This window comes from Pyrgilauda ruficollis, unplaced genomic scaffold, assembly GCF_017590135.1.
Source record: "Pyrgilauda ruficollis isolate IOZ18807 unplaced genomic scaffold, ASM1759013v1 scaffold34, whole genome shotgun sequence".
Taxonomy (NCBI): domain Eukaryota; kingdom Metazoa; phylum Chordata; class Aves; order Passeriformes; family Passeridae; genus Pyrgilauda; species Pyrgilauda ruficollis.
The window spans coordinates 6,066,651-6,185,976 of record NW_024524822.1 but is presented as its reverse complement, the minus strand read 5'-3'; the positions used below and the strand labels follow the sequence as shown (position 1 = coordinate 6,185,976).

The 119,326-nt window shown below is 46.1% G+C and overlaps 3 protein-coding genes across 24 annotated transcripts in view; 1 reads left to right on the top strand and 2 right to left on the bottom strand.

The window, feature by feature from the left end:
* Window positions 1-4,714: 4,714 nt before the first annotated feature.
* NCS1 (neuronal calcium sensor 1) lies at window positions 4,715-22,771 on the bottom strand. Its single transcript, XM_041474972.1, has 8 exons — window positions 22,482-22,771; window positions 9,507-9,531; window positions 7,918-8,056; window positions 7,376-7,454; window positions 7,191-7,279; window positions 6,823-6,900; window positions 6,378-6,494; window positions 4,715-5,721 (listed from the first exon to the last, which is right to left on the bottom strand). The coding sequence occupies exons 1-7, from the start codon at window positions 22,543-22,545 to the stop codon at window positions 6,396-6,398; spliced, it is 573 nt and encodes a 190-aa protein (XP_041330906.1). The 5' UTR covers window positions 22,546-22,771; the 3' UTR covers window positions 4,715-5,721; window positions 6,378-6,395.
* A 13,032-nt stretch (window positions 22,772-35,803) lies between these two features.
* GPR107 (G protein-coupled receptor 107) lies at window positions 35,804-69,092 on the bottom strand. 2 transcript variants are annotated; one of them, XM_041474809.1, is made up of 18 exons: window positions 68,963-69,092; window positions 64,169-64,294; window positions 63,376-63,426; window positions 63,073-63,161; window positions 62,253-62,419; window positions 60,495-60,529; window positions 60,234-60,290; window positions 59,346-59,456; window positions 57,865-57,998; window positions 57,083-57,158; window positions 56,040-56,113; window positions 55,356-55,473; window positions 54,287-54,417; window positions 52,492-52,535; window positions 45,204-45,253; window positions 44,392-44,475; window positions 43,469-43,593; window positions 35,804-37,313 (listed from the first exon to the last, which is right to left on the bottom strand). In XM_041474809.1, exons 2-18 carry the CDS (start codon window positions 64,235-64,237, stop codon window positions 37,217-37,219), a joined length of 1,512 nt encoding a protein of 503 aa, XP_041330743.1. In that variant the 5' UTR covers window positions 64,238-64,294; window positions 68,963-69,092; the 3' UTR covers window positions 35,804-37,216. The 2 variants fall into 2 exon arrangements, with proteins under 2 accessions (XP_041330743.1, XP_041330742.1); XM_041474808.1 differs by having other exon boundaries at window positions 68,968-69,089.
* Window positions 69,093-76,186: 7,094 nt separating this feature from the next.
* The window catches only part of FNBP1 (formin binding protein 1), a 92,901-nt gene continuing 49,761 nt past the window's right edge, over window positions 76,187-119,326 (top strand). For all 21 annotated transcript variants that reach the window (XM_041475085.1, XM_041475084.1, XM_041475091.1 and 18 more), the window contains exons 1-4: window positions 76,187-76,373; window positions 106,176-106,291; window positions 109,748-109,804; window positions 112,386-112,533. In XM_041475085.1, the coding sequence (XP_041331019.1) occupies window positions 76,350-76,373; window positions 106,176-106,291; window positions 109,748-109,804; window positions 112,386-112,533 (345 nt within the window). In that variant the 5' untranslated portion in view covers window positions 76,187-76,349. The remainder of the gene's footprint in view (window positions 76,374-106,175; window positions 106,292-109,747; window positions 109,805-112,385; window positions 112,534-119,326) is intronic.

Here is a 119,326-nt window from a genome sequence, read left to right as displayed (position 1 = left end):
TGCCAGTGGCCTGCTCCCCTCCTGTCCCACGGCCAGGGCTTGCACTCCCCCAGGCTTTGCACTCCCAGCCCCACAGAGCTGAGGGGAGTCCCCCACCCCACAGTGCCACAAAACCTACCTTGGAGCATCCCCAGCCACCAGCCTGCATGCCAGCTCCATCCTGCACCCTGGCAGGGAGCACCAGCACGGCTGGCACAAAAAACCCCAACGGCTTCTCCTCATCACCAAATTAATCCCAGCCAGCCCTTCCCACACTCACCAGTGCTCCCAGTCCCTGGAGCACCTATGCTAGCTGGGCTTTAACCCCTTCCCTGCTGGGGGTTCAGGCACATTCTCTGGGTAACTGCCGTGGTTTGGAGCCTGTGCCTGTCCTTGCCCACTCCATGGCACAGGGGAGGAATCCCTGGGAGCTCCCACCATGTGCTGGCACAAAGCACCCCTGGACAAAACCCCCTGCACAAACACAGCCTCCTTGTTCGGACCATTAGGGCATCTCCTCTGGCCTCCCGAAAATAATGAGTCAGCCTCGTTAGGAGAGCAAACACAAGGGACATGAGCTGCCAGGGAGGCCTCGCAGGGCTCGTTTCCGGAAGAGCTGGCAGAGCAGAATGGCCAACACTGCACGTGAAAACCCAGTCCAGGCTGTGAGCCCTGCCAGGAGCAGGGGGGCTGCCAAGGGGCACAATTATGGAAATTCATATCAAGATTCCTCTGCAGCCACTGTGTGCCAAAAGTGACCCAATGGCTCATCGAGGGGGCTCAGAGGGGACAGGGACACTGCCCGTGGGCACACAGCTCATCTCCATTGCAAATGGGGCATAGGGGCAGTGCCCATGGGCACACAGCTCATCTCCACTGCAAATGGGACATAGGGGCAGTGCCCATGGGAACACAGCTGTGTCTCCACTGCAGATGGGGGACAGGGACACTGCCCATGGGCACACAGCTGTGATGGGGCACAGGGACACTGCCCACAGGCACACAGCTGTGTCTGCATTGCAAATGGGGCACAGGGACCCTGCCCATGGGCACACAGCTGTGTCTCCATTGCAAATAGAAAAAGGGATGCAGGCACTGTGTCAGGATGGGGATCCAGTAGAGAGAAAGCTGTGTCTGGGTAAAAGGAGGTGGGAAGAGCAGTGTTATAGGATGCAGGCACTGTGTCGGGATGGGATCCAGTAGAGGGAAAGCTGTGTCTGGGTAAAAGGAGGTGGGAAGAGCAGTGTTATGGGGCTGAAGGGGATGCCTGGAGCTGAGACCTGGCAGCTCATCACAGGTGTGGGCACAGTGCCTGCCCACAGAGCCCAGGGCATCCCTATCTATACTGGCGCTGGTGCCATCAGTGCCCTGTGCTTGGGGCACGGGACAGTGGCACCCCAGCCCAGCTCCCAGCCCTGCCAGGTGCCAGGGCAGCTTTGGGCCCCTGAGAACCCCCCCAAGACATCACAGACCACTGCCACTTCATTACTGTCATTAAGCTTTTATTTCCACTGTCACAAAGTTCCTGGGTTTTGTTTTGTTCTGTTATTAAACTGTTTCATTTGCTTGGTTTGCTCTTGAATTCATCTCAAGACAAGGCAGCGGGGCATGCAAGCCGAGACACCGGCACGGACGCACACACAGGCTTCATCTTCACAAACAAGGCTCTTTGCTGGAGCTGCTGCTTCCCAGCCCAGGGCTCGGCCACCCCCTGGGCAGGGGTCACACCTGTGGCACAGGGCACCCAGCCCAGGGCTGGTGGCCACGGGAGCAGAGAGAGAAGGGAAGGATGACTTTGCTGCAGCGCTGCTGGAATAGGCAGGGCTGACACGTGTAACTGAGACCCCAAAACTGCTGCACCCCAAACCGTGCACTGACACTGGGGCCAGCAGCTCCCTGCTTTGCCCTCAGCCCTCGCTTCTGTCCCAGCCAGACCCTCCCCTCCAATGCTCTCGGGAAGGACAAGTGACAGATGCTCTCACTAAATGCCCCAAATCTCCTCCTTGGATGGGGGACAGTGAGCTGGCTGCAGGTCACTCACCCATCCCAAATGACCCCCCCCAACCCTAAATACATGGCAACGGGGCAGCTCTGCCAGTGATTTCAGCTGCCCCCATGCCATGCCTGGCCCTGCTTCAAAGCCAGCCCTGCTCCAAGTGGGGCTCAAACCCAGATCCTGAGACTCCAAGACCATTCCACACTCTGGGCAGCTGCATCCCTGTCCACTGAGGAGCAGTGACCTCAGCCTCCCATCCAACAGGAATGTGTCCTGATGGCAGGGAAGAGGCAACAGGCATCTATTCCTGTGAAGGAGGGTGAGAAGCAGCTGGTACCTGGCACAAACAGGGTCTGGGGTCCCCCATAAGCAAACACCCCCCTCCACCAACCCAGCGGAGAGCGCTCCTGGGACCAGCCTGGTCTCGTTATAAATTGCATTAATTAACAGCCTGCTCCAGAGGAAAAACCCTTCACTTCTCTCTCTCTTGGGTCCTGGTTTGTGCTGTGAGGAGAGGGCAGGGGGGAATCTGTCCCCAGAGCCTTCTCCCACCTTCTTGCTCCTGGGGGAAACAGCTCAGCTCAGCCCAGCCCCAGAGCTCAAGGAAAGACAGACACAAAGCAGCAACAATCAGCACACAGACAGAAAAGTGAAAAGAAAGGAAAGTACAGACATGGCATTTAATGGGGCAACAGTGACAGGGACAAATGAGAGGGGGGCACATGCCACAGCCCCAGGGCTGGACCCTCACCTCTGCCTGGCTGTGCTTTGGGCCCCCTTCCCACGGCCAGGGCTCTGTTTTGGACAGGCACCAGGAACCCGAGTACAAACAGAGACAAAGCAGGGCTTGCTGCCTGTTTCATCATGAGCAGGTGTAAAACAGAGGCTGGAATTAAAGACTCCCTGACAAACCCAGCATTCCACGCACTGTTCCTGGTGTTCTGCACGTGCCTGATGCCCGGTGGGTCCTGCCAAGCCCTGTGCCCACAGTCCTGAGCTGTACCCAGCACTCGTGGGTACAGACACCAAACTGCTTTCCAGAGGGGGATGGCTCACCCCAGCCACTCCACTGATGGGGAAACTGAGGCACGAGGAGGTTAAGGCTGACATTTCCAAGCACAAGATGCTCCAAGCCTTATTCTCAGTGATACCAAGATGCTGCAGATCGTGGTGGTGGTCAGGAGGAATCAGGGTCCCTTAGTGATCCCCAAAAGTGGGACTGGAAGCATCCAAGCCAGGGTCCCAAATCCACAGCCAGTGGGGAACACTGGGGCCAAAACAGCTTTGCTCAGGGACACCCAGCGTGCCAAGAGCCCTGGCAGGGCTGACTCCCTGGGGAGACATCTGTGAGCACTGATGGAGCTCAACCCACGACAGGTCCTCCAAATATTAACAGCTTTCCAGGGGAACAGTGTCAGAGTAAATGAGGTTTGCCTTTGCCTGGGAACTATGTCAAACGTGGCAGGGGCCATCATTCATCAGCAGAGGTGATTACAGCAGTGTCACATTCATTGGGAACATTGATTGGCACCAGGAGGGGACCAGTCTGGCACATGAGCATTCAACAAGTTGCAGGCACTGCAAAAACCTACCCCAGAGAGTTGCATTTTGGCCACAGAGCAACAAGGAAAAGGGTTTCCATGGGAGTGAGTGAGGGACACCCTCCAGAAGCACCCCCAAATGAAACTGGGCATCCTCAGGGGCAGGAACTGCAGAAGAGGCAGGAATATTGCACATGGATGTGAGGTCAGTCTCCTTGGGGAGAGGGAAAGGTGTTTTTTATGGGCATCAAGAAGTACCACAAGCACAAAATCCCAAAACTGAGGAGTGGGGTTGCACGGTGAAGAACCAGCATCCCTTGGCTGGGGCATGTGTCCCTGGCATGCCAGGAGGATTCAGGGAATGCTGAGGCACCACCTTGTCTCCTGCATCGTGAGACACCTGTCACACTGTCCTGCACAGGCAGATGTCACCTCTCCCTGCCACGGGGACAGTCCTCTGTCTGGCCTCAGCCACAGGAGCTGGGGGACAGCTGGGTGGAGAGATGCTGCTACCATCAGCTGGGCCAGAGATGGAAGGGAGAGGCCCCAGGGTGGCTTTAGGGGTCCCAAAGGCTTCTTGCACTCTGCTCCTGAGGGAATGCACATCTCTCCTTTCCCAGAGCAGCTGAGGCATCACCCAAGCAATGCTCATCCTCCAGCAGAGATGCCAACTGTGTCCCACGGTGGGGCTGAGCTGGGGGCACATCCCAGAGGGGTGCTGGGTGCTGATGGAGTTTGGAGAGGCCATGCAGGCCCTGCTCATGATGGGGGGGCCGCAGCTCAGTGTCCCCAGGTGTAAATTCCCAGCCCTTTGCCTCCTCCAAGGTGGGTGCAAGCGGCTCTGCTTGGAGCCACAGCAAAACCTCCCACGTCCTGTGGGAGTGCTGGGGTAAGGAGACACCCTGAGCTGGGCTCAGCCCAGCCTGGCACTCCCCTGGCACCTTGTCCCAGGATGGGATGGGAGCAAGGCTGCCCCTCTGCCCCTGCAGCACACAGGATGGTTCACAGCCACCACCAAACACCTTCCCACCGCTCACAAAGCTGAACATAGCAAAGGAATCTGCTTGAAAGCAGAACCCGACTCTGGGCTCCATTAATACTTTGTCATGCAGTGAGAAAATGAATAAAAGGAAGGAAATAGGGATGTTAGGGGAATAGGAATATAGGAAATAGGAAATACTGGTGCCCAGCAGTTTGTTCACCCTGCCCGATGGAGGGATGGAGCTTGGTCTGCTCAGAGTCTGGGCTGAGTGAGCCCTCACTGAGCTCCCAGAGGGAAGAGTGAACAGAAAAATGCAGGGAACACGGGAACAGGGAGAGGAAAAGAAGCTACAGCATCCCCTCCAAACAGCAGCCAGCCCACGGAGCTTGGGATACGAGGGGTGGGAGGAGAGGGGGGAAGGCAGATTTTTGGCTTCATTGTTATTGCAGGCTCCCGGGTCCCCGCAATAGTGTACGAGCATGTAAACCTTACAAATCCTCACCTGGGTGGGTGGACACACACACGAGAGACAAAACACAGCAGCGACATTTACAACAAATAAATAAGGATATCGATCGTCGAGATAGGCATATAAAAAAAAGCCTCACTTTTTTCCACCGAAGGGAAAAATTAAAAAAAAAATAAAAACCAACAAAACAAAACCAAACCAAAAAGCACAATACTGTCTCACCAGAAAAAAAAAAAAATAAAAATAATATAATATATATCCCTAGTGAGCCGAGCCGGGCTGCCAGCGGCATCGTGGGTGACGCCAGGACTCTGTTCCCAATTCCGTCGGTGCCTCGGCTCCCCGGGCACGGGCACACCCCGGGGCTGCAGCCCCGCTACCTTTGGGCTCCTCTCCGGCCGCTCCCGAGAGGACCCCGCCGGCGCATCCGCAGTCCCATCCGGAAAAGTAGGAAAAAGGGAGCCAAGGGGGCCAGGAGGCCGAAGGGGGCTCTGCCTGCGGCCATGCTCCGCCCGTCCCCCGGCCCTGAGGTCTTGGACGTTCGCTGCCGCTCAGACCGGGGTCTGGCGCGGGGATTGTTTGGAAAAAGCGGAATTTGGCGAATGGCAGCGGCTGGTTCAGAGTGCAGAGAGGGGAGTGAGCTCGCGCTTTGAGGGCACTCCTTGCTCGCAGGGCAGAAAGGAAGGCCGGGAGGGACAGGCAAGCTTCGCACGGCGGTGGTCGGATGGCACGGAGAGCATCTTCCCCCAGGCATCTGCAGGAGAGGGTGGGAGAAGGGAGAAAGGGAAACAGGGTGAGAAGGATGGCCAGAAATCCCTGCAGCCATCTCAGCGCAGCTGGAAACAGAATAGATAGTGAAAATCTCAAAACCCCAGTGGGGTTAAAAACACCCCATCCCCAGGACACTGCCTGGACTGTGATGACCAAAAACACTCCAAGGGACTCTGAACAGCTCCACAGGCACAGCAAGGAGCAGCCCAGCACCTGTATGATGCTGTGAACCAGTGTCCCTGACACAGCCGTGCCAAACCAGCTCCAGGGCATAATATAATAAGATCTAAGATAAATAAAACATTTAATATAATCTGTCTCTGGAGCGTCCCCGTGCCCCCAGCACACCAGCTGCCCCCCTGCCTCCTCTGCAGCCACATCTGCTGGTGAGAGCACGAGCTGTGCCACAGGCAAACCTTTCCATCCCCATGGGATGAGGTCTGAGGGGCTCTGTGATACAGGGAGGACTGGGAAAACCTATCAGAATGGGGGCAACATTTCCCCTGGCTGGATTTGGGGGTGGATATCCATGTTCTGGTGCTTCAGCAGAGGGAATCAGCTGCCTGTGCCTGGGGGAGGTGGGACTGGCATGAGGCAGGTGGGAGATGGGGCCCCCAGAGCCGCTGGCACTGCACTCACCGCCGCTCGGCCCCGGGACTATACGAGCCCATCGTAGAGGGAGAGCGCCTGCACGATGGAGGGGTCGGCCTTGGAGCCCTCCTGGAACTCCTGCAGCGTCAGCTTCCCGTCTGCATTCTGCAAAACACTCCTGTGACTGCACTGCTCCACCCAGCTGAGCACCCGACAGCCCGGCACGCCCACACCAGCCCACGCACCCTGCCCACTGCGCTGCCTCAGTTTCCCCACTGAGCCACCCGTGGAGGGGACAATGCCACCCTGGAGACCCTGAAATGCATACAGGGATCCCAGAGGGATGTGGGTATCCCACAGTGATCCTGTCAGCAGCTGAGGTCTGGTGTTGGTGGGGCAAAGAGGCACCTGCAGGAGCCAAGATGCAGCAAAGGGACCCGCAGCACCTCCTAAATCCCTTGGCCACAGGGAAAAAACCATCAAGCATCCTCACCTTGTCCATCATGGCAAAAATCCGATCCACCCTCTTCTCTGGTGTGTTCTCCTCCTCAGGAAGCTCCACTGTGTTCCCCTGCAGCAGCAGCAGCACAGGACTGGGTCACACACCCATCTGTGCCCTGCCTGGAGGGTGTCCCCAGGCGAGGATTGTGTCCCCACACACATCAGGGCAGGGTGCAAAGGGACAACATTGGCACCACAACCAACCTCAGCAACCAGATCCAGACACTGCCCTGGCCATGATGGCCACAATCCCCCACCAAAAAAGGCCAGAGAAGGAATTGGGGGTGTTTCAGCATTCCCACAGAGCTGAGCTCCAGCCCAGCAGGGACTGCTTGCCCTGTGCCCCCCCTGCCCCCTTACCACCATCTGATAAATGGCATCCACAATGTCCAGCATCTCGTTCCTCGTGATGTATCCGTCGTTGTCCAAGTCGTACAGCTTAAACGCCCCTGCGAGACAGAGCAGCCCCAAGGGGCTGGGACTGTGGCCCCCAGCCTGGACCCTCGTGGGGCTGAGCCCACCAGCATCCCATGGGGAGCACTTACACCTCAGCTTCTCATCCAGCGTCCCCCGGGAGGTGACCGACAGCGCCTGGATGAACTCCGAAAACTCGATCCTCCCATCCTGGGGGAGGAAAGGAGGGGTCAGGCTGCTGCTGCCATCGCTGCCCAGCAAAGCCCTCCCTGCCCATGTATCCCCTCTGGGGGGCACATCTGGAAGGCAGCAGGGAGGGAGGAGTGATGCACGTTTATCCCCAGGACTGTGACCAGCTGCCGGTGCCCAGCCCACTGGAGAACATCCCGGCAGGAGCAGCCCTGGAATGCAGGGGGCACCACAGGAATGGGCTTCTGGGGCACCAAAACACCACTTCTCCTTTCCTGCTTTGCCACTTCATCACCCTTCCCCACGTGACTCTCCCCAACTAAAATAAGCACAGGGGCTTGCTCCAGCTGCGCCGCTGCAGTTTCACGCCCCAGGAAGCGCTGGAATATTTTGCTTCTCCAGTGCAAAATTCCAAACCCATCCCACCATCGCCACGGGCCCAGCCATGACCACCCTGGACTGAGTCTCTGGATGCCACACTTACTTTGTTCTCATCGAAGACATTGAAAACAAAGGTGGCAAATTTGGTTGGGTCACCGAAGGGGAAGAACTGCTTATAGATCTTCTGGAAGCCGGCGGCATCGAGCTGCCCGCTGGGACAGTCCTTGATAAAGCCCTTGTACCTGTGGATGGAGGGCACAGCATGGCCCAGGAGGGCTCCCCACTGACATGGGAGGCTCTCCCCAGTGGGCTGGAGCTGGGAAGGTCCCCAGGTGCTCCGTGTCATTCCCATCACCCACCCACAGCATCCCAAGGGTGGCAGTGGGGACAAGTAGTGAGTGGCACCAGTGACACCGAGTGATGCCCACTGCACTGCTCCAAGCTGCTGCCAGCCCACAAGGGGCACAGCCAGGCTTGTGTTGAGCATTGTCTGGGACATGGGAGGTGACAGGGACCCACTGCCCAGCCAGGACTGGCAGCGATGCCACGCTGCAGCCGTGCCCTGGCAAAAAACAATGGCACAGGGACCACTGAGTTCTGTGAGGGTGGCTGGGCACAGGAACAGGCTCCCCAGGAAAGTGGTGATGGCACCAAGCCTGCCAGAGGTCAAGAAGTGTTTGGACAACAGTTGCAGGCACATGGGGTTCTTGAGATGAGCAGGACCAGGAGCTGGATTTATTCTGATGCTTGAGTCCCTCCCAACTCAGGATATTCTGTGATAATTTTTGCACAACCCCAAATGAAAGCTGCTCAGAGGAGCTGGGGGGCACAGCAGGGTTCCTGTGTTCTCAGGTGGCACAGCCCAGGTCACTTCCAAAACCCATCAACGCTTTAACACCCCCAAAAGCCCTCGGACCCAGCTCCAGGCTGGACCTGGCTGCTGGAAAGTGCAGCTGAGCCGGAGGGCGCGGGGAAGGGGCTCAGCGGCTCCCTGGGTGTGGGCACCATGCAGGGAGCACGAAGGGAGCATGTGGGACCACAGGGGCATCACGTGGGGTACGTGAATATTATGCAACACATCGCCCAGATCTGTCAGGCGCCCGCTGCAGCGGGACAAGGGCTGGAGGAGGAGGGGAAGGGGGTGGCGAGGTGGGAAACCGAAGTGCCGGTGACATCTTTTTCACGCTGCTGCAGCTATGACTCATCGGGTGGGGGGGAAGGATGAGAGAAAGAGATAAAGAAGGCAAACCTTGACTGGTGGGATAGCGAGATGAAAGGGAAGCAGTGGCTTTTCTAGGGCGCTGTGTTCGGTGGGGTGGAGGGGATGGAGTGAGAGCGTGGATCCCACCCCTGACAGCCTCTGCAGGCCCTGCTGCCAAAGGGAACCTGCTGGGACAGCACCAGCTGGACAGTCCCCATGTCCCCACGCTCTCTGGCTGCTCATGTGGGGAGGGAAGAGCCACTAGAACCCAGTCCTTGCACAGGGTGTAAGGGCACCCTCTATCTATAGACCCTCTATTTTCTGGTCTCCCCTCTATGAGGCAGCACCTGCACCCCAATACAGGTGCACCTGCCCACACCTCCTGCGTGTCCCTCTCTGCCTGGCCAGTGGGGTGGCTGAGTGCCACCAGCTCCTGTCCCCTGCCCACAGCCCCATGCCCCAGCCAGCTCACCACCACGGCGGGCACTCACCACTGCTGCACCTCCTTCTCTGTGACTGCAAGAGAAAACGGGAGAAAAGAGAAAAAAAGAGACGGAAATTTAGTGCTTTTGCAGTGACAGCTGCTCCTCTGCACTGCCCATCAGTGAATTCCCTGAGGAATGCTCTGGGGCTCCCAACAATGAATTCCTTGGGGGATGCCCCAGGGTTCACTTGCTCCATGAGCTGCCAGGTTTTCCCCATGTGGCAGAAACTGCTTTTGGAGCACAGCCTGGGCCAGCCCAGGTGGTCCATGGAGCCAGGGCTGCAGGTGCTGGGGATCCCCAAAACCTGGGAGACTCCCAAGATGTTTTGTGTTGTGTTCAGGGAATGCAGAACTATGACGGACCATGAAAGGGAAAAGCTGACCATCCTGGGGAGGATCTGGCCCTGCTGCCTCCTCATCCCAGAGCCAAAGCATCCCTGAAAACATCTGCCAAAACATCTGCCTGGAGGCAGCTCAGGGAAGGGCCTTGCCTGGCCCTGACACACTGGAGGTGGGCACAGGCACAGCCCCAGGGCTGGCATCCCTCCAAGTACCAGCAGTCTCTGGAGAAACATCAAACCCATCCCAGCACACTGGGGAGCCTCACCAGGCTCTGGAAAAACCCCAAAATACAACAAAAACTAGCAAGCAGACAGCACTGGCAACCCCAGGTGTCCCAGCCAAGGGACAGCTGCTGAGATGGACGATGTCCTCAGCAGAGGAAAGGCTCTGAGGGATGCAGGGCGCTGAGCAGGGGCTGGCACTTGTCACTGCGTGTCCCACTGCAGGAGCTGTGCCTGTGCCTCCCCACAGCGGGGAGCCAGGTGCCAGCAGGTGGGCACAGGGGGGAACGGCCTCTTTTGTCATTTCCTTTGCGTCGTGCATCTAAATAACAATAAAAGAGCCGCAGGTCTGAAAGGCGCGGGGATAATGAGGCGAGTGGAGATGTCAATGTGCAGACGGCTGATAAAAATAGAGACCGAAGGCACACCAACAGATGCCAATTACCTTGGATGGCAAGAAAAATAAAGAAAGCCATTTTCCATCAGGAAGATTTGTAACGTGCCTGGCAGAAGGCGCAGAGCTCAGAGGTGAGGGCTGGGGTGGCCGGGAGGGCACACAACGGCTCCCACCTCATCACCAGCTGGATTCTGGCTCCAGCATCCCTGTTAGCAGGAATTTCTGTGCCCAAGGCTGTCCCCATGCTTTGGAGGGTCCCTCCATCCCAGCACAGGGGTCGCTGGAGGGACAGAGCTTTCGATTCCCCATTTTTCTCTAGGGTTCAGCAAAAGCAGCACCCACTGTAGCACCACGGGGTGTTGGACAGCAGCTCCCCAGGAGAGGGGACACAGGCACAGGGATGCTCAGCATCTGGGATGAAGAACACAGAGAGCTTTGGCAGTGCCACAGGAGGGATTTGGAGGGTTGTTTGTTTTGGGCACACAGCGGTCTCTTGGCAGGAGGGAGGCAGGAAGGACACACTGCATCCAGCAGCCGAGCTGGAGTGGGCTAAAACATCAGTCATAGCAGTTCCAAGGGATTTCCCCATCCCTAAAGAAAAAAAAAAAAAAGGGTTGCACAGAAGCATCCTTCCAAAAGAGAGATGCTGAGTGACATCTCCAGCAGGAACCTGCACACACCTGCACTGAGACACCAGGCGTGACCTCCACCCTGAGGATGCCCGGGGGATGCCCCAGGCACCGGCTCTGCAGGCCCAAGCACCCAGGAGCACCAAGGAGAGCACCAAGGTGGGAGGAGGAGGATGAGGGTGAGCCCTCGGGGCAGGCAAAACCGCAGCAGCAGCCGGGGCTGCACTCAGAGCTCGGCTCAGCCCCTCCAGGCAAATCGCCTTCTGCTCTCTCTTGTTCGACTGCTTTTCCCCCAACGTGCTATTTTGGGCCCGGGAGCTGCCTTTCAACTCCAGCAGGAAACAATTAAGAAATTTGTGCTTTTTTTAGTTCGGGAGAAATGCTGGTAATGACAGCTCGGGCTGAGGCGGGAGGGAGGGACGGAGCCAGCTCCCCTCGTGCCGCAGGAGAGATGTGTGATGCTCCCAGGAGAGGCTTTTCCGACGGAGGAAACCGTTCAGGTGCCAGGCTGGAAATCAGCACAGGGCTCCCGAGGAGGGATTTGTTAATGTGCAGCCTGGCACGGAGCCACACGGAGCCCCAGCCCTCCTCCAGCACGCTGGCACCGGTGCCTGTCCTCCAGCCTTGGGAGCTGGGGAATCTGTGGGGTTTGTCCTGAGATGGGAGCACGGCCTCATCTCCCAGCCTTTGGAAAACCACCCCACTCTGGGTTCTCCACCAAATCTCCCGTCTGCTCCCAGGGCAGGGAACCACGCCAGCCCCGATCCAGTGTGGGACTGAGCAGTACCTGCCTCCTGTACCTGCTGATACAGAGCCGGGACAGATGAAGACTTCCCGGCTGCCGCTTCCCAGCCGCTCCGGCCCTGCTGGGTGTTGACACTCCGAGTGGCACCAATTAGGAACGCTAATGCCCGACTTGCAGCCACAGAAGCCTTGGGGACACGCTACTGCGTGCGTGGCTGAGCCACCTGTGCCGAGGCTGGGGCTGTCCCTGTGCCCTGCATTGCCGCAGGCTGAGCCCAGCCGGGCTCACGGCAGCTCCTGTGCAGCGGCTGCTGCTGCATTTCCCTCCCGCGGCATGGATTGCGGCGCGGCGCCGAGCCGGCACACATCAATTCGCAGCGATACAAACCTCGGCCAGGCGAGCCCCCGGACGCCTCAAAACAAGGGGATGACCCAGAGCAGCCCCCCCAGAGCAGCCCAGCCGAGCAGGGCCGGGTCCCAGCCGAGCAGAGCCGTGCCGCGCTCCGGGGACCGCCGGGCAGGGCTGTAAATAGCGCACGTAGCAGCTTGTTAGCAGCAGCGTGCCCCGGGCTCCTCGGGGACGAAAGGCGCTAAATAAAGGCAGAGTGTTATCGTTTGTTACGAACCGCAAGGCTGGAAGAGGCATCGCCGAGCAGGGAGCCCCGGCGTGGCCCCGCAGGCCCGGCCCGAGCGCTCAGCCCCGCGCACAGAACGGAGAGCGCGGGGCTCAGCGCAGGCAGCGGGGACAGGCACCCAGAGCAGCTCAGGAGCTGCCCCACACGGTCAAACCCCATCCAAGGGCCCTCTCTCTTGGCTGGTCGGTCCCTTTCCACCTCGGGAAGGAAGGTTTCGGCGTCTCGTCTCACACAGCGCAGAGGGGCAGAGCCTCCGAGCAGCCCCCAGCCCCCTCCGAGCAGCTGCCGGTACCCAGCTCTCCCCCCCAGCCCTCTCCCCCCACCTCTCCATCAATCCCAGCGGCACAGGCGAGGACTGACAGCTCCGTCACCACCCGCCCTTCGCGTGCCCCCTCTCCTCCCACCACCCAGCTGCCACTGCAGCAAGAATCAGCTCTGGTTAATCAGTGCTCAAGCCTGTTAATTTGTGTTTTCCAGGCAGAGAGAGGAGAGACCCGGGACTGCAAATCCCCACCCGTCGCCCGGCCGCAGGGAGCTCGCTGGAGGGGACAAGGCGGGAGGAAGGAGGGCAGGAGGAAACAGGGTTCAAATGGTTCAGGGACCCCCGGTCACGGTGGGATGCATGAGGTGACGCGATGCTTCAGCCCCCCAGAGGCTTGTTTTGTGCTGACATCCCTTCAGCTGTGCGCAAGGGTCTGGCCACGGCCGCAGGGTTGCACTCTGAGCAGGCTCGGCTCAGCCCTGTGAGCCAAAACCAAGGGCACGGCTCCGTCCTTGTGCAGGTTTGGGCTCCCGAGGGCTCAGCAAGCAGCGGTGAGGAGTCTCCCCCGAGTCCCCCCTTGTCTCAGCTGCTAGAACAGCACCCTGATCCCGTGGGGCCGTGGGCACAGCAGCCTTATCAGGGAAACCAGTTAATTATTTCCAGGCACAAAGTGGCTTCCCTCACCGCCACAGGGCACTGCAACCATGCCAGCTCACGGGCCGTGCCAACCCACGGGCAACCGGTCCAGCACCACACACTGGGTCATGCCAGGGACATCCTGTGGCGTTTATTCCCCCAGGGATCTGCTGTGGCTCCTTCACAGGGTCCCCGGGCATCCCAGTCTGGGGGAGCCGGCACACCACCCCAAGACGGGGCTCCCATCGGGTTTGGGGCTGCCTAAACCGGCTCTGGGTGCTCAGGCCGGGGGAAATGAAACACACACAATGGGTGCTCAGGCGTGAAGGAATGGGGCATTTATGCACGAACTAAGTGGGCACCCATGTCTGAGCCAGAGGGGCACTCATGCAAAATCACAGCGGGAGATCATGCGTGGACTAATTGGGCACTCGTGCATAAATTATGTGGGTGCTTCTAGGTGAACTAATTGGGTGCTCATGCATGAACTGCCCGGGTGCTGCGGCGAGAGTGAAAGGGCCGCTCATGCACGAACCAGCTGCGGGCTCATGCATCCATTTTTTTGGGCATTCATGAACTCACGGGGCGCTCATGCACGGATTAATTTAGCAGTCACACGTCCATTCGCTGGGCACTCCGGCGTGAGCTAATTGGGCACTCATGTGTAAATTAGTGTAATTAGGAGATAACACACTTGTGCACTTACTAATTGGGCACTCAGGTGTGAATGCATCAGGTGCTCATGCATGAATTAATTGGACACTCAGGCATGAGCTAATTGCAGCCACGTGCGCCAATTAATTGGGCACTCATGCATCAACAGCCAGGGCGCTCATGCAGCAGCGTGCGATCCAGCGGGAATTCGCTGGGCAGCCATGCATAAATGCAGCTGGGTGCTCATATGCAAATTAATTGTGCGCTCATGTGTGTGTTAATTGGATGCTCATGCGTGAACTGACTGGGGCGATGCGGACGAGCCCGGGGGTGCTCATGCCAAATCAGCCGGGAGCTGCGGGGTGAGCCCCGCACACCCTGCGCTTTATGCCAAACACACTCCGCCCCTCGTCCCGGCGAAATACGTATTTAAGAATTTTCTGAACGTAAATCTGATACAAACTGCACTCTCAACATCACCACAATGTTAATATTGACCGGTTAGGAGCGCCCCTCTCCCTCCCGCCCGGCTGGGCAGCTGTGCATGCTCGTCCGGCTGCTCTCCAGCCCTGGACCACAGCGCCAGCATCACGGTCTGAAGAGCCCCTGCAGAACTCGCCTCAGGTCCTTCAGAGTGACCACAGCTCGCTACAGCAGGTGCAGCTTCACACCTGCAAACACGGACACAGCGAGGTCCTGCCGGTTCGCACCGGGGGACCCAGCGGCAGCCGCTGGCTCTGCAGAGTGAGGTGCCTGGGCTAAACACATCCCAGCCTCGGGCCATTCCCAGTTCCAGGCCTTGTCCCTACAAAGCATTCAGCCAAGAGCAGCTGTTGCAGGTGAGTGCAGTAGCCGTGGGAGTTCATCCAGCCCCCAAACTTGCCTGGTGCAGAATGGGCACCTCCCTGCAGAGAGAGAGAGCAAGGGGCCCTGTGTGCCAGGGCTGGCTGGGGTCACCTCTGGCAGCCTGGGCTGTCAGGTGGCTTTGTGCAATTTGGGGCAGTCAGGGGGAAGCACTCAGGGACAGCTGGAGCATCAGCACGAGGTTCTTCCCAGTGCACTGCCCCAGTTCCAGCACAGAGCCCAGCGCCCACGGGAGCTGCACGGTGGTGGAGGGATGGGGTGAACTCTTGCAGGCTGCCATGGGCTCAGTCCTTCCCTAGGACTGTCCATCAGCCATCCTGGGACACTCAGAGCTCACTCAGGTCCCGTTTGATGACAGTAACTTTTAGGATACACCACACATCAGCACTTTAGAAATTTGGGTAGTTTGATTCTGATGGTGTGGTGTCATTAAAATTCAGGTGAAATCCTTAATAATGTCCTAGTCCTGTGCTCTCTGCCAGCTCTGGGGCCACCACTGCTCCCAGGGACACAGGGACAGCTCTGGGGCAGAGGCAGTAAAACATACTGAGGCAGCAGGGTCAGCCCCATGCCAACAGCTGTTTCCGGAATATGACATGGCATTTTCTTCTGCTCCCAGCTTGCCCCAACCACTGTTCCCCCAGTTCACCCCTGTGCCCATCCCTGCTCCTGGCCACATCACCCACACACCGGGGTGTCCCTGTGTGGGAGCCCATCCCTGCCACATCCCCAAGGGATTTGGGGGCAGCCCCAACTGCGGGGGCACCAACACAGCCAGGGCTGCCTGCCTGTCACAGCAGGACTTCCCCATCCCAGCTTTCCCAGGCTGGCTTCTCTCCCCATCAGTCACAGGCACCACCAGCAGGTCTGGGAGCCTCTGAGATGTTTGAGCTCCAGCCCGACAGAGTTCTTGGTGTCATTTGTTACTCTGGCACACGGAGCAATGCTCGCAGCAGCTCTGGGGTGTTTGGCACCCTCCTCACCAGCCGTTGCCATTAGTGGTCTGCCTTGCTCCCAGACTGGATAAACAGGGATGAGCAGCTCTCATCTCCCCTGGGGCTGGTACCAACAGGAAAGCCAATATGCAGCTGAAATCCTTTTTAGAGTTTATTAAATATTTAAGGGCCCGACATTAGGCTTTGGAAATTGGGTTTAGGGAAAAAGCAGTAAGTTGTTCTTTGAAGCAAAGGCAGGAGAGGAAGGGCAAAGACAGTGCCTTCATTTGGAAATTAATCAGGCTGAAGCATCCCCACAGCAGGAGCTGGTGGCTGTGGCAGATCAGTCCCAGGATTGAATCCCAGCTTCCCCACGAGCCAACACAGCAATGCCTGGAGAGGCAGAGGATTCCCAGTGCTGCTGGGAGCAGGGATGGAGCAGCCCCCCTGTCTGGCCAAACAAGGGCAGTTGTGTCCTGCCACCTGCTTAAATCCATCCCTTGGCCACAGGGATTTCAGTGTGATCTGGCACTGCAAGGCACCATCTCCAACCCAAGGAACAATTCCTGTCCTGGGCAGAGGAGAAAACTCCCCTCTAGACCAGTGTGGGCAGTAGGAAGGAAGTGCCTCTGGCTCAGCCATCACTCCTTGGAGCCATGGGAAGGTCAGGAGGATGCTCAAGGCAAAGCCTTGCTGACAGCAGGGCCACCTCTGCTGCCCTCCTGGTCTCTCTTGCAGGGGTCACTGTGCACTGAGGGGTGACACAGAGACCCAGAGCAGCTCCACCAGGTCCAGCCATTGACCAGAAGATGCTGGAGAAACAGGTGGATGAAGCACAGGCAGCTGTCCTTCCAGCAGGAGGTGTGGGGAGGGAGCCCTGTGCTGGCAGCACCGGGCTGGGAACTCATGGCACTGATGGTGATGGAAGTGACACAGAGCATGCCCTGGGGCTGAGCCCCCACGGCCACCCCTGCCCAGGGCATGAACCCTGGCTTCCCTTGACATCCAGCTCCCTAGAAGATCCAGGAGAACAAGGAGGGGAATGAGGAACAAAGTGACCCCACAAATGTCACCCTGATAACAGAGTGAGCGTGCCCACGGGCTCCTCCCTGAAGCAGCCGCTTCCTTTGATGCCTTCAGAGCTTCTTGTTTCACAACCTTAATTATAGCAGCAGCAGCAAAGGTCAGGAGAGTGGTTAAGCAGATCCATTAACATGTCAGGGGATAAATGAAATGTGATTCTTGTGATGCTGGAGCAGCAGCAGCGAGCGTGGCTGGCGGGGACGTTTGCTCCGCTCTGCTGCAGAGGAAACCCTCAGGGTGTTGGTCGTGTCTCCCCCTTCCCACCCTGGCACTGCAAGAATCTCCCAGAGACTGCAGGGACTCCTCAAAACTTGCTTTTGAAACCCCAAAACTTGTTTTGCTTGCATCTACCTACGGAGCCCCAGGCCCACGGGCGTGTGGGGTGCCCTGGGTCGCATTCACTGGGAGCAGGTTGGGGTCGCCTTGGAGAAGGAGCTGGAGATGCCTCCAGAGCACCACAGTCCTCCAGAGGCAGCACAGCAGGTCCACATTGACCTTGCAGTGAACCTGCACCACAGCAAACCCCTTCACAGCTCTGGCTTACACGTGGCTGCAGCAAAACCAGGCCCCAAACAAACTCCAGCCCCTGGGCATCCCTCTGGCACCTCCTGCCCATTGTCCTGCCCCAGTGCCCCAAACCAACCCAGCCTTGGACACTTCCAGGGACGGAGCAGCTTCTCTGGGCAACCTGTGCCAGGGCCTCACTACCCTCACAGGGAAGAATTTCTTTCTGATATCCCATCTAACCCTGCTCTCTGCCAGTTTGAAGCCATTCCTGCCTGCCCTGTCACTCCAAGTCCTGCTAAAAGTCACCCATGGTGACAATTTCACCCAGCCTTTGCCACTGAGGGATAACGGGTCCGTAGCCACCTGGCCAGCTCACCCTGCTTTCTGCTGGATGAGCAACAGGAGGGATTTCAACACAAACCAACCTGGCAGAGATACCCAGTGCCTGGGGCCAAACACTTCTGAGGCTAAAAATAAACCAGCAGCAGCGGGGGAGCGACCAAGGTCCCTCCTCTGCTCCTGCCCACTGCCCCAGCCAGCACATTTCCTCAGCACCGGGGTGGCATGATGGAGCAAAGCCCCAGCCTGGCTCAGCCAGCAAGGAACCAACCCATTTTCCTGGCTGAAAACTGCTGCAATCGTAGAATTTCCTTTCCTTTCCCAGAGAATTCCACCCGCCACCACATACCCCCGTAACTACAAATCAATATGTTTATAGTTTGCTCTTAAACTAATGCCCTTTAATTCCCTGCATTACTGTCGAGCAATGGAGCCAATTTTGTGGCTTATTGTGAAAGAGCAGAAAATGATGATGCTGGAGTGAGTTTAAAATCCACAAAATAGATCACAGTGGGTGGGATGCGGTTCTTGGGAAAAGAGCATCTTCCTCGCACCCACTCTGCAGCCTGGCTGTCATTTTGGCACCCTCACCGTGGCTCCCACACCTTCACCTGAGCCCCACTGTGGGCTCAGGAGCACCAGGACCACCATCCCCAAGCATGCCGACCCCAGCCTGGCCCCAGAGCCATGCTGCAGCACCGGCAGAGCTCTGAGCATGCCTGATTGCTCAGCTATTGCAGCCTCAAAAATAACACAGAGCCACTTCTGGACATGGGCAACACCTGTGCAAAGGGAACCCTGAAAGCCAACCTTCCCCAAAATGACTGGGAAAAAAGAGCTGAAAGGTGCTCTTCTGAAAAAAAGTGCACATTTTTAAAACTGCTTCATGATTTTAAGGGTTCCTGGCCTGGGAGTGTTGCTGTGAGTAGGGACATTCAGAACCGTGCTTCTCTCCCAGTTTCTCTCCCCAAACCAAGTCCTCTCCACCCAGGGCATGTTTTGTGCACCCACAACTGCGCACGTGCACGTCACACACTTCATTCAGGCTGCAGTCACACCTCAGCACCTTCACAAACCTCCAGCTGAGCAGAGCCCGCTGACTGTGGCTCCACAAGGGTCTTAAACACAATCCCAAATCCTATTGTGGCCCTAAGCCGTGAGCACCTGGCCCAAGTTAAGCTCAGGTTTAAATCCCCATGGGAGAGGATGTGATCCAGGGAGGACGGTGGTTCCTTCCAGTCTCGGGAGTTACCACCTCCTAGGACACACCACCAAACTGCATCTCTGAGCTACCCCAACGAGGCGTCAGAAGGATTAATAAATTTATTATTATTAAGCACTTTTCAATGACAGGATCTATGAAAGCACAAAGAATTACATAATTTATTATTCAGTATTGTTATCACTCAACATTGACTTCTCCTGCACGCTCCTGTGTGGCACCAGCCTGGTCTCCAAGGAGGGTTAAACAGCCCTGCAGCCTGGCTGTCCCCCCCAGCACTATTCCAGCACCTGGCAGACAGTGGAGCTTGGCATCGCCAGGTATTCCTGGGCACTCAGGTGCCCAGAGACACAGAAAGGCACACAGAAATGGGTCCAAACCAACAGGACTTGGGCAGCCGGCACTTCAGAGAAGCCCTTCTGCGCCTTTAGGTGTCCAAGTGCCATTAAAATCTGGCCCCCAGCACTGGAAGTCAGGAGCAGAGTGGGGAGGGGAGCCAAGGGATGAGGTTTCCAGGCTCCTGCCTTTCCATGTCCAGTTCCCAGCAGGGCCTGGGACAACCTGCTCTGAATGCACACAGGAAAATATTTATTGCCACTCACGGAGGCCGTTGATGGCTGCCCTGCAGTATCCTCAGCTCAACCTCCCTGTCCACAGCTGCCCTGGCACCTGAGCCTTCCCCTGCTCCTCTCCTGGCTGCTTCCATCTCCTGCTTTTTCCAGGATTGCTGCAGCTGAAGCAAGGCCAGAGAAACACCACAAATAGGAGATGGAGAGCTTAGAGTGGACAAGGGACACAAGAAGCTGCCAGGCAGGAGAGCACTGAGGGGAAGCAGATATCCTCTGTGTCCCATGGATGAGATAAATTAGCAGAAAAGCCATGTGGGGCAGGGAGAGGGGGTGACATTTCCCTCTGATCCTGCAGAAGTGAGAGGGGCCTTTTTGGTATTTGCTTTGTTCTGTGTGGAAATTCACACAAGCAGAAAATGATGCAATAGAAGGAAATCCCAGCGTGGGAGAAGCCCCTCACGTACCACAGCCACGGCTCACGCTGCCACGGGAACCTCCCAGGGACAAATGCAGGCTCCCATCAGCTTGGGCTGCTGGAGACATCTGCCCAGATGTGCTGTAGCAACAGCAGCAACAGCACCACACACAAGGCAGGGGCAGCACCTGCTCAGCAATGTGGCAGGACATGGGACGGGCAGCACAGGCCAGGGATGCTCTCCTGTCTGCCAGAAACGTGCCAAAATATCAACATGCTGTGGAAAAGAAAAAAAAAACCTTTTCCAAGCAGGCCCCCAGAAATTCTTGAGCAGGCCATGGATTTGTGTGTAAGACTGTCCCTGCTCCAGCTGTTCCACCAGCCACAGCACAGGGGTCTGGATCAGTTCCTCCCACTGCACCCAGCACAGCCCTGCCCTCCTTCCTGCCTCTCCTCTGCCTGGTTTCCCCAAAACACAGAAGGAAATTGGGATCTTTCCAATCTCCCATGGTCTGAAGATAAACCAGAGGCTCTCAGCCATGCCTGGGAGGGCCCTGTAAAGTCTTCACCAGACAAGGGAATGCATGCTCGCCTTGACAGCTGCAGAAAAGGGGCAGAGGCACACAGCAAAAGTAATTAATTCCAGAGATGAGAGGTGGAATGAGCAGAGCTCAACAAACAGACCCTGGAATTAGTGACAGCTCTCCCTGACAGGCACCACACACCAGCCACATGCTGCTGGGGCACGTTGGGATGCTGCACCAGACTCCAGCCACGCAAAAGGCCACGTGCTGCTGGGTGCTGCTGCCTCACCTGCACAGGTACAGGAATCTTTAAAAAGAGGCAGTGAGAGGTCCAGAGCAGGCAGGCAAAGCTCCAGATAGACTGGAAACTCATTGAGGGAGGGATCAGAGAACCACAATCTTTCTTGGAAAGGATGCAGTAGAAAGGGAAGGGCACCCAAAAGAGGAGCAGAAAGTTGGGAATGAAGTGATTCAAAAAAGCAATGACCTGCTGGCCTTATCCAGCTAAGAGACATCCCCGTGCCCAAAGATGTTGGTTTCACCAGCGCTGTGTTTGGCTGGCTTTGGCTGCAAGTGAGACATGGGGCACCACTGCCTGTGTGCCCCGTGTCAGCCCCACTGGTGTCGGCACCTTCCTGGGCAGAGGAGCCACCCCAGGTGTGCAGAAAGCCCAGCACACAGGAGATCACCAGCACACAGGGCTGTGCTGGGGCTGGCAGTTCCCAGATTCCTCTCCATCGCAGATCAGGTCGGCACAGTGGCTGCAAACCGAGCGGGGATTGCAGCACAGCACCGCCAGCACCGGCCCGGCGCGGCTGCACTCGCCGTGGGCGACAGCTGCAGTGAGGACACCAAAACCCAGCTCAGCTCCAGCGGGGGCTGTGCCCACCTGGCACTGCCACCTTCTCACGGCTTCCTCCCCCCGAGCACTTTGAGGAAGCCCAGCTGGGGTACCCCAGCCTCTGCCACCATCACAGCCAGCTTGGCTATGCGGACATGCCCCCCAGCACCTGCCCTCCCGCCTGCTGCCGGCTGTGCCACGGCAGAGAGCAACCCCGCGTGTAGGGTTGTGCAATGCACCAGTATTGCCTCTTCTCCATATGGGAGAACTTGCTGCATCCTAATCTATTGCCTTTTTGGGTAAGCGCTGCCGTGGGACTGCAGCAATGACAGGGGGGAGAGCTCGCAGGTCTGCTGCACGTTTGGGGAATATCTGCGACCTGCGAGCAGGGAGGCAAACTTGAGCCACCAAAGCCTTTGTTTCCTTTGTGCATCCTTCAGGGGAAAAAAATGATTTTGCTAAAACTGGATGGCTGAGGCACCAGCCACGTTAATTAGATTACGGTGGAGGTCCAGACGGGAAAGCCACTCGTTCAGAAAATCAGGTTATTAAACCGATACTGAGATACTCTGATAAATATCGAACTCGCCGGTGTCGGGCTCCTCTCTCCACTTCAGAGCGCAATAACAAAGGGAACCCCTCCAACTAACGCACCCAAACTTTGGAAGCCACCCAGAGGCTCGGCACCCTGCTCCGGGAGCTGCTGCCGGGCTCCGGGGAGGCAGCCCGGGGACCACAATCCCCGCGGCGGGCGCTGGGTACCGGGCACCCGGGGGAAGGATGCTCGGGGCAGGGGCGGGGGGCGGCGAGGGAGGGCGCGATGCTCCGCTGGGCGCCGCGGGCGGGCAGGATGCGGCCCTGGCCCCGCCGTTCCCGGAGGCTCAGAAATAGGCCACGGAGGACGGTTTTTGTAAAAAACCGGCGCGTTCCCCTGGCTCGCTGCCCCTCTCCGTGTCTCTGCTGCCTTATGGGTTTTTTCCTCCTCCCAGGCCAATCCCTGAATTCTTCCAACAAAGCCCGGCCGAGCCTGCGCCCTCCCCGGGAGCGGCCCCGCAGGAGCCGCCGCTCGCCGCGGCACCGACCCGGGGGAGCGGCGGGGCCGGGCGGCAGAGCGGATCCCATCACACCCCCGGCATCCTCCCGGCAGCCCCCCGGGCACTCACAGTACGTTTTCCTGGTCAGCTCTTCCACAACTTCAGGCTTCAACTTGCTGTTGGATTTGCCCATGGTGGCGGCAGCGCCTCTGAGCCCGCCGCCTCCCGGCCTCGCTGCGGGGCACGGAGCGGCGGGGCCGCTGCCTCGCTGGGGCTCCCGGCCCGGCTACATCCCGCGGGGGGCGGCGGCGAGGGGGGCGGAGGGGTCTTTGTTGGTGGGGTTTGGCCGCAGAGCCGCGCTGCGGGGCCGCGCTGCGTGTGCGTGTCCGTGTGCGTGTCCGTGTGCGTGTCCGTGTGCGTGTCCGTGTGCGTGTCCGTGTGCGTGTCCGTGTGCGTGTCCGTGTGCGTGTCCGCGGCTCCACGCGCCCTCCCCGCCCTCCGCCGCCGGGCGCGGAGCGGCCGCGGGGGCGCGGAGGGGCGGGGGGGCGGCGCGCCCCGCCCCGCGCTGCGGGAGCGCGGTGGGGATGGGGATGGATGGGGATGGATATGGATGGGGATGGGGAGGGGGCTCCGGCACGGCCCCGCCGCTCCCAATGGCGGGAGGACCCCGAGGGACGGGGGATTCCAAAGCGGCCCCGCCGCCGGGACCCCCCCGAGCCGCCCCGCAGGGATCGGTGGAAACACTCGGAGGGAAATGTCGGGAATCGGGATCCTGCTTGGGGGGGCTGATGGCAGCGGGCGGATGAGGAGAAGGGGGGCTGGCGGTGGGAACACAGAGCCTGGAGCAGGGCTGAGCTCGGAGTCCGGGGGTGACCTTGGTCATCAACACCTCCAGTTGTAGAAGCATTTTCCAACCCCCGGGTTCCCCAGATGAAGAGGGGTTTATTCCCCACGTGGAGGAGTCAGATCCATGTGGATCCCTTTCAACTGAGGATGTTCAGGCTGAGAGCTGGGTTTGTTCAGCCCGGGAAGAGAAGGCTCTGTGAATACCTTAGAGCCCCTTGCAGTGCCTAAAGGGGCTCCAGGAGAGCTGCAGAGGGACTTTGGACAAGGTCATGAAGGGGCTGGAGGAAGGGGGAATGGCTTCACACTGACAGGGGGCAGGGTTTAGATTAGGTATCAGGAAGAAATTCTTCTCTCTGAGGGTGGTGAGGCCCTCGCACAGGTTTCCCAAAGAAACTGTGGCTGCCCCATCCCTGGAAGTGTTCAAGGCCAAGATGGAGGGGGCTCTGAGCAATCTGGTTTAGTGGAAGGTCTCCCTGCCTGGAAAGAGGGTTGGACTAAATGATCTTTAAGGTCCCTTCTAACCCAAACCCTTCTGTGATTCTACCATTCTCTCACACCAGGGCTCCACTGAGCCTTCACACACTCTCTGCAATGTGTACACAGAGAGGAGTTCAATCACTTCAAAAGCCCCACAGATTCAACCTACAGCAGTTTTGGTCTGCAATGTGTACACAGAGAGAAAGGAGTGTTCAATCACTTCAAAAGCCCCACAGATTCAACCTACAGCAGTTTTGTGGTGCAGCCAGGAAACCATACAAGTGTTAAAAGCAGCAGCACCCGGCTTTTCCCCACCTCAAACCCATGCAGGGCTTTGTGCCTCCACAACAGCTCGGTGTCTGTGTGCAGTCATTAGCTGTACTGATGCACACGATAAATACACTTTTCTTCCTGCCTGTGTTGCAATGAGGGCCCTGCTGGAGCTGCCTGGGCATGCCTGGACTCCCGTGGTAGCAACCAAAGAGGGGGAAAATCTGTGCCTGGATACAGCAAAACCTGTCTGTGGGGCTGTGGAGAGCCCAACACAACACACACGGGGTGTTTGCAGAGGACACAGAGGAGCACAGCTGACACAGCACTGCTCTTTGCACCTTTATTGTTTTTAACCAGCCAAACGTTGCCTGACACTCACTTCTCCAGGGATACATTCCCCAAGTGGATGTTTCTAAAATGCCTCGTTCTCCATTACCCAGCCTCACACAAACGAGCTCATTAAGGCAGAAGAGGATAAAAACACCATCACCACGTCCCAGCAGCAGCACAGTCTGGGGATGAGCTGGAGGGATGGCACTGAGCACAGGGGACTGGCAGCACGTGGCAGGCAGAGCTCTGTGAGGCCGTGTCTCCCCTCTAGCATCCCTCCCAGCTGCTTCCAGCATTTGCATGGCTTTTAGGGACAAAGGCCTCCCTGCGACTCCAACAGCCTCAGCAGACTCCAGTCTAGCCCCCAAATGTGCTGCAAAAACATCCCGTGTAGCCCCTTCTTTGCTGCCCATCAGCAAAACTCCAATTTTTGCAGTATTTCTCTTCATCTGTGCTCCCTGGGCTGTAGCCACATCGCAGCAGAGGTGTCCTTTTGTGTGCAGAGCATGACCTGTCAGTACCCAGCTGGGGGTCCAGCGAGGTCCCAAACCTTCCCTGCACAGCACAGGCATTCTAGCACAGGCTCTGCTGCTGCAAAATTGATGTTGAAAGGATTTAATTCTATTTAAAACTCTACCCTGCCTCCATCACGCGAAACGCTGAGGAGAGAACTCAAATCACACAGACGAGAGGAGAAAAGTAATCGGAAACTATGCAAGCCAGTCACTTTCACTTACCAATTATTAGCTTTAACCCTATTACTGTTTAAATAACAACCCTAGTGACATTTTTCTAGAATGAAGTGACATTTCTACAGGCAGAGAAACACAGCCCAAGCCTGGAAAAACTCCTGGGGCCGACAGGATTGAAATCGGAACAGCCACTGGGACACAAAACAATCGTGCCCAGCGGAATGTGGTCAGTGTGCCCGGGAAGGAGCTGGGTTGTTTGCTCAGAGGAAAATCCACTGCAGGCCAGTCCTTGAGAGCAGTTTTGCTTTATAAATCCCCCTGGCTTTCTCTTCCAAGACAGACCTCAGGCATTGCTCACATCTCGCACCACCAGCAACTGCAGGACAAGCTCAGAGCCAGCCCAGGCGTGACCCGGGCTGGCTTTTTGATTAAGCAGCGTGTGCTTGCAGGGCTTCCGCTGTCTGATCCACACAGTGCAGCCATGGAAATGAGCATTCCCTGGGCAATATTTGCTGTTGCTGCCTGGTCAGAGCGGGTTCCTGCTCCAAGGGAAGCTGTTTCTCCTCCTGCCACGCCAGCGCTGGAGGTTGGGATGGATCCCATGCTGCACGTTCTGACTGTAAAAGCTGGGAGCTGTGTGGGCTGCACAGCCGAGTGTGCGTCTGCAGAAAGCTTTTCCTTCCTTGGGTATCTACTTGAAAGTGTTTAATAAAACCCCGGAGTTCTTTTTGCCCAGGACACAGCAAGTCTGTCAGGCTCAGCCATGCAGCCATTTGTTCCACGTGGGCTCACCAGGCTGTGCACATTTAATCAGCATCCTCAGACGCCATCACGGGGGCTTTCCCCAACGCATCCTTCCTGATTTAATTGCCAGGATTGCAGCTGCCTCGTGGGAATAGCACTGCATGCAAGCAGCGAGGTGCAGACTGTCCTGATCTCATGTGCTCACTCTGTGCTTCATCACAGATGGTTTTTTCTTTCCCCCTTCATCCTCCTCGCTGATGTGCTCAGACCTAAAAAATCATTGATGTCACACAGCCCAAGCACAGCACCACTGAATCCCACCTTGGCACGGCTGGAGCTGTTCGTGGGGTGGGAAGCTGGGGAAGGGATAGTGTCCAGTATGGCACACTTGCACCCTTAGATGTGCTTTGACGCAGGAGCTGCCCCAGGAAAGGGAGAAGAGAGGCAGGGGATGGACTCTGGTTAGCCCATCCCATCCCCTTCCTCGCTCCTCCCCTTCCCAGGGCTGGACGAGGCAGCACACGGGGTCCGCTCAGGCTTCAGGCTTCTCCAAACCGCTTTTTCCTTCTGCATCACGAAACCCACACATCCACCCACCCATCCATCACAGTTGTCTTTGTGGCCAGTGTCACCCCCAGTCCTGGCAGCTTGTGAACATCCCCCTTCCACATCCACCCACCCAAAAACAGATCGAGGAGATGCTCCAAAACCAACAGACCACATGAGCGAGGAATCTGTGACTGGAGGCACCAGCTTGGCAGTGAACTCACGGAGCAGAGCACACACAGCCTGTAGTTCGTGCTTTTTTTTTTTTCTTTTTTTTTTTTTTTTTGGGGAAAAGCCAAGTTTTGCTCAGAGTTTTCTTGTGCCAAAGTAGGAGTGGGTCAGCAGGGGAGTGGTGAAGCATCAGAGCCTGGAATAGGGAAGGAACATACACACAGAGGAGATTAATTATATCAACTACAAAAAATAGTTGCTATTTTGAGGTTAATGCTTGAGTGATCTGACTCAGTCAGAAAAAGAGCCAAAGGAATTATTGGCATCAGTGCTGGCTGCTCCCCCAGACAAGCCATGGTCACCGCTGGCACAGAGAGCCACCAAAATAGCTGCTTTTCCAGAGGGTTTGAACAAAAAAATGCCATTAGAGTGAGTTCAACATCCTGGTGCAACAACCACGAGCACAGGAATGCATCAGCTCGTCCTGGGGACACCCTCGGCTTCCCAGGCATCACCCGCATCTCGGATTACAACCATTTTACACCCGGATGATCTCAAGGCTGTGAGCAGCATTCCACGGGACTCCACAGCTTCCAGCTCACCAACCAGGGTGTTCCTGAAGCTGTTTTGTGCTTGACAAGATGCGAGTGAGCTGCTCTTGTTTCGCCCCTGGTATCACTGCAGGTCACAGCAAGCACCCAGTGCTGGCATTTACCAACTGCTTTGATAGCTGAGCTATATATGACTAAATAAGAAAGCCCTCAAAAATCAAGATTTATAACCCAAAACACTCCAAGACTGGGACTACAGCAGCTCTAATGGCTATCACTGCCATAAATTAATTTCTATCAGCCAGCATTTTAATGCCAATACATCACACGGCTGCAGAGAAACGCAACAGACACAAAACACTCCAGGTTTTTGGGGAAAGTGGCAGCAGGAATGGTGCCCTGCAGGCTCTTTCCCCAGGAAATGGAAGTGTAGATATTGAAATGATGGCCAAATGCAGCGGAAGGTCTGGAAATCAAACTGTGCCAGGGCTGCACGTACAGCTGGTGCTCGAGACTGACACGCAGCCGGCACGCTCAGCGTTACAATTTGCTACGCTATTAATTTCTCTGTTAAATTCTAGTTTATTTTTTAAAGCCTGTATTCTCTTTACAGCCTCTGGGGCTGTAATTGTTATGCTAATGTAGGTACCCGGGAAGGGTGGCTGTGGTGAACTCATCAGCTGTTCTCCCGTTGCCTGCAGTTTGCAGGCAGCCCTGGGCTGAGACAAAGCCAAGCAGGAGGAGGTTTTGTGGATCTTCCTTCGATCTTTCTTCGTGGCACATCACAAATCCCGGCTGGCAAGTGGGAAATCACCCTTGTTCTGCTCCTGCCGTCCTCGTCCTGCAGAGCTCAGCCCAGCCACCTTGAGCCAAGGCTCGATTCCAGACAGACTGAAAAGAAAAGGCTCCTTGTAAGGACAACGAGGAGTGCTGTGCACTTTGTCTGGGTGAGATAAGATCACAGTCACAGAGGCAGCAGTAGCATTTTGCAGCAAAAACTCCCGGCAGCATCCACCAGCACCTCCAGGGCTGGAAAAGGGGTTGGAGGAGCTGTTCTCCACACTGCTCTCCACCCGCTGCAGGTGACTTGAGCACTGCTCACCAGCTCTGCTGCCAAGCTTCAGCAGGGGGTTTTAATAACAAACCCCACATCTGTGACAGAAGCGTCCTTAAATCTGAAAGAGGTTTGGAGCAGAACAGAGCTTTTAGAAAATATACATATTTATAAGAACCTTCAAAATAAAGGGAAGTCACGTGGCTTCCAGCTCTTCTGTGATCCTGCCCAGATGTTTGCTCTGAAAGCAGCTCGGTGTCTGCTCCACGCTGAGCTCTGAGCCTGCAGAGGGCACAGGGAATGGTGGGGTGGTGGGCTTCACACCGCAAACCAGTCAGAAATCAGCCTCTTGATTACTCATGAATCCTACATTGGCTCATCAGCCTCTCAGTGCCCAGGGTCTGTCTGCTGAGCCCATGTGGAGGCTGGGGAAGCTGGTGCTGACCTGCTCTGGTTTGAAGACAAGACACAAGTCTCTTGAGCAAGCTTTGTAAGCAAACTGTGCAGTCAGCAGTGATGTCTGCCCACCCAAATCCTACCCTGCAATCGTAAAAACCAAACCAAACAAAACCACAACAATCCCCAAAAACATTCAAACATACAAAAAATCAACCTGATCGACCTGTACCTATTCTTCAAATTCTGTTGCTGTTTAAGAGTTTGAATTGTTGCTTCCCATAAGGCTGCCCTGATTCATGGCAACACTCAGGCACTGTGTGCTTGGTAAATCCCAGCAGATATTTCCACTCAGATTTTGCAGCAACAGTTAAAACCCTGACTGACTCAGAATACAGATTAGGGCACACACCAACCAGCTTCATTTCAACGTGTTCCTCCTATGGAGCAGCCAGGCTCACTCAAGGCATCTGTGAGGTTTAACAGTAAAACTAAAATGACCCCCCAAACCAGGAATTATGCACGCAATATATTTCCCACTGAGATAAGCAAATGGAAATTGGCTGAGCCAGGCATTTCATCCAGCTCATAGCTGACAAGGGGTCATTCCCTGCAGTGTATTTAGCAATGATTTGTCCAGCCTAGTGTTGATTATCTAAAACAACACAGAACTGCCTCCATTTCTCCAGGGGGATTGTTTGCAGCCAAACTCATTGGCAAAAGGTTTCTCCTAACATCTAGTTTTCCTCCACAGCTCAGCCTTCAGCCACACTAATTCCAAACCCATTTCTGTGGGTTACCCCCATGCAGCCATTTTGTACTGAGCTACATCTTCTTGGCTTTCTTTAATCATCACTTAGTCAGGCTTACAGATTTCATTCCTGTCATCTTCTGCCATTACCCAATTCCTCTCTCAGTCACTGCAGCTGTTCTTTGTATCCCCTCCAATTTGGCTACTGCCTCCTGGTATGAGATCCAGCCCAACATGAACAAGTTTGGCTTCTCCCAGGAGAGGCAGATCAATACCTTCACAGCTGCACTGGGTGGAGGATTCCTTCCAGCTTCACAGAGCTCCTGCAGAACAAAGACCCTGAGCAGTTCAGGGAATAAGCAGCTGCAGCACTGACAGGGACTCTTCCACACCTGCAGGTAAGCAGTGGGTGCAATCTCAGGGAGAAGCTGGTGATGGGATATCAGGGGATATTGTGACACCTTACCCAAATGACTCAGGACTGAAGGCATACAGAAGATCTGCACCCCAGAGCAATGTCCTCAGGGACTAAAACCCCACAAACTCATTACTACATTTACAGGTAACCCATGTTTGAACTGCTCCTTTCATCAAGGATGCTCTTGCCAAGCTCAGCACAATCATCTCAAGAAGGAGCAGTAAAAGGAATTTCACACTGCCTCTTCCATTTCAATCCTCACCTATTCCATCTGCCACTCCTGTAACAACCTCACCTCACATGCCTGTTTATTTTTTTTTTCAGGACTACAAGAGCCATCTCATGTATTGTGTCTCAGCCACCCCACAGAAAATATCCCACAGGGGAGAAGAGCCACAACAAAGCAGTGTCACCCATAATTACCCTTCTCCATGGATGAGAGGGGAGAAAAGGAATGGATGACATTCACTTTTTACTACTTAAGACAGGAGAAAGCCCTTGTGTCCTTACCAAGGGCCCCAATATCAGGATCAGCTGTGCCAATAACAAGCTGTGTTATTACCTCTGCTGTACAAAGCAATTTGGTTTTTATTGACCACTCACTATACAGGGCACTACAACACTCTCCCCTCATTAGAGCCTGTCAGTCAGAAAGCAAAGGAAGGCAAAAGCAGATTTAAGGAGAAGGCAGCTCTTTGCAGTCATGAAGATAACCTTGCTGGAGCAAAAGTATTGACAGCAGGCAGCCAGGACTGCAATGAGGAGCTGCAAATGGTCAGACAGCTGGGAATTTCAGACACTGGAAGAAAAACCTTAGTGCAGGTAGAACAATTTAGTCCCCTGGGCAGGAAAACACCTACAAAATTACATCCAAACACAGAACACTGAGGAAAGTTTTGTTAGCTGTGGTTTTGTTTCTTCTGCTCCCTGTGTAATTCTGCCAGATGACCTTTGCTTGCAATAGACTTCAAATACTGGGAGCTCTTCTTTGTGTCTCCTTGGAGAAAATGGTCAGGAATCAATTTTTCCACTGATAATTTCATTTGGTCTCCTTCTCAAGTGAGTGTTCCCACAATTCAGTCCCACCTTACACACTCCACCCTTAACATTTCACCTTTCCCTATGGCTGAGGGATGTTTGGCTCAGCGCAGGCAACCCTGGGGATGAGTCTCAGCTGCTGTCAGGGAATGCCAAGGAGGAATGTTTTAAGGCCAAATACACAACAGACACAATATGCAGAGGATGTTCAGTTTGGAGAAACCTGCATTAAAGAAATTTAGGCCATTCCAGTGCAACAACCAGCGACCACTTGCATCAGGAAAGTTAGTTCTAACCTACAGTGAGGTATTAGGAAATCCAAATTCCAAGTGCTTTTTATAATTTAGCTCCCTGGTAAAACACCACCCACCCAGAGGCTTGAGAACTGGCTGCTTGGGAGGTGCAGGGTAGAGAAGAGAGGCTGTTTCTGGCATTACTCCTTGGTGGCAGGATGAGAACCACAGGCTGAACTGTAAGAAACATCTTGAAGACTGGAATTTTGTGCTGAAGGACATATGTTTTTGCAGGATGGGGATGATCAAGAAGAACACCTCACAGGAATGCTGTGCCCTCCTCATCCCTGTCAACCCAACCAGTCTGCAGAATTAAATGCAAGGTTAGATCCCAACACCTCAGGAAGAACACAACTACAGACATCCCAAATCACCACCAGTCTAACTTAAAATAGATCAAGGACTTGCCCCTCTGAGATAGTGTGGCCAGATCCACCAGAGATACTACTTTAAAAGTAACCTTCTATCCCTAATTTGTATCTGGACACCAAGGCTCAGAGAACACACAGACCACAGGGCTGGGGAGCAGCAACAAGCCTGGATGCTCCTGAAATCCTGCCTGCCTGAGACTGCAGGAGACACAGGGCTGGGAGAAACACTCTTGTTCCAAGACTCAGTCCACAAACACTGCCTAAGTTCAGCTTGCAAAACTAAAAGAGCAGCTGGGCACACACAAGCACAGCTCCAGTACTGGAGCTCAACAAAAGGCACCTCAGTGAACCTCACTAGGTCACTGACAGGAAAACTTTTTCCTCCAAAAGAAGTTTTCCACACAACTTTTGTGATTTGGCCCTGAATCCATGATGCAGATGTTGATGGCTGGAAACAGAAGCTGAGCAGAGGGAAATGCAGACTTTGGGAACAATGGGTCAGCTTGGCTGCTGGCAGTTCAGAAGGAGAAAATGAGATGCATTAAAAACTTCTTTCTGGTCAATCTTTATTTTACACATTTGCACCACAGCAGGGAAACCAAGTTACATAGACTGTCCTGACTTGTCTCTACCTTGCTTCTCTTCAAATACTGTTTGCTTTTCTTTTAATAAAGTTTAAAAAAATACTGAAAAAAAAATCCATTTTTACATCTGAACAGGAACTGAGGAATAGGATATTTACAGGTCACTAAAACCCCAAGAATTGGACCTTGCTGTACACAGAAAAGTATTTTTTAGTTCTTCTGGAGGTCATTTACTAAATGAATTCAAAGCTACATTGTACAAGGTGCCCTAAAGCTGCTTAATGACACAAAAGGATCTAGAATTAATTATTAATAGTTCCTAAAGGGCAAGGGAAGCTATTTAGACCCATACTCTGTTTTAAGAGCAGGTACCAGCTCCACTGGCTACAGGATGAAGTGCTTGTGATGATGTGGAGGTTGGACTCTAATACACAGAGAGCAGAACACTGAGTGAAATCCCACAGGGAAACATTTATTTAGAATTGTCCTTTCTAGAGGATTGCTGCAGTCAAAACACAAATGGGTTCTTGAGCCAGTCAGCCTGAAAGGAGTGACTCTTTTCTCAGCCACTTTCTTCCTACACCACTCAACACCTGAGTATTGATATTTTCCTACATCCTGTTCCAGCCACTTGGGAGCAGAGATCATGTGCAGTTCTCACTGGATCACTGCTATATCCAGGCAAGACACTACAAAGGGAAAATGCACAGCTTCCCAATATTGCCAAGGAAAAGTGATTAATCAGCCCAAACGTATTGTATCCAGCAGCTACAAAAAAGAAGCCAAATTAATTCAATTTAGAACGTTTTACAGCATATCAGCCCCAGGGAACACAAAGAAACATTGGTCAAGTGTCTCTGGACAGCACCACCTCAGCTTTCATGAAACATTGAGGCTACTGACACTCCACACAAGGTCACAGTTTCAGTGAGTCCCACTATATTCAAACCTCACTGCACCTCCCACTCCAGCAGACCACAGCTCCTCACTCTGTACACGGGTGAAAAATGGGGATGTGCTCTATGAGTGAAGCAGAGATCATAACACAGGAGCTATAAAACATCTTCTTTAAAGTGACAGCAATCTGTTAGCTAGCATGACAGGTCAAATTGAAGGAGACAAACCAAGTAGGCTAAAGGAAGAAAGATTTCCTTCCCTCTCCTTAATAGCTAAAGAACTCCAGTTCTCAGAGCTCAATAGAGCCTACAATACCCAGTATTTCCTTCAAATTGGGCAGTTTTCAAACAAAGAACAAAATCCCCTCCCTTCTCATCAATTTGATTGTCAGTGGCTCAACTGCTTTTCTCTAAGAGGAACACACAGTAAGGAAAAAAGACAACACAAAAAAATCTTCTAGAGGACTTGCACCAGATGTGCACACTGCAGTGATGAGGGCATGGCCTTTCACTGCCACAAGGAATGCTACAGTGCTCAAGGACACATGGTGGATGCACACTCATGCCAGAGAAGAGTCCACTCAGCTTAGAAAAAACACATCTTCCACACTACAAGCTCCAGACAAAATGCTGCAATGCAGCAAATTTTTACAACATGCTCTCCCAGGGCATGCCAGCATGGAAATCCAGGAACAGGGCACTGAGCTGGAGGGAAACACTGAACAATGCACTGCACACATCACAGCACGCCCAGTTAGACGACAGCATGAAAGAGCATCTTAATAGGACAGCATGTGGCTTCTTCAACTCCAACTGCTCCAGTCTGAGCAGGCAGCAGCACTGTTCCACATGACCCCATTATGTCTTGCTTTCTTTTAGTATGTCTCTTGATGAACCATCAAGGAAAACATTTTCCAGCCCGAAGAATGCAAGAGTCTGGCAGTTGCACTGCAAGGAGGCTTCCTCTGGAAGACAGCCTGCTGGGCAGCCCCGGCAGGAAGGAGGAGTGCAGCAGTGCCATGTGCATGTCAGCATCCCCAGGGATTTATTGGGGCATAACCTGCATTACAAGTGAAGCCTGAACCAATCTCATTTTTGTCTGCAGAGGGGACTGAGTGCTCGGCTGCAGCAGCATATGGGAAAGCATTCAAAGCATTTATTGCCATTGCAGCAGAGCTGCTGTTCCAGGACTCCTGTCACTCTGCTGCTGGGTACTGCTGGCCATTGCTTCAGCTCCTCACTTCAGTGAAAGCAGCGACAGGGAAGCAAAGCTGCACATTCCTAAACGATCTGTAATCCACAACAGCTCCTCTCTTCCCTCCCTGTGAGAGGCAGAGCTTCCTACCAGATCAGCAGCCATCAGCACGTGAAAGGCAAGCACTGATTATCCTGCCCGGGGAGCTCCGAGCTGCTGCACTCCACTAGCCCTGGAGTCATGCAATGCCAGTCAGGCAGCTGTGGGTTTGCCTGGGAAGGAGGGGAGGGAGCAGTCCTGTCTTTGATGCTTCGCAGTGCAGCACTTGCTGTGCTGGAGAGAAAGAAGCACAACTGCAGCCATCCCCTCCACCCTCCAACTTCCCAGCTGCCATCCCATCCATCAAGACAGACGTTCTGTCCTGATCCAAGGAATTGCACCAGAGAAAATTCATTTTGGAAATGGCCACAAGAAGAATCTTTTGGGTTTTGACTTGTCCATGACTGATATTCCTTCCTAAAAACGGCTCAGGTCTGACCATTTCCTGCTGCTTGGCATCCTGTGTAAAACACCAGCAGAAGCTGGTTGTGGAGCTGACTGCTGAAGCTCAGTGCTGAACTTGGAAAAAAACTCTTGCAAAAAAATGGACTTCCAGAATACTGCTGTGGCCTTTCATGCCAAGACAAAAAGAAATGACCCATTTTCTTGGCCTTTGACTGGTGAGGCAGGGACTTGGCAGATAAACCTACACCATATGCAACTTTAGCAAAAAAACTGCATATAAAAAAAGAAAAGAAACCTGAGACTAAGGTAACAGCACTTGCCAAATTGTCAGCTCCACTGATGCTGAGGTATGGAATAGGCAGCTGTTTGGAAGCAGCTCAGCATTCCCTGGGATCACAGCACAGCCCTCGTGGTTCTGGGTGAAATGCCACATCTATGACAATTTCACATCTCATTCACAAAAGGATTTACAGGCTCTAGAATAGCATTGTCCAGATGCAATCTGCTCCTGACATCCCTTACATACCTCACTGCCAACACACTTCAAGTCTTCAGTGGGCTTCTCTGAAGAAACTTTACAGCCTGTTTGAGCAGCCCTCTGGATGCAGGTTGGATGCAGGGACAGAGCTGCAGAGGATGAATTTTTCAGGTATTGCATTTAAATGTAAGAGCTGAGACTGCCAGTGTTTGTTTATGGTCCAATTTCTCACACTTCAGGCTAAATATGTAGGTTTCTTCCTCCAGAAGGCCTAAAGGCTCATAGGTCACCAAACAGCCTTTCCAGTGGTACAGGATCTCTTCTCACTAAAACTGTGAGGCAATGCAAGGCAATGACAGCAAGGTCAAACCATCACTGCTGTGATTACTGTGAAGTTACAGCTGAGGAGGAAAACAGAAGAGGATTCTGCAGCCAGAGACAAATGCTCTTCTTCTTGTGCTTTATCTGAAGAGAAAGCAGTTCCAGGTATCAAAGCAGGTAGACTTGTTTCTACCACCTCCATGGTGCATAGAACCAACACCTGGGAAAAGAAGTGGCAATGGGGGAAAGGGATGCTGCTCCTCAAACAGCAAGGCTTGGTACAGACAGCTCACCAAGAGCTCCACAATCCCTGCTCAGGAGTGAGGAAGTGGTTCAAGATTCTGGAGGAAATCCTCCTTCTCAGCTTGAAGAATAAAATAAACCCAGTTCCTGAACGAGTCTGTAAGCAATGCTGGCACATCCAGAGCTCTGATGAAGGCTCTCCCTGACACCCTGGCAGAAGCACTTGGCTCCACAGCACCAATGTCAATGTCTCTGCATGAATATTAAGGCTTCAGTGGGTCAGTGACTTACAGATGATTTATTTTTGTTAAAGCTAATCCTCATTCCACCACTGAGCCACTTCCATCCTCCCCCAGATGAGCACCCATTTTCACTACTACAGCTTTGGACAACTGCCCTACTGACAACCCCAGGGACTACAGCGAAAACACATGTGGCATTTTGGAATGTGTCTGTAAAGACTCCACTGCAAATCTGCAGCTAACAGTCAAGGATTCCATATTCCCCTGCATCAAGGTTCTGGTCATAATCTTCTACTCTCCTGACAAAAAAAGAAAAAAAAAAAAAAGGACTGGGAGTTACTGTTTTTGGTGGCAATACTACTTTGACCAGTTCAGCTCACCTCAAACAGCAGTGTTATTAATCCTACACAGCCAGAGAGGTACAAGTAGCCAGCCAGAGAGGCCCAGTAACTCAGGGTAACTGTGAACCAGAGATTTATGCTGCAGTAAAATGGCTAGACAGATTTCCACTGGAGAGTCTGGTACTGTTTATACTGTGCCAGAAAGGAGTGACTTTTGAAATACCTTGAAAATATTTTATGAAGCAAACCAATGTGCTCTGGGTCACAGCTTGAAAGTAAACATTTAGGCAGACCCCTAAAAAGCAAGCATCAGTCTTACACCTCTTCTGTACTTCTTGTCAGGTAGGGGTGAGTCAAGAGCAACTCCAGGGACAGTGGACAACGTACATAAATACTTATTGCACTATGGGCTTAGTGCTTTAATGGAGAATAGTCACTCATTTCCTGTATAGCAACACATCTAAAAACCTGACACATTCAGGTGGACACCTGCAGGGATAAGACAAGATACTTATCACCTTTCACACTTGCATGAGCAGTGGCAGAAGTCATCTGATCCAATACCCGTTCAGTCTCTCAAATAACTGCAGTTGTTCCTATCCATTTGTTTTGCAATGTTCCATCCAAGCCAAAAGGAGAGTTTATAAAAAGGAAAAAAAAATACTTACATGTCTTTATCTTCTTTTCCCACCTTCTGACAGGCTTTCCAAGTCCCAGCATTCATGTTACAAAGCAAGTGTGTGTGTGTGTATATATATATGAGCATTATATAAAATATATTCTTTACATACACACTGAAGATCCCTCTTCACATTAGTATTACACATTCTGAGGAACACAACAATTCAGAATAAAGAACCAATCCAGAAAAGGGGGGAAAAAAAGCTACCCAAAATCCCTAGGAAAGCTTCACGCTCCTTGCAGGTACCAGGAGATCCCATTTTCTTATGATCAAAGGAATAGTTATATTTCTGCACTGCTTTGCTCTCCCTAGACACACCCCACTCTGCAGTTTCAGTGGTGGGGAGTGCAAGTTGCTCCCTTTCCACTGAGAGTAATATTAATAAATTAAAAAAGTTTCTCTGAAAGTGCTGCCTTAGTCCAGTCCATCACGCTGTGCTTTCCCATTCGCCCTGAGGCTCTGCTGAACCATTCACCACTTTCTTGACCTTCTTCATGCCCTCCATTACTCCTGAAGTCGTCACCCTAGAAGAGAAGGGAGAAGCATCAGACATCAGGCCTTGAACTGTAAAATCCTTTTCAGCAACAGCTCACACCCATCAAACAACACTTCTCACATCTCTTGACCCACACTGAGCAGTCCATGTCTGATCTCTTGTACCGCCCTGACACAGCACAGATGGGAGTTGGAAGCACAGCCACTGTCCTTGAACACCTCAAGGCCCTTCCCATCTATCACTAAACTAAAGCAGCAAGTAATATTGGTTCATACTTCAAAAAAGGTAACAGGGGTGGTAAAAGAGTTAAACCAGGTGTTTATTTGCTAAATTCGAGCAGTTCACTTTAAAAACCCCATTTACTATGCAGCTGACCACCCTTACTTCTGTGACTTTCTTCTGCATTTTAATAGGTACAGCACATTACACAAATACACAGGGGACAGTGCCCCAGATGAACCTTATTAGCTTAATGCACACCAGCTCCTCTTAATAGCAAAATGAGCAGCAACAAAAAAGAAAGAAGTCATCCTTTTATACCATCCAAGTCTGGATTTGTCATGGCAATCTGACCATTGAAGTACAAAGCCTCACAATACCATTCAATATGAGGCAGACTGAACTGTTTATCCAGGCAGAACAGCACCATTCCTCTTGGAACTGCCTTGGCTCTCCAACAGCTCTTCAGCCCAGCAGCTTTTCTCTACTGCTACACCAAACAGGCAATCTGGATGCACAACACATTTCCTTTATTCTTTTGCACAGCGTGATTCTTATTCCATACAGGTATTTTTTTTCCCCACAAACATGCTACAAAGGTTGTTTTGGATGCTGAAGGTAAGAGTGCCAACAGCTCAGTGCATTCCCAAGGGATGCCTGGAAGCACACGCAGACCTGTCCTGCTCAAAGCTGCCCCTGTTGCTCTGTGAGCACTTTCACCTGCTGTTTACCATGTCAGAGTACTTTATTTGATCAGAGCTGCTAACAACATCTCCTCAGCATCACCCCAAGAGGAGAAGTCATCTTCAGGTAACACTCCTCTTTTCCCTTAGTTCCACGTTAGATCCCAGCTTCTGTTCATGAACTGTAAAAATAATTTGCTCAGCCTGCTGTGTTCAGTGACATTCCAGCAGTGGCCATACTGGGATCATCACTGGTTCTCACTTTAGAGTGGGCCTAGATGAGCTTGGGTTAATAGGAAAGGGTCACAAGAGTACAGATCAAATAACTTTTTTCCCAACTAAATTAAAAAAAGGCAAGTACAGAGATAAGTAAGCAGGTTGCTTAATGGAGAAAAATGGAATTATTAAACAATAAACATTTCCTTGAAGAGATCAAACTAATCAGTACAGAGGCATGCAGATCTTTTAAGTTCTCCCTGTTGCCAAAGGTTTCCCACAGTCAGATAGGAAAAAATCTGGAGAAACATAAGCTAGACAAAACCAAAGTAGATGGATAACTAATTGGAAAAGTATGCATCAAGATTTACTTAATGGTTTCCTGTCAAAAATGTAAGAACATTGAGTGTGGTTCCAGAGAGGCCTGTCCTGGGTTCACTTCTACTCAGTATTTTCAGTAATTGCCTGGGTAATGGAATAGAGAACTTGCTTATTAAATCTGCACAAGACACTAAGAGTTACATACTGGAGAACAAGACTAGAATGCAGAAAGATTCTGGCAAATTGAAGTAATAGCCTGAAAAGTACAGGAGGATGCAGCAAGACAGCTACCAAGTTTACTCTTCAGAAATAATCAACTTCATAATTACAGAATGAGGAGCTAAGTATCTATTCCTCAGGGAGGAGCTGGAGATTGCCATGAACTACAAAGCAGAAATGAGCATCTCACACAGCAATGCAGCAGCAGAGACACTGGGATATATAAAGAGCTGTTTCACACATGCATGACACCAAAGCAGTCCCAACACTTGACTCACAGCTGGGAAGATCCCACCTGGCACACAGCCTAGATTCCAGCACTGCACTCTAATGCCATCAGGGAGCCCCTGCACACCAAGGTGGTGACAGAAGTAAGGCAAGATCCACTTCCCATGTTTACGGCACAGTTACACACTGAAAGTGCAGGCAGATCAAATCACAGCCTTTGCTACCAGAAAGGCCATTTACTGTGTCCCCCCTGAGTAACAGCAAATATCTGGGAGAGATTTCTGTGTGGATTCTCCAAGAGTGAAGGTTAAATCCTATCTGAAGACCGAAGAGACTGTTCTTGTCTCGTGACAAGTGCATGAAGTAGCTCTCACTTCCCTCCTTTGCTCAGATTGTTCAGGTACAACAGGCAATTCCTCTCGCTCTCAAAATCAGTCCAGTCATCACATTTTAGTGCCCCAAAGAATAAGGGTAGCAGCACTAAGACCAAGCACACTGAAATCCTCATCGTCCTCAGAACAATCTCAGCACTTCAGCTCTGACCTGCAATACAGCAGGGAAATGTTCCTCACCTGCAGTCTGCTGAACTGCATTTCCAGCCCACAAATCAGCAGCAGTTAAAACGCAACAAATCCTTCTCACTGAACCATCCCTCTCCAGAGAGCATTTCTGTGCCTGCCAGAGGGATATCTGTCACAAATGAGGCAGAGAAGGAGTTCCCCAAGCACTCCATCACACAGTGGTATGTGCTGCAGAGATTTCATGGGGTTTGTTTTTCTCCTGCATTGTATCCAAGGTATCAAGGAATGGCTAAACATTCAGAAGTATCTCCAGCTCTTCACAGTGGTGGATTTCAATGTCTTCTCTCCTATTTATTTGTTTTATAGTCCAAGAAGAAACACTGCAATACTGGCAGCAGCCAGGCCCTGCCAAGTTATTGCAAACTGGAGTGAAAACTGATCAGCCATAGAGCAAAAAAGCTGATCTCTGCAAGCAAAGCATGTGTTAGGTGAAGAAAATCACTGCTAATGGAGAGCACCATGACTCAGTCTGCCATGAAGCACAACCTGAGAGAAAGCAGAGAAAAACAACCAAGCAGCTCATCAAATCTCAGCACAGAATAAGCTGCCTCATGACACAGAGAGAAACTCCAGATCCCAAGGCATAAGCAAAGATCAGTGTTACCACAACAGTTCCCTGTGTTGAGGCTGTTTTGGGTGTTAAGGAGAAGCAAAGTCTCCACACACTGAGTAAGATGGATTTACCAACTTGAGAACAAAACCAATAATGGTTTCTTCTCCTGCAATCCCTCCTCCAGTGGAAATATCTTAACCTCCCCTGCATGCATGAACATCGTTCTCAACCAAGACCTGCTAAAGAGCATTTTGATACCCAGCTCACCAAGCTAATGAAATTTAAAAAAAAACCAACCAAAACAACCAAAAATTCTTCCTTTCCCCTTCCTCACCCTCACCTCACCCACTGTACTGTTCATATTTTTGTGTTCATGCCCCAGAAATGGCATTAGGACTGGAAGCCTGACAGCTCTTTCTGCCAAGTGTGGCTGCACCTTTTCAAGCAGGGAACTTTAATCTAACAAACTGTCAGCGACGAGCCCACGTACTGACAGAACTCAAGAGGCTGCCCAGCACAGAATACACAGAAAGCCACTTTGCTGATGATGAATGGCTATTGAACCTGCTTGAAAAAGGACAGACAGGTCCTTAGCTCAGCTTTAGTCACACTCTCCTCCCTGCCAGGGCAACTTCTGTGGAGGCTGGAACAACTGAAGAGATTCCAGCAAAGTCTGTGGATCCTTTCCCCAAGCCAGAGTTACCTTTGCTATTCTTGACTTGTATTGTATTCCTGAGAGCTACAAGGACTTACAAAGAGAGGATTTGTGCCTTGTGTTGCTTCTGTGCAGACACCTAATTTGCAGATTTCTCTTGAAACGTTCCAGATTTCCAATGTCCTTAACAATATTTGCATTTACTGACAGACCGAGATTTGTATCATTTGCAATGCATGAAAACAGACCCAAACTAGAGAGCTGCACTTAAAATGTCCTAATTTTTTTAAATGGAAGACAAACAAGCCTGGAAAAGAGGTTTGATAACCTCACAGTTTTCCCCTCTGTTGGCTCACAGAAATGTAGAATCTAAAGGAACTGAATGCTTCTGTTTTAGAGAGCCTGATTTTAAACAAAAACCCTCTGGAAGAGGAAAATAACAATAAAAATGACATAGCAGAACACCATGAAGTTCGCAGGTTTTTTGTTTCTGCCATAGCCTGTAAAGACAAGTGGGTATTTATCACATGAAAGACAAAACACTCATGCAGTGGTTAGTCAGGACACTGACAGATGCTTAGTCACCTGCTCAAATAAACCCACGTATCTTTTCCCCCCCACAGAAACAACATTTAATATTTATGAAGACAAAAACAAGACCAGCAAGACCAAATCAATGAGAAATTTAATACACATCCATAGCAGTGCTTCACCTGTCTCAGAATGTGTATAAACTCTATTTTTCAAATATCTACAAAAGTAACCTTCCTGATGGAGCTGGGGAAGGGAGAACCAGATACAGATTATACCCTGCCAAGTGCCCAAATGGAAAAAAACTTCTGGTGAATCAGATCAGAAAATTCAAGCAAGGCTAAGGGGAACAACCCACAAGGTGCAACAGTGGAAACTCCCAAAGCAAAGAGCAAAATGCCTTAGTAGGAAAAGGCTTACAAGGAATTCTAACCCTTGAGTTTTTAGCAACGTCTATCTCATGATGAGATGTAAATCACTGAATTACTTCATTAAACTTTCTCCAGCTCATTTCTGTCACATTCTTCTAAATTTAGCAACTTCTCAATTGACTAAAATCACTGTATTTGAAAGGTGTCCTATTATTAGTCCTAGCAAAACCCCCACAAGCAAAAATTCATTAAGCACGTAATACAAAATTGAAATTCGCTCTAACAGACAAAAAGGGAAAGAGCTTGTTTTGGTACAATCACAAATCCTGCCAGTTCAGACAGTGACTTCCTGATGTGAATGCTTTTTTATGAAACAGCTTCCAAACTGAGACCAGTTTCTTACATAAACCATTTAAACACATGTAAGTGATAGTGATTTTAAGGTCACTACCCACTAGTTGGATTCCACTTGCAAAAATGACAGATTTCCTAGACCCGAAGCAAAAATAGCTAAGCATTTAAAAAGATCTTTGTTACTAGCCATATTTGTGAGAAGTTAAACTCCTTACATGACATTTCAGCCAGGATTCTATGATTCAAACCTCCTTGTAGCAGTTTTCGAATAAGATTAATTTCTTTTTGAGCTACCTATGACAGCAAACACATTTCGACTTTTTTTGCCTCTGTAATAAAAACAGTGTTGATTTATTTCACCCAGGTAAAGGAGATTTGCCAAACTGGAAAAACTCTTAGGAACAGGCTTCTGAGCCTGTACATGAACTGCAATTATGCATCAAACCTGTAACTACCAAAGGATTAGGTCAGCTCTGCTCCTGTTAAGGCAGCAGACTCTGGGGCACATAAAGCTGCATCCAACACCCCTGGCAGGCTGGATTTCTTAGGGCATTTTTAATTACACATTCAAAAATGCCACTCAATTTTTTTAAGTCCTCAGAAAACCACTGCAAAGAAAATGACAGGGACTTAACCTGAGCCCTGCTGTATAATTTTTCCAGACTAGCTCAGGTCCTGAAGCATTTGTGGTGCTTCGTGGTTTCACAGCAGGGAATAAACCAGGGAAGATATTGATAAAAATCCATCTCCTTGGCTCCATGTTGCTTAAAATAAATTTTTGCAAAGCTATGTGCTGAACACCAAGGCAGAAGGGACTTTACACCCTGTTCATCTATTTATTATTATTTTTATACATTTATTATTATTTACATTCCGCAAATTGGTGGGTCATTTTTGTTGTTCACTTGAGTTATTTTAAATATGAAGCATTAATGAAGAACTGTAAAACTTATTCATGTTCCATGATCTAAATTAAAATTAAAAGCTTTCTTACTTCACATTTTCACAGGCATCTTTTTGCCCCATGAAAAGCTTTACCAGCTTTTTCCACACTACTGCAATATCCAGGTCAGAGGCTCCTGGGCACACCACCAATCTCTTTACACACACCAACCCAGACACCTCCCCTTTAAACGTGGGCAGATCCTCATCTTTGTCACAGAAGGATTTGGAGAGATTAAAGTAAATAGTTTTAAACAGTACTTTTCTCAAATCAAGTGAAGAGGTAAATAAAGGGGAGAGGGGTTCTTACACAGCTTCCATCTCCAAGTCATCCTCATCATCTTGAGAGAGCTGTAGGTAAGGGTTGTCTGATGCTGGACGGAACTTGTACCCAGTGAGGACAAAGAACACCAGCGTGGCCATTTCATCCAGCAGCTGCAAGTGAAAACAAGAGACTGAAGTTCAGTCCTGCTATGCTCTGTGGTCACCAAACATTGCTCCTCATTCAGAAGGTTCAAGGTTTAATGGCCAAGAGGCCTGGGCCACAGAAGAAATAAAACAATTCCTGTCTGGTTGTCATTAATCCCAGGCTAAAGGCTGTCAAATCCTTTGTTCTTTCAGTTTTTCCTGTCACTTTAAATAGAGTTACAGCTCTATCCATCTCTCCAGAGCTTTCAAAGAACTATGGCAAGACTTGGCTTTTAAATGGTGGGGGAAGGAATCGTCCTTACCTTGCTTAGTTTTTTCAACAGTTAATGTATTCCAAGGACTCCCGGCACAGTTACTTGGATTATGTGTTAAGAAACCAAGTATTTAGAAGTCCATAGGCAAAAGAAGCCTGTGGATGGAAGAGCAAAAGCCTATTTCCCTGGCTCCCTCGGGCTTCAATTACATAGAGCAAACCTGAGTAATTTTTTCTCCTTTGTATCTTCTTGATTAATTTCCTTCAGACATTTTTAAATTGAAAGACTGAAAATCAATAATGCAATTACTTTCAGACATCTCATGTATAATCCAGCAGCCTTGCTGGACAAACATAAAACTAAGAATATATTCTTTCACCTTAAGCACATCAGTGATAAAATCAAGAGGAGGCAGGGTACTGCACTGTGCTTTGACATGTTTTAGTACAACATGAGGAACATTTCATGGCATTCTGTTGTGTAGTTATATCTAAAGAATAATAGAGAAAAACATCAAGAAATTGATGTATTTTCCTTTGCTGGCAAATACCTGGTACAGCCATTTCCACTGGAATGGAACAGCAATCTTTATGAGAATTGCAATGATCCGTGTGAAGTAAATGTAACACACAATCTGGGAAGGAAAAGGAGAAAGCATGAGAACAATAGCACCATCCTTATAGAACCTTCTTACCCCAGAGAAATAGCTCAAGCAATTCCCAGACAACTCATTATGTCAGACTAGCCTTATTATGCTCCTTAAACATGGAAGATATAGGCTGAGGACTCTACTGCTTGTTGAACACCAATAACTCAAACTACTGGTAACATACTCAAGTTACAGCAGGAAATGCTTTAAGTATTACAATTTCATAGAATTTCAAGAATCACAAGTGTAATTTATTACTCTTGCCACTTAGGAGAGCCTGAAATGAGGCCGTTGGAAATCATTAAGAAGCCTGTGTTCTCCTGGGAAACGTACTCATGGCTCCCACTGACTTAATCAGGAACTGCACACATGCATCTCCAGGCACCATTTGGTCCCAAGTTTAATTTTTAGCAAGTTTACAGTATGTTATTCAAGCCCATCAATTCAACTGGCAGCTCAAGCTGTCTCCAGAGGAAATCAGGAAGCATTACAAATAGCTGGAATTTGAAGAGAGACAGAAGGATATAACCATTAGGAGAAAAAAGGAAGTTGCTTTTAGGATGATAAGCCAGTTGACCAAGATGCCAAAGCACAGCAGTGCCAAGAGCCTCTACCACATCCATCAGCTGCAGTAGTTTCCAATAAGTATTCCATCAAAAGCTTTGAAAAGCTTCCAAGTTCCCCACATGCATGTGTGCAGGTGTTTTACTTACCATGACATAGTAATGTCTGAAGAGCTTCAGCTTTGCTAGGTTAATGGCAGCTATCAAGAGAACACAAAAGTCCATCAGAAAATTGTTAACATGAGACAATTTCTTTTGATGCCTGTCTGCAGAGTAGGCAAGTGGTCAAAACCAGGACTCAGGTAATCCCAGGCTAGAAGGATTTCTGTCAGGAGTGCCAGCCTGGCATGTGCACATACAGGATAACTCCCAGGCTGGAGTGAATTCACTCTCAAAAAGGGAACTGAGACTGTTTTTGCAGTCTCTAAATTTTATATGCACACACTCTGCATTACAGAACCTTCTTCTACCTGTGTACAGCCAACTACATTCTGTCACTCTCTCCTGCCAGAAGGGCCATTCCACCTGACACTGCCTCCTAGAAAATTCCTGTCTTTTCTAGAGCCCTCTCTGACCTGCTCCATGCCTACAGCCGAGCTGAACAATTTGCAGGTAATCACAGCTCTGGGATCCACTGCACCTTGCTGGACAGCAGCCCAAGCACTTGAAAACCTAAGCAAGGTCCTCTATCATGGCTCAGGCACAACTCACAAGTGAGGCAGGAAATCATCCCCAGCAGCTCCCCAAATGTGCCAGCCCAGGCCTGGGGCAAACCTGCTCTTATTGCACACATCACATCAGCTGGAGAGCACAGAGCACTCGTGTGAACCAGCTGAGGTCAACAACAGATGGAGCAGCTGTCAGCTCTGGTCTGGGAGTCCGCTTTTAGATGTGCAGCAGGATTACAAACACAGGCCACTGATGCTTTTGTGACAACATGAGAGGCAAAGAGTCCAAGATCTGTTGACAGCATACAGAGATGCAGTTCAGAGCCAATGAACATGAGCTGCCAGTTAAAAAATACTGCCACATATTTACTGGTATTCCCTCCAAGTCCTCATAATGTATTTATCAGATGTGGAAGTGCAATACATCGAGCTGAAGTTCACCTGCACCCCCTCACAGAACTCACCCACTGCAATGATTTATAAAAGGCTGCATATATTTGCATGTAAGGTCTTCCAGGTTCACAAGACAGCAAAATACAGTATTTCAGATGAGGGAAAGGAGAGCTAATAGCTCCCAAAGAAATGCTTCACCTCCTCTGACAACAAAGCAGCTTTTCTTATGCAAAGGAAGTGTCAAATGCACCACTGCAAATAAATTCCTGTAGGTTCCCACTACAGAAACTACAGTGAAGACAGACAGCATTCTGTTATTAAACTACTTTTATAATCTGAAGATCAAGTGTCCCTTTCCAGTTTACCTTTAGTGTTCCTGGGGTACTACTGAAAGCTACAGACACCTCAGCCAGATACAAACCCTCCTCCAGCAGACACTCTAAGAGCTGCAACCTGACGAACACAAGGCATGAACTGACTGATGATCTGAAGTTAAAAGCTTTTCCTAATAGAGTTGGTGAAAGATGAAAGCATGTGAATATGCATGATAAGTGCAGTGAATTGTGAAACAGGAAAGCAATATTGTCCTATTTAAAGAAGAGCCGCATTAAGTGTGACCATGAAGATCTTGTGATTTCCCACACACCGGTTTGCACACAGAAGGATCTATTTTGAACTCAACACGTCCAACTTCAAGAACTGCCACCAGTTGGTGCACTGACAGGCCAGGAGAATTACCAGGCTTTGTAGCTGAAGGAACACCAACTCAACAGCTGTGATTCAAACTGCCGGTCTATCAGCGCTTCACAGTCAACACCAGTGAGCTGGGGAGTCATTTCTGCTGGATTCATGCACTGCACAGGATGGAAGGACAGCAAAGCCAAAGATCTGACTGCCAAATGAAGTGTCGTAATTCCACCTCTCCCAGTTAGAGATGGAGCACAGCTCAACATCTCAGCTATTCATCATGATAATCAATAGCAAAGAGTCATAAATTGATACATTCACATATCCAGAATGTCTGAGCATGGGAAGGAAGGGCAAGGAGAGGAAAAAAAGACAGCCACCACCAAGGAGAAAGGCTGAGGAGGCACCTGTGGAAGCTGACTTGCTCTCCTCAACTGCAGCAATATTTCTCTCCACTATCAGATACGTAAGTCAGCATTAATGCATGTCTACAAAATTCTGCCAGTTTTTTTTTAAACAACTCAAAGTTACAGGACACACTGTTCTGGAGAAAAATCTAAAATCATCATTGCTTGGCATCAGCAGCTTGTGAATTGCTTCTTCACAGGCTGAATGTGCTCCAAGCAGTATTATTTGAATCTTGCTATCATGGACACTCCAAGATTTCTGTTCACCTCAGCCTGGCAGCCCAGACAGCGACAGCAGCATTTACAAGGAGCAAGGCTCAGCCAGCAGCTGTCACTTACAACTTGAATCACTTGCAACCCGAACCTGTAAGGCTGTGATAACACAGCAGCAATCACAGCAAGCAGTAAAGGTTGGGTAAATTTGTATTTCGAGTATGATAATCATTCTGCAAAGGACAGTACTTAACTGCAGAGAAAGGAAAAAAAAAAATTTAAAAAGAGACCTTCCACCAAAGGTTTTAGAAATTAATTCATGCTCTTTCAAACAGTAATTAGAAAGATAAAAGCCATCCTCCACGGAAGATTTATAACATCTATACCTTGCTTCCCTCAGTTTTCCCTCTCTATCACCATTTACTTTAACAGCTTGTGCCTGCAATAGCCTGATCTGCCTCGATCAAAACAGAGCAGGCCCCAGTGTTTTGATAAGCAGTCTCTTTTTGAGATTGTCCCCATGCTAATTTCCAATGTTGAGGCTGTCTATAAGATGGAAAAAGAAGCTGGACCATCCACTTGCACACCACACAATAGCCTTTTGATGAATAAATCCAACCTTTTCAGTATATGTATGTAATAACAATCACAGGATTGCAGCTGAGGATGCAGGAAGCTTGAGCCCAGACAATACAATCCATAAAGAAAAAACATAATGCAGCCTGTGAACGTGCTCAAGGTACAGCTGAGAGTAATTTCTTCAATGTTTGGCTTGCCCTGCTCACGCTGATGCATTTGAGATGTGATTTCTGCCATTATCAAACTGTAAATGGAAGCTTTCTGCTCTCTCCCAATGATGCAGCACATGTAGATCTAACCCTCAAAAAAGCAACTCTGAGAAGTGTGGCTCTACAGCCGGAGCTCTCTGCTTAAAAGCATTCCTGTACTAGAAAGAAGAGGTCAGACAGACAGAGCAAGGCTCAATGTCACCAAGAAGAAGGTGGCACAGACTCATTAATCTTGAATGTCCTGAACCACATCAGCCATTTGGCACAGAAGTGCTTCACCAGGGTCAGATGAAAGTCCAAAGTACAGGATAAGCACTGTATCTCCAGCACAGAGGTGCCACATCAACCCTGGACAGCTCTCAGGGGCACCTGGAAGGGGTGCTGAGCCCAGCCAAGCACAGGCTGCTCTGCACCACACAGGACCAGGCCCTTTGCTCACAGCATTTTCATGGCACAGCAGCAGGAAGACACTGAATACTGCAAATGGTTTTTGCTGACATGAGGGCAAGCATGACAGCATTAATCATCATTTGCCCACTGCACAGAGCACAGGGAATGAATGATGCCTGGGAGCAACAGGCTGCCATGTACTTCCCCTAATTCTGCTGCCAACTCTAAATGCAGTGCTCCAGGAAAACAGCAACCCCTGATCCGACTGTGCCGTGTCACATCTGTCATCACAAACACACAGGTGCCAGCAGAACAAACTGCTTTCCATCCCCATTCCTCCCTCAATCAACAGGGGATGTGATCACAAGGGTGTGCTATGAGACTTGAGAGGTCCGGTGACCAAAAACTCGGAGTTTCAAACAAAAATGTTGTACAAATAATATATATACTCCCTCTCCTTTCTCGAGATGCCTGTAAAAAAGGTGGTGGCACTTGAGCAGCTTTGCAGGCTGAACAATTCTAGGTCAGTTTGCAAGGCTGATTTCCTTAAATCTACAAGACATTTGCAATGCAGATCTACAAATGGACAGAGAGCAAAGGCTCCCAGCTGAAGGAAGATACAGTGACAGATCAAAGGTGCAGCTAAGCACTTGCTTAAATCTGAAGGTGGCGATTTTAAAAGGGGAGGAAAAAAGATTCTAAAAATGGGATGTTTACGCCCACTGCTGTGCAAGATAAGAAGCCTGTGTAGGTCAGATATACTGCTTTAAAGATCACCTTCAAGGGAAAAAAGCAAACAACCAGGCAGCTCAAACTCAGCTGTAGCACTGTGCCCTGCCTACTCTTCACTAGTGATCCACAGCATCTGGGTATGTACGGTCTCCCTGGATCATTATGGCTTTAGACCCATTTCTCCAGCTTTCCCACTTTGCTTTTCTTTTAAAATATCTAATCTAGTTTAAAAAACTATTAGCTAATGACTCCAAATCAGTGCCACTTATAACAGGCTTTTTTATTAATTGTATGTTGTTAAAACAAAGGCCTATGACAAGCCCAGGCTAAAGGCCTGGTAAATCCAAATCTGCTTTGTTCCTAATCCAGTCACACTCCAGTCATGACTGCCACCTGACCCAGGAGAATGCTACCTAATAAACAGGTGGAGAAACACCTGGAAGAGAGCATGAGAAACAATCAGGAAACAACACCTGGATACTGAGCCATAAAATCCTGGAGTTGTTAGTACTAACAGATGCAAGGAAGAAAAAAGAATTTTCCTTAGGTCTTTGTCACCAGCAAGGACATCACCAGAAGACTCAGTGCCAGGAAAAACAGCTATTGAATGTCTAGTATGTAATTCCCCAAAACATCCTATAAGTTAATGAAGTCTGTGTGAGAGAAGAGGGAAAGCAGCCCTTGACTAGAAAATAAATCCCAGCAGGCCAGAAGCAGCCAGCTAGCAGTATCTGCACACAATCCAGCCAGCTCTACCCATGAGCTGACACTTAATCTGCATAATGAGGAAATCCAGTAATTTTTACTACTTCATGAGAAAACTGTCTTTAACTGCAGGGGGAAAAAAATGCTCACGATTTAATAGTAAGCAATGGTTTTACTTTTTACTCCCATGAGAAGCTGAAACATCGAGCAGCCCCTCAGAAGAACAAGGCCTCCAAAGGAAGCTTACAGAGCATGTGGTTCTAGTGAAGAGAATTCATTGATAAGCTTAATATGAATGATTTCACTTTTTTACAGTGCAACCAAATCACTTTTGGTTTTCTCAGCCAGACACACTAGCAGCATGACAGCACTGGGTAGAATTCTGCTTCTGGCATCACACTGCCATTCACTTGCTCCCCGTGGGCTCCTATCAGCAGCCTCTAAATAGCCCAACCAGATTGTGTTTCACAAGTGAGTTCCAGCACTGCAGCCACAATCTGCTCTCAGCCTGTGCAATGTTTTCCCTGAAAATCTATTCCTTAGTTATTCTTTTATTATCAGTGTAGCATAACATAGTTGCTAAGTCCCCCTGAATACACAGTTACTGAACTTGCAGGATCTGCACAACCAGATGGCAACACCAGTAGGTAAAGCTGGCAACAGCAGTAGGTGATTCACAAGCAACATTCAGGATAAAGAGCATCATCGTTCATGGAGAAGAGCACAAAACACAGGACTAAACCAGACCTTAAGTGCTGCTGTGCATAGCACTGACTAGCTGTAAAAACACAGCCAGTTCCTCTCAAATTACCATTTTTTTCCTTCCACATTTTTTACACAGGGCATTCTATAGAACTGCCTAGATTTACTCAGATCTGGATTTCACCTGATATGAGGGACAGTGGACAGGCTGAGCCGATCTGAACATCCCTGCTATGGCCACCTCACCACTTCTCAGCATGTCTGAGGTTTATCAAACTCCACAGCACCATCTTGTGATAACAACCAAAGTAGGTACAGAGGGATCACATGGGGCCACACAGATCTGAAGGGTTTCTGTCTTAATTATGTGCATTAATTGCTGTATGCTCACCACCAGGACAGACAGATCCATGGGCACCCAGCTAAGAACCAGGCCTGACATGTGTGAAGTCCTTGGTTCAGAAGAAAAGACTGCTTCAAGGAAATCTGAACTTATCAGGACTTTTTAAAGGTAAGAGCATAAATACTCCAGAATATATGTTCAGTGGACAAGGTAAAAAATCCATCAGTAAATGTCACTGAACCCAACTGAATACACTGATAAGAAAGCTTCCAGTAACATTTATATTACACTTTGATAGCTACCCTTTTTAACATTTGTTTCTATCAGAAATTAGTAATTTTCCACCATTAGGTTTGGGGTAGGTAACTTGTAGGATTGTTGTTTGGTGGCTTTTTTAACAGCTTGGAACACCAAGATAGCATGCTTGACTCATCATAAATATTGTTTAAATTTAACAGATGGCAAAAAATGAACTAATCTATGGTCTGCACAGAGCTAAGTTCAGTACCCAGCCTTACATTTCACCTACAATCAGCAGTGAAGTGCAGAAATGCCTGTGAAAGCCAAGGAAAAGCTGGAAGAAGTATCCAGACCTGGCTACAGAATTCCAGAAAGGAGAGCCAAGAGTTGAAGGATGGGACTGAAGTTAAAAGGCTGTTGCCAACAAATGACCTTCTACAAATGAAGCTTTGAAGAGTAAACCACTGAATGACAGAAGATGGAAAAAGCTGCCTGCTTCCAAGGAAGCCAGTGCTGTGCTCCACAGCTTGTATCCAAGGAACTAATCCAGAAGAAATGAGCAGATAAGGCAGGAAAAGCACACTCTACAGCAGCCATGTTTGGCCTTTCCATCCATCAGCTCCTTTTCAGTGCTACAATAAACATAACTCCGCTTTCCACAGGCAGCCTTGGAGCTGCTGCACAAACATGGACAAGTCAGGAACTGTGCTACACTGAATGCCAAGTTATGTTTTGTTTCATAATGAGGTTTATTTCCCTCTGTTCTGTCAGGAATACATTTCTGCAGAAATGAAATAAGTGGGTCTATTTGGGTTAATAGTTGGCAATTCTGGAATTCATTTCTAGTTCTGTTTCTGAACACTCAAGTGAGGAAAAAATGGCAAATCTGTCAAGATGATTTGCTCTAGATGTCATGTCTAGCTTGAGCACCGAGTGCTGTGCAAGTAGCAGAGAACAGGTTATACACTGCAGTTCTGATAATTAAAGCAATACAAGAAAATGGTCATTTTCCAAGAGTTACTCCCATGAGCCCACTGAGAAAAAGCAGAGGGGCACTAATACAGTGTAAATGTATAGCCTTAGTTTGCTTTTTACATCAGCATCAGATGTTTGAAATTCTGGCATTATAACATGTAGCACAAAAGAGGAAAAAGACTACAGATTACTTGCCTTTCCCATCTGTTGCTGAAGCCTCTTGCAAATGTCTTATCGACCTGAAAAATAAAGAATAGGTTAATGACAGGTTTTACACTCCCTTTTCACAGCAGTCCTCTAGACCACTGACAAGTTTTGTTAGCTTTTTATGGCTGGAGTATGCTCATAATTAACTGTGCTTGGCACTGCACACACTTCACCCTCATGCCCCCAGCTCAGGCAGTCAGCTCAAGTACCTCTCTTTCCTTGGGATTAGGAAAGCAGATTGCTAAAACCTACTTCAGCCTACAGAAGGCTTTGTGGGAGGGAGGGAACAGAGTGAGAAACTGGGGCATTTTCCAGCATAATGCTTTCCACTTGTACAATTAAGCTGAGCTACTCTTCAGAGTGCTGCCAAGCGTTTGGCATCTTACTGCTCTTTTAAGGTCTTTTCATTAAATAGTTGATTACAGCTTACATATCTACATAGGCAACTTATGTAACAGAAACTACCCTGCAGGAATGTAAATTCAGGGGCCAAGTCTTAGTCACCTTGCTCACATGAGTCATCCCACCAGCTGCAGTGACACTATCCAGAGGAAAAAGAGGCAGGATTTTGTGTCAGGGGCTTCACTGCCAGTTTATGTTGGCACCATGGCAATGCAGGAACACTGGTTGCAAACCATAAACAGTCACAAGACAGCTCACATTTCTTCTTCAGATACAATTCCTTTATGGAAATAAGTTTTGAAGCAACACCTCACTAGGCTGGGCATACAGATCCCAGCATCAGGTAGCAAGAACTGTGACTGCAGAAGCCACCTTTGTCATAATGAGAGATTGAGTCCCTCTGCAATTGAAGTTATTATCCCTCAGCTTTTATTTACCATTGCCAAATGCTCCTCAACCTCAGAGCTGAAGCATTTTGACTGGAGCAAGGGGAAGGACAAGTGGGTAGTGCAAATCTCTTGGAAGAGATCTCCCAGCCTTGGCAGAAGGCCACCAGGAGTGTGTAGGGGAAAAGAAGGCCAGCTGAAACCCACCTTCACAAGTCAAGCTGAAGCTTATTTCCATCTACTGAGCCACACCTCTGAAAAACTCAAGAGTTACACTCTAGAGCAATGACATGCTACCAGACATTTATATAATCTGCATTTCAGAAAAAAAATAATGGAGATGCTGGAGAAAAAGAGGAATATTCTGTGTTTACTAAGCAAGGAGCCAGAAGCTCCTTGATATCCTCCTTTAAACCCAGCTGTTTATCCAATTAAGACAAAATGCATTTAGAAGATAAATGTTCTGGCTAACTGGCAAGCAGCAACAATAGTGTTTATCTGAATTATCTGTGTTTTGGTTGAGTTTTATATAACCAACATTACTCCCTGCCAAGTAGAGTGGAAGGAAGGGCGGGGAAATGCTCCCTGTGGGATTATTTCTTATAAACAGTCAAATAAACATGCAGCTACTCTGCTTAAAGGCAGCCCTGATCTTAGACAGCAGTACTGTTTTGAAATTTAGCAGTCAAGTATCTCATCTCAGTCAGTGAAGTCAAATCCCATTTTTCAACTTAGAGTCAACACTTGTGCAAAATTCCAAGTCTCAAAAGCACCTACAGTCTGCACAGTGTTAGAACATTTAAACTGCCACCCACCTTCCCTTATCCCCACTCTAACATCCCCAAAAGGAGCATCTTCCACAGGACTAGACTGAAATGTTAAGGCTGATATAAAAGTTAACAGAATGCTTGACTCCACAGGACCACAGAGCTCTTTTGCTTTGGCAGAGCTGTCAAGGTCCTTTCATTCACACATTTTCACATCCAGCAACTCACCATACCACTGGGAACAGGATGGCTCCACAGCACAGCAAGTCCACCAGGAAAAGGATTTCTTTCCACAGTCCATACTCAGTTGTCCCCTCCTCTGTTGACTCTATGATAATGTAGGCCACGTTTGCCAGTACCTACACAACAAGACATGGTTCTGGTTTAGAGACTGCCCAAGGAGCCACTACAGGTGGGCTGCCAATTCAGAAAAAGCCAGCCAGTAACATCAGTAATTTTCCTGCAGCTCTACATCCAGAAGTCACATGTTCAGCAGCATCTTCATAAGATTTACAGAAATAAAACTGATGGGAACTTATTCCTGCTGACATTCAGAAAGTAGTTATTTAGCTATATACTGTGCTTAATCTACTGCATCAATTGAGAAAAAAAAAGGCAAAATTTACTTATTGAAACATAGACACAGGACTGTGTGGCACATACAGCCAATAGAGAAAATATGTAATTCTAAATTAAGCCAGTAATTCAGACTGGCCATTTACCATCTTTTGTACTCCACACCTGAGCTCTGTAAGAGCCTCAAACACTAATTATTATATATATTTCTGCTAAGGGCTTGCATCTGGAAAGGCAGAAAATCTCTTCTACAGAAAACAACAAACAAAAGTGCTGTTCTCTTATGTACTTCAGCTCGTCAAGTAGGAGACCAGCACTGAGCACTCTGAACCACTGGGAATATTTCCCTGAGACCCAACAGACCTACAAGTCTTGTTTTTCCCATTTTTTATTTAATTAAGACATTCAAGCAAGCAAGTATTTCAGCAGTGACAACTTTAATTCATTTCCTCTACTTATTCAGCACTGAATTTCCAGCCCAAGTTTTGTCCCACTCCTTATAGCCAGTTTTTATTTGCTGAAACTGCTTGATCACTATTATCTTATGCTCAATATGGGAGAAAAATTGGGAGAACTACAGTAACTTCTGTACTAGGAAATAGCCAATAGGCTCATATAAGCAAGAACTACATGGTACTGTGTGAAGCTTTCACAGCCTTTTCCAGTTTGCACAAGCAGCTCTCCCACAAGACAGGAAGTATGAGCACAGCTCAGTCCTCACCTGAAGTGGGATGACAATCATGAAAATTTTTTTATCTTTATCTGACAGGATGTGTTTAATGAAAGCCCAGCCTGTGCCAATGAGGGCAATAGTGATGAACAGAAGAGCTCCCTTCAGTCTGGAAGAGAAACAGACACTGCAGTGAGAGACTATTTTATTTTATCACACTTCCTCTTCTGCCCAGGTTTCTCCCACTGCCAATAAAGCCACAAACCCAAACAAATGCTTCCCTACCCATAATTTTGGCAAGCACTCATCCATCCCACAATAGTGAAGCAGATGTACTCACTACAACTCTATATCACAGAGCAATATTAGGCTTCATTCACAATATATGCAATCTTTTCCTGGGGGAGTCATCCATTCACCATTGTGAACAGCAGCAAACACTGACAGCTGTATCCACTTACCATTCACACCAGGAGCAAATTAGATACTTGAATATTAGTGTGAACAAAGAAAAGTAAAGCATTTGTTATCCTTTTACTCCTCCACCCACAGAAGTGCCAATTCTCTGCAGCTGCCCTCTGTAAGTGGAGCTTTCCCCTTCACACAGGGCTGATTGCTGAGTCTTTTGTTCTCATGCAGACCACAGTACCAAGATTTCCCACTCTGTACAGGAGGGAGACAGCCCCAGGGGCAATTTGAATCTATCACATCACATCAATCTTCTTCAATACTTACAGGTGAGTGATGTAATAAACAACAGCCCAGCCTTCGATGGGGAATCCCTGAGAAGAGATGTAGTGATAGTCGATCTGGAAGCAGAAAATACAGCACATTACAAGCTGCTTTTGACACCCCACCCTCTAAAAACAGGTCTGCTCCACATCCACTGCCAGTTTCACTTTCCAGTCAGTGTGTACAAACCCAGCCCTGTCACATTCAGAGAGCACTTCCCCCCAAAACATTCTACTTTTGTTTAGCAACAATGAGATCATTTCCATTTGCTCTATTTCCTAAGTGCTAGTGGATGTATCTTGTACAATCTACATCCTTCCCACACAACTCCCCTGCTTAACTACAGTGAAACAACTGCAGTTGGAACCTATTTTTTAATTCATTTTTCAGGTTCAGTTGCTTTAGGTGACTAGAGGCTTGCTAGTTTCATTTTCACTGGAAGCCAGCTTCACTTCATTAGACTCCAAAAATATTTGTAGCAGGTGTAATACCATGGGCATGAAGGTGAAGATCATGGCTGGCACAAACACTGAAGGATTAAATGCTTGCCATTACCTTTGTTCATGAGATATTTGCAGTGGAAAGTCAATACAATATAGAGACATTATCTATGGAAAGTCTCAGAGCTGATAAGGTGAGGTCTGCTGCCATACACCATAACACCTCCTTGCCTTTGAATTTTACAAACAAGGTTTTCATTTATTAATATTTACTGCCAGTCCTGGAGCTGAAGCAGCAGCACAGCTCAAGCTTTCAGGCCCACTGCAGATGGCCAAAACATTGAAATTTGTGGAATTCATTCAACCTCCAACCCTTGCTGCTTCAACACTTCAGGCCATGATCTCAATTGTATAAAAAGTCAGAATTTGCTGATGAAAACAAACACTTCCACCAAAGAACTGCAGTTCAATTCTAATGCTTCAGTATTAAGACCAGTTCTCCCTCCCACTGTGCTCCCTCCAAAGCAGATTTCCCTAACAGCATGTCCTAGGTTCCACGTTTCCACTTTCTAGCTGAACAACTTCAGGCAGAGATGTTGTACGCACCGCGTGGAAGACTAAAGACAAGGATTTGGTGAAAGGAAGGGCTGCCATGAGCCAGTGGATCTTAAAGACATCATTTCTGGCAAGAAAAAAACAAGAAGAAAGAGCATTACTTAGAAGCCAGCAGTAAAAATTTCCGTTTCCAAGGATATTTCTTTAAAACCTCTAAGTGTTAAGCAGTTGCCTCCAGGCTGAGCTGACCATCAGTGTGAAGATACCCCTTAATGTTGCAGTCCAAGTTTCTGCCACATCCTGAGCAGTATTTCAACTTCATGTTCTAAACCCCTGATTTTTACTGCTTGGGATAATTGAAATTATTAACTAATAAGAACATCCCACATATATCTATATATATAAATATTTATCTCTTAACTGTTAGAAAATTTGCTAAACATAATTCAAACCACAACCAAGATATTTATTGCTCTCTACTGCCATAAGTTGCAATTTCCCAAATGAATGATGAATTTTTTTTCATTATTTATTTTCAAAGGCATCTCTTTTTGACATCAACTACAGGAACTTCCTATCTATGTTTTGCCACAATATGTACACTACCTGAAGAACTTTCAACATAAGATTTGGGAATTTTAGGATGACAGCCTGCAACAACAATACTGACTGAAACAGTTTTCAAATATAAACTATGTGTATTAAGCATACAAATCTGAGCCAAATTTGGAGTTTGAGGTGATCAAATCTGACCGTGAATTGGGCATTACAAGAAGAGGAATGAAAAATAAAAACCAAGGTAGCCCCCTACTTGTCACAGACACTGAACTTACCTGCGTTTACGAAGTATGTGGATCCATACAGTCCCAGACAGGAAAAAGAAGAGAGCCATGGAAATGTAAAGTTTTGGCAGAGGGATTTCACCTGCTGAGAGGTAGCTTTCAGGATTCTTTTCCGTAATATCTATCTGAATATTAAAGGTGTGTTACATGCACAGTTGGAAAAGAAATCATTTTGTCAAAGCACTGAGTTAACAATTACATTTCGCAATCAAATCCACTCATTTAACATGAGCTTTTCTGAAGGGGTGACTTATGAGTCTCAAAGAAAAAAAATAAAACCTACTCTTCATCCTCAAGATTCTCAAAACATTTTGCAAAACTATTCCCACCAGAATAATCCCCTTGGAAAACAATGCTTCAGTTATGCAACATAATTCAGAAAGGTAATTTTCCCAAAGAATAGTTGTTCTCTCCAGCAAATGTCACAATTTGCCCACCTTTGATTCAGAAACAACATCTACAATGGGCTGCCACCCTATTTTCCTGTGACTGAGAAAGCAGAAGCATTATTTAGCATTCTATTTATACCCCTAAGTGGCTTAGTCATATGTGCTAGGACTTCAATAAAATAAAGCATTGAGTCTGAAGTACTGAAGCTGTCCTGCGTCTCTAAGTACACCCCAGCAGATCAATTATGCACATTTTGTTCTCTTTCCTATTTCTTCAGTGGGTCAAAGTGACCCACACAGCAATTCAGGAAAGCTGGTCTTCTAAACCTGTAACTTCAGAAGCAGCTCTGAAGTAGTCTGAGTCAAATTAGGGCTGCTAAGTTTTAATCACCTCTGCGCTCCCTTGCAATAGCATTAACACAAACATGTAAAAAGCACTTTAGGGATTGATGTGGCTGAGGTACCTCAGCCAGTGAGAGGATTCATACCAGACCAGCTCATTATACACCAGCATGAGCACAGGAAAGGAAAAAAAGGGAAAACCCAAGCTCTGATAACAACCAAAACCACATAGGGCCAAACCCTTGTACATCAAAAGAGACGAGGCATTTGCTAGAACATATTGCCTTTAGGATGTGTATCTAACACCATAAAAACACATCTTTAATTAGGCCAGAAAAAGCAAAAACACTGAATTCAAATACCAACAATTTACATTGCAGCAACAGCCTTAATATCTGCAATCACGTAAAGAGAAAAATGACTTTTGAGTGTAGCAAAACACAAGCAGCTGTTGTAGCTCCCATCTCACTACAGCATCAGGTCACAACTGTGTAGACTGAACCCAGCCCACATTCAGCCTTCAGATTTTCAGGCATTTCTGCAAAAACAGTATTTTAATTATTTTTACAGTAGTCACTTCTTTCAGAAATGCCACTGCAGAGGCTGGCACACAACTGTGAATCACTTCCCACCCCATATGTGCACTCATGTGCAGCGTGTGCTTGGTTACAAGTTGGAGCTGGAAGCTGGATGTTGCAGTCTAAGCTAACAAGTTAATTATCCTTTAGAAGCCATACTCACATCAAGACTAAACAGCAGCTGATCATTAGCTGGCCCTTTCTTGCCAACACACTTATGGAAATACAGGCTGTAGAGACCCTCTTGTTTATCCGAGCTGATGTTAAAAAAGAACTGAAAATAAGGAATAGAGAAGTCAGCATTCTTCTCATTCACAACAGGGTTGCCCTGGTAGGAAGTCATCTCTACTGAAGCATGAAAGAAGTCAGTCATTTGAGGTCAGTTGGTTCCCTTCAGCAGACAGTTCTGAGGATAGCAGCACATGTGGAAGTTTCAACAGAACTCCAGATGCAAAATCATTGCACCTATCTAGGATTATGCACTCTGGTAATCCAAGCCTGTTAAGTGTCAGTGCTTAGCTCACCACAGAGAAAAGATAACCACAAGTATCATATATTTGGCATGGCAAAGCATAAAATTTTTATTATACCTGCCCTGCAGCTTTTCAGTTCCTCCCCCAACTATGCAAATTGTGATAGCTCTGGAAATGAGATCTATGTCAGATAAAAGAATTTCAAATGTGTTTGTAGTAACCAACCATCACAAGTGAACCAGGGTGTTCAAACAAAGCATTAATCTGGCTTCATACAGAGGATCTTCCCCTTGATCAGGTCAGGTCACAGCTATTTGTTATCAGCAATCTGCATTACTATCACAGTAAAATTTAATATGCTGAGGCTCATAAACTATGATATTCAGAACAGCATCACAACAAAGCCAACTTAAAAGCAGCTCCCACAACTTGCAAAGAAAGATTTCTATCACTGACGCTTAGCTCAGTAAATTTTCAGGCAAACTCCTGCTATGAGAGAGACATCTATATGCTAGACTTTCACTTTTCCAAAGTAGGACAGTGAAGGAACTGAGTTTAGACACTGGCAGACATCCTACCTGAAACGAAAAAGTTTTTTTGACACGGCGTACAGGATGTTCTTGTTCTACCATGCTCTGGGAAAAGGGAAAGAGACCTTTAGATTTCCTTAAGCAGGTAACTAAAACATTTGGCTACATCAACCAGACAATCAAATTTGCATTCTGTATATTCACAGTGGAAGCTGAGAGCAACAGCAAATACTCTCCAATTTTCTGCTATGATATACTGGAATATCCCCCCAGCTTCTTTGTGAAAGAGAACTCCAAATAGTTTCTTACCTGGGAGGATGTTGTACTTCGTTTGGACTTCTTATCTAGAGATAAAAGTATTAATAGTACATTTAGTGTTTGCATTTAGACATCCTCAGAAACCACCACGTTGTCAATACCTTACTCACATCTTCCTACACTTGTCTGCGTGGCAGTTTCCCAGCTAATCATTGACAGAGATGCTTTCCCAGTCTCTCCTTACTCTCAGAGGACTCTGCCCACAGCCAGCATTCATTCTGAATGCATCCTCAAATGCCAGGATATGATTCTCTAGTCTTACACCTCCTACAAAAGTCTACCCCAGAAATCTTTCCAACCTCTCTGGTCAGAGTGACCAGAGGCAGGTGACCTAAACAGATGCAAGCTACAGTTCTGACTTTTTATGTTATGACTGAGTATTATAAATCTCACTGACAAATCTCAATCTGAGCATTGATAGATGGCCTGACAAACATATGGAAATCCTAATTAACCATGAGGAAAGAATAAATTCACAGCTTTCCACTAAGCTCCCAGTAAAAGTACAAACAACAAAACACAAAAGCACAGGTGACCCACCAGGTCAGCATTTTCTCTGAATTTGAGGTGACAGGAGCCTTCAGTAGAGCAGCATGTCAAGTTCACAGTTTGACTGCACTCCTATAAGAAGCTTTTCAAACATTAGGTCATCCCTTTCTAGGAGGGAGCAAAAGTTCAAGACTTGAGCTTTGCTTTTGGCTCCCACACCTCAGTGCACTGACCACAATCATGCTACACTTTTTACACCAGAGAAAGCAAAACTACAGCTGTCAGATGCATTCTCTCCAGTGCCATCCACCCTTGGTTCTTGACCTGTTACAACAGCTGCCCAAGCTTTTGAATGGTATCACACCTTGTGAATGTGGCAGACCAAGACAGACTCAGACTACTCCAGATCAGACTACTCAGCAGTCTGATCTGGGGTCTAAACTCTGCCAGGAAGGGATAACATGAGCTAATCCCATTAGAGCTGAGATTATAAAATTATTTTGTCTGCTGGTCTGGAAGCCAGACAAAGGCTTGTGCCTCCTAGAAAGATTACTGGTACAATTACTCCTTCTTCCCCATAGTTTCTAAGTGATGGGAGTTCAACTCTTTAGACAGACAGACAGACTCATACAAATGTTGGCTGGAAAGGACTTGTGAAGACAAATCCAACTTCTGACTCAAAGCACACCTGATGTCAACCATATCATGCTGGCCCTGGTTGTACTTTGTCAAGCATTTAAAACCACAAAATATGGAGACTGGATTGCACAAATGATTAGCTACAATATTGGAATACTTATTTAAGAAAGATATCTTATTTATTTTACTTATTTTCTGTCCTAACATCCCATCTGAGACATCCAAGACTTAATAAAGGGAAAGAGACATTGTGTGCCACTACTAAAAATTGCTTGAAACCATTGTCCTCCTAACCTTTCTTCAACTAGTTGTTGGTGGCCATAAAATTCCCCCTTTCGCCTTCTTTTTGCCAGACAAAAACCAACCAAGTTGTTAACCCCTCCTCAGATGCACTGAAGGTCTCCAACTCTCAATGTCTCTCTGATGGATCAACAGGGCTGGTGAACACAAATCACTGAGCAGGAGACTCCAGCCCCACAGCTCTGTGCACAGGTTTGAACAGGAGGTACATTAAGTTCTTGACCCAGGGGACTTCAGAATGTGACCACAACTCAGTGCTGGATGCACAGCAATGAGGAATCAGCAGTGAGAGCACACACAGGTCAGGTTTAGCTGGCTTACCTTTGTCATCTGTATTTTCATTGGTCTTTGGAGGATTTTTATCAGAATCACTGCTCAGTTCAGAAGTTTTTAGGAGCTTGGTATTTAAGGCAGTACCATTTTCCTCAGATACAAATAAAATTTTAGGTAACAAAGAAGCAGCTTCTGAAGAGAACCGTACTTTCACACTAAAGAAACAAAGAGGTTTTATTACAAAATGAAAGTAAACCAACATTTTTAAAGAGGCTATCTGTCACAGCCATATACCCAATAAAGGAAAATCAACTTGACTTGTTTTCTGTACCACACAGAACAGGCAAGAACCAGATCATGACTCACAGCAGAACTGATCAGTGTGGGAAAAGTCACACTCTACCTCTACATGAAATACAAGAACAGATGAAGAAAATTAAGTTTCTTCAGCTTTGGTAAGCAGAGTCTCACTAGAAACTATGTTACCACACATGAACTCTTGCAAAAGAAAGCAATGCAGATTTGAAGGTACTTCCATAATAAAAGATAATTCAAGACAAACAAAATTGCATATTGAGTGCAAAAGGGACTCAAGACATCAAAGCTCATTAAGCTCATTCAGCACAATTAAGGTAGGTTGTTTTTGCCTGCTGTCCCTTTATCCCTCCAATGTGCAGGAAGAATTCTTGGACCATTTTATACTGCAGATGTTTTACACTCACCTCTCAACTGGCATGTAACCCCTTTAAAAAAAAAACCAACCTACGTGCACAGAAGCTTTCCAAGCCCCAAAAAAAAAAATCTCAAGTGTGACATTATCTTCAACTGAGGAAGCAACTTTAAAATGTCTTGCACACTCTTTACTCACACTTCATTTCGGATGTCCAGAAGCAAGATTACAACAGAGACATCTGGCTCTGGAGTTTTCTTCAAGATACAGTAATCCACTTCTTCATCCTGGTAACATGAACAAAACACCTCTTAAGTGCCCTCTGGACATGTTCCACTCCAGACAGAGGTTACCATTCTTAGTCCAGCAATTTGTAAGTCCATCCTGCCCATGTCTAAAGTCCCCCCATCTTTTTTTTTATTTCTTCCAGCCATCCCCAGAGCCAGGTAGACTATGAGACGTCCCACCTTAGAAAAGCAAGCTCACTTCCCTTACTCTTACCAGGTAAGTGGAGAAACCATCATTCCTTGTTCGATCCAAGCTGAATCCCACCTATGAGACAATTGAGAAGAATCTGTCAAATTGAAGCCAAATCACTATGAAAGAGTCAAAGATACTGCTTTCTAAACAAGTTAACCTACATTTAAGGTGGAATTCAGTTATTTTCTTATCAAATTAGGCAGAAAAATACGTTCAAATGTAGCAAACTCATCCATATCCACCAAGAGAAAAGATATCATGATTCAAACCTAAACTAAATCTGGAGTATCTTCTGTCTCTGAACATTTTAACTTATTTCAGTATTATTCCACATGCTTTTACTTGAGGAATACTTTTATAACAATGAAGAAGTGAAACTGTGCAGCAGACGAAGAACTCAGGTCTGTTATCTAATCTCTATTAAAACCCCTAATATAATGTGCTATATAACACATAACATTAGAGTTCTGTTAAAAATAGGACTGTCACTGTTCTGGAAACCTACTGACATAATGATCACAAGATGAATTGCAAAGTAACACGACACAGCGTGAAAAAACTTATCAGAGCACTGTTAGGAAATTGATGTTCAATATAAGTTACAGATGTGTGCATTGAGTTCAGCAGAGGATCCAACAAGTTAAAGGTTCATCCTTACAGCAGAATGGAGAGTGCTCAGGGATAAATCTCAATACACAGATCCTCATAACTGGCTCATGCTGGGAAGCAAAGCCAACAGCATCACAAGTTTGGATTTGACACCTCAGACAAGTGGAGGGCAATTTCACAGGAGGCTTCATAGGAAGGAACTCACTGATAAACTGTCCATGTCATCAGGGCTTGGTTCTGGCTTCAAGGAAAGGCTGCTGACATTCACTCTCATGAAACCATCCTTGAAGAAGCCAAAGGTATTCAGGTGCACTTTCTGCCTCACATCATCCTGTCAGAAAGGAAAGCAAGTTTACAAACACATGCAGAGTCATCTGCTGCAGCAAAGGGGAAGCAGGGTGAGTGATTGACACTTGAATATTCATGCAAAATATTTAATTAGGCAAATAGCAAATTTCTTTAGGATACCTTCAGATGTAACCAACTATTTAACTGGACATAACCAACTTTTCCAATAATGTGAACAGCAAGAACTTTAAAGAGACGCATTTCTGCTAACTGACTGTCTATGCTACTGGGAAATATGCAAGAAAAATTCTGGAATAATTTAAACATCTGGCATCACTGATTAAACAGCATACAGCAAAATTCCCCCAAGTGACTGCAGACACACCAAGACAGCTATTGCTTGAGTGGTGGTTACTGTCATTGCCACAGACTGAAGAGAAAACAGACCTTGGGGATCTTACCTAACCGAGAGCTGGGGTCTGGCCAAGTGTTTAGCAAGGGCATTGTCAACACCTCAGATCATCCGCATTAGGCACAGTCAATGTTTGGACAGGAAAACATTAATACATTGGAAAACTATGTGTGAAAATAAAGTTTTATATATAGCCCCACACCTCCAAATGATTTTTGGCATAAAATAATTAAAAAATAAGAAGAGAATAAATACCAAAACCAGAATTACTTGGGTTAGTTTCTCTAGCAGGAAAAATCTAATTCCTTCCTCTACTCCCAGTTTAGCTGCAGAATAATTTCCTTCCTCTCAAGTCTGGCAAGGAAACCATAGCAATTGATCTCTTCTCATGCCCTGCTCAGCTGATAAAGGTTCAAGTACAGTGAGCTTGAAACTTTTTTTTAAATAAGGAGGCCATGAAGGACCTCACACGAAAAGTAGCTGATGTCACACACAGCTGCCACATCAGATGACAAAAGGTCACATCCAACGTCTGCAGCTGGTCCCTCACACCTACTGGGTCATTGGTAACTGGAAGAAAAGCAGAAACAAAGCAACAGAAATAAAAAAGCAAATTTAAAATGGAATTTCATTTTGTAAGTTGGCAATAAAAAAAAATTGAATAGATGTTTCTTCCTCCTGCTTCTTCTAGGAAAAGATAATCAGATTGCAGAATTCTCTGAAAAGAGAAGTCAGCTGCCAGAGGCACACTGTTCTGGAGACAGTCCTGGAAGACTGAGCTATGAACTGTACAAGTACAAAAAGTTCTCTCTCCCTCTACCCCAGTATTGATTTTGACGCCTCTGCACAAAACGTTCCTGACTCATAAACATCCCTCACTGCAACAGCAGGACACTAATCCTGACACTGCTAACCTGCAATCCAGCTGTAATAAGATCACCCTAATAGAATCAAGTTAACCTGGCAAATAACCAGATGGTTCCACTGATGCTCAGAAGAGGGGAACAAAAGCTAAGTGCCACAGGGCATGCAGCAGATGCTGTGTTTAACAGAGTATTAGAGCCCTGCTGTCTGTGGGTTCTAGGTCAGGGACATGCTTGAACCAGGAGCCCACCTGGTGCCCCTAACACTGCACCCCATGCAACCTCCCAGCCAGTGCAGAAAATTCAAACTGGCTCTTTACAGGGCACATCAGATGTATTTAACTCCGTCTGCACAGAGAAGAATTTGGGTGAGTCTGAGAGGGACACGGTGCCATCCAGACACAAGGTTTTGTACCTTACAAATGTGCCCAGAGGCAGCTGCTCAATTCAGAGCACCTGCAAGAGCTCCTCAGCCCAGCTAAAGTGATTTACTCTGCTAATTTACTGATATGCTCCCCACCACCAGCAGATAATTAATATACAACACACACCACTTTCCTCCCTGGCTTTATCTCAGCTTTGAGTGCTTAGAGTTTACAGATTTAGTTCACAAATCCTTCAGCTTTACATGATCCCACACACACACACTGTCACCAGTTGCCACCAAGCAACAGCAAGAGCATCAATTGCTCCACGTATTGACAGCCTAAAGACATTGGCTTACTAATAGGGTTGAAAGAACCCAGCTTTTATTTATAATCACTCAACTACTGACTGCAGAAATATTTAAGTTTTCAATAAAGGTGTGAACCCATACAAGTGAGTACTTTAGCATCCAAGTTGTTAATACGCACATTAATTTAATTTACATAGGATGCATTTAAAGTTAAGCCTGCCCTACTGAGAAGAGATGATCTGGGATTCATCACTAACAGCCTACAGTCAAACCAATGCCCAAAGTTCTCAAGCTTGTTTCCAGAAAAATCCTCCCCAGTTCTTCCACTCCTGTAGGATAAAAAGTGATCCTGCAATATTTGAATAAGGTTACAGGGAAGCAGAATCCCTGATTTTGTAGCTCAGAATATGCAGAAAAATATTCTCTACCATTTTACCCTAAAGCAAATTGGAATCACACTGTCAGTGCAGTGAAAGTTCCACTAGAGAGTGCTGACCCTTACCTGGAAAGAATCTTCTTATTTGTTTGAGTCTAACAGGAAGGCTTATAATTTGTGTAAGACTGAGTGAATTACTGTGAAAGGTTTGTTCAACCTGAGCTACTGAAGTCTGAAACCTATCAACATTGAAGAGACACAGGTATTTACAAGCAACCACTGAAAACCAGCATCTTCTCTGTAATTCCATATCTGACAGTCCTTTTTGGTCAAGAGAAACATTTCAACTGCAGCTACTTCTGGAATCCTCTGAAAATTGTTTCTGTTGGTTTTCTATAACTTCCAATTTTTGTAGGTTTTTTTTTGTTTGTTTGGGTTTTTTTTTGTTTTTTTTTTTAGAGGTAGGTTTTGTTAGTTGAGGTGTTTTGGGTTTTTTTACATATCTCATTAAACTAATGAAGCTGATAAATTGCTACTAAGGAGGAGTTTCTCTGGCAAGGTCAGTCTAACAGCAAAATTCATGCAAATAATTTCTCTACTGCAAAAAACCCCAACTGTTTTGTACATTTTTATAAAGATAAAATGTTATTTTTAGAACTAGAAACTGCTCAGACTGTGGCTTGTTCTTCTGACAACAAAAAAGCTTCACACTGGCACAGTAATTACAAAGATACAAGAATGAAGCTATTCTGAATTAAGGAATAACAGCTTGTTTGAGGAAATCTAATATCAAACACTCCCACAAAACTGTGGCCTTTAGCTTGGCTCAGTGTCAATGCACACTTGCAAGCAAAGCAGGAGCCACTGGCAAGAACACCAGACAGGAGCTCTCATTGTGAAAGGACTCAGTTGTTGGAGCCTGATGTTTACATAGAGGCTGTAAAGCAGGGGATGAAGGAGGAAGGGAGAGACTGCTCCAACAATAAAGCTCAATTGCTCTAACAATGAAGCTGTTTATAAAGCAGGTGGGCAGAGGCATTAACTCACTGATACTTCTCACAGCAAGTTTGCGCTGAAAGTTGCACAAAACACCTGCAAAACCAAACCCATACCCCACTCTGACAGGAATAAAAACCAAACAGGATTCAGTAATTGATCCAGGCAGTCCCTCATAGGGACTAAAGGCCACAATGTTTGCTGCTGAGAACATTTGCTTGAGGTATATTGGAAAGCTTTCTCCTAAAGGGTAAAGAATCACCTCAGGAGAAATCCTTCAGTGCTCAACTGTTTGTCACAAATTCCTCAAAACAACGATGTAACCAGCACAAGCCTCCTAACTGACTGCTTCAGGAAAAGGTTTACTTCTCCTGCAGTACAACAATATTCGTGTGGTTGCACTCCAAACAACTGCACAGGCTGGAGAATTTCCTACAAGTAAGACATGAACAGCTCCAGCAGTCATTGTACCCCAAAGGCTGCAAAGCCCTGGATTCTCCCTAAACTCCTACAACAGCACAGCAGTGCAGGACCCAGCCATTTACCACTTCATTATCCCTTCCAGTGCTCCTACTGGCAGAATATTGCATGCTGTTGACAACCAAAACAAAATTCCAATCCTGAAGAGCGACAGAGCTTTCCATGAGCTCTGCAGAAGCGTTACGAGGCACCACCGCAGAGCAGAGCCCCTCTGTCCCACAGCTGGGCAGCAGCTCAGGCACAGCACAGCTCGACCTGACCTCCAGCGTTCCCCATCAACAGCCCCGAACAACGAGTTCCTCCCAAATGCAGTCACAGCCTAGCACATCACTCCTTCAAAGCACAGCCGGCAGTCTATAGAACCAAAGCAGAAAGCTGCCAGCATGTTTCCTCAGCCTCTGCTAGCTGCTCGGTTAGGGCACAGCAGCTGCAGCCCAACACCCTTCGGAGCGACCAGGACACTGCAGAAAAAGAATCTCAACCAAAATCCACGTTCAGAAACCTCTCCCTCAGCCCACGTTCGGTCCTCTCTTATCACATCGCTTTTAACGGAACGTGAAGCAGCTGCACCTTCACGCTGCTGCAATTCCGAGACCCCTCCTCTCGCTTCACCCGCGACTGAGAAACAGGCGGCCAAAAAAGCGGGACGGGACTTCGGGGATGCGGGCAGAGGGAGCGGGAGGAGAACGGCAAAAGCAGAACAAGGCGGGGCCCGGGCGGGCTGAGGCGCAGGGGGAGAGCTCAGAGAGAAGCGAATAGAAAGAAGGTTCGGGGCACGCAGCAGAACGAAGAGAGAGACGTGGGGAGAGCAATCCCGGCCCGCGGGAGGTGCGCGGGGCCGGGCCGGCCTCACCGCTCCCCTCAGGGCACCCGGGGGCCGAGCCAGCGGGGCCGGGGGCGGCGCAGACCTTACTTTGAGGGTGAGGTGATGGACGCGGGCGCGGGCCGGGCCCGCGCGGAGCAGCAGCAGCAGCAGCCCCAGCACGGCCCCAGCGCCGCGGGCCGCCATCTTTGTTCCAGCGTCAGCGTCCCCCGCGCGCCACTTCCGGGTCAGGCGAGTCACGTGTCGGGCGGGGCGCGTCACGTGACCGCGGTGGGCGGGGCCGGCTCCTGTCAGGGAGTCATGGAGGGGTTGGGGATGGGAGGAGCTCAGGGCTCAGCCAGCGCCACCCCCTGCCCGGGCAGGGACACCTCCCGCTGCACCAGGGTGCCCCCAAAACCCGTCCAACCCGGCCGTGAACGCTTCCCGGGGAGCAGCCTCACCTTCTCTGAGCGATCTGTGCCAGAGCATCACCACCCTCCCAAGGAAGAATTTCCTCCCAATATTCAGCCCTGAATTTTCCCTTTTTCAACGTGAACCCACTCCCCTTTGTCCTGTCGCTACAGTTTCTGCCGAAGAGTCCCTCTCCGGCTTCTTTAGCCCCTTCAGCTCCTGGCAGATGCTGTGAGGTCTCCACACATCCTTCTCCAGGCTGAGCACCCCCATCTCCCTCAGCCTTTCCCCATGGGGAAAACACTTCCCGCCCTTTTCTCTCCCCCTGAGGTCCTGCCGGGCTCTGCTGGGCTGCCCCTGCCCACGGGCTGCTCCCCACGGTGCCCCCCAGGCCGGATCAGCCCCTCCGTGAGGGCCATGGCAGCAGCCAGGCCGTGCTGGGTCTCTCCTCAGCCCCGGCACCCCCTTGGCTGAGGGGTCCCCCCATGGGTGCTGGGTCCCCCCATGGCCATGGGGCTCAGAGGGGGCCAAAAAAACCCCCCGAGCCTCCCTCAGACCAGCCTCTGTGGGGTGACACCAAAAGAAACAAAAACCCCAAAAAAGATTGAAGCTCTTCCTACCTCAGCCCTGCAGCATCGTCCACAGGGAGATGTGGGATGGTTGTTTACAGGGAGGGGTGAAGTGGCTGTTTCCAGCTCAGCCGTGGATCTACCAGCAAGTTCCAGCTTCTTCCTGGGAGCTATGGCAACAGCAGACGTCTGAACATCAGGTAGTCCAAACAACAGGAAAATTGCCTTTCTATTTAAAGCCAGGGTTAAAGTATTGATTTTGAATATAGCCAGAAAAATATGTAACAAACAAAGGGATTTCTGCTGCTTTACAGGTATTTGTTTTGCACCTATTTAAACTATTTTGTACCTATTTAAACTAGTAGTTGTAGTCACATTTACAAATAAAACAAAAAGCAGATTGGGCCTGGTTTCCATGACTTGTTGCTCAAAATTAGAGTAACACAAGAAGAAAAGTGAACATGAATAAGGGCAATTAAAATGGCTTTTTGGCTGACACATTGCTAAAAAAATATATATAAAAATTGAAAGACTATGCAATGGGAAGCCATCAATGTCAATAAATCTAATTTTTCAGTGAGGAGCCTTATGTTTTCAGCTCCCCAAAACTCAGACATTCTGATTTTCCCTTTCAGTGTGTGGAGTAACAGCTGTACAAGTTCTGTTGTCTAGAGACAGATAAACAACTGGACTGGCAAGTGAGGGTGAAAAGGGAGAGAAAAATCAATGGCCATGACCTTTTATTTCATCAAGATTCTGTAGTATGTCCCATCTTTATTTAGAGAGATGATTCAGATGTCCCTCTACATTTTTTCCCACAATTTCATTTCCTCCTTGTATATTCTTAGGTGAAAAAACAAACAGAGAAATCTCACCAACAGCCAAAGAAACCTGGACTGATACCAGGAAATATCTGGAAGCATGAAAAAAAAAAAATAAATCTGTTTTTCTAGTAATGTTCTTTCTCTGGGCAGTACGTATGTGTGCCACTAGATGTCCTGGCAGCATCAGCCCTTGCACCACACGGACCTGCAAACATCGGATGATTTATTCTAAAGAACTCCGGTTAGACATTTTCTTGGAATTTGGGTGATGGAGTTGCTGGGGGGGGGGGGGGTGGGGGGTTTTTTTTTTTTTTTTTTTTTTTTTTTTTGGTTTTTGTGGGGGGGGGGGGGGGGGGGGGGGTTTGGTGGTTTTTTTGGTTTTTTTTTTTGTTTGTTTGGTTGGTTGGTTTGTTTTAATATTGTAATTATTATAATCCCTGTGCATGGATCGCCTCGGAAATCTGGGGAATTTTGACTCCTGAGAAACAGCTGCTTGCAACCACAGCTGCAGCACAGCTTGTCGTGCCGATAACAAATATCAGGAGCACTTTGACTGCTTGAGTGGGCAAGAAATTCGCTTCTAATTCTGAGATTTGGTTCACCTGCAAAGCCTTTTTTAGGCTGAGAATGCTTCCTTTGGGAGCTCCCTTCAGAACCTTCCTTCAGAAGAAAAATCATCTTTAGCCTGAGGATGATTCCTAGCAATCAGGGATTTGTATGCAACAGAAAGGAAATTTTCTGAAGATCTCTTTTTTCCCCAATGTTTCTTCACCAACTATTAGGATATTGTAGTACCTGTAAGTTCCCCAATTACCTATACAAAATGAACCAAAAATAGGATTTATAACATGTTTACTTGCTTTGGCTATGCATTTTTCTAAGAATTTGTATGTTAAAAGATGTCTGTATTTAAAGTTACATCTCTATCAAAACAGAAAGCAGCTTCTGACTGTCATTAATAAGTTGTAACAATAATTTTCATTGTGACGTCAATTTGTTTCATTGTACCTTCCACACAAGATCCCTTTGCTGCAATTCTGCTCTTCCCAGTACATGCTGTTATTCTTAGCCTAGGTATCTTTATTCTTTACTCCTTAATTGTAATTAATCAAATAATTAGAACTCATCACAGAATGTGGTTTTTTTTTTTTTTTAAGTGTATTATGGAGAATTATTGACGTTGGATGGAAGGTATCAGCAGTGTCAGGAAATCACGATGGAGGAACAGCCTGCAGGTACAGCTCAGCACAGAATGAGTCAGATTGCCATTTCATGGTAAATTTATAACATCTTTTGTGAGCCAGGGCACAGGTGTGGAGTGGGGAGGTGAGCAAGATAACACAGAGCCAGGGCAGGAGCCGCTCAGGATCCAGTCCCACAGTCCTGGGGAAAGAGGGAAGAGCAGGCCCAGGGGTCAGAGCTGGAGGCAGCCAAAATCGAGGCGATCTGCTGAGTTCACAGCAATGAGACAGGAGGAAGGCTGAGTTGGGAAGTCCATCTACAGTTTGGGTGATGGTAACCGAGGTCAGTCATGGTCTGATGATGGCCCACAGGAACAAGGCAGTCTAAGGTGAGGTCAGATGTGAGCTAGGCTCTATATAGCAACAGGATCTACAGCCAGGCACAGCCTGAGCTGGAACTAGAACCCCCCCTTAAAACACAGGACAAAGCTACTGAGCTTTCAGCCAGAGCTTAAATGCAGCCCCTGGATCCGCCGGCAGAGGCCCCAGGTGAGGCTGGCCAGGGCCATTAGCGTTTATCAGGTGTTTATCAGGTTTTGATCAGGCCCCTCTGGGCCCTGATGGGGCATTAAAGAGCACCGCGGGTCCCCTGTTGTGTGTCTGAGTGATCGGAGTAATGTTGTAACAGCGGAGAGGAAACAGCTGTGATGATGATGATGATGATGATGGCCTCTGGGAAAGGTGTGTCCCCTTCCTTTCCTGGTGCTGTTTCGGTCCCAGTGTATGAGAGGTTACAAGCAACATCCATGTTCCTTATCTTGGACATGGATAATTCGGGTAGAATTGTAAAATCAAAGGGAAGCAGCTGTAAGGGTGGTAACTCTGGGGGGAAAGGTACATCCTCTTCCTGCTGTTTCCTGGAAGCTGGAAGTGCTTGTCCATGCTCTGAGAGTTGTGATTTTTCTTGCTTTGCATAAGTAAACAAACACAGAGTTTTAGGTTGAACTGCAGTTTAGGGATTTATTTTATCTACTTTACATGGTTTCTCAATCATTTAGGAGTGAACCTGGCTGTTTTCAAGGGGGATTGGGGTTTCCTAAACAAAGTTCTGGCTTTCTAAAAATGGAATTGCTTCTAGCTGGGTTTTGGAGCTGAATCTGGGAGTGTTCTGAATCATAACAACAGGGGAGATAAACAGAGAATTTACAGGAATAGGCCCATATCTGGATAGCAGATCTGCATGGTCTTGTTCTCAGCCTGACTGAGGGAAAATTCCTACCCAGCTACTGTTGCTCAGATATGGATTGTGCAAACTCAGTGGAGAAGTGCTAGATAATCTAACTTCTAAGTGTAATTTTCAGTTATTTTTTGAGACTGGAACGCACTGAGCTTTCCAGCATCAACTTTGGCATAAAGGGCTCTTAATGCTCCTGTCATTGCTAATTACATTATTAATTAGGGACCAGCCAAGCTGCTGTTTTGGGCCCTGCTGTTTTGGGCACTGCACAACTGAAAGTAATAATGTAAGTGGCAGTCCCTGCCTTGGAGAGTCTGAGGCTAAACAATAAAAGCAGTCAAAAATAGGGGAAAATCCTGTTCTTGCAACATCTAGAAGTAACTTTTTTTTTAGTTTTTGACTTGAGTCTCTGTCCACAGAAATTTTGATAACTTGTAATAATTTTTGGTATGGTTTATTCTAATGTACCATCAAAATACAAAACTTGTATTTCTGGCCTTTATCTCCCTGGAACTGGTGGAGCATTTCTATCTCTCGGTGTGGACTGGTTTCCCTGCCCATGCTGGTGTAACAGGTTTGCCCTGTTCCCCTCCCAGCTCTTTGTGCAAAAGGAAATTCCACACAAACTTAGCTCAGATGATACCAGTGCTGCTTTCTGTTCCTGTACATTCTTTTTCTGCGAGTATTTATAGGTTAAGCTCTCAAAAAGTGGTGATGGAAGAGCGCTGTCTGGTTTTGCAGTGTGTCCTGGGTGGATGTAGGGCTAAAGATGGTGGTCTGGGAGCCTGTGGAAGTACAGGCCCTTGGAAGACTGTGGTTGTGCTTCAGGCAGCAGGGCAGGCTTGGATATTCAAATATGTTGGCAGTAGAAGGAAGAACTATTCTAAAATGAGCTGAACAGGGTGTCTCTTAGTTGTTATGAAGCCAGCCCTTTAAAGTAATAACTTTTAATGATGAACAAAAGCACAGCCTGTTGTGTCTCTTCAAAGACAGCTGTGTGAGGAGCTGCACTCTCCTCTCTTGTTCAAATCAATGGAACTCGGATAAAAATAAATGCAATTCTGTTATTAACATTTGTCTTCATTGTTGTTCAAAATGTTGGAATTGCTTAATGTGTTTTTCTTCCTCATGTAGGGTAAGAGCCAAGCATCAGTGGAAGAAGTGCATTAATCCAGGGGAGATAATGCTTCTTGTAGCAGCTGGTCAATTTCTCTCTTCTCACATCAAAAGCATCCCCACCCTTTTTGAGCAGAAGCCTTTTACCTCAGGTGAATTAATGTGCTTCCCTTTTTTATTTCCCCCACAAAAATCTCTCATGAATAGATACAGCAATAAATATATTGGTCTAAAGCTCTTTTAACATTTGTTGTAGCTGAAAAGCAGAAATGCAAAGTGAGACTAAGTGACAGAGGATCACAAAATAAATATTTTTCTGGCAAGGAAATGAGCCATTTTCTGCAAGGCCTGTGTAATTGCTACAATAACCCACATTTATGCAAAGGCAGATAATTTGGTTATTTTCCTGCTTGCTTGCTGAGCATTTTGGTGACAGATGGTGGATTTAATATTCTTGGATTTGGGTTATTTTGGGGGTGAGGGTTGTATATACTGCTTAGCTGAGTTAGAAGTCAGGCCTTGCAGTGAGTTCACAGAATTAATTCAGTTGGAAAAGACCTGTGAGGTCATTGAGTCCAACCTGTGACCAATCCCCACCCTGTCAGCCCGACCATGGCACTGAGTGCCACACCCCATTTTTTCTTGAACACCTCCAGGGATGGTGACTCCACCAGCTCTCTGGGCAGCCCATGACAATATTTAATCACCCTTTCTATGAAGAAATTCCTCCTGATGTCCAACCTGAACCACACGACACAGCTTCAAGGGTTCTAAGGCTGTAGGATTTCTTCTTTTCTAGGGCCCTCTCTTCTTTTACAAATGACCAAAACAGGAACATTTGTTTCAAAACCAGCCTCACCTGGCTCGGGGGGAGGGTGGTAAGAGGCAGAGAAGGGCACCTGAGGGTGGGTGGGGCTGGAATCACCACCTGTGTACCTGGCACAGGTGAGGCACCTCAAACACTGCATGCAATTTTGGTTCCCTCACTTGAAAAAGGACATTGAGGTCCTGGAGTGTATCCAGTGAAGGGACTTCTAAAACTCGTGTAAGTTTTAGAAAGCACAGAATCGTACCATAGTTAGGGTTGGAAGGGACCTCTAAAGGCCATCCAGTCCAACCCCTGCAGTAAGAAGGGACCTCTTCAACCATCCCAAACTGCTGAGCCCTGTCCAACCTGGCTACAAATGTTTCCAAGGATGAGCATCCACCACTTCTCTGGGCAATCTGTACCACTGCTGGTAATTCTGTGAGCAGAACGGGGAGAGCCTCCTCCCTCCACGTGGCACCCACTGCTTAGAAACCCCCTCTTTCGATTGACCCCCGTGCTCCTCCACTGATGGCCATTCCCTGGAGACCCACATTCCTTATGCATCCACTGCCCACTGATGGCCATTCCCCAGGGACCCACATTCCTCACTGATCCACTGCCCATTGATGGCCATTCCCCAGGGACCCACATTCCTCACGCATCCACTGCCCACTGACGCCTGTTCCCCATTGACCCCTCCTCCATTGATGGCCATTCCCCGGAGACCCGCGTTCCTCATTGATCCCCACTACCTCATTGACGCCTGTTCCCCACTGACCCCGCTACTCCACTGATCCCGTTCCCCAGCCACTGCCGCTCCCCATTGATCCCCGCTCCCCAGCGATCCCCGCTCCCCAGCGATCCCCTCTCCCGCAGCTGCCGTCGTTCCCCACTGACTGCTGCTCCCCACTGATCCCCTTTTCTCCATGGCCCCGCTCGTCGCTGATCCCCTTTTCCCGCTGATTCCTGTCCCCCGCCGATCCCCTTTCCCCGTAGATTCTTGCTCCCCACTGACCCCCTTTCCCTGTCGATCCACGGATCCCCTTTCCCCACGGCCCCGCTCCCCTCGCGGCCGGGCCGCGCCTGCGCTCCTCCGGCGGGGCCGCCCCCCCGCGCCAGCCGCGGCGGCTCCGCGCCTGCGCAGCCCGGAGCTGTCAGTGCCCCCCCCCGCCCCGCGCCGCCCGGGCCATTTTGCGGCGCGATGAGGCGGGAGCGGCGGTGAGCAGCGCCCGTCCCGCCCGCTCCGCTCGCACCGCCGGGCACGGCCCTCCCGAGGGCGAGCAGGCACAGCCAGGGGACAGCGACACCCCCAGCGCCCCCCGCCCGCCCCTCAGCGCCGGCGGAGCCATGAGCTGGGGCACGGAGCTGTGGGTGAGTGCGGGCGCGGGGGGAGCGGGGCTGCGGGAGCCGCACCGGGGCATAACGGTCCGTGCCGGGGCCGCTGAGGGGAGCCGGGTGCGCTCCGCGCCGGCACCTCGGCGCTGCTCAGCCCGGGGGGCTCCCCGCTCCGGAAAGTTTCATGTGCAGCCTCTGCAGGGAAATCCCAGCGGAGGTTCAGGAGTTTGATTTAATTTTGCCGAAGGAATTAATTTTTTTTAAAAAAGCTCTGTAGCACAAGGAAAGCGGCGGCGGCTGGGGAGCGGAGGGAGGCTCGCCGCGGAGCGTGGGGTGGGTTTTGTGTGTGGCTGCTGCGGGAGGCTCCGAGGTGGATCTATGGACAGGGGGTCCGGTTTCAGGAGAGGGAGCTGCAGGGAAGAAAAGCCAGATGATAAAATTTCCCGTCGCTGCTGTTAAGGGGCTTCTCTCCACGCTGGATCTGAAGGACGGAGGTTTTTACGAGCAGAGTTTTGTGCTGTGTGTAAATAAAGCAGGTTTTAATGGTGCAGAGGGTTTCAATGTACAAAGCTCCTTGATGCTTTTGAGGAGAGCCTGGAAAGTATAAATGCATTTGGTTTACGGTGGAACGTTAATGGAAAATACCGGACTGTTAAAAGGAAAGAGAAGTGGGCAATAGCGATGTGAAAGGGTCCCTTGCTAGTGAGAAGAAATAAGGGAAGGGAGATGGAAGAGGTCTGGGAAGGCAGAAGAGCTGTTCCACATATTCAATCACAAAGAGGACATGGTGCAGCCATGTTTGATGGTGGAGCATGGAGCAAACCTGCTGGGTCTGGGAGGGCTGGTACCCGCGGACAGCCGGCTCTGGAGCGGCTCTGCCCTGAGGGTGGGACAAGGAACATCTTGGGACAAATGTGTGCTCGGGAGGAGGGAGAAGAGGGAGACGGACCCGCTGTTTGAATGAAGAAGTCAAGAATAAGTGGCAAGGGGTCATCTGGATTGTAAAGCACTGCAGGATTCTCTCCTGTAGTCATGTGTTTGTGGCTACGGCGCGAGTTGGGATGAAAATACAGCTGAGCTTTTGAGCTGCCTCTTGTAGAAATGGTTATTTTAGATGTGCTAATTGCTGTCCTTTCTGGGTGCATTCCTGGCCCGCTCTGGCAGGCAGCTCAGCATCCCGTTGTGCTGTGACATTGGAGTCATGTTTTAGGCAGATCTGGTTAGACCTATGCAGTAAATTAGGGAGCACTTGCTGACTGGGAGAGGTTATTTTGGTGTGGTTTTATATGCCATAGAAAGAAAGGTGATAAATGCTGGTGAAATAGTGTAGTGATGCTATATTGATTCATCAGTATATAAACAGCTCTGCTGCATGGGAATGTTTCTGGGAGGACCTGCAGTTGCCTCCTTTTTCTGCATCTTGGATGCTTTGGGAGGAGACTGAATAGTTAGTGTAGAATTAAAGTAAAAGGCAGCATAATTTGACAATCTTTACACTGGAAAATACACTCTGACGTCTCAAAATATCAACTACTTTTTTTTTTTTTTTTTTTTTTTTTACTCCTAAAACTGCAAGCAATACTGAGGTGTTCCTGAACCAGAATGGTAGTAGAGAGTAGTGCCTATAAATAGTTCTTCTTTTTACATAATATTTGTAGGGGTGTGTGCTGCCATGTACGTCTTCTGCAACAGTTACAAATTGCTGTTGTGCCAGTTTTTAATCTGATAATTTTGTTTCTGAAATTGTCTTCAGCAGCATCAAAGTATCACTTTTTCAAGTCCTCAGTGTAGCACTCTGAGAAATGTAGTAGGTTACTGAGGAAAAGGGTTGGATCAAGAGAATGAATGATTCTAGATGTAAATTTGGCAGGAGTTGTTACATTTTAATTTGGGCAGAGCTCTGAAAACACGTCGGTTTCCAGTGCTCTGGGTATTTAGGCCAAAACTGATTTCTCACTATGTTTTCCCTTCTGCTGGAAAGGAAACCACACAAACAACCTGTATTTAATATATGCCTCTTTCTTTTGTTGATCATGGCATTTCTTTTTTAAACAAAATTAAATTTACATTTACTTTAGGACTCAGTTGTCTTTTTTATTTTTTTTTTTCTTAATGGGTTTTCAGGAGCAGGTGTGGTAAGCAACAAATGTCAGTTTTACATGTGACTCATGTGGTTTGAAGGGCTGAAAGTTGAGGCAAAATCAAGTGTTTTTAACTGTAGTTCAGAAATTTGCTAGAAAAATCAGCAATGTTTGATCAGGCTTGACTTGCACCCTGTATCTCTGATCCACCAGGCTGCATGGGTGTTCATGATTCACCCTTTAAATTTAGCAAAGAAGTAAAATCAGCTTGCTTTTTAGAGCTCATAGAATGTTAATGTTAATGTGCTTGAAGTTATGTAGAGTTTCTGTTCATTCCTTGGGGGAGAAAAAAGCTGGTTGCAGAAAGCCTCCTACTTCAGAAGCAATAAAATCCCTTTGGCAATGTGTGAGTTATTCCCAAAACAGGCTTTTAGCCTTGTGCTGTGATGTGAGTGCATCCTGTGCCTTTGGCTTGCAAATCCTATTGTTAAGTTGCTTCTGATATTTCACTTGATTCTGGACTTTGAGTAACATCTCAAGATTGTTCCTGTGAGTGTAAAAGGACTCATAACCAGCAGAGTTATCAGATGTCCTAATGCAGCATTTATATCCTGCATGGGGGGAATGCTGGGGATAATGAGATCGTCTGGGGCCTCCCAGCAATCCGGTGTTGCAGAACAAAACCTGGAGGTCTCACGTAACCCTGCTTGCAGCTTCTGCCCACCCAAGCCCTGCAGAATTCCTTCCTGCCTGTTATACTCCAAACGTTCAGGAGCTGAGGAGGAGGCAGCGGGTTAAGGACAAAGTGCAGGCACAGCACCAAAACATTTTATTTTTCACCTGAGTTCAAGGGTGCATTAAGGGCTGACAGGTAGGAGGGTGTAGTGCATATTTATTTTGTGTCTGATTCTTGAAACTGGCAGTGTTTTCTAAATACTTAACAAGTGGAAGTGATAAGTAAAGGTTATGTAGGGGTGCACAGACCCGACTTTTACCTTCAGTGCTGCTCTTTGGGGACAACGGGCTGTAAAAGCACACTGAGATCTCCTTCACCTTTTTCCTCTCTTGGCTAATGGGAAAGAACATGGAGCATGGCACCCGCAGGTCTTCTGAAGGGTACTTTAGTGGGTAAAATTCATAAGTGTGTGTCACACTTCCCACCAGTGTCCTTTTGTGTGGTATGAAGCCCTTGAAACAAGTGGGATTACATTGCAGACTGAGCTGAAACCGACCTCAGCACTTCGTGCTTGTCTTCAGGGTAGAAAAAGCTGTGGCTGGTGTATTGAATGGAATGAACTTTCTTGAGTATGACATTTGGTACAGGATGTAGTTTGGGGGAGATTCGTGTAAATTTGTGGTTAGGTAGTCCAGGAAAAATTCTGCCTTTTCAGAACACTGTCACAGCACGTCAGGTTCAGGTGACCAAGTGATTGAATGTGGAAAGTTTTATCTTTTTGTTATGAATGTTTCAGAGGTGCAGACACTGTGGGTTTATTGCTGTGGGGTTTTTTCCACATTCAGTGTAAAATGAAAAAAAAAAAACCAAAACCTGGGGAGGGAGGTGATTTAATCAAGTTTTTCCTTGACCTTTGTGAAAGCTGGGTGGCTGCTAACAGCTGTCACTGTCCTTTCAGCCTGTGAGAAGGTGGATATTCAGTATTTGCACGGGTCTTAATTAGCTGCCAGAATGTGAGGGGCTCTGTTGGCCAACTCCTGACGGAAGTTTCGTGTAAATTTGTGGTTAAGTAGTCCAGGAGAAATTCTGCCTTTTCAGAACGCTGTCACAGCACTTCAGGTTCAGGTGACCAAGTGATTGAATGTGGAAAGTTTTATCTTTTTGTTATGAATGTTTCAGAGGTGCAGACACTGTGGGTTTATTGCTGTGGGGTTTTTTTTCCACATTCAGTGCAAAATGAAAAAAAAACAAACTAAAAACCTGGGGAGGGAGGTGATTTAATCAAGTTTTTCCTTGACCTTTGTGAAAGCTGGGTGGCTGCTAACAGCTGTCACTGTCCTTTCAGCCTGTGAGAAGGTGGATATTCAGTATTTGCACGGGTCTTAATTAGCTGCCAGAATGTGAGGGGCTCTGTTGGCCAACTCCTGACGGAAGCGATACTTTGGGGACCGCACCTTTTGTTTATAGGGTGTTCCAGGATGCTTTACTATGAAAACACATGGTTTGTGGATATGGGGTTTTTTTTTTTTTTGTCTTTTAAAGTTCATTCCACATAGGTGCAACTCTCAGAACTTGAAGGCCCCCTTGCTATTTGTAATTGCTATAGCGTTTCCTCTTTCAGTACTCGTGCCTCTATTTCATCAGCAGAATTTGTGTTTAAACAGCTGTAATCTTGCATTTCTGCAATTTGCTTGAATGCAGCATTGTTCTTCAATAATATTTGCAATGGATGGGTGTTGCATGTGGTGGTGACTCACATTTGGAAACCATCTGGAGTACCTGGGTGATTTTGACCTTGGTGGCATTGCACAGTGCCTGTAATGGGCACAGCAGTCAAATGTGATCTCGGTTGAAAACCCTGTTTTCTTCTGCTTGTAAGAGCATCTGCAGAGCTGGATCTAGGTTTGATGTATTGATCCTTGAGCCAACATCCAGTTTTATTGTATGCAGCCCTGTAGCTGATTGCAGACAATAGAAATTGTGTGTCATCCCACCCATCCCATTCTCACAGTTCCTACAGCCCTCACCCCCCAAACTCTTTGGGGTTGGGTCTTAAGTGTTGCTTTCCAAGACTTAAAAGAAAAGGAGATGGTGTCTGATGGGAAAAGGACACAAGTAATTAGTCTTGCATGATTAGTCACGGGTTAACTCTGATGAGCTGAGAGTTTCCATCATGGGCCTAACCTTCACAGGTGGGTGGGTGAATCATTGGCAACTTCTCCTGTGGTGATGGCAAATGCTCTTCTGAAACGTCTATTTTATTCTAAATTTGCTGTGAAACTTAATTGATGACGTTCAGACGACTCCCAGAGGCAGAGCTGGGTATCCCTGACCCCTTTTTTTTTTGCGTGTGTCAGTTTCATAGAAACTTGGTTCCTGTTTAGTAACGTGTTAAAACTTTTGTATATTTCAACGAGTCTGGAATTTCACCCACAAAAATATTCTATAAAAGCACCCTAAGAGCAGATACAGTGAAAGGCTGAGGTCAGTAACAAACGCATAATATTTATAATTTTTGCTTGTTTATTCTAAAGCTCTTAGTAAAAGTTGTACACAGAGTGCTGGAGGTGGGCATTTCAAAGCAAAACACACTTTTTATTAGTTAAGTGGTATTAATTTAGCGTTCTGAATAGTTATTTGGACAGTTTTGAGGTAGCAAAATTGTCTGACATTAATACCCTCTTATTTCACTCGGTGTTTTAAGTGGTCAGCCTGTATATGCAGATTAGTGAGTGAGAAATAGTTTATAGAAGCTGAGTCATTACAGAGTATCTGCATTCTGCAGCTCACACCTTTGTGTGCATGCCCAGCTCAGGGTGGGATTTGGGGCTGCTGCAGCCTCGGTGCTCGGGCATTGTAAAGCTGGTTCATGAGAGTCCTTTCTGTAAGCTTAAAAAGAGAAATTTTTAAACTTTAGGATGATGTGTTGTGTGCTGCCCTGCTCGCAGGTTGGGAGGAGAATGGGGTTATGTGAGAAGTCCCTGCTGCACCCCTTGGTACCTGCAGGAGTGGAAAGATTCCCTTTGGGTACCTCAAGGGCTGCTGGGACTTTAATGTTTGAATGTCTGAGTAATTTCGTTTACAATTCTGACTTGCTTTAAGAAAGAGGATTTTTACAATATTGTCAAACCACCTATTCTCGTATTTCCTACCTATTCATTAAGGAGTGGGGGATTTACGCTCTTTCAGCGTGAGTCAAGACTTGCAGAATTCAGTGTTTTCCCTTCCAGCCGTATTGTGGCTGCTCAGGATCCCCCGCTTCCTTGAACCATATGGGGAAGGCAGTCAAACATGAGCCGATGTTTTTCTGGTCTCTTTGCAGCTCATTAGTGTTACTCATGTTGTGAAACATTCTTTTACGGCAGAATTTCAAAAGCTGTAAAACACTCTTTTAAAGCTGAATTTCAAAAGCTGAGTTCCTCATAAAGAGTAGGAGCCACTGTTGCACTGTGACACCTTAACTTAATAACCTGCTTTACATTATTGCCTTTGATTGCTGGACAGGTAACCTGCTAATGAATTTTTGGAAATTCACTTTCATCCTGTTTGAAATACTGCTGCTGAGATTGGTTATACATTGAATCCAGTCCAGCTGTCAAAATCCAATGGTTTGTTGAGTTTCCTTAGTGTTCATGTAAATATTTTAAAATAACTTCCCCCTTTAGTATGATTGTACGCTTCAGATGAAACTTCTCTTCTTCCTTTCTCCCCTAGAAACGCTGCTTTTGTATTTATTTTTTTTTTCTGAAAACAGTAAGCTGGTTAAATTGGTAAAACGCTGTTGTCTCTTGGCATCTTTGCCATTCTCTTCAGTCAATGGCTTTGGCTTTAAAATACAAAACACTGGAAAAGTGGTGTATATATATATGTTGTATGTTTGTACAGGATATGGTGCATTTAGTGTTTCTTCTCAAGCAGGTGTGTTGGGGGGGTTTGGATCCCTTTGGAATTTAACATGATCACTCTGTTTGTCTGGAGACAAACTTATTAACCTGGTCAATACTTTCTTTTGGCTCAGTTTATTAAGAATGGCTTGTTGGCTTAATTAAATAAAATGTTTCTTGTTGCATCTAAAAATAGAAAAATCTGTAGAAGGGCTTCTAGATTAACTCTTCTGTAAGTAAAGTGCAAGAATGAAATATTGTTTGCCTGGTGTTCATTGCTGATCACTGAAGCAGGTCATGTTGTAAACCATGTAAAGAAGCAGTTCTGTTAGATGTTGTCCTTAATTTATTTGAGGAAGAGTCAGCCTAATTGGCAAAACAATGAAAAGAACAATAGCAATCTCCCAGATGCCCTCAGAAACCCCGTAAAGCAATAAAACTTGAAAAGGAGTCACTTGGGAATTAATGTCTGGTTTAGAAGGATGGCCCCAAATGAGCTACCAAATCACCCAGATAGTCCTTAATCCTGAGAAAATCCCAGAGTGGATTTTTCTTCTTGTTGTAGCTGAAATAATATAGATTTCTTCCATTAAATGTGTCACTTGGCCGTCTCTTGTTCAGTGTTTTTCAAGTGCTTCTGTTTGGTACCTGAAGTGTTTGTATAAAGTAAAACCTTCAGTTCCACCCTTGCAGTGGGGCTGGTCTAAGTGCTGCTGGTACCATTCATTCCCTGAAGGGGAAGGGTAGTTTGTAGTGTTTAGATTTACTCCTCTGGGAATAGCAGGTACAATTTCTCTCATAAATTATTCATTTCATAGTTCAAAAATTAATTTCAATGCTCTGAGTCTGTGGATGTGCAGATAAAGGAGTGCTACCTATGTGACAGGAGAAGGATTGTTTTGCAAGGATTCTGAGCATATTCCTTATTCCTAGCTGCACTGCTGAAGATTTTTTTCCAATTAACACCAAGAAATTGCTTGTTTGGTGCCTTGGACAGTTTTCTCTGTCTCAGACTCTATTCTAGACTGAGCTGGCAGCGATCTTACTGAGAATGTATTTAACAGTTTTTTTCTCAAATCCTCTGTTTTCTGCTGCTTTAATTTCTTTCCCTGTTAGAGTGCTCAGGCTGCAGTTTTCCTCTTTCTGTGCCTTCCTCTTGCTTTTTGGGTTTCAGAGCAGTTGGGATCATTGCGTTGTTACCAGGGCCAGTGTGTATTGCACATGCTGAACACGATGCCTCTTTGGTTTTGGAAAGCTGTAGCGTTCCCATTCATTGCAGCAAGGTTCTGAAATTTGGCAGACAGAAGCTGTTGAACAGGGATATGTCTGCTGCTGTTGTTGAGAAAATATTCCTCAATTAGGCAAACCTGTAAGTCCTTGGAAAAATACCACATTGCCTGTACTCAGTGAAGTTGTTATTGACCAAATCTTCCTGGGTGCTGGCTACGTTTTGGCCTTGGAGGGATTTTCGTGGGGCAAGATGAGCTCACCCACAGAATAATTGAAGGCTCAGTCTGGGCCTTGCAGGAGAGCAGCCAGACATCCCATGCCATGGCTGCTGAAGGCCAGGGTGGAGCTGGGCAGCCTCCTCTGCTCCCAGGCTCCTTTGTTGGTGCCCAGTGGCACAGAGGGAGAAGCTGGAGGACAGCTCTGCTGGGTGGGAGCGGGGCTGTGTTAGGGGAGAGCAGCGTGGGTCAGTGAGCAGGGGAGAGGGGGATGGAAAGCATGGCAGCCCCAAGTCAGGGTAAAGATCCCTCTGACCACTTTTATTCTCTGTTAATAGCAGCAAACCGGTTCTTCGGTCCTCATGGACTGGTTCTTGTTACACTCACTGAGGGTGAGTGAGGTGTGTGGTCAGAGAGGAAACCACCTGGTTCAGGAGACTGAATATGGAGAAGAAGGACTGGAGATCATGCCAGGATCTAGTTACAGACAGTTGGGTCTGCTTGTCTAGGAGCTGTTGCTGTGATGGAAGTGCCAGGGATGATGGAGAGGGTCATTTGAGGAGAGATAATTCAAATTGGCAGTTCTGACAGTGAGTGAAGAAGGACTAGTAGAACGAAGGAAACAGCAGAAATGAGCTCAGGAGGAGAAAATTAATTTAAACAAAGAAAACAAGGAATCAGTCAGTAACAAGGAAACAGCTTGGATAAAAGCACACAGAGCAGGGCTGGGCTCTGGGCTGGATGGGTGGGATTGTGACTTGCTGTCAGGACGTGTGATGGGATTAGTGCATTAGGAATGGCAAATCAAGAGTTTGATGGGATCAGGAGAAAGTATAGTGGGTGCACAAGGGGAAGGAATAAGCAAGGAGCAAAGGATGAAGATTAGATAAGAAGTAAAGCAGAAAAGTAGTGCAGAGACATAGCAGTCCTCTTCTGGCTTTGTAGTTTTGCTATTTTATGTGGCTTTTTCCATGTCATGCTTAAGTGGAGTTGATGTACTGGTTTGTTGTGTATACGTTGATTTCTGTGGCTGCATTTTGCATCTTTACTCACTGTGGAAGAATATTTGACAACGTCTCTAAATAAAAGCTTTATCTAGAATTGTGTGCACTACCGTTATACATTCACTCATTCTGTGCAGAAAGCCTGAAGGAATTTTTTAGCAAATAAGTTCAAAATGTGTTTAGATAATATTTTTCACTTTGCATTATACTCTCCGAGGCAGAGAGAAATGCTTTAGCACTTTTATCTTGTATTTACAAAAAAGAAAAAAATGATTGGCGTGGAGCAGGGAGTGAATGAAAGTGTGTTTTCTCAAACAAAAGTTAAACGGGGAAGAGAAATATTTCTTGCCCTCTTGAGGGCTGTTGATCTGTCAAATGTGGGTCTTACAGGAGTGGCTTTCATTAAGAAAAATAACTCAGGTTTTGCTGTAGTAAAAGAAGAACTGGCAGTGGATGAACAGGGAGAGCTGCAATAGTGCACTACATAAATATTTTTTCACCCATCCTGGCTGTCTCTCCCAAGTATAACAGTCTGAGATCCTTTTGCTCATGTGTAGTCACTGGAAGAGCCTAAAAATAAAGGGTGAGAGGAAGGGGTTCTGTGCTGGTCAAGAGCCTTTATTTCCTTACAAGTCTTTGGAGCTGTGAAACATCTGGGTTTCGCACAGGACGCTTTTGGCACGTGGTTGTAAGTTAACATTCAAAAGCTGAAAAACTGCACAGCTCTGCTTCAGGTTTTGGTGTGCAAAACAACTCCTAAGCAAATGTTTCAGTTGTGGAATTATTGGTTAGGGGTTCCTTTGCTGCTTTGCTCAAGGACACCATCATCAGCTGATCTGAGAGGCTCCATCCTCCCAAAGCAGTGCCAGCCTGAGCCCCAGGCTCAAGGCACCATCACAGATTATGACTGCATGTTTTACCTGAAACCCAGAACTGCACCAGCCAGCCCTTTAGGTAGTGAGAGTGCATCTCACATGACATGTGTGACTCTGCCTGTCTAAATCAGTGCCCTGGGGATTTACAGCCTTATTTTTGGAAGGGGGGGCTAGCTAGGTTCCAGCTCTATTTAAAGATAAAATCAGGTGTCTCTGGCGGTGTGGCTGCATGTGTCTCTCTGAGATGCACTGGAGTAGCCCAGGAGACCACCCTGGAAGGGGAGTAGGAGCTTGCATCTATTCCTGGTATGTGTGAGCATCTCCCCACCACCTCCTCCTCTGGATAACTGTTGGGCTGGTTTTATTTTTGCATTGTGGTTCCTATTCTGATTCTTGTCTGCATCATCTTTATACCTGTATTAAGTATAAAATTGCTAAAAGCTCCTTTTCCAGAGGTTCAGCATGATTGACACGAGACAGTCTTGAAATAGGAAAGCTGTAATTGTTGGAAAACTACAATTTTAGCTAGAAAATGTGCTGTTTTGAAACACATGCACCTAATTTAGGCATCGTTGGAGACTGGGTCTGCATAGTTGTCACTCTTGGAAAATACTTAGTCTTGAATAGAGAGGTATCACAGTGCCAACATTTAATGGTTGAGGGAGTGTGTTGAATTGTTCCACTAGCCTTTGCTGAGCTAAACAATACAAATATAAACATTTCACTTGGCTATAAGCAGCTGAGTTGAAGTACTGGATGGTTGGGAACAGCATGACAGAATGGTGTGCCCCATTCACACAGAGGTCAGAAGACATTCTACATGATATTTATGGGTTTCATGCACACAATTATGGACATTTGTATTGACTTGAGTCTGCTGTTGGCTTGGTGTAGTCTTCTGTGGTTTGCTTGTGGGTTAATCTCTGGGAACAGAAATAAATGGAATAGTGACAGAGGAATCAAAAGCCAGAATCCACACTAGGAGAGTTGAACAAGTGAAAAATATCAAAATAATGGAAATTCAGACCCCCTTTTTGCAGTTATAATGTAAGAATGAAGTGTTTGGGGATTTTATTCATGATATCTTGACACATGGGGTGTTTGGGTGGTGATGGTCAGTGGAGCACTATGGATTTCCCTCTGGGGGCAAGGCATCCATCCAACCTTCCTGGCAGGGGGTGGGATTGATTCTTTAATCAGAACAGCAACAATCCATCCTGAAGCTTCCTCAAGGTATTAGGGCTGAATTAAACAGTCTGGGACTAGTGTGTAAGCCCTAATGCACTTCAAGAGGCTTTTGTGGACAGGAGAATTTTGAAAATAATCAGAAGATGAACCCAAAAGTAACAGAAAAAAGCTACAGGCACAAACTGCCCTTAAAAAGGGGACCGTAATACATTTTCTTTGTGTGGTGCAATGCTTAATGCTCAGATTCTCTTAGGGAAGAAAAGATGCATGAACTATACAGTTCTATTCATGGCACTGCATTTAGAACTTGTTTTATCTTCTTTGTATATGTGTTCCAAAAATAGATATGGTTACAAATACCAAATTAGTAGAATTAGGCATCTTAAAGCCAGGAAATACACCATTTTTAAAGCAACAATCACTACAGAGGAAATGTGGCATCTTATGCATATTGTGTTATATCTTTATTTTACAAAAAGTTAAGATTGTGTTTGCTTGTGTGCATTTGTAGGGTCCATAATCGGCATGAATTTCATAAGGATAAAAATGTCATGGCTGCATTCAGCTTTATTTGGAATTTTACTTTTCTTTGAGTTGGAGGAGCAATGAAACATGATTTCTGAGCTTTAGTTGGTATAGTAAGTGCTCACAAACAAGAACTAACTAAAAAGTGCCAGTAACCTTGTTAGATGTGCTTACTGATCATTATGGATGTCATTAATGTACAAAAGTACTCAAAAAATAAAAGTGAGGAGCCCACATGACAGCTGCTCTGTCTTGCTCTTAGTTCTTACTTTGTCTTGGTCCATCTCATTCTGCAGACCAAGCCAGGTAAGCAGTAATTTTATTTTTCCAGAATGTTGGAATCCCTTACAAGTATATCCATAAGGCCTGAGGACTCTATGAGAGCTGGAGTGTTTTAGTGGCTCTTTGTTAGAGAATTTGTCTGTGAATTCTGCATGTCCCTGGTGGAACCTGGCAAGTGCTGTCATCTTGAGCCTCTGGCTTCAGACATGCTCTGCCCAAGTCTTCTCCCATATCTTAAACTTCACTGGTCCTAGTGGTTCTTGGCCCACCAGTTTGGGCCATGAATTAGCAGCCAGAAATTTGGAGAGGCGGATTTGAACTTCAAGGTTTGTGAAAAACAAACCCTTTATTTTCCCTTCCTTGGCTGGAAGCATTTTTGACTCAGCCTTTGGACCAGAGCTGTAGCTTCCCAAATCTATTTTAAGTGGAAGGTATTGTCATTGGAACAACTGTAGAGCACTGAGTGACCTCGTTGTCCTCACTGTGGGAGGGGATGTTCTTGTCAATTTGTGAGAAATTGTCTTTCTTTCCCTGCCTTCTTTGTAGGTAGGTAAACACACATTTGTTTTCCTCTTCCTCTCTGAATCAGTCTGGTTCAGAGGCCAAACTTGCTTTCCCTGCTTGGCAGATAAAGCATCTCTTAGATTCAAGTCAGTATCCTCTTTCATATTTTTTAAGTGATTCAACTGCTCATCAAGCAACTGCTCTGTCCCTGTGTTATAAAATGGTTGGGGAGTCATGGGATGTTCAGGGAACTGAGCCCAGAAGCTGCAGTTGCTGTGTGAAGATCAGTAGCTCAGGCCCATGGAAGTCAAAGGCTGGACAGGAGGTTCCTGTTTGTTCTTCTAACAAAAGCATTTCTTGTGTGTTTGAGCTCTTTAATCCAACATGCAGAGCTGCAGCATGGATGAGCTCTGAAGTAAACAAAGCATAGATATGAGGAAGAGGGAAAGGGGAAGAAGAGGAAGGCTGACATGTTGTGCAGATGCCTTACACCTGAGTCTTGACCTCTGCCAAGGAGAAACTTTACTTTTCTAATTCTCTGCAGCAGGGCAGGTTCTTTTTTTCAATATCCCATTATTTTCCCATGCCCCCCCATGCATCTTACTTTCCATGAGTAGATTATTTATTCTCAAAACCAGTTTGTTTTGCTTTTCTTGCATTACTCATAAGATTTATCTTATCACCGTGTACTTTAGAATTTGCAACATTTGTTTCCAAAGATGCTGCCTAAAGAGCAGTGTGATAACCTCTCACAGATAGAGTGCCATGTCACAAGTGTCACATTTAGCAAGGGTCCTATAGGTCAGCTGAATACAACAAGTAGCAAATAAATTATTCTGGGAGACCCAGAGCACTGGAGAGGGACTTGCTGATAGTGACTTGGCAACATAATAAAACAGCAAGATATTTAAAAATGTTTAAAATTGTTTTGAGGTGATGAGTTTTCATTTGCTCTGGTGAACTGTAATATCCATAGCTAGGTGTCTCTTCCACAAAAATATGGACTTGCCTTTTAACATCTTCCACTTTTGAGTAAATGGTTAGTACCATCTCATTTCAGTAATAAATTATTTGGAAGTCCATCTAGCAAGACTTTTGAGGAATGCCTCAGTGTCGTTTTTAAGATGTCAGTCCTTGTAATGCTTGGGTTTCTGCTTTTATTTAGTAAGTGCAGTGCTTAAAGTATTGTACTGTTCCAAAAGTCCCTTGTTTTCTTTTGATTTTTTTTCTTATTTTTTTCCCCCCATTTAAATATTTGTTTGTTTCATGAACTTGGATTTGTTGGTAATATTTTTTGCTAAAGATCCCACCCCCTTGTGCTGGGTAGGCATTGTGCAATCCAGGCACTGATGGTCCCTGTCTTGCAAATTATGACATGAATTAAAGACAAGAAAGATTGGAAGGATGGAGCACAAGACACTCAAGGATCTGGAAATCCTCAGGCTCTCCCATCTCCTGACTCTTCTGGTCTTGGGTAAAATATGGCAATTTCTCTTGTGCCCATGTTTGTTATGGAAGTTCTGTATTGTGAAATTGTAACTACTGAATAATTACTGTAGTCTGGGATAAACCCAAAAGTAAATAGACTGTATCTATTTTATTGTATCTTTTGATATTGAAAAGCAATATAGCAAGCTGCTAGTACAATTTAGGTATTGCAGTATTCCCTGGATGTTATGAAAAGTATATATGTCTGACAGCCACATTTCAAAGAGTTTTTTCTATCTACTAATTAATTCTCTTCAAATAAATAGTCATGCAAAAAATGAAATACAACATCAATATTTAATGGCATCTGCTTACAACCCTCCCAATCTAGGCTTCTGAAGTTGTGTGGGGGTGATATTCACACATCCCTGATAAAGGGAGGATAGAATGTGTGTGTTTTCTTTTCATTTGAGGAATGAATTACTCCTTAAAAATGTGATTGACCCTGTGCAAAAATAATGTAGGAATCAGCTCCATGTGTCTTTGGAGACTGTTGCACTGCATCCTGTGGCTGTTACCAGAAAAGGACATTCTGTTTCCTGAAAGGAATGACCTGGTCTCCACTTGCAGGCTTCTCCAGTTGCAGCAAGTTTTCAGAAGTTGCACTGAAAGTGAGCTGCAGTTCTTCTCTTGCAGCAGGAAACAGTGAGCCCAAGTGATCAGCATCTTACTGTGCACATCACATTGTTGCATGTTCCTCTGATGAACAGCACAGCAATGAGCTGACCTAAATTTCTGGTGCTCTTGCGAGATGTCAGTCTGCTCTTAAGCTGTTTGCAGCACTTTTATCTGTGAGCTGGCTGTGTTTGATGTTAGTGCTGTGTGATCAGCTGCTGATGTTAAATAGAGAATCATTCTTCTTGTGAAGAAGTGAATTTGTGACAGATTTGAGTACAATTTGTGGGTACTGTTTATGCCAGAGATGGGGAATCCATTATTTTGTGGAAATGATAAGCATTTGTTAGACTTCCTCCCACAATAGTGTCAGAAAAGAGCAGCACTGTGCTTGCCATCCTCTTTTAATGCTTCATGGTTTGTTATTGCTGTGATAGGAAAACACAAGGAGCAGGTTGTAATGTAAGCATTCCCTGTGTTTATTTGTTGGTGCTGTTGTGATAGCCTTCCACTTGATCTTCCAGGAATGTGAGAAGAGTAGAAATCGGGATGACATATCTGTAGTTTTACTCACAAAGTTTCACCCCATGTGCTCTGTGAGCAGCATACTTTGCTATTGCAGAGTCCTAATAAGCCAATTAATTAAGAAATATTCCTATAACACACACTGTGCTGTCACACTGACCCAAACTTAACCAGCAGCTCTCCATGACAAAGATTTTAATAACATTTAACTATGGTTTGTGTTAGTCCTTTGACTAAACACATCATGATGTATGTGGTGTGGTGGTCTTGGTTTTGTTTGCCCTCAAGACACAAGAATGCTTTTTACTGCTGTCCCAGTAACCAGTCCAAAGTACAGCAAGCAGCTTTACTCTTGAAAAACTGTAGCACCCTTTCAGGAAATATCTGCGGCGCCTCAGATTTTTTCAGCCTGCTCACACATTCAGAGCCCCGGACAAGCAGCTTAAGATGTGAATAAGATTGTTCACCAAATGAGTTGGTGCAGCATATTAATTTGCTGGTGCTTCTAAATGCCTGCAGTGTTACAAGAGCCTGCAATGGCACTAAAATACCAGGAGCTTTGTTGGCTCTAAACTCCTTAAAAGAGAGTTTTAAATTCTTGTCTGCTTGCCGTAGCCTTACCAGCTTTATAAAGAATTTGGAGATCTGTACTTCAGAAAGGTTGTGCATCCTGGCCTTGGGAAAGTTAGAGCTTTTCCTGGTAGTATTAATTGTCTTGGAGCTTGATTGTGCTCTGGGTTTTACTGTATAGCTGATTATATGAACCTCCTATTAGTGCCTTTATCTAAATGCTATTGGGTATGTTTATTGTATGGTTTTATGCACAGGATTTATGTTGCAAAAATATTTGCTTTTGCAGTTAGGTAAATGTCCTGGAGTGACTTTATGGTGCTTGTAACATAATGTGGTTTTAATGAGGCCGGACGTAGCCTTAACCTGATTTTATGTGTATTTTAAGTTACTATTTAAATGCCAGAGTTAGAACTGATATGACATTAAACTTTTTTTTTTTTTTTTTTTTTTTTTTTTTTTTTTTCTCTTTCCGATGTGCAAATCACCTCCCCGTAGCCTTAACCTGATTTTATGTGTATTTTAAGTTACTATTTAAATGTAGGGTTAGAACTGATATGACATTAAACTTCTTTTTTTTTTTTTTTTTTTTGTCTGTCTGGTGAGACAACACACTCCTCCTCAAAACCAATATTCTGCCTGGCAGCTGGAGAGGGATATGAATTGTTGTCAACAACTACTAAAAGTTTAAAACTTTAAAAGTGAATTTTCAAGGTCTTGAAGTAGATAATTTTATTTAGAGGATGAACCAAATATTTTAGTGAAAGCTAAAAAATCCAGTGTTCCATGCTGTCCCTTGTTTCACTGTTCCTGGATTTAGGCAAATATGTAATTCTAGAAGATGGGGTGAGCAGAGGCAAGTGGTCAGACTGGTGTGACCCAAGTGTGGTTTTTAATCATGGCTCCAATAAGCACTGCTCTAAATTGGGTAGTGATTCTCTTCACAACTTTGTCTGAAAACTATATTAATAGGAGGCTGTTTACTTATGTAATTTCCATTAATATTGTAAAGAGAATTATTTCTTCAAGTGCAGTGAAAGATTGAAATCTATATCACAGTATCATCATTGTTACAGCATGAGTTATAAAATATTCACATGTGTTTTTGGAACCTAAGGAAATGAGATTGTTGTCACAAGAAAACTGGATTACCCCTTTTGCTCAGCTAGACTTGCCTATCCAGCTTAGGAGCAGAATCTCCTTGCTGAGGGAAGCAGTCCTTACTTAAAGGATCAAAGGATGTTGCTCTTCTAGCTCAGGATGGCAAAATGTCATTTATGCCTAATGCTTAGGTTTCCAAGCCATATTGGTCAAAAGAAACTGTAATTGTTGATTTATTTCCATAAAATATTCTGACTGTTTTTCTTTGAGAGGCCGGAGGCTGTGTAGGGAGCCAGACCAAAAGGTTTGGACAGTCTCTAGTTGCCCTACTTTCTAGAAACTGTAATTTTGGGTTGTGTTGGCTGGCACAGCATGGTCAGCAGAGTGAACTTGAGCTTTGTCTGCTGGGGCTGGGAGTGTGGCTGTCCTGCAGCATCCTTGTGGCACAGGCAGCAAACCGCCGAGCCTCGCTCGCCGTGCTGTGGTTCCCGCGTGGCTCTGATTTCTGAGAGCTGGGCACAGCTCTGGAGCTCTTGGAGTAAAGGCAGCACCCAGCACAACGAGGCTCCTGTTAGACCGGGGAGTCTTTGCTGCTGCTGCAGCTTGCTTTAAATGCTCTCTGGTCTCGGGCACTTGAAATGGATGGGTGGTGGAGACAATTGTGCTATAAACTCTAGTTCTGCACGTTTATGGGGTAGGGAACTCTGATTTCCTGCATTTTACAAGGCTGGGTGACACGTGGTCTCTTTATTCTTTTTGTGTGAATGTTTGTTTAGTGTGATGGAGTTAAATTTACCTCTTTCTCTTTAGATTCTTGCAATTGTCATATGTACTGTGGAGAATGTCAAGCATCCCTGAGTGAGCAGCCAGAATGACTCTGTCACAATCCTGGGTGCATTGTGCTGCTCTATTGACTCTGCAAACCTGAAATGTGTGTGGGAGAACTTTCTCTTGTAGTCTAGCATGTAATTTAATTGATGTTTGTTTGGTAATTTGCCTCAGATTAAATTATTCATTGTCACCACTGAACAAATGCTTTGTATGCTTCTGGTGGGTCAGCATTTTGCACAATGTTTCCCCCTTCTAATTCCACCTACTTTGATGCATTCATGTAGTTTTTCTGTAGTCTTAGTACTGAGAGCTGAGAGAAGCTTCTGTTGGAAGAAGAGGGGGAGCCAGTGGACTTTGAGAGGCTTTGTGCAGTGATTATTTGGATAAGGGAAATGCGATTACTTTTCCTCAGATTTAAACTTTGATGTAACACAAGCTCACACTATCGTTAATGGGAGTTGTTACCCGAGGATAAACTTCATAGAAATGTCACAGAAGTGAGCATGTGAGAATAGGAAGGTATGCTCTCTTCCTCCAAAGAATAGGTGACTGAAGTAGTTGAAGAATTATTATCAATAGCAATTAATGCTTTGATGCACAGGTGGATGTTTCTGATCTTAGCAAGATGTGTCAGCGGAGAGTTGCTACATCAGTTTTGGTCTGACCTTATTTTAGCTTGGTAATTCTATGGCTGTACAGGTGATGTTGTCTTTTGTAGAGGAGGAGAGGCATGACAAGAGTCAGCATAAAGTTTGAATATTTTATGCAAGAGGGATCAGACTGAAACAATGTTTTTGTCAAAATTGATATAAATGGCCTGACTCTAGGACATTGCAGAGTGCAGCTGGGGTTAAGCTCTTCCCTGAATGTTGATTAGTGAAAAACTTGAGAGGAGAAAGGTAAAAGAAAAATATGGGATAGGATGTTAGAGGACTGTCTTGGTTGCCAATTTTACAGCTACAGGAAGGGCCAGATTTTATTGTAATAAAACTGTGCGAGAAACCCTAGTAGATGGGTTTAAGGCATAGAATCTCTGCAGCTTTCTTTTGGCTCTTTGCTTATATTTCTGGCCTAGTTCCAGAATTTATCCTTTTTTTGCCAGTGTAGCTTGACTCCACTCCACAGAGTGGAGTGTATGAATAGATAATTCTGAATTATGAAATGCACTTTGAACAGAATATGTTTGTTAGCATATTTTGAAGCGACCAGCTTTGTTGTTTGCAAACATTTTAAATTTTATACACTCTGATGTTGTTGTTCTATCCGTTGCATTTGATTTCTGAGTTGCATATATCTCTGATAATCTTCCTGTTCTGGAAACTTCACTGTTTCTTGGATCAGAGTGGAAGCACCTAATCTAATTTCTGCGTTAAAAATGGAATGCAATGGCAGATAGAAGTACTTCAGGCATAGCAGTAATCTTATTTGGTCTTGAGTGTGAAGTGGCTCTTGAAAAATCTAGGATTGTATTTGTCATGTCATGGTATTTAAGGTATGAAATGCTTTCTGAACCCCATCTACAAAGAAGTTTTTCAGCAGTTTGTTCCATTTAATTTTGAAATGAGGGGAGGGAACAGTCAGTTCACATCTTCATTCTTCTTTTGAACTTTAGGGAAGGGTTTGGAACACTCTGAAGTGGGAGAGCTTATTTTTTTAACCCTAGTTATTGCCATTGCACCAGTGGTTCCAGGACTCAGCCTCAAGCTAAGCAGAATTAGTGATTTTTACAGCATTTTTCTTTTCTGAGTGTCTGCATAAGCATCCAGGAAGGACACGGTGTCTGCACTGGGGTTTGGTCAGTTCTGGCTTCTCAGCCAGGGGAGGAGGTGAAAAGGAGTATCGGGAGTAAAGGCTGTTGTGTTTAGTGAATAAATACATCTTTGCATTAACGTGGGTAGAAAAGAGCTTTGCACACGTGCTCAGTTCTACACCCACCAGGGGATTTATTTAGTGGAGATTAGAAGTTTTGCTGTTGAGAATACCAGGCATACCTGACAAGACCTTTGCTAGTTTTTTTAACTGTTATCATTTTGGGCTAATTTTGATAGAGGGAGACCAAGGACTCTTATTTGCAAGGTGTAACAATGTCACTGATTGTTTTTAAGTGGTTATATTAAAAAAAAAAAAAATTAATCGCCCCAAACACCTTTCCTGAACTCCAACTGTGTGCTCAGAGCTGAATCATATTCAAAAAGGTTTGATACTAATGAATGAATTTTGACTTCGAGGATGCATAAAACAACTTGGGTATCCTACATGATGAAACCAGTATGGCATTGGTTTGTGGTGAAGTTGGGCAAAAAGCTAATTTCAAAAAAAGAAAAAAATTCCCACAGACTGCTACAGTTTGAAGTATTGTTCTTGTGGACAAGATTCTGCTGTTGTGATTCAGTATGGTTTTGGATAAGAGGGCAGAATTGTCTTTTTTGTGTATGTTCTTTTAAATGGATCAGCAGGCTTGTTTGGCTTTCCATTGTAGTTATCCACACCATGCAATGAGCAGGAACACTCTATGGCTCATTTTTAATAATCAGTACGCAGCTGCCCAAAGGGGAAACCGTGGGCAAGAGCTCTTGTTGATCTTTGTTTTAACAGCTGGTATTATTAAGGGAGAGTTTCACAGACTGGGAGAAAAAAAGAGGATGAAAATCAGTCAACAGTTAATCCAAGATGTGGCCAGACAGCAAAAGATTTACTGGGAATTAGTTCTAAAATTGCATTTGTTCAAATAATTCCAGAAGAAACGAATGGGTGTGTATTAAATGGGGGAAGTAGGATGGTGCTGGGGAACAGTGAAAAGTTGCAACATTTGTCAACTGAAAAACCTTCCTGGAACAACAGCAGCATATATTTAGCATTGTTACCATGCTGCAACTCCTGGGGGAGGCAGCGCGGATCTGGAGCTCTGCTGCAGCTCATGATTTATACCCTGCTAGCAGCAGAGCCCCACAAACCAGGAGGATCTGCTCATTTTCAAAGTTCTTGTTTATAATGCACGGAACAGTGAATCCCTGTGGGTCCTTGCAGCTTTCAGGCTGCAGCTCTGGATACTGTCAGCAAAAACCAAATCTTTATCCCATTCCTGTTCCCCCAGGATGAGCAGAAGGAGAAGGTTAGCATTGCTTTGTTTTGTTTCTTTGGTTTTTGTTTCTTTTTTTTTTTAAATGAGATTTGTGGGTATAATTAATTCTAATGGTAGAGATGCATCATCTCTGTGGTCCCAGTAGATTTTAGTAGTTATGAGCCTTTGCTTAGCTAATGGGTCTGGATTTTAAAGTCTATATTTTGCTGTTTATTCTCATACCTAGCACAAATAAGTTCACTTAAATCAGTTGAAGTGCACTAGAATCACCAAAAGAAGTAGCATGTGCATGTTTGTTTCCAATTTAAATAAATGAACAAGTGCATGAAAAGGTTGAAATGCACTCAGTCCTTCAATAAAAAATAGTCCAACTTAACATCTGGCATTAGTTGAAGTTTCTCTCTTATTATCTTGTTCTTTAAGAGCTTTTTTACATCCTGGGTTGTAATTTGCACATTATAATGTATTTTGAAACAAAACTGTGTCTTGTTCTGGGGTTTCTTGAGTGTGTTTTATAAGCAGAATTGTAGGTTTGAAAAGAACTGTTCCTTTCTGAATGGGCGGCTCGTGACAGATGGTTCTCATTGTGGCAAAGTCGTGCAGTGCCTCAAACCTCAAAGTGTATAAATTTATTTGAAGGAAATGAATTGCTGCTGTATCATGGCCATCTATGAAAAGTGTCCTTGGACATTGAAATGGTGTTTTTTGAGCCTTGCTTTTCCTTATCCAAAGAGAGCTATAAAATTCATTTTCAAGAGCATGATACTGTGACACCTCTAAGAAGCACATTTCCTTTCTCAACATTATCTTTAGAAGGATCTCCCACTGACAACAGCACGTGATGCCTCAGTATGGCCTTTTCAGGTACCTGTTTGAATAAAACATAAATAGCACCTAATGCTCCATGATGGATGTACTTCTGTCCATGCAGTCTAGAACATGTAACCTATATAATTTACCATCAAAAACTCCTTTGTTCCAAGAAAACAAAGGATAGTCTTATTGTCCCTCACTATCCACTATTTGGCTCAGTTGCTGTTTCTCTTCTTCACCTGTTGCTCATCAGCTCTGTCCTGCTGCAGCTGAGCTGATCATATCCTCCTGCCTTCCCACTCCCCAGCATTAATCATGTCTCTCTGTTATCTTACCTCTTTCAGCATCTTTTCTGAGCTGTGGTACCAGCAACCACATCCTCTCTCAGATGGTACATCCCCTCTCTCACCTTCCTTCCTGGCTGCTGTGTTAGCATAGCTACTTGCCCTGTTGCTATGGAGGGACTACAAGTTCTGCTTTACCACATCCTTTGCAGGATACGAAGGCGTAGGGGGAGGAGGAGGCTTGGTTTGACCCCAGCATGGGGGAGGGTGGTGGAGGGTTTGGGGCTTCATTTGGTTTGGGCTCTGGTGAGGAAGGCTCTTTTTGCTGCAGTGGTAAGAACAGTCCTTGGGGGCAAGACCAGGAGGTTTCTTGCAGGATCACCTGCTCCTGGAGCTCCACTGCTTCTGTGGCCTCTGACTCAGAACCTTCTGGCTGCTGCAAAAGGAGCAGTTTTCACTTCACAGTTTAAGCTGTCAGCAGAGAGAAGGAGACACTGAGAATGTGTGTGTGTGAATGCCTTGGCAGTGGACGATTGGTTGTACTCACCCCGGGAAGCTTCTCCCCGTGAACCACGTGCTGGGTTTTGCAAGGCTTCCATAATAGGTGTTTGTTAAAGTGGGTCACCACGGCGGGAGCGTGGCTGTACTCCCAGTGACCTCTCCAGCAGCAGAGGTGGCCTCTTGCTGACCTGTTGCTGCTCAGGGAGCCACTCTCCCTCCCAGCTCTGCTTTGGGAGCTTGAAGTTGGCTTTGCTGCAGTTCACCGCTGTGCGCTCTGTAACTCAGTGCTGTGTTCTACTCTAGTGCTGGTCATCTTCTCTACAAGGAGGTTGAACCTTCACCAGTTCAAAGCTCACCCCTTTCATTAGTGGGGATGTTGCTGTGCAGCTCAGCTGTAGGTGGATCTCTTAGGAGATGTTGCAATCAAACTGGTTTCCTGTCAGCCCTGATGATCTGGTTGTGCTCCCAGGACTGGCCATGCCTCAGAGCAGCTGGAATATTCATGGTGCTCTCCAGGTGCTGGCCTTTGTGCCAGCTGCTCATGGTTTTTCTCAGAAGTGGTTCTTGTTTCAATTAAGTCAGGTTTTTATCCAGGTAGGGTTAAGGTATGGCCAAAACCTGCCTGTGGGACAGCATCCTGGATTAATTAGCAGGAGGGGTCACTCTTGAGTTTGTGGAAGGGGATGAGTGTGGTTGGTCTAGAAGTAATAACAAGGCTGTGCAAAGGGCCTTGCTATTATACTGGGGCAATGTTATTTTCTACCCAAATTAAAGCTGGCATAATTATTAGAACTTATTTTACTTTCCAGCTTCAGCAAAATGCTGAAGGAGGTTACACATTTAAAGGCTGAAATACAGCCCAGAAACTGCTTTCTTCATAATGTCTATTGAAAGAGGCAGAACAGTAGAGGTGAGTTTATCTAGCAACATAAAAGATATTTCAACCTAAAACATAGTTTGTTTTCACTCTTGCTTTCTGTCAATTCCCCTTCACACAGGTTTGAAATACGTTCAGTTTCCTAATGATGCAGCAAAGAATCTTATATTTCTTTTTGTGATCTCCTAGCTAGATCAAGTTATCAGGTGAATGGAAGAGATAACATAGTTAACCTTGAGGTCTTTATGGGAAATGTGTTCAGGGGATGGCAATGAAAGGAAGATGGAGATGGGCAAGTAAGATGGCTTTATTCTCTGGACTATTTATTGTTCAGCTCAATCAGAAATCATGCCTGTTTAGGCATCCTGGTGTAAAGGTTGGGAGGAATTTATTTAATACTTGAAGGGTAAAATGAAATTAAGCATGTGTGGCTGAAGAGGTGATCTGCATGACAAACACATGTGACCATAAATAGCTTTGTTAACAAGAAGCGGATGTGTGGGGAATGGAAGGTTCACTCAGAAAACAGTGAAGCCACAGCATTGTGTGAGTGTGAACCTGCAGAGATGCTGTCCCTGCCCCATCCCTCTGTGCTCCATGGTGCTGTGAGTGCTCCTTGTCTCTGCTGCAGGAAGGGAAAGGTTGGTGTCCTGTGTTCCATATATAATCAGGGATATTTGTTTAGTGTCATTGACTGAGGGTTTCACTGACTTGCTGACAAGTTTTGTGTGGGAAGTTGATTCTCATCAGTAGTGGCTGAGTCAACAGATGCTGAATTGCTTTGGTATTTTCTACTCATCTCTGTTTTCTGGAAGGCTCTTGCAGTGGTAGCCTGTATTTTATGCATTTTATTTCATTATTAATTTGCCTGGAGACTGTTAACATTTGCATATAGCTTTATTGTAGGTCTCTGAGGATCTGTGATCTGAATTCCCGTGTATTCTGCCAGCACTCGAGTGCCATATGGGACTCAGCCGAGCCTGTGAAGGGCTCATCCTCTCGTTAATTATTTTTATAATTTGAAGTTGTTAAACCATGGAATCTAAAAAAGTAATTTAGCAATTGAACACTGTAATGTATTCTTGATCTTCGCTTTAATTCCTTTTTGCCTATGAAAGTGAATGAGTAGTTTAAAAAAAAAGATATGGGAGGAGAAAGTATGATCAGAGGTAAAAATTAGCTATTAATTCCCCTATTACTATTTCTGTTATTAATGAAAGTAAACAAATACTCTTGTGAGGAAACAGAATCAAACTCACTGGGGAATGAGATAGTAGAAAGTCTTAAAATATTCTGAATATTCAAGAATCCTGAGTCTTTTATTGTATTGCTGCATGAGAATTACAGGAGGCATATGCTAAAAATAAAGACTTTTCATTTGCTATTAGCATCTGAATTTTCAGCACAATCTTTCTTCATTATTTGTCTCCATGTTAGCATTCTTGATTTCACGCTTCTGCACTGTCACCCCTGACAGCAGCAGAAAGGGTGACAGTGACAGTTTAGCCTGGATACTGGTACAGTAAATGCTGCCAGCTCGGTCTACTCTGCGCAGGTTTGACAGGAAGATTTAAATTGCAGAATTAATTGGTGAATTCTCCTAGAATCGAAAGTTTTTCTTCACAGTTGAAACCAAGTAGAAACCCCAGTCCTTCTGGCCTGGCTGTGTATTGGAAATGGGCAGGGTGAGTCTGTCTGGCTGCGGAGAGACTGAGGCTGCAGCTCAAGAGACTGAGGCTGCATCCCCTTTATTTCAGTCAGTGTTAAGGCTGAAGAAGCCCCTTGGTGGCAAGTGAAGGTCCATCTTTGGATCTGAATGCTGTGTGTTGAACTATTTTGCAATAGACAGAAGCCTTCTAGAAAGAGGAAGGAATATCTCACTGAGCTGATCTTCAAAGACCTCATGAATAACACTTTATTGCTCAATAATTGGTTGTACTCCGTGTTATATGGCCGAGAAATGGGAAGAAGGTTTTTCTTTTGTTGTTGTTTGTTTTTTTTTGTTTGTTTGTTTTTTCTCCTTATTGGCTAACTTTCCTCTTCCCCAAATACTTTGCATAGCTGGAGAATGTGACTTCAGGAGGGCAATTGAGAAGTGAAGGGGATTTGACAGCTTAAAGTAACCATTCAAATGAAGCAAAGCAAATGGGCAGCACTATTTCCATTTTAAGCATTGTCAGGGTAACAAGCATGCAACCGAATTTCAGAAAGAATGCATGGATGGGAGATTATTTGGGCAGCAGTAAAAGCACCGGGAGAGAATTAATGGAAACAGAAATGAAGTTAGAAAATAAATTTAGAAACACACTTTGCCTTAGGGTTAAAATATTCAAAGCATTCTGTGTACTTGGATGTCAAATTCCCGTTCAAGTTAATAACTAAAGTTCTATTTCCCTCTTTTGAGCTTCGATTTTTGTGTGCGTGCTCAAGAAAATGTTAAGCACTGAACAGGTTTTTTTAAGCAGCAGGGGCTCTGCTTTCCCACCTGGGTCAGGTGGATCAGCTCCTGTATTCCAGCTCCTCCATCACCTGGGAAAGTGTTTTTAGTGGCACATGTTGCTGGCTTTGAGAAGCAGGTGGAATCTGATGAAGGGGGGTAAGTTACAGTTCCACAAGTTGTTTAATTACATGCATATTGTGACGGGCAATTAGAAGTCTATTCTTTTTAGTAAGCTGATACCAAAATAAACACAGGCACTGGAAACTGGGAGAAGATGAGATTTGGCGGGTTGGAAGGACATAGTAACACAAAGGCTGTGGTGGGAGCCTACTGTGACAGGCAGCTGACTGTCAGTGCAGTATTTCTGCTCAAAGAACATTCTTAGGTGTGAACCAGTCTCTGAGCCAGAGGAAAGTAGTGAATTCTTCTAGAAAATGTTTTGGTGGTTCTTTTTCTGGGAAAACAGGTGCGGTCTGACCTTTTGTTTCTTCCTCACTGTGGCCAAGTGGGAGCATTCTTACTGAACATTGCATCATATTTCTTGCCTTGTTTTCTTGAATGCTAAAGCCCTGTGGAGTTTATTGTTTCCTAATGTTCTCCCTGACTGGAAGGGTGAGGATGCTGCAAAAATGAACAGAGGAGAGTCTGTGTATTAAAACTGAAAGCTGAAACAGCAGCTCATGGGGCACCCGAGCCCTTTTGCAGCTGATGACTGAACCTGCAGAGCTGCAGTGGCACAGTTCACCTGCTAAACCATCTCTGCCAGGGCTGGTGCACTTTGTGCTGAAAACATGTGTTGTTCTCATTAGACTCCAGAATAATTGATGGAGGTTTTTAAACTCTAGATTCCTATTGAAAATGCATTTTTGTAATGAACTTTGAGAAAAGTAAACCAATTTCCAAAAAGTGTTTTCAGTATTGATTACTTGAAGGCATGATATTGTTGTTAACTGCTCTCAAAAAATCTCTTCTTCAGAAGTTCTATTTTGCATTGATTACATGTATCCCTGGACTTTGGGATTCCATGAATTGAAGGTTAGGCTGTACCATCAACATATTTTGTGTCCTCTGTCATCCCTTGATTCATTAACTTTAACTCGGAGCCTTTGCCTACCTTCAGTGTCCTTCCAGAAGCATGGAACAAGGAGGACAATCTGTGTCACGTCCCTCTGGCTGCACTGCCCTTCCTTTGGAATCCAGTGATGGTGTTGCCAATTTTACCGACTTTTTTTCATCCTCAAGGCACTCAGCAAAGGGAAGGGACAATGGAATGCATGACCCCAGTGCAACACACTGCTGTGGGGCGTTGGCTGCTGAGTGAAATGGCACTTGGGCCAGCACTGTTCCATGCCCAGAAAAGTACAGAAACTCTTCTCTTTAGCAAATCTGCAGAGAGTTAAACTTCCTCTTGTCTCTCTTGATAGTGGAGGTCAGTGCTTGTACTTTTGAGTTGGTTCTGCCTAGAGCTTGGCACAGGGCAAGTGCCTCATCTGACTTTATAAATAGAAATTCAGCATCTTCCCCTGGTTGATCTGTCTGACAGCTGCACCACCGTGTGCTCCTCTTACACTGCTCCTCAGGGAGTTTTATTTCACCAAACTTGGCCTAGTGAGGCCTCAGAAACAGTCCAGCAGGTCCCTCTGTGGGATGCCAGCCCACACTGAGGCAGCTACCTAGAGCCATTTCTGGGCTTTTATTCAAACTCTGATCTAAATGATGCTCTGAGAATTGATTCAGGGTGGGATGATGGTGGGAGGTTTGGACAAGCCACCACCAGGGTTGCCTTTTCAGGGTGAACCTGCTCTGTCTTGAAATCTGGATTACCTTGAAGGACAGGATCTCCTTGAAAGGCATTCTTTCCTCTGGAAAACCTTGACCTTTCCTCTCTGGATGGGGTCACAATAGGATAATAAGCTAGTTTATCAGATCATATTTTTACCAAGAAAGGTGGTTAAATTTGCTTACAGGAATTGCAGAGTGAATTTCCCTGCCTGAGATTTCCCTTCTCTAAATCAGGAGTGTGTGAATCCATGTAAACTTTTGACTAATGGACTTCCCCATGGGGTATTTATTTTATATGCATGTGTTTATGTTAAATAATGTAAATTATGGAAGAGTAGGGTGTGGGAGAGCTAGAAGACCTCTTTATCAGAAACTTTAAAAAGGCCATGTTTGCATTACTCTCCCGATTCCAGCATAATCCCAGAGATGGAGAAGTTGTATATTTGAAGCAGAGCAGAAGGTGCTTCTCTGTGCTGGCATCAGACTCCAGGCTGAGCTGAGCCCTCTGGCAGGAGGAGGATCATTGTTACCCCTGGTTTTGCTTCTCCCCAGCTGTGAAGCTGGCTGAAATCAAGATTTGTATATAGGCAAACATGTACATTTTTAGTCTGTGTATTCCCGTTCCGCAGAATGCACACATCCTCTTTCTGAGTGACTGATGCTACACTGGTTCAAGAGTGATTTGTATTGCTGGAAGTAAGGATTTTGTGTAGTTTGAGGGTTTTTTACTCCAGTTGCCCTTAAACACTTCCTTGTAGTTTCTGGAGCACTTAGTCCTGGAGCACTTAGAGGTTCTTTACTGTTTTTGTAACTTTATATTATTACCTTTTTGCTGTTCTGCCTCCAGTGCCTCTTTAATTAACTAAAACTGACATAAGTTGACACCTAGTCTGGTTGGGCTGACTTGGTTTGAAATAGTACCTGATGCTAAAGCAGAGCAAACACACAATGCACAAACCCTGTGTGTCCCATTCCATGAGTCTTACCTGCTGATTTAACTCCTTCTTCATGGTGTTTTGCAGATTTTGTCTTTTTAATATGGTTCCTTTCTTCCCTTTATATTACAGTTAAGCAGCTTTATTAGCAGGTTTATTTTCTTTATTAGCTCCTGTGTACATACATGACTGTTCAAGGCTGGCAGAGTCCCTCCTGCCACCAGTGTAACTGTTCAGTGTCACAGCCAGATGTGCTACAGAGCAGAAAGTGGTATTTGATAAAAGCAACATATTCACAAACCAGGCTTTGTTGTAGCTTTCAGTGATTTTTCTGCTCTGTGTCTAAAGGGAGTGGGCTTGTCTGGCTTTTGTATCTCAGTGATATCTCTGCAAACTGAGCCACAGGGCCAAATCTTTTGCAGAGAAGCATCACTTGTGTCAATCTTTGGTAGTGGCAGCTCAGCATCCTGCCCAAATCTAGTGCTGTGTGTAGTTTTTTGGAAAACATGGTCAATCTAATTTGTAGATTGTACAAACTTGCTCTCCGTTTTCCTTGTAAACCATAACGGAACCTCATGCCAAATAAGTTAGACTGATATTAAAGCCCTTGTTTATTTTACAGTGTATGTCTGTCAGAATAAGTATTCAAAGTATAACAGTTTAAAAATTAGATTTCAAGTATTGTAGAAACAGCACCTTTTGCAAAGCTGTGTGGAATTTGAGTGCTGTTGAAGTAACCAAATTTTGAAAAATAAGGTGATTATAATTGAAATCTTCAGATAGTAATAAACTGGCTTGGATAATTAATTTGGATTTAGAGTTGCTTAATTTCTCTTGGCATTTGCAAATCCCAGACTGACTTGTGGAATGTTCTTGATTTCATTGAAAACATGTGTGACTGTTTTTGAGGGCAACAATATTTGAAGAACAAAGCAGTATCTGTTTCTAAATGGAGGTGGACAAGAAAACTTTCAGAAAACATAGCTTATGTCATTTTGGGGGGCATCGTGTCGTCTGTTTTAGAACAAACAGGCTACAAAGCAATTGAAGTCTGCTCTGTAAAAAGATTAGCTATTCTAAATAACATTTTAAATTCATAGCACTGGCAAAGCTGAAGTTTAAATCTACGATTTTCATATGAAAATCAGAATTATTAATTAGGAGCAGATCCCAAATTCATGGAACTTCTATTAGTTCTTCAGAGTAAAACAAAATACTGCCATGAGTATCTATTTCTTATCCTATGTTGAAGTATGTTTTTCTATTAGAAGATGGTATTTGATAGAATTGCCAGTATTTCTGGAATGAAACTGATTCAGAAATGAGTAATGAAGAGTGTTGCTGAATTGGACTTCTGTTGAAATACAGATTTCTGTTGATTAAAAACCTGTCTCACTATAAAAGTATCTCACTGGTAGTGGAAAATATTAACAACACTTTCTGTATGGTGATACTCCCTTTGTAAATTAATTTTAGTTGTCTCTGTGTTCAATGAGACTAAACTTTTTTTTTTTTTTTAATTCATTGCAGGACCAGTTTGACAACTTAGAAAAACACACGCAGTGGGGTATTGATGTTCTGGAAAAGTACATCAAGTTTGTAAAAGAAAGAACAGAGATTGAACTCAGCTATGCAAAGCAGCTTAGGTAAGTATGTAAAATTCTGGACTTCGAGTTGCATCTCTTCAGAGCCTGTAATCAACTCAAAGTTTGCTGTGTCAGTGGTGATTTTGTTTATAATAATGGCTTTTAGGAAATAGCTTTAATTTCAAGATTGGAAAGTAAAAGTTAATTTGAGATCCTGTTGTATTATATCTGCTAGTAATCATATGTTTTGCAAAAAGAAGTTATTGAGGTGGCTGAGCAACACACGAGGGCTTACTCACAGTTTATGCATGATTAATGGCTCAGCACTGTAATGTTTTCCATGAAATTGGGACTGCTGTGCAAAAATGCTGAAGGGTTTAAGAATTCAATGGAATAATGATCATTTGTTAGGAAAAGTTTAGGTTTTCTTTTACTAAGACAGGCCCTTTTTGAATGTGCATGGGGAGGAATTACAGGTCAGAAAGTCAGCCCCAGCCCTTGGTAATTTTTCCTATGTAGTTAAGAAGGTTACAGCCTGAGATTTAAATTACAGTTTTACAATCTTTTTTGGTGTCTTCTGATCAGAGCAGAGATATTTGTGAATTAATCTCAAATAACTGCTTCTGGGTACTGTCTACATGTCCATGTCTGGTTTGATTGTAGACAGAGACGAGTATGTGTGAACCAGACACAGAAAAAATCTTCCTTGAGGTCAGGTCCTGGGGAAGAGGTGCTAAGAACCCTCCCACAGGAGTAGATATCACCTTGCTTTTCCCAGTGAGGTAGAAAAAACTGGGAATTGATCAGGGGTGAGAAGGGAGTAAAGCACACAGGGGGTCCTGCTGAACAACGTTGTTGGCAGGCACTAGTGACCAGTGCTAAACTGGAAGTGCTGGTGTTAACTGGGAGGGGGAGAGATGGGATATTCCTAACCCCTCCAGTAAACTCACCTTTTGTTTTCATGGTGATAATAAATCTTGAGAACTCTTTCCATCTTCTTGGCTTTTAAAGAGATGGGGTCTGAGGTTTCAGTTGATCTGTGTATCTAACACAATCTCTATTAAAAAAAAAAAAAAATCACCCAGAACTTGCTTGTGTTTGAGTGGATTGGAGATGCACAATGGCCTGTAATTTATGAGGAGCTGGTAGTAGATAAATCCCTGCCTTTATGGTTGTGTGCTCTCCCAGGGGAATGCCAGGAGGATTCCCCAGGGTTTCTGCTACAGACAAGCAGGAAATAGTAAATGACTCGTGCAGGAACAAATTGCTCACATCCTATGGAGAGGAGCAGAGGTTGAATTACAGAGGCAAAATGAGCTGGAACAAAGAGAGTGTGACTGGACTGGGAAAGCCCAGCAGAGTATCTGGGTGAGCTGGCCTGTCTTAGGAACAGTCCTGCACTAGACTCACTGGAGTGTTCAGGATGACAAATTCCAGGTGTAAAGAGCTTAATTATTAAAATAAACACCCAAGCAACATGTAAACAAAAGTGAAAGTTTGTTTTACCTGTGACCATGTAGAAACTATGAATTTCTTTATTTCTTATTCTGTCCTAGACTTCCCAGAAAACCATGGTCTGTTTGTTTCTTGCCTCTCTGTATTTTTATGGTTTGAGGACAAATACATCTGCCCCCAAGGAGCTCTTAAACACAGGGCTGCTTGCAAGCATCTAAGAAGTTAGAAGTACAAAAGAAAAAACCAAAAAAATGTAGACTTGTCAAGTGTTGAGGTAAAACAGTGCTGGACATTAAAAAAGAAAAATAAATCATGCATCTGCTTTTATTTAATAAGTGTCCTTAAGCCTGGTGCAAACCTTTTTTCTGCCACATCCATTTGGTGTAAAAGGGCTGCATCACATCACTGCATGTCATAACATGCAGAAAATGTTATTAAAAAGAGACAGGTTAACTCCAGGTACTCCTGTGGATGTAACTCTATTTTGTTTGTAGTGTAAGTAATGCTGCTGGAATTTATTTCCTTCTGTACAACTTGTATTTTCTGTTTCATCCCTGGCTTCCCTAACTAGCTATTTCTCCTCTCTATCTACATCTCAGCCTGGTCATCTATTGAAGTGAAATTTTCAAAAGTGAAATTTTCAAAAACATTTCTTTCCTCCTTTGTAATTCTGCTAATGTATATTTAATGTTTTAGGTGAGACTTACATAGCATTTAAAATTAGTCTGGTTTGGGAGTCCTCTTCAGATCTGACTTGGTTATTTTCTTGTTTTGTACTTAAATTTTGAGGAACACATGTTTGTCTGTGCAAATCTGCCAGCTTTCTGGCTACTCCTCTGTTGGGGCAGATGCTCCTTAATTCCTCAAGGAGAACAAAAGGAATAAGAAATGTGAGATGAGAGGCCCTGTTGTCCCCAAGTCAGCAGTAAAACCAGCATCAGCAGGGAATGGGTTACACCTCTGAAAAAGCAGTTTCATTACAACTTGATGTGTTCTGGGAGTTCTCCAAAGAGTTTGGCATGGATAATTTGATAAAACTCAGTCCTCCTTCGGACAATGATCCATCAATACTCCCTGTGTGCTGCTCTTCATCACTGAAACAACCTTGTAAAACTAAACCAAATGGCTTCCCTTTCACAGCAGGGTGAGAGGCTGCCAGAGAGAACAGAGTAATGAGGCTCAGTTTAGGACAGAGGAGCACTGAAAAGCCCTTAAAATTGGTCAGCTCTGTGCTGTGCACTGGCTGAAGGGTGTGCTGTGCTGCAGTGCAATGTGCATCCCGGTGCTGATACCAGCAAGGTGCACTGAGAGCCAGGTGGGCATCACACCTTCCCAAATCCCTGGATTTGCTGCTGATGAGAGGCTTGTGGGGCAATGAAAAACATACAATTACTGTCAGATGTGCTCACAGCAAGCTTCAGGTTTCTTATTTAAGATACAATCACTCCAAGAGCATATTGGTGTTTTAAAATTAAATCAGTAGTTGGCTGGGGGATAATGAGATACAATCATCTGTGCTAATTAGGATAATCAAATGTCACACTTCCCCCAGCATTAGTTGATAATCACAAAATGAACCCCCTTTTGCTATCTCAGTGCAGCTTCCCACAGCTTTGTGAAGGTTTTTTTTGCCTTCTAATCATCCTGCTAAAGGCAGGCAAACCTGCCTGGCCAAGAGTGTCATCTGCTGCTTCAGATCTCCCTTTCCTGGGGTGACTCCTGCTCTAAAAGAGCCTCTCCTCTAGATCAGGTGAAGGAGATCTGTGCATCAGCAGAACCACAACCCAGGTGTGTTGACTTCATGACCTCAATTTAGCAACTTCTTGGGTTCAGAATCTGCTACTTTGCTGTAGTTCCAGGCTGGAGCACTGTGCAGCCCATTCTTAGCGTTACTACAGCACAATCAAAGCCTGATTATTATAGTCATGCTTCAGGAGAGGTGTCTGCTCACTGCAGATAAAAACTCCAGACTCACAGAATGCGTGTGCAGCTAAAGATCATCAGTAAACTTCAAAGGATATTTTAAAATTTTATTTTATATCTCTGTATTCTTAATTTTAGGAACCTTTCAAAGAAATACCAACCCAAGAAGAACTCCAAAGAGGAGGAAGAATACAGGTATGTTCACAATTCCCTGCTGGGTGGGCACACATTGATGGAGGAATGGCAAAGTTTGGGTCATCACCTAGGATTTGGCTTGTAAACCCAAGATTTTAATGTCAAGTTAAAGAACATAGACCTCACAGATGCAGAAACAGGCTTATGGGGTAGATACTAAGGAGTGGATTTGACCTGTAACTACTCAGTTCCCTTATGTTGCAGTTTCTGGGTAGGGGTTTTGGTTTAATTTGTTTTTTAATGTGCCTTAAAACCTTCAAGCCAGACTGATCCTGCTTCTCTGAAGTGAACAACCAAATTCATATCTGCTTTCAGCAGGAGCAGAAGCAGTTGTTAATTTTAGCATGAAACTCAAGCACTCTGTGTAAGTATTAAATTACTCAAACAGGCTGACAACACAGATTAGTAATTTACAAAAGGAGTAATGTTCTGACACCACAGTGGCTCCTGCAGAGCAGGGTGGAGGTTTGTACTTGCAGTATCCTGGGGCTTGCTGCTGTTGAAGGATGTGGCACAGCCTCACCTGTCTGCTTGTGACTCACCTGCTCAGACCTGTCCCCACGGCAGGGGATTGATGTTGTGCTCGCAGGCAGCAGCAGAGAGCTCAGCTCCTTCTCTGAGCAACAAGGTCCAGGAGATGAGACACCCTAAAAACACCCCTGCTCTTTAAGGAGAATTTTCTAGAAGATGAGCTTCCCACCAGACTCTAAATCAGAGTGAGAACCTTTCCCCTTAGAGCACTCCTGCTCTTGGGGAGAATAAATATATTCTTTAAGGAGAATTTTCTAGAAGATGAGCTTCCCACCAGACTCTAAATCAGAGTGAGAACCTTTCCCCTTAGAGCACTGTGACCCCGGAGTTTCTCAACGTCAGGGTTTTGTAATGCAGCTCTGAAGGAAGGCATGGCAGGGGCTGACCCTCAGCCTGGTGTTCCATGAGGCTGCTCTGCCTCTGGAGAGCCCAGCAGCAGCCTCAAACCCTTGACCTTGAAATTTGACATGTTTCAAAAGAGTTTGGATATGGGTCTGGTTGGATGATTATATTAATATAGATTTTTTGGGTCAGCCCCCCGAGCTGCTCTATACAGCTACTCCAGTGGCTTGTGTAACAGAGATAACAGGCTTTTTGCTTGCTTTTTAATTTATTTTTAGTAACATTGTTTGGGAATCAGTTATTTATGCCATTGTTTCCTGAGATATTGGTATTTACACAAGGAAGATTATGTTACCAGCACAGTGGCTGTTTTGGTCTTTACCCAGGATTAGGAATAAATCTGCCTTTGGATAGCTCTACCATAAATGGGTATTTTGAATTTACTACAATGGGTTTTGGCACATCCTTCATTGCTGAAAAAGGATATTGGAGTTGAATGATTCTATGTGATGTGGCACAGAAGATCCTGTGTATCCTTTGCCCTTTATAAATACAGTGTTCACCTCAATGAAGATACTTCATGTCTCAAAACAATGTCTGGGGATTTGTCATGTGACCTTTGGGTGCCTCAGATGCTGCTTGGAGACAACCTGGCTAAAAATCAGCTTTTTCAAGCTAATTGTCAGTCTCCAGTTCTGTGCTTTTTTATACCTTGGGATTTTTTTGCAATTGAGATTTCTCTCATTTCACATCTTGACTGTGAATGTTTCTGCTTGTAAAGGTTTTAGTCCCTTTTAGTCCATTTTTTAGTTTCTCCTGTTTTTATTTTCATCTGATGCCTTGTTCATCCCTACTGGTACCACTCCATTCTGTTGCCTCTAAATAGCTCCCTCTTTGCTCTGATTTTTCACCTTTAGGTGATGTTATCAGTGCAGGCCACTATTATTTTAGAATTAGAATAATAAAAACAACAACAACAATAGTTTTTCTAGTATGTAGTAGTGTCTTGCTGCTGGCTTCCAGCTGCCCAGCACAGCCAGCTGGGGTATTTAAATGCAGCTCTGTTGGCACTGGGCTGAATATACCAGTGACATAATCTGCTGCTTCAAAATTTGTGTGCACAGATGTTTCTTCCTTTCTATAATACATGGAATGCTGTATGGGAGATTATTTGATATGAAAAAATAAACCTTATGATGGAAGGTACTAAAAAAAATGGGTTGACAATGAATACCTGGTTAGTAAACTCTCTACTTATTTGAAAACTTTATAAGCTATATCTGATTTAAATAAAGTTTACACTATGAAAAACTTTCTTTTCTAGGCTATGCTGGCCAAAATTTTGCTTGCTTAGACAGGATTTTTCCAGGTAGGATATTCCGATGACTCTGTGCACTGAATTGTAGGACTTCAGAGAGTATAACTAGAAATGTTTGGTGAGTAGAGATTAGAAAACTGAAGCCCCAGAGCTGTGCTGATAAAGAACCTGGCACTCTAAAGTGGTGATATTTTAAGAGCCAGTGTCAAACTGTCTAAATTGAGATAGACTTATCAGACAACTGTCATTGTGTGGGACAGGCTTCCTTTGGAGAAATTCCTTCCAGTGAATCTGTGCTAATTCATAGCAATGCTGGGTGCTTGAGGAGGATCCCAGCTCCCTTTGCAGTGTGTCTGTCTGAAAACCAAAATGCATTTCTGTCCTTTGCAGGTACACATCAACTAGAGCCTTCCTAGCCACTTTAAATGAAATGAATGACTATGCTGGACAGCACGAGGTCATCTCAGAGAACATGACCTCTCTGATCACTGCAGAGTTAACCCGCTACGTGCAGGAGCTGAAACAGGAGAGGAAATCGGTAACCCATCCTTTTTTATTCATTATTCACGAGGAATTGCTATTGAAGACAGCTAATTAGCGGTAGTGGAGTTCCATGTTAAGTGAGATTTATTTGTAGTTAATAAACATGAGCTGTGCTAATGAACCAAGCATTAAAGAAGTGGGTTATGTGCCCTGGCCAAGTCGCTGAACCGTTTGAATCAAATGTTATAAAATCAGACAGGAATGGCTGCAGGAGAATCCCTCCTAAATAAGGTCAGAGACCCATCTGTGCTTAGGGCTCTGTTAGCCAAAAGCTTGCTTGGGGAAAAGTCCAGCAGCACTGTGTAAAGCCTGAAATAAACAGAGGAACTGCAGTGCTGAGGCTGATTGGAAGAATTATTTGGATTTTGATTCACATTTTTCATGCTTCTCAGCCAGATCTGGCCAAGGGGACTCTTTAAAAATGACTTTGATAAGAAATAGGGGGTTTGTCTTGTTTGGTGAAGGGAGGGAATGTGGGTTTCAACCTGTTGTCCTTCAAGACTGGTAGAATTAATAGCTTTATGTTAGTGCTCTATTGCAGCTGGTACTTCAGGGACCTATGTGCCTGCTAGAGTGAATGTTCAAAGCTGATTAATTTGCACATCACCAGCTCTGTAAAAAGGATAGTTGAGATGTGATTTCCTTCTTTGCCTTGAACCCTTTTATCTTCTGGATGTGTGAGCGTAGAAGAAGGATTCTAAGCACTACAAATACTCACAGAACAGGTATAAAATGACTAAGCAAAGTGCAAAGGGAGCATCAGAGCATTATATTTCATTTTCAAGCTGTTGGTCTATTTTGGAAAGTGCAAAAATACTCCTGCAGAACTTAGACATTTATAAATAGTCCCACTAAACACCAAGCATGTGTTGAGGTGCTGTGTGGGAGCAGAGCTCTGGAAATCACCACCTTTTTCTAAGTATAGCATTCGAATGATAATTCTGTCAACAGAGGAAAAGAATATATAGACATAGCTTTAATCTGCAAAATGGTGTGTAATCTTTCAGGGACAGCATGGAAGGATGTTTTACATATAGCTGTGATGAGAATGTTTTCTTAGCCCCTCTGTAACCTTGTGTCCAGCTTGGATCTTTGCAAAAAGTAGAAAAAAAGGGGAAAAAAAGCAGCATTCCAGTGTGGCATTTTTCTGTCAGCTCTTGTTTTTACCTATTTTTTCAATTACATGGGCATATAAGTTGGTTGGAATATCTACATGTTCTAAGTACCATGGAAGAGAGACTTGCAATATTTCTTGTAAAGAATTTGAGGAGTAACTATTGTTTTTTTGTTTTGTTTGTAAACTTTTCTAGTAAGTATGGCTCATATAAGTAAGGGGTGAATGACAGGAAAATGAGTTTAATATTGGCCTAGTGATGAGAGCATGGGAACAGCAAAAGGCAACTGAGTGTATTTACCTGCTGTTGCTGATAATTACTGGCCTTTAACAGAAAACACTTGTCAGTCACAGTTGTTTTGCTCTTGCAACACAAATAGAAGCTTATAGGAATTAGGAATCCTTGTCTGGTTCCTGTAGATTTCTTATTCATGTGAAAATGGTGTTGAAAAGGAAACTGTTCCCGCCCTCAGGCATTTTTCATACACAACCTCTCACTTCATCCTGTAAAAGCATTGATCCTGGTGAGATCTGCAGGAGGGGAGGGTGGATGTTGTGTAAATATTACAGAGAGCTGCAGCTTAGGAAAAACCTTTTATGATATCACTTAATGAATGACTTGGTACTTCCAGAAATTTTGTTGGCAGAGTTCTCGTGCTCGCTGTTTGTTCTGCCATCAACTGCTGTGCTCCAGGTCCAAAGAATCATTTGGATGAGCCACTCCTGGGGCTGGGTCCATGTGTAGGAGTTGGGAGACCCACATTCTTGTCCACTGAGTCTTGAATTAAGTCATTCAGGTGTCCAGATACCTGTAAAATGGTACACATTTCCAGTGATTTCAGCATGGCTGTGGTAGATAAGCACTTTTGCTCTTTTGGTTTTACTTTCCCACCTGGAAGATGGAAATGATACACAGAGGTGTCATAGCTGTAAATGTGTGAAAGATGCACTCAAGTCCAGCAGAAAGTGGACAGGCAAATCGGAATGGGGTTGGAAGGGACCTTAGAGCTCATCCCATTCTCACCCTGCCATGGGCAGGGATAACTTGACCAGCCTGCACCAAACCCTGGCCAACCTGTCCTTGGAACACTTCCAGGCATTGGGCAGCCACAGCTTCCCTGGGCAACCTGTGCTGGGCCCTCAGCACCCTCACAGGGAAGAATTTTTTCAAATATCTCTAAATACAGCTTCTGTTTCCAAAGGAAACCCCTTTGATGCACAGGAGTGTTTGCTGGAGTTGTGGGCAATGAGTGTGGCTGGTGATCTTTGAACACGTGGGGGCTGGTGCCTGCCTGCTCTGCTCTGTTTTCATGCTCATTTAGCTCTATTGATTCAAGTGGAATTACACCAACAGATGATCAGGGTCACACAGTAATAAATCACTTCTTGGGTTTTCCTTGACAACTGCAAGCCCCTGGCCTGTAAGTGATGCAGAACAGATACTCTATCATGCCTTACATTGGTTTTATGCTGGGTAAAATTCATTTGGCATGCAAATTGTAGATATGTTGGGATTGTTTGGCTCTCTGAAAGATGTGCTTGATGGCTGCCTATGTCATGTTTTTTCTATAAAAGATGGTTGCTAGTGGTGAAAATAAGGAAAGAAGCAAGTGATCAAAACCAGGCGGGACAAATGTGCAGGTTGGACAGTGGGATGATTTGCAAGGTCAGTGCTTTGGTGCTGTTGTTCAAAAGAGAGATACCTCCTTTTTCCTCTGATCTGATTCAGAGCTTGGGCGAGTTCTGGGTTATCTCTGCATTCTTTCAGATCCTGTGCTTTGCTGCATGATGGCTTTTGACCTTCAGAAAGTAGTTACAAAAAATCAGGCAAAGACTCCTTGTGTGAAACTTAAATATCTTTAGGAGCAAAGGTAAATCAATGACTTTATCACATTACACATTCCTCTTCCATAGGATTGCTCTCAATGTTGTCTCTGTACCAAATGAATTGTTTTGCCCTCACAGTCACTGAAGTCAGGTACACACCCTGCCTGCTTTTCACACAGTGAGAGGGAGAACTCCTTGTGTTGTTTCAGTTCTTCCCAGCTGCCCAGTGAAGTGAAACTCTTTATAGTGCAGTTCCTCACTTGAACTTCTTCTTGTACTGTCTTGATCTTACTGTGTCCATACTCTCTCAGGAGAAATTCTCATCCTCAAGGTCCTTGTTAGCTGGTTAAAGATCAAATTTCAGTTCTATGTTGTGTGAAGGGCATGTCCCATCCATATTCCCCTTGAGGTTGTTGAGGTTAGATGCCTGTGACTGAATTGCTGTTGGAAGATGTCATCAAGTCACACAAAAGAGGTGGGAATCACCTCTGAGTGGTTCAGGGGAAGAACTTGCTTCTGCAGTCATGCTTCATGTCACCCCAATGTCACCAAAGCCTTATTTTGAGGTAGCTCTCAAACATGTCAGGTTTGACCTTGATGATCTCAAAGGTTTCTTCCAACCTTATGATTCTGTAACCTGCAGTATTACAAAATTGGCTCTTAATCTTGTCCATCTTTGGCAAAAAGTGGTGATCCTGTCACGTCAAGAGGAGTGTTTGGACTTTACTTAACAAGCACTGACATGTAATACACTTCTAGGTTGGAAGTGTACTGAGCCAATCATTGAGAATTTCTGTTTACTGGCTTATATTTTTGCCTTAACACTTCACAGGACGTAGTTGATTTACAGATCCAGCTATGGCTGAGGAATCCATCCAATTCTGTAATTTGAATGGAAATTAAAGAATTATTTCCTGGGGCCATTCTGATTTAGAGCTCTGGTCACAAACTAGGTCTGACTCTCATGGCCTCCTCTGGCAGCAGCTGCTCTGGGTAGCCACTGCTCATGGCAGCTTTGCTAAAAATGTATTTGGGATCATGAACTATCCCTCTTATTACTGCTGCTGCTCTCACCTCTACCTCCACCTCCCCTTGGGGTTGGTCTGGCTCCATACAATCGAGCATGAAAATCAGGTAGAAGCCAAGGGCTTTGCTGCAGACTGAACTGGTGCAGCACTGGGATTCTGTGGTTGGGAGAGAATTTACCTGATGTCAATACATTCCATTTTGTGTGGGGATAGAAGGGGAACAGGGAATGAATGAATCCTTATTGGGTGTCATGGGGGCAAAACAGGTCTGGTTCTTTTTGGTGGACCCTCCTTGTGTGCATTCATCCAAGGGGTGCCTCTCAGAGGACTTTCTGTTTCTTGTAGGCCCTCAGGTGTTGATGAAAAGTAAATAATTGGAGGAATTCTGTCACGTTCACTCATTCTGAATAGTGCCCTGTTCTGCAAATAGTCCTGTGGTTTTCAGAGGATTTCTCCAGTGTGGAGCAGGCGTGAGGCAGGGTGGCAGCACACGGCCCTGTCAGGAGCACAATGGATTTTTCCATGTTGCATTTTGGATGTGCCTCAAGGTCTGTGTGTGTTTGGAGCACAGCTCTGCTTTGTGCTGCAGGGGCACAGAGAGACATTGCTGCCTTCCAGAAGTCACAAACCAATGGCCACGTGAGGGGTGGGAAAAGGAAAAGAGTGACAGTGAAAGGAAGTGATTTGCCAAACTTCAGATTGATGCAATTTAAACCAAGCTTTCCCCAACTCTTGTTTTGTGACTAACCCACTTCTAGCTCATTGCCCTATGAATGAAGGTCTTAGTTTTAATCTAAATATAAAGGTATTTATGGGAATTTGTTGTGCTTGATAAATACACTGCACAACAGTCCTATTCTAAATATTCATTCCATTTTCTTGTGAGATGTTTCAGCTGTATTTTGTTACATTAAATTGTACCAGTAGAGTGTTAAGTGGTAATTATTAAAAAAAAATTAAGAATGCAGAAAATTATTTAGGAAAGATCATAATAAATTCTGTGTTTGTTTGGAGTGTTTTTTGGTTTTCATGAAATTATGGATCATAAATGCAATGAAGCTGTGTTAAGTATTGATGAGTTATCATGGAATTGTGCTGTGAAGGGCTATTCAGTGAGGGGAAAAAGCAAGTGCTTATTATAGAAGTTTCCAAAGCATTTTTGTGTGGGAAACTAATACTAATATCCCATCCAACTGAAAGGTATAATGTGACCTTTGGATTTAGCGGGATTCAAAGTTGAGACCACTGAACTTCATATCCTGTTCTTCCCAGTTTTTGAATGGCTACATTGAACTATGAAATGATAGCCCAAATAAATAAATTGGCTTCTGTTTACGACGTGAAGGAATCAGACTGGGAAAACAAAATGTGTTTCCTAACAAATGTAGTTCCATTTTCTGTGAATTAGCCTGGATACTGCTCTGCACAGCAAGAGCCCTTTAGAGGGACAAGATGAGAGATGCCTTCTATGAACAGTAACATTTCCTGCTCAGTGCATGACTGAGAGATGCCTGAGGCTGAGGGGGTTGAGCAATGGCCATGGATGCATTTTTCCCTTTGTGTTCTGCCTGTAGAGCCACAGAGATTGGCCTGAAAAGAAGAGCAACAGTAAAGCCAGATGAGTAGTGCATATGTGAACTGTGGAGAATGGTGTTTATCCAAGCCTGTGGTACATGTGGGCACGTTCAGCTGGCTTTTTTGCATTTAATATTTTATGTTTCTATTGCAAGTCTTGATACTTCTGTGTAGGTAAATGTGTGCATGATGGGTCCATGGAAACAGCTAAAAGTATTTCCTTGCATGTTGAGGCATTAACTTGTACATCTTCTAGTTTTTGTAGTGCAAGTCTTCCACAGGAATGCCACAGACCATTTGAAATGGCATCTTTTAACTGTGGATCAGTGGAAGGAGAGCTTGGTGACAATGCTGGGACTGAAAAGAGGTGAAAGCTGGAGCAACATGTTCCTCTAATTCCATGGAAGGATATAAAAGCACAAACAACTTTTTATACCATAGTTTTAGTAGTAATGATGAATCTCCATTTGAAAAGCCCTAGGTTTGCTTTTGTGGAGCACTTGGGCACAAGTGAGCTTTTATAAGGACAAGATTAGTCCCTAGGGATGGCTTGGAGGAGGGTACATGATCTCCAAACAGCCTGTCACACCTGTGTGCTCACTGGTTCCAGGGCCTGCTGGCCTTGCTGCCCTAAGGGCAGATGGCTGAGCAGGACCTGTTCAGGAGCTGGCCAGTGCAGCAGAGTGCTCCTGAGGATCCCTCAGCTCTGCTGCCATGGAGCTCTGCTGGAAGCTGCAGGATTGTCCCTGTGCCTGAGAAGAAGTTCTGAGTTCCAATTCCCAATATAAGGACTTTGTCTGTCATATGTAGCATGAAAATGGCAAGTTGCCTTAAATATTACTGTCACAGTGTTTCTTAGGTTTATGCCAATCACCAGGGAGTCACAGAATGGTTTGGTTTGGAAGGGACCTTAAAGATGATCTCATTCCAACTCCCTGCCTAGGGTAGGGACATCTTCCACTGGTCCAGGATGCTCCAGACCCCATCCATCATTCTGTTGTTACAACTCAGTAACAACAGGGGCAGCTACTTCAGGTTGTCATGTGTGCCTGATTTGGAATTTGAAGCCTGGGAAGCTTTGGTCCATGGTGCTTATTAAATAGAATTTCTTTGGAATGCACCACTTCAGGAGCAGATACTTCCATCACATTAAGTTCAACCTTGAACAGATATTTGTATAACTTGTTCCAGGCTTAACCAAGTTGATAAGTACTTGTTTAGAATAATGTTCCTATGGATATTGC

What these genes read in the sequence shown, in the direction of transcription:
- NCS1 (XM_041474972.1), bottom strand. Translation starts at nt 22,545, where the DNA reads ATGGGCAAATCCAACAGCAAGTTGAAGCCTGAAGTTGTGGAAGAGCTG. An exon ending in GAGAAGGAGGTGCAGCAGTG is followed by an intron (nt 8,057 to 9,506) that starts GTGAGTGCCCGC and finishes CTCCATCCACAG; the next exon opens with GTACAAGGGCTTTATCAAGG. An exon ending in ATGTCTTCGATGAGAACAAA is followed by an intron (nt 7,455 to 7,917) that starts GTAAGTGTGGCA and finishes TTCCTCCCCCAG; the next exon opens with GATGGGAGGATCGAGTTTTC.
- GPR107 (XM_041474808.1), bottom strand. Translation starts at nt 69,063, where the DNA reads ATGGCGGCCCGCGGCGCTGGGGCCGTGCTGGGGCTGCTGCTGCTGCTG. An exon ending in AAAAAACTTTTTCGTTTCAG is followed by an intron (nt 59,457 to 60,233) that starts GTAGGATGTCTG and finishes CCTTATTTTCAG; the next exon opens with TTCTTTTTTAACATCAGCTC. An exon ending in TCAGACATTACTATGTCATG is followed by an intron (nt 44,476 to 45,203) that starts GTAAGTAAAACA and finishes TTTCCTTCCCAG; the next exon opens with ATTGTGTGTTACATTTACTT.